General features: G+C 47.2%; 3 protein-coding genes and 3 long non-coding RNA genes across 7 annotated transcripts; 2 read left to right on the plus strand and 4 right to left on the minus strand.

Moving 5' to 3' along the window:
• Window positions 1–12,075: 12,075 nt before the first annotated feature.
• Window positions 12,076–51,747, minus strand: LOC122236559. The gene is made up of 2 exons (XR_006214607.1): window positions 51,352–51,747; window positions 12,076–12,737 (listed from the first exon to the last, which is right to left on the minus strand). It is a non-coding gene; the product is annotated as an uncharacterized LOC122236559 (long non-coding RNA).
• A 119-nt stretch (window positions 51,748–51,866) lies between these two features.
• On the plus strand, window positions 51,867–65,763 carry LOC122236560. Of its 2 annotated transcripts, XR_006214609.1 has the most exons (6): window positions 51,867–52,156; window positions 55,814–55,890; window positions 58,925–59,099; window positions 61,907–61,994; window positions 63,652–63,773; window positions 63,903–65,763. It is a non-coding gene; the product is annotated as an uncharacterized LOC122236560 (long non-coding RNA). The 2 variants fall into 2 exon arrangements; XR_006214608.1 differs by having other exon boundaries at window positions 63,652–65,763.
• On the minus strand, window positions 56,393–81,746 carry LOC102970549. Its single transcript, XR_006214610.1, has 5 exons — window positions 80,903–81,746; window positions 68,860–68,983; window positions 60,889–61,016; window positions 58,948–59,063; window positions 56,393–57,293 (listed from the first exon to the last, which is right to left on the minus strand). It is a non-coding gene; the product is annotated as an uncharacterized LOC102970549 (long non-coding RNA).
• Window positions 75,863–77,168, minus strand: LOC102970834 (olfactory receptor 2Z1). Its single transcript, XM_007090685.2, has one exon. It carries the CDS (start codon window positions 76,802–76,804, stop codon window positions 75,863–75,865), a length of 942 nt encoding a protein of 313 aa, XP_007090747.2. The 5' UTR covers window positions 76,805–77,168.
• Window positions 81,747–93,637: 11,891 nt separating the features above from the next.
• Window positions 93,638–95,008, plus strand: ACTL9 (actin like 9). The gene has a single exon (XM_042977277.1). It carries the CDS (start codon window positions 93,735–93,737, stop codon window positions 94,983–94,985), a length of 1,251 nt encoding a protein of 416 aa, XP_042833211.1. The 5' UTR covers window positions 93,638–93,734; the 3' UTR covers window positions 94,986–95,008.
• A 19,271-nt stretch (window positions 95,009–114,279) lies between these two features.
• NFILZ (NFIL3 like basic leucine zipper) lies at window positions 114,280–115,588 on the minus strand. The gene is made up of 2 exons (XM_042977278.1): window positions 115,505–115,588; window positions 114,280–115,158 (listed from the first exon to the last, which is right to left on the minus strand). Exon 2 carries the CDS (start codon window positions 115,141–115,143, stop codon window positions 114,280–114,282), a length of 864 nt encoding a protein of 287 aa, XP_042833212.1. The 5' UTR covers window positions 115,144–115,158; window positions 115,505–115,588.
• Between the last annotated feature and the right edge of the window lie 28,591 nt (window positions 115,589–144,179).

The following is a 144,179-nucleotide window of genomic DNA, read 5'->3' on the forward strand; positions in this document are numbered from 1 at the left end:
GTAATAAAGAGTGAAGGTGGCTGGTTAATTCCTAGTTTACTTTTTGAACTTGGCTAAATGCCCAGGGGGGTTGGCCTTTTTTTTCCACACTAATCAGGAGCAGTCAGTCCATGAGCATTCAGGCTTTTCTTTTTGGTGTCCGGTGCAGAGGATTATCATATTGGAGCAGGTGGGCAAGTGGATGTTGCTGTTGACCAAACATTCTCTGTGTTTTAGCCATTGAAACAGGAAGGCTTAAGAAATGCACACTGAAGAAGACATTCAGGCTGAAGGCAGAAAAACAGACCATGGATGTTCACTGAACCACCATTGAGCAGGAAAGCTTGGGAGGTAGAGTAAATGGTGGCCCTAGAATTTAGACAGTAGTCCAAGAATCTTCCCAATGGAATTTCATGTTGCTCCTATAAAGCATTTCCTAGAAGCCCTTTATTGTTACTTAGTAAGTTCTGCAACGACAATGTAAAGCCAGAGTCTGGGAGATTCGCATTGGGCTTTCATAGCCAGAAAAAGAAAAGCATCCAATTTCCTATTCTGTTTACTTGGGATGTGTTGCAGCGAGACTAGAGGGGATATTAATGATTTCCCAGGTTGGTTCCTGGCTTAACTTGCCTCTACCCTGCTCAAGGCTGGTTTTCTTAAACGTGAATGTCTTTTCCTTGCACCTGAACAGTGAATGGCTCCCAATTTCCTAGAGAAAGTTGACAAACCTTTTAGCACTCTCTTATTTCAACTTCTGAATATCTGTGTTTATATGTTATGCATTTATTTTTTTATTTAAGTTTTACAATTTTTAAAAATTTTGGGGGCGCCTGGGTGGCTCAGTAGGTTAAGTGTCTGGCTCCATTTCAGCTCAAGTCATGATATTACTGTCGGTGGGGTCGAGCCCCACCTTGGGCTCCACGCTGACAGGAGGGAGCCTGCTTGGGCTCGCTCGCTTTCTCTCTCTCTCTCTCTCTCTCTCTCTCTCCCTTTGTCTCAAAATAAATAAACTTAAAAAATACATAGAAATAAAAACATAATTTTTAAAAATTTTTACTTGAGGTATAATTGACATAGAACATTATATTAGTTTCAAGTGTACATCATAATGATTTTATATTTGTCTAGCTCATTTTTAAAACTGTGCATAGTCTTTCATTACCTTTACGATTTTTCTTTGACTACTTTTCATAAGACCTTACTCTCCTGCAAATTTACCTGCTAGCAGTCTTTTCCTCCTCATTCACTTCCTTGCTCCCTCCTTCATTTATTCCCTGTATCCCCTTCTTTCTCTCTCCCTTCCTTCCTTCTTTCTTCCTCTTTTTCTCTCCCTTCCCTTTCCTTCCTTCTCTCCATCCACCCATTCAACCACCCATCCATTCTTCCCTGCATCCATCCATCCACCCATGCCTCTATCCATTCTGCCATCCATCTACTTACCAGCTCATCTATCTACTAACCTTCCTGCTTTCTCGCCTTCCTTCCTTTTTTCCTTCCCCTCTCCCTTCATTCCTTCCATTGATTCATTGACTTAGGTCGAAAATTTTCAGGAATATAATAATGACTTCACCTTTTCCTAGCTCCAACATAAAGTTAGTTATTTAATATCTTTAATCTTTTCCTTGACTGTAAAATGCCAAAGAAAATTATGCCTATGCTTATCTTAAGAGTGGTAGTTAGGATGAAATTATCATTTAAAACAAAAAATACATTAAACATTAAATAATTATGACTTATGTGAATGGCTCAACAAATTGTCCCAAAAGGCTAAATAAATGGGAGCAAAAATTATTTTTTTCCAATGGTCTAGCATCCTATTCAAAAATGAGCATTAACACAGATGATCCCTTACATCATTTATTTTGCCATCAAATGGGCATCATTGAAACTAGGTGCAGTTTTCTTCTTTATCCCAAGTGCTGTTGCATTTATATCTTATGCTTCTATTGGTCCCTATAATTGATGAGAGCCTTGCATCTGAGGAAAACCTAATGATGAAGGAAAAGTTGCATAATTTCTACCTGAACTCCAAGGTAGTAAGTGGTACAACGAGATCCAGGAAGAACACCTCACTCTCCATATCCATTAATTTCGCATTTTACCATGAAAAGGTGTGTGACAACCAGGTGACTCTATTACATACGGAGGCATTTTGTAATGAGAATATTTCCATGCCGAAGAATTCACCGGTGAGAAGTCTTTAAAAATGAGGTAGATTCTCACTTGGGGCACCTGAGAAGCTCAGTGAATTAGATGTCTGACTCTTGAATGCAGCTCAGGTCATGATCTCACAGTTTGTGAGATGAAGCCCCAAATCAGTCTCCAAGCTGAGAGGGAGGAGACTCCTTGGGATTCTCTCTCTCCCTCTCTCTCTCTCTCTGCCTCTACCCTGCTCATTTGCACTCTTGTGCTCTTTCAAAATAAATAAACTTATTTAAAAAAAAAAAGTGTCACTCATCTATGAGACATGGTGTTGCAAAATCCAAAATGAGCCAAAGGTGATGTGGTTGCCTTGGAAATTGGGGTACCCATGAGCTGTACTGAGGAAACAACTTCAGAATCAGCCCCTCAACTGTCCTCCAAGGCTCTAGACCGATCTGACTGGTCAAATTGGTCCAAATAAAAGTGGTCAGGTTTTAAGAAGGCACCAATCCAGAGCTAGCACAGGAGATGAGTGACAGTCCTTAGGTATTTTTGAGTTGCTTCTTAAGTGCCACAAGCAGGCATCATACCAGGCACATTTCAATAGAAGAGTTTCTAGGTTTCAGAACTTTGCCAAAATTAAAAATGATTCTGCTTTCTTCAAAGGGGTGTGTAACTAATTGCTGTGTAACTAATTACCCCAGAACTTGGCGACTTAAAATGATATGCATTTATTATCTCACCCGGTTCTGGGAGTGAGGAATCCAGAATGGCTTCTTTGGATGGTTCTGGCTCAAGGGTTTTCATCAGGTTGCAGTAAAGATGTTGGCTGGGACTTGTCACCTGAAAGCTTCACTGAGGCTGAAGGCTTTGTTTTCAAGGTCGTTCCCCCATGTGGCTGTTGGCTTGAGGCCTCTTTCTCACCACCTGGGGCTCTCTGAGAACTGCCTCAATGTCCTCATGGCATGACAGCTGGCTTCTGTGAGTGCTCCGTGAGAGACTGTACTTAAGGGAGTGGAATTAGGCTTGGCATTTTGATGGGAGTGCCAAAGAATTGATGGACATTTTTTCTTTTTTTTAATGTTTATTTATTATTTTGGAGGTGGGAGGGGCAGAGAGAGAGGGAGAGAGAGAATTCCAAGCAGGCTCCACACTGTCAGCATAGAGCATGATGTAGGGCTCAATCGCACAAACCATGAGATCATGACCTGAGCTGAAATCAAGAGTCAGATGCTTAACCAGCTGAGCCACACAGGTGCCCCAAGAATTGATGGACATTTTTTAAACCACTAAAGGGAGATTATAGCTTCTGGAGCTGAACAGTATGCATTCAAGTCCCACCTCCCTTCCCACTCACTTCTTAGGAAAGTTACCAGCCTTCCATGCTGAGTTCAGCCCAGAATGCTGCAGTTCTGCTACTGATAATAGCAACATGCATTGTTGACATGTGGGAAAAATAAGTCAATGTATATAAAGCCCTTAAAATACTAACCAACCTCAGCAAATGGTACTGGGAGTATTGGATATCTGCATGCCAAAGAGTGAAGTTGGACACCTACCATATACAACATGAACACAAGATGGATCAAAGACATAATGTAAGACCTAAAACTATAAAACCCCTAGAAGAAACATGACAGCAGCGCTTGATGACATTGGATTCCACAAGTGTTTCTGGGTATGACCCCAAAAGAACAGGAAACAAAAGTAGAAATAGACAAAAGGAGTATATCAAACGAAAAACTTCTGCATGTCAAAGGATACAGTCAATGGAGTGAAAAGGTATCCCAGGGAATGGGAGAAAATACCTGATAATGGATTAGTATCCAGCATACATAGAGAATGTCTACAATTCAACAAGAACAAAATAACTCGATTTAAAAAAAAAAGGGTAAAGAATCTGAATAGACATTTCTCCAAAGATGCTATACAGATGACCAAGAAGCACATGAAAAGATGCTGAATGTTACTAACCATTAGGTAAATGTAAATCAAAACCACAATGAGATATCACCTCACACCCATTAGTATAGATATTATATATATTAAAAAAAAACAGCGTGAGGACATAGAGAAACTGGAACCACTGTGTAGTGCTGGTTAGGAATATAAAATAGCACAGCCACTATGAAAATAGTATGATGGCTCCTCAAAACCTTGAACCTAGTACTGCCATATGAAATAATACAGAATAGTACTTCACTTTAAAAAGAAACACAATTTTGATATATGCAACAACATGGATGAACCTTAAGGACACTACACTAAATGAAATATGCCAAACACAGAAAGACAGTATTTACTTACTGTAATATTCCACCTGCATGAGGTCCCCAGGGTAGTCAAAGTCATAGAAACAGAAAGTATAAGGGTGTGTGCCAGGTGGTACAGGAAGAGAAATGAAGAGTTGTGTTTTAATGGGTATAGAGTTTCAGTTTTACAGAATGGAAAAATTCTAGAGATGGGTTACACAACAATGTGAATATACTTAACATTACTGCACTGTCCACTCAAAAATGGTTGAGATGGTAAATTTTATGTTATGCATTTTTTTTACCATAATAGAAGCTTTTTTAAAAAAAGTCTGACACATGGTAAGCATCCCCAAACTTAAGATACTGTTACTTTTTAGGCTTGACCTTTGATTTTTTTTTAAAAATGCAATTAGATGGGAATTTCAGGACACAAGCAGTGGTGAGCACTTAGAATATATTTTTGCTGCCCTTTTATTTCCTATCAAAGATATTCCTAAGCAGTATTCAGACACCATTCCCTCTTTTCCAGCTCCTGGCTGAACATAGGATATCTTTTTTTTCTTACAAACACCCTTAGACCTAGATTAAGGAGAGAAACAGACTTTGTCTCCAGCATGTAATCAAACTTTGTGGGCATGATTGAATGACTGTGTGAAAGTATTTTGGCCCTATTTATACCTCCCAGTGGGGCCCATTATAGTAAAGTTGTTCATTATAGTAAAGCTTGATAGGGCAAATCTTTTTATGTGTCATTCAAAGAACAGTCATCCAACATTTTTGTGTACATACTATATTTGGGGGAAGGGTGTTACTTAACCTCTTTGTTTCTCTGTCCCCTAACACATAAATCTGGGACAGTAACAGAACCTACACCACAGATTGCTGTGGGGGTCAACCGAGTTATTCTATGTCGAGTCTGTACAATGGTGCCTGCAAATGTAGATATCTGTCAACGTTATCTGTGATGGTGATGAGGACAATTACAAGGGAGAAAAGAACTATTAGTTGGGAATTCAACAGATATAGTCTCTTCTCCAGGAAATCACATTGCCTTGACATCAAAAATGATCTTTTTCCTTCCTCTTCTCATTTACCTTACAAGTGAGACACGCAGTCAGGTAGGGTGGTTAAGATTCATAAGCATCCACTGGACTGAGAACCATCTGCTGAAAAATGGTTACGATGGTAAATTTTGTGTTGTGCTCTGTATGTTTTACCACGTTACAAAAAAAGCTGCCAGCATTTAAAAACTGAGATTTTGCACGACAATCCAGATTTCCAGGTTTTTGTATTTTGATTTTTTTTTTTTTTTTTTTAAGAATGGAAGCACTGGCGATATTGAGCTCACATTCTTGTGTGGAAACCATTGCTGGGGCTGAAAGTAATGTGGCTTTCCAGATGGGTCACGTGGCACAGTTCCACCCCCTGTTTATTCATTCCCTAAAGGTGGCCTGTTTGACAGATACATGCTGCCTGCCTGACCCTCCACAGGCATTTGAGTTTGCTACCATGAGCTGACGCAGAGAAGTATCAGGAGTCAACCTAAGCATCCTGCTCTGCTCAACTGTGTTCTGTTTACCTCGCATGCCCCTTTCCCCAAGGAATGGTGGGCATTGTTCTCTGTGCACCCATCAGATTCTCCCAACCCTTGTCTCCCCTGCAGGTGCTGTGCTCCATCATTGCTGGCATGCTACACTACCTCTACCTGGCCTCCTTCACCTGGATGCTCCTTGAAGGGCTACAGCTTTTCCTAACTGTCAGAAACCTCAAGGTGGCCAACTACATAATTATAGGGAAGTTCAAGAAGTTCATGTATCCTTTTGGCTACGGGGTCCCAGCTCTGATTGTAGCTGTGTCTACAGGTGTTGGACACAGCAGTTATGGGATACATACTAAGTAAGCACGGTGTCTTTGTCATGAGGAAGTAATAATATATGTATGAACTCCCATGTATTGAACATCTACTACCTGCTCTGTTGTAGGTGCTGTGGGCACCCCAGGAAACAAAGCAGACAATAAGCAAATAGACATGGAATATGATGTGGGCTACAATAGGTGCCACCACAGAGAGGCAAACTAGGGAAATGGGAATATATGTGAGCTGATAATTTTAAATAGTGTGGTCAGGGAAATGACTGAGAGGTAAACTTCGTATGTCATATGTTATTTGACTTTTTAGATGTCTTACTGTATTAATTTCCTATTGCTGTGCTAACAAGTTAGCTCAAACTTGGTGACTTAAAACAATGCAAGTTTATTATCTTATTTTGAATTCTGTAGGTCAGAAGTCCAACCGGATATCACTTAGCTAAAATCAAGGTTCCAGCAAAGTGCATTCCTTCTTGAGGTTCTAAGGGCTTTTCCAGCTTCTGGGGGCCACCCACATTCTTCAGCTTATGTCCCCCATCCTCTATCTTCAGGGCCAGCAACATTGCACGTCTCTGACCATCCTTCACATCTCTTTCTGACTTTCTTCTGTCTCCCCTTTCCCCTTGTAAAAACACTTGTGATTACATTGGATCCACTCAGGTAACCCAGGATAATCTCCCCCATTCCAAAATCCTTATGTTCAATCATATCTGCAGAGTCCCTTTTGTTTCACAAAGTAGAAATTCACAAGTTCTGAGCATGAGAACATGGATATTTTGGGGGTGGAGAGAGGCTCACATTATCCTATCACACCTACAAATTGACCTTCTTTTTTAATTTCTTCTATCTTGCAAAATTAAATTTAGTAACAAGTGGGCAATCCTGGGTTTAAGGTGTTGATAACTTTTGGAAAAGGAATAGCGCACAAGAGTATCCATTGAACTAAGCAGTGAACAACTTCCTTTTGAAATACAACTTGAGGAATAGGCACTGTCATTTATGGATAAAAATTGGAGTTGAAACTAAATATTTTTGTTACTGAAAGCCAAATATACATTTATCCTATTTTTGGTCCATTCCAGTGGTTTTCAACCAGGGGTGATTTCATGCCCCACAGGGGACATTCATCAGTGTCTGGAGACCTTTCTGGTTGTCACAACTTGAGGGAGGGGGTGGCCAGAGATGCTGCTAAATGTTTTGTGATGCACAGGCCAACTGCACAGTGAAGAACCACGGGCCCAAAATGCCAGTAGAGCCAAGGCAGGGGAGCTCTGGTCTATTCAAAGCCCCTGCTCTGAGTTTGTAACTGAATTCTGATAGCGGAAGGACATGGTGGCATTCATTGAGTCCTCTATGCTTAACTGAATGTCGGGGGTTACAATGCCCAGAAGGTAAGTCTTCCATGAATGCTAATCATTGTTAATTTTTTCTCAGTGTTAATGGTTGTCACCTATTATATTATTTGTTTCCCCCTGACCCAGTTCCTGTACCCATTTTTCCCCCAATGTTTCAGTTTAGGGAAAGGTTTTTTAAGTGCATTTTCTTCTTTTTATGAAGATCTGGAAAGTTGTTTATTCTCTTTTTCAGCTGCTGGATCAGCTTCCTTTGAGCCCCATGGGGCCTGTTTTTGTTATTATTTTGGTGGTTTATAATTTTTGTCATTACTTTGAATGTAGAAAATATGTTTCACTGATGTGACAAAGGGATAATTTGATAATGACCTATTTAAATTTTCTGTAGAGTCCTTGAACTTAAGGCAGAATATGCCAAGAGATTGTAGACCCTTTTCTTGTGGGAAGAGTCACATCTGAGTTGAAACTGAGACATCACATGAAATAAAGTTTCTGATGTTTATCTTGCCTGCACCACTGATGATGTGGCTTTTTAAAAAATATTTGGCCAAGTCAGTCGGAGAAAGACAGATATCATATGTTTTTACTCATGTGGATCTTGAGAAACTTAACAAGACTATGGGGGAAGGGAAGGGGAAAAAAATAGTTACCGAGAGGGAGGGAGGCAAACCATAAGAGACTCTTAAATACAGAGAACAAACCGAGGGTTGAGGAGGGATGGGGGAGAGGGGAAAGTGGGTGATGGGCATTGAGGAGGGCACTTGTTGGAATGAGCACTGGGTATTGTATGTAAGCATGGTAATCTACCCCAAAAACCAAGAGCACATTTTACACACTATATGTTAGCCAATTTGACAATAATTATGTTTACAAAAATAAAAATAAATATTTTTTTAAAGTTCAAAACCAAAAGAAATAATTTTGGCCAAGGTCAATCACCTTTTTGAAATTATAATGAGAATATTTAACATGAGCTCTATTCCTGTTAGTAAAAGTTTAGGTGTAAAATGCAGTGTTGTCGGCCATAGGCATGATGTCATACAGCAGAGGTCTAGAACATAATCACCTTGCATGACCCAAACTTTATACCTCCTGAATCATAACTCCTGATAGCCTCTCTCCCCCTCACCATCTCCTGAGACCACCATCCTACTTTCCACTTCTATGAATTTGACTTGAGTTTGACTGTTTTAGGTACCTCATGTAAGTGGAATCATACCGTATTTGTCCTTCTGTGACTGGCTTAGTTCACTTAGTGTAACGTCTTCAAGGTTAATCCATGTGGTCACATATTGTAGGGTTTCCCTCTCTTAGGGCTAAATAATATTCCACTGTGTCCATCTGATTATCCAACTAGCTATTTCTATCATAAATTATTTATCCATTCATCTGTTAACGGACACTTAGATTGTTTGCACATCTTGGCTATTGTGAATAATGCTGCAATGAATATAGGAGTGTCATAGACTCTGGGTCTGGAGTTCTCTCCTGTCCAGCAATGCAGGATTGAAATGCAAGAGAGGCTAATGTCTGGGAGGAGACAAGAGCCCTGAGTAAGGGTCCTTGGTCCATTTTTGTTAGGATCAGAAGGCTTATAAGCACAAAGAGACAATGAAACTGTGAACATTAACTCATGGGCATGAGGGAAAGGGGATTTTGAAGATATGTGGTGTTAGGGGGTTGGGTTAATACAGAATAAACTCCTGGCCCCAGGTGGATGGTTGTTTACAGCAGACATTAGGCCCCACCTCTGTTTACCTAAACTTGCCTAGGGGATAAGAAAGAGCATGCTACCTCAGGGTCAACAAGGCATCTTTCTTTTGTTAATTAGCTCAGGCTCTGGGAGACTTCGCTGCTGATCTAAAGTCCCTTTTTCCCATTTTCGTCCTTCCTTCCTGTAAAAGCAACTTTCTGCTATTGTACTAAGCTGGGGGGCGTTTCTGCCCTGAATACCTAATCTTGTTTACCTCATTTTGGATGCTTCCATCCTGAGATTTCTTATTCCTGTACCTTTGTGTCCTATACTGGGGGCCTTTGCCCTGTTTACCTAACCTTGTTTACCTGATCTTGGATGCATGCATCCTGTGACTTTCTATTTCTTTATGCCTTGTTAACCCATCAGTGCAAGTTCAGGGAATTCCTGTTATTCCCCACATAGGAGTATGTGTATCTCTTTGAGATTCAGATTTCAATTCTTTAGGATAAGTACCCAGAAGTGGGATTGTTGGATCATATGTCAGTTATATTCTTAGTATGTTGAAGAAGCTCCATATTGTTTTCCACAGCAGCTACACCAATGTATTTCTACCAACAGCACACAGCATTCCAATTTCTCCACATGCTTCCCAACACCTGTTATCTTTTTCATTTTCAAATAACTTAAAATTCACAAGAAGTTGTAAAATAGTGCAGAGTCCCACATACCCTTCACTCAGCTTTCCCTAAAGATATTAGGGTTTTTTTTAATGTTTATTTATTTTTGGGAGAGAGAGACAGAGAGACAGAGAGCAAATGGGGAGGGGCAGAGAGAGAAGGAGACACAGAACTCAAAGCAAGCTCCAGGCTCTGACCTGTCCACACAGAGCCCGATGTGGGGCTCCCAATCTATGAACTGGGAGATCATGACCTGAGCTGATGTTGAACGTTTAACTGACTGAGCCACCCACGCACCCCAAGATGTTGAAAAACATTTAGTACATGATTTTAAAATACGATTATACACAAGGCATGCCAATGGGGGAGGAAACAAAACCCTCAAAACCTTAGAGAAGATAAGCACCAAAATGGGAATAGTGCTTATCTGTGTGTGTGAATTTCTTCTCTGGAATTTCAGATAAGTTCTGTTTGTTTTTCTGCATTTTCCTAATTTTGGATAATGACCATATGTTGCTTCTCTGATCAGAAAAAAAAAATGGAAGCTAATTTTTAAAAAATCAAGATGTATACCCACTGAGTTTTAGAAATCCTAAACATATTTTATAAGTTTTGAGAATGAATAACTGTCATTTCCTATTTAATTAAAAATATTGGGTCTTAGCCTACTTTAAGCTCTGCCCTTCATGTCACTTCACAGATCATCTTGTCCTTCTATTTGACCACCCTATGGATTTTAAAAGACCAACTTAAGTCCCTCAATAATGAAGTATCTGGGATGCAGAACACAAGGTAGGTGGGCACAGAGCTGGAAAACCGGAGGGGGGGGGGTTGTTTTTTTTCACTGCCTAAAGTGAGGGCAGTGAGTTTTTTTCACTGCCTAAAGTGAGTGATTCTAACCTGGGGGCTATTTTCTGGAGACGATTTTGGTTATGGCAATATGGGATGGGGGGGTGAAGAGGGGAAGGTTGCTACTGGCATCTAGATGGTAGAGACCAATGATGGTGCTAAATATCCTACAACACACAGGACAGCCCCCGCCACAAAGATGACCCCCCCCCAGGGGCGTCTGGGCGGCTCAGTCGGTTAAGCATCCAACTTCAGCTCAAGTCATGATTTCCTGGTTTGTGTGTTCTAGTCCCACGCTGGGCTCTGTGTTGACAGCTCAGAGCCTGGAGCTTGCTTCAGATTTTGTGTCTCCCTCTCTCTGCCCCTCCCTTGCTCGTGCTCTGTCTCTCTCTGTCTCTCAAAAATAAACATTAAAAAAATTTTTTTAAAAAAGGTGATCCGCCCCCAATGTCAGGAATGCCAAGGCTGAGAAACCCTGAGTTAGGAGAATAATGCTTTTTCAGTTTTGCCATTTTTATAATTTGGGGAATTTATATGGTCCAGGTGAAAACGAAAATTTATCCAGTATATGAACCTCTAAGGATGTATTTCTGCTAGGAATCATTTTCAGTACTTAATAGTATGAAATATATATTGTATTAACTTATTGTTTTACACAGGTGTCATTTAGGTACGTAGAAAGAACAATAGATTGGGAGATAGCTGCCATTGAAAAGATAATGTTATAATCACAGACCCCAAAAGGAAGGGAATGCTGTGTCAGGAGTGGGGAGATATCCTGGGGGAAACACCGGAGTTGGCTAGCAGGCAGAGGCACAGGGGAAATTGTAGGCAAGCGCCTTTATTGTGGTGTGTGTGGAAAGGAGGTGAGGCAGGGTACACAGGTTTAGGATGGACTAGTTTGAATAGCCAGTGGGCTCCTGGGTATAGGGGCTGTCCTGGGTTGTCTGGTACCTGGTCCTGGGGTAGTTAAGGCAGGCGGATAGTGGCCTAGAGTGTGAGAGATAAAGGAGGTGGTTGAGGGTGTGGGCCCTGGGTTGGTTGGTTTGCATTTGAAAGGTACACTCTAAGAATTGACTAACCCCATAAGGGGCAGTCCCTCCACAGGGTCAGTAGGATTCCAGTTGTGACAGCAACTGAATACAGAAAATAAAAAAACATAGTTAATACACTTATAGTATATAGTTATAATAAATGCCATTATGTTAATATTATGAATGTTGGAACATTTCCCATTTCATTATACCAAACATAAATTACTTTTTGTGTATATGTATTACTTTCTATAAATAATTAGATGGCATAAATTATATCACAGTCACATTATACGATGCTAACATTACATATCAGTGATCCCTTTAACACTCCTGCCAGAGGTTACCATGTTTAACGGTCTGACATTCTTAGTCCCAAGCCTTGAAGCAAGAGTAAATATGTGATAGAAAGTGTTGCCGTGAGCCATAGAGCTGACATTGTTCTGCTTCTTGGTTTTGGCAGGATGCTGACGTTCAAAGCCATTGCTCACGTTTTCATTCTGGGCTCTTCTTGGGGCCTTGGCTTCTTTCTGGTGGAAGGAGTGCTGGACCCTGTCAGGTTGGTGATGACCTTCACCATCATCAGCATCCTCCAGGGCGTCCATGTCTACTTGGTCCACTGCCTTCTGAATCACAAGGTAAACCAGTGTCTCCTCCCCGTGTTCCATGGCCCCTCGGTGTCTCATGTTTTACTATTTTCTGTCTCCTGGGCTTCTCCATTGCTTGCATGGTGGTGTATGTGTGTATGCACGGGGCTCTTTCTTCCATATCATAATGTTTGTCCCAGAGACCACCTTTTCAGGATTTATCTTTCTTGCTTCCAATCATTTGAATTTGCACTGAAGCAGCAGAAACTGGATAGAGCCATACAAGGTCTACATTATCTGACAATGAGAAAAAAAAATCACAAATGAGGAAAACATACTAAATTCTGGGGCAGGGTGGGGGAAGCCTTGCTTAGGACTTAACTAGGCAAAATCCCTAAGCTATGAAAACAAGTCTGAGTTGTTATATTTGAAACTGAGTTTATAATTGTAAATGCAGGCTACTTCTTAGAATGAAAAAAGAATCAAATGTTGATTTTTAGAGGGGCATTATTTTATGCGTTATGATGTGGTAGCTACGATATAATGATTTTTATGTGATGCTCAACTTTTACAAACTGCAGCTTCACACAAATTATCTGGGCATTTATTAATTTCCCAAGGATCTCTGAATCTTTTTTTTATTTAACTTTATTTTTTATTTTTTTAAATTTACATCCAAATTAGTTAGTATATAGTGAAGCAATGATTTCAATGCTTCAATGATTCCTTAATGCCCCTTACCCATTTAGCCCATCCCTCCTCCCACAACCCCTCCAGTTTCTTTTGTCCTCCTCCCTGTTTTTATATTATTTTTGTTTCCCTTCCCTTATGTTCATCTGTTTTTTCTCTTAAAGTCCTCATATGAATGAAGTCATATGATTTTTGTCTTTCTCTGACTTATTTCACTTAGCATAATCCCCTCCAGTTCCATCCACGTAGTTGCAAATGGCAAGATTTCTTTCTTTTTGATTGCCGAGTAATACTCCATTGTGTGTGTGTGTGTGTGTGTGTGTGTGTGTGTGTGTGTGTGTGTACACACACACACCACAACTTCTTTATCCATTCATCCATTGATGGACATTTGGGCTCTTTCGATAACCTTTTGGCTATTGTTGATAGTGCTGCTATAAACTTGGGATGCATGTGTTCCTTCAAAACAGCACACCTGTATCCCTTGGACAAATGCCTAGTAGTGCAATTGCTGGGTCGTAGGGTAGTTCTATTTTTAGTTTTTTGAGGAACCTCCATACTGTTTTCCAGAGTGGCTGCATCAGCTTGCATTCCCACCAACAATGCAAAAGAGATCCTCTTTCTCCGCATCCTCGCCAACATCTGTGGTTGCCTGAGTTGTTAATGTTAGCCATTCTGGCAGGTGTAAGGTGGTATCTCATTGTGGTTTTGATTTGTATTTCCCTGATGATGAGTGATGTTGAGCATTTTTTCATGTATCGGTTGGCCATCTGGATGTCTTCTTTGGAGAAGTGTCTATTCATGTCTTTTGCCCATTTCTTCACTGGATTATTTGTTTTTTGGGTGTTGAGTTTGATAAGTTCTTTGTAGATTTTGGATACTAACCCTTTATCTGATATGTCATTTGCAAATATCTCCTCCCATTCTGTCGGTTGCCTTTTAGTTTTGTTGATTGTTTCCTACGCTGTGCAGAAGATTTTTATTTTGATGAGGTCCCAGTAGTTCATTTTTGCTTTTGTTTCCCTTGCCTCCAGAGACGTGTTGAGTAAGAAATTGCTGCGCGCAAGGTCAAAGAGGTTTTTGCCTGCTTTCTCCTCGAGGATTTTAATGGCTTCCTTTCTTACATTGAGGTCTTTCATCCATTTTGAGTTTATTTTTGTTATGATGTAAGAAAGTGGTCCAGGTTCATTCTTCTGCATGTTGCTGTCCAGTTTTCCCAGCACCACTTGCTAAAGAGACTGTCTTTGTTCCATTGGATATTCTTTCCTGCTTTGTCAAAGATTAGTCGCCCATACGTTTGAAGGTCCATTTCTGGGTTCTCTATTCTGTTCCATTGATCTGAGTGTCTGTCCTTGTGCCAGTACCATAGTGTTTTGATGATTACAGCTTCAAGTATAGCTTGAAGTCTGGGATTGTGATGCCTCCAGCTTTGGTTTTCTTTTTCAAGATTGCTTTCGCTATTCAGGGTCTTTTCTGGTTCCATACAAATTTTAGAATTATTTGTTCTAGCTCTGTGAAGAATGCTGGTGTTACTTTGATAGGGATCACGTTAAATATGTAGATTGCTTTGGGTAGTATCGACATTTTAACAATATTTGTTCTTCCTATCCAGGAGCATGGGATCTTTTTCCATTTGTGTCTTCTTCAATTTCTTTCATAAGCTTTCTATAGTTTTCAGTGTATAGATTTTTCACCTCTTTGGTTAGATTTATTCCTAGGTATTTTATGGGTTTTGGTGCAACTGTAAATGGGATCGATTCCTTGATTTCTCTTTCTGTTGCTTCATTGTTGGTGTATAGGAATGCAACTGATTTCCCTGCATTGATTTTATATCCTGCGACTTTGCTGAATTCATGAATCAGTTCTAGCAGTTTTTGGTGGAATCTTTTGGGTTTTCCATATAGAGTATCATGTCATCTGCAAAGGGTGAAAGTTTGACCTCCTCCTGGCTGATTTGGATGCCTTTTATTTCTTCATGTTGTCTGATTACTGAGGCTAAGACTTCCAATACTATTTTGAATAACAGTGGCTAGAATGGACATCCCTGTCTTGTTCCTGACCTTAGGGGGAAAGCTCTCAGTTTTTCCCCATTGAGGATGATATTAGCGTTGGGTCATTCATATATGGCTTTTATGATCTCAAGGTATGCTCCTTCTATCCCTACTATCTTGAGGGTTTTTATCAAGAAAGCATGCTCTATTTTGTCAAATGCTTTCTCTGCATCTATTGAGAGGATCATATGGTTCTTGTCCTTTCTTTTATTGATGTGATGACTCACGTAATTGTTTTGCGGATATTGAACCAGCCCTGCATCCCAGTTATAAATCCCACTTGGTCGTGGTGAATAATTCTTTTAATGTATTATTGGATCCGGTTGGCTAGTATCTTGTTGAGGATTTTTGCATCCATGTTCATCAGGGAAATTGGTCTATAGTTCTCTTTTTTAGTGGGGTCTCTGTCTGGTTTTGGAATCAAGGTAATGCTGGCCTCATAGAAAGAGTTTGGAAGTTCTCCTTCCATTTCTATTTTTTTGAACAGTTTCAAGAGAATAGGTGTTAAATCTTCCTTAAATGTTTGGTAGAATTCCTTGGAAAGCCATCTGGCCCTGGACTCTTGTTTTTTGGCAGATTTTTTATTACTAATTCGATTTCCTTTTCGTTATGGGTCTGTTCAAATTTTCTATTTCTTTCTGCTTCAGTTTTGGTAGTGTATATGTTCCAGGAATTTGTCCATTTCTTCCAGGTTGCCCATTTTATTGGCATATAATTGCTCATAATATTCTCTTATTATTGTTTTTATTTCTGTTGTGTTGGTTGTGATTTCTCCTCTTTCATTCTTGATTTTACTTATTTGGGTCCTTTCCTTTTTCTTCTTGGTCAAACTGGCTAGTAGTTTATCAATTTTCTTAATTCTTTCAAAGAACCAGCTTCTGGTTTCATTGATCTGTTCTACTTTTTTTTTTTTTTTTTTTTTTTTTTTTGGTTTCGATAGCATTAATTTCTGCTCTCATCTTTATTATTTCCTGTCTTCTGCTGGTTTTGGGTTCTATTTGCTGTTCTTTTTCCAGCTCCTTAAGGTGTAAGGTTAGGTTGTGTATCTGAGATCTTTCTTCCTTCTTTAGGATGACCTGGATTGCTATATACTTTCCTCTTATGACCGCCTTTGCTGCGTCCCAGAGGTTTTGGGTTGTGGTGCTATCGTTTTCATTGACTTCCATAAACTTTTTAATTTCTTCTTTAACTGGTTGGTTAGCCCATTCATTCTTTAGTAAGATGTTCTTCAGTCTCAAGTATTTGTTACCTTTCCAAAATTTCTCTTGTTGTTGATTTCAAGTTTCCTAGCCTTGTGGTCTGAAAATATGCATGGTATGACCTTGATCTTTTTGTACTTGTTGAGGGTTGATTTGTGTCCCAGTATGTGATCTATGCTGGAGAACATTCCATGTGCACTGGAGAAGCATGTATATTCTGCTGCTTTAGGATGAAATGTTCTGAATATATCCGTTAAGTCCATTTGGTCCAGTGTGTCATTCAAAGCCATGTTCCCTTGTTGATTTCTGTTTAGATGATCTGTCCATTGCTGTGAGTGGGGTGTTGAAGTCCCCTACTATTATGGTATTATCAATGAGTTTCTTTATGTTTATGATTAATTGATTTATATATTTGGGTTTTCCACATTTGGAGCATAAATGTTTACAATTGTTATGTCTTCTTGATGGATAGCCCCTTAATTATGATATAATTCCCTTCTTCACCTCTTGTTACAGTCTTTATTTTCAAGTCTAGATTGTCTGATGTAAGTATGGCTACTCCGGCTTTCTTTCGTTGACCATTAGCATGATAGATGGTTCTCCATCCCCTTACTTTCAATCTGAAGGTGTCTTTAGGTCTAAAGTGGGTCTCTTGTAAACAGCAAATAGATGGATCTTGTTTTCTTTTATTTTTAAATATTTTTAATGTTTTATTTTTTGAGAGAAAGAGGGAGAATGAGTGGGGGAGGAGCAGAGAGAGAGGGAGACACAGAATCTGAAGCAGGCTCCTGGTTCTGAGCTGTCAGCACAGAGCCCAACGTGGGGCTTGAGCTTATGAACCATGAGATCATGACCTGAGCCAAAGTTAGAAGCTTAACCGACTGAGCCACCCAGGCACCCAGATGGATCTTGTTTTCTTATCCATTCTATTATCCTATTCTTTTGATTGGAACATTTAGTCCATTGATGTTTAGAGTGAGTACTGAAAAGAAATGAATGTATTGCCATTATGTTACCTGTAGAGTTGGAGTTTCTGATAGTGTTCTCTGGTCCTTTCTAATCTTTGTTGCTTTTGGTCTTTTTTTTCCATCTTTTCTCCCTCAGAGAGTCCCCCTTAAAATTTCTTGCAGGGCTGATTTAATGGTCATGAACTCCTTTAATTTTTGTTTGGGAAACTTTTTATCTCTCCTATTTTGAATAACAGCCTTGCTGGATAAAGAATTCTTGGCTGCATATTTTTCTGAGTCAGCACACTGAATATATCTTGTCACTGCTTTCTGGCCCGCCAATTTTCTGTGGATAGGTCTGCTGCAAACCTGATCTGTCTTCCCTTGTAGGTTAGGGACTTTTTTCCCTTGCTGTTTTCATGATTCTCTCCTTGTCTGAGTATTTTGTGAATTTGACTATGACATGCCTTGTTGATGGTCGATTTTTGTTGAATCTAATGGGAGTCCTCTGTGCTTCCTGGATTTTGATGTCTGTGTCTTTCCCCAGGTTAGGAAAGTTTTCCACTATGATTTGCTCACATAACCCTTCTACCCCTATTTCTCTCTCTTCCTCTTCTGGGACCCCTACGATTCTGATGTTGTTCCTTTTTCATGAGTCACTGATTTCTCTAATTCTTAAATCGTGCTCTTTTGCCTTAGTCTCCCTCTTTTTTTTTTTTTCTGCTTCATTATTCTCCATAAGTTTGTCCTCCAGATCGCTGATTCTCTGCTCTGCCTCATCCATCCTTGCTGCCGTGGCACTCATTCAAGATTTCAGCTTAGTTATGCCATTTTTTATTTCATCCGGACTAGCTTTTATCTCCGCAGAAAGGGATTTTAATCTGTTTTCAACCCCAGCTAGTATTCTTATTACCATGATTCTAAATTCTGGTTCGGACATCTTGCTTTTAGCTGTATTGATTAAGTCCCTGGCTGTCATTTCTTCCTGTTCTTTCTTTTGGGGTAAATTCCTTTGTTTCATCATTTTTAAGGAAGAAACAGAAAAAAATTAAAATTAAAAACAACACAAAAAAGTCAAATAAAGGATGCTAGATCCTAGGTGTGTTCTGGTCTGTTTTTGAAAGGAAGTTGATAGATTAGAGAAAAAAAGAGAAAGATAAAAAAGAAAAAAGGAAACTGTTGGAAATTTGAAAAAATGAATACAATGAAATAGAATAAAATGAAATAATGGAAGCAAAAAACAACATTTAAAAAATTTACTAAAAAATATAGTAGAAAAAATTAAAGACACATATATTTAATAGAAATGAAAAATAGAGATAATTTGTTTCTGTGTCTGTATTCAAGAATCAGAAAAAAAATTGAATAGATGGACCAGCAAACAGACTGAAGTACGATTGAAATCACATCGTTTTCCCCTAGAAGTTGGACTATGTAGCACTTTATAGTCCATAAACTGTGCAGGCAGAGAGACTTGTGTTCCTGAAGAGCAAGGTTGGCCCAGTTGGGCAGGCTTAGTGTAACAGCTATTCTCCACTAGATGGCGCTGCTTAGCTTACTGGGTGGACTGTTGTAGCGTGTGTAGGTGTGGATGCGCATGCGTGGGAGGAGTGAAAATGGCATCACCCAGCTACCCAGTCTCTAGTATCGGAACTCTGGTCTCCCCGATCAGCTATCATGCACCCCTCCTCTGTCTTCAGCTTCCATCCACTCCCCACTTCTGCACTGTCCATGACCAAGCCAGCAGGCTGCAGGTGGCACCTCCCTGCTGAGTTTTATCTCAGATGCGGCCGTTTCCCAACCCCTCACTTCTGAGGGACTGTGGTGTTGACCTGTTCTGACCCCTGCAGGAGGATCTCACCAAGCAATGGCCGGGTGCTGGCCACACCCAGCACCATTCACAGGACCGTGCTTCTCTCAATGCCCAGAGACCGTGGCTGGGTGCCAGCCTGCCCCCCCAAAAGTTCATGCAATCTTGTAGCAGCAGCATTTCAGGGATTGTGGAAAATCACAACATCTGGCACCAGGCTTCAACCTTAACATCCTTGTTCCAGCACCAGCAAATGTGGCTGTTCTCCAGGGTCTGCTGGGACCTTTGCCTGTGGGGTGGCCACACAGCCTCTACCAAATTTCCCCCCTGGAGGGGAACTGCCTCTTCCCATGTGGCCTAAGGACCTCACTCTCTCCTCCTGGGGATTCGCCCTTCCCACCCGAGCACTGCCAGGTAAAGAGCTGCAGAGTTTCAGATTCTGTGCTCCCCGTTCGTAGAGTCTTCATGGAATTTAAAACCTCTCCTTTCTCCCTTTTTTGTTCAGTCCCTTGCATACTTTTTCTTTTCTCTCCAGCTGCTTTGGGGGGGGGGATGCTTTCCATTCTCTCCTCCTGTCTCCATCCTCTCTCCACAAGCAAAAACAGCTCCCTGCCTTCTGCAGCTTTCTCCCCCAGTTCACCTCTCCATGCTATGTACCTGTTGAGTTCTCTGGTTTGGGTTGTTAATCCTCAAATCAGTTTACTAGGTGTGCAGGATGGTTTAGTGTTGATCTGGCTGCATTTCAGGGACGCGAGACACACACACAAAAAAACTTTCCATGCTCTTCTACCATCCTGGTCCCTCCCTGTGTTTTCTTTTATCTCATTAATTTTCCTTAAAGCAGCTATTTTGAATTCTTCTCCAGGTAAATCCTTTGAGTTTGGTTGTTGGAATATTATTGGTAGGATTTGGTGGAGTCATGTTCCCTTATTGTTTTCATGTTTCTTTGAAGTTTTTCCTTGCTGTCTTTGCATATGAAGTGTAGTTACGTCCTGTAGTTTTTGCTAACTGCCTCCAGGGAGAAATACCTCCTGTCAGCCCAGCTAGAGATCGAGGCTTCCTCGGATCTTCTGGGGTCCTGCCAGCTCCATGCCTCTTGCTCCCTCTTGTGGCACAATTCTTATGTTTGTGTGCTTTGTCCCCACCCTGCCAGGCACCAGACCAAGTGCTAACAGACTCTGGCCTTGCTTTTCCCAAAGGTAACACTACCTGCTGCTGCTAAAGTTGTAGTCTCTCCCTGTCTGCCAGAGATTACTCTCACTGCTCTCTTCAGAAGCAGGCAAAGGGAGCTGACCACGGAATGGGGCAGTGAGGGTGAGGAATACAGAATACTCATCGTGTCTGTGGGCCACCCAGTGACTCCTGAGTGGACTTCTTGATGGTTTCCACAACACAGTGAGTAGGAGCTGTCCCCCTCATGTATTCTGAGATTCCTTTCTGCCATTCTTTTTTTTTTAATTTTTTTTATTTTTTTATTTAAAAAAAATTTTTTTTAACGTTTTATTTTATTTTTGAGACAGAGAGAGACAGAGCATGAACGGGGAGGGGCAGAGAGAGAGGGAGACACAGAATCGGAGGTAGGCTCCAGGCTCTGAGCCATCAGCCCAGAGCCCGATGCGGGGCTCGAACTCACAGACCGTGAGATCGTGACCTGAGCTGAAGTCAGACGCTTAACCGACTGAGCCACCCAGGCGCCCCTCTGCCATTCTTTCAAGCTCTTCCCACCCCCCTACACCCTACCCCAATCCTGGAACTCCTGATTTGGTACTCTAACTCAGTACTTTTTCTTTTCTCTCTAATGGGGCACTTGTAGAAATCTGGACTTCCATGAAGGTTCTCTCATACATGGGTGATTGTCTAAGTCCGTGTTTTCCAAGGTCTCCTGGACTATGGCTAAAAGGGACTGCAGCAAGTTAATGGGCCACTGCAAGGACCACAGCTGGGACCACGGTATGTCTGTCTGTTACCTGATGCAAAGGTGAGTGAGACGCCTCACAGATCCCCTGGCATATGGTGCTGGACCCCCCAGCTCCTACAAGCTACTTTTGTTAATGAATGGATGCTGGATTTGTGTTGGAGGAGGGGGCTGGAGTGCAGGAAGAGGAGAAAAAACAAGGGTGTCTTACAGCAACAAGGGTGCTATCTTACAGCAGTTTATTTCTTTTTATTTAAAAAAAATTTTTTTAATGTTTATTTATTTTTGAGACAGACACAGAGCGTGAGCAGGGGAGGGGCAGAGAGAGAGGGAGACACAGAATCCGAAGCAGGTTCCAGGCTCTGAGCTGTCAGCACAGAGCCTGACACGAGGCTCGAACCCACGTCCGTGAGATCAGGACCTGAGCCAAAGTCGGACACTCAACCTACTGAGCCACCCAGGCGCCCCTGGTTAGTACAGACATTTTAACAAGACTTTTTCTTCCAATCTATGAACATGGAGTGTTTTTCCATTTCTTTATGTCCTCTTCAATTTCTTTTATTTTTTTAATGTTTATTTTTGACAGAGCATGAGTGGGGGAGGGGCAGAGAGACAGGGAGACACAGAATCCAACGCAGGCTCCAGACTCTGAGCTGTCAGCACAGAGCCCAACGTGGGGCTCAAACTCACAAACTGTGAGATCATGACCTGAGCCAAAGTCGGTCGCTCAACCGACTGAGCCACCCAGACGTCCCATACAGCAGTTTATGTCTTAAAATAAGCTTTCTGCTTCTTTCTTCCTCTTTTCTCCTTTGGGACTCCAGTGAGGTGTAGATGGTTTTTTGGTTTCTTTTTTTAGTTGTGTCCCATAGATCCTGAAGGCTTCCTTTATTACGCATTGTTTTCTCTTTGAATATTTCAAATGATCTGTCCTCAAGATTGGCCGTTCTTTTGCTTTGCGCAGTCTAATGTTGAAGATTTCTGTTGAATTCTTCAGCCATTGTATTCTTCAGCTCCAAAACTTCTGTCTAGTTCTTTATGCTTTGTCTTTGTTGAATTTCTCACTTTGTCCTTCTATTTGTTTTCCTGATTTCAGTAACTTGTGTTCACTTGTAGCTTTCTGAGTATCTTTTTTTTTTAAGTTTTTATTTTAATTCCAGTTAGCATACAGTGTTATATTAGTTTCAGGTGTACAATATAGTGATTCAACAATTCCGTAAATCACCCAGTGCTCATCACAAGGGCACTCCTTGATCCCCATCACCCATTTCACCCCAGCCACCTCCCCTCTGGTAACCATCATTTCTGAGTATCTTTCAAACAATTACTTTGAATTCTTCTTAAGGAAATGTACGTATCTCCATTTCTTTGGGGTCAGTTATTAGAAGTTTCCTGTGTTCCTTTGGTGGGGGCATGTTTCGCTCATTCTTTTTGATCCCTGTAGCCTTGCATCAGTGTCTGCACATTTGAATGAGCAATAACCTCTTCTAGACTTGGACAAACTGCAGTAAAGGGGGAAGACCTTCAAGCAGGAGCGTGTGCTAGCTTTGGATCAGGGGTCGGGGGCATGAGGCAGGCACATGATGTCTCGTCAGCTCAAGCTGCTGAGATCCACACCATCAATAGCTGTGTGGCCCTTGGAAAGTAATGCAGGGGGTTCACAGTGGCTGTAAGGGCTGTAGAGGACCTCAATGGCCCCTCCTGGTCCAGCAGCTTGGGTCAGGGAGCAGTGGTGGCAGGGTCTGGGGCATGCACACGCTCCGCAGGAGGGTCCAGCTGCAGAGGCCTGTGTAGTGCTCAGGAGTGGTTGCAGACACCCATGCAGTGATGGAAGTCTGGCCAGCCACCGGTGCACTGGTAGCTGTAGGAGTTCTGGCAGTCAGCATACACTCTTGAGGCTGTAGAGGGTCTTTCCAGGGGTGTATACAGGGCACCAGAGGCAGTGAAAACAGATGGGCTGGGCGCGTGCAGGTGAATAGCTGGAAAGGCCAGCTGCAGGTAAGCATAGGGGTACAAGTCAGTGACAAGAGACAGGGACAAAGCTGAGACCACAAGTAGCTAAGGGGGTCCTGGCTGTCTGGTACACAGCAGTGGATGCAGGTAGTAGGAATCAGGCTAGCGGGGTGCAGGTACACAGCTGGAGGGGCTAGTTATAGGTGAGCACAGAGGTGCAAGCTAGTGACTGGAGATAGGGCTGAATCTGGGTCACAAGCAGCTATAGGGGTCTGGCTATGGCCTGCACTTGGGTGGCTACAGGCTATCACCAGGGGCATGCAAATGGCAGTAGAGGCCTGGGACAAGCGTCAGGCCAGCAGCACGAAAGACACGGCTGGAGCTAGCACCTGTGTGTTGGGGGGTCAGCTGCAGGGATCTAGGCAGGTGTCATGCACTCAGCAGCTCCAGAGAGAGGCCTGAGCTGGGCTCCAACATGCATCCCAGGCTCCAGCAGGTACACGGAGGAGGGCATGGGAGGTATCCTGGTGGCTGGTGTCCAAGTAGGTCGGAGAATAAGAAGCCGGAGGGAGGCACCATAAGAATGTCCTGAAGGAGAGGGACAGAGCAGCAAGGAACGGAAAGCAGTTTCATCCCCAGGACAGAAAGCTGCCGGGACTGCTCGCTCCCTCCAGAAGGACATCATATGGGTGCCAGGCCTGGAGATAAGAATGTTTTGTCTGGTGCCAGATGTACTCATGACCCAGTATGGAAAACACTGCAGGTACACGACCTGTCAAGACGCCACATACTATGTCGTATGTGCTTGCTGTTATCAGACAATTTGCAAAAATAAAAGAGGCTTGAGCCAGGAGACCGATGCTTTGGCTCCTGGAGAGTCTCACCTTTAGGACCTCTCTTCAGCTGGTGCCTGAACAGGGAACCTGAAGGGGGACGTGTGCAGCACCACTGAAGAAGGGCCCACGGAACCGAAGGAAACTTTGGAGCCGGGGAAGTTCATCCTTCAGGATTTCTGCAGGGTAAGTACAGGGGATTCCACCCCATCTAGTTATGACTTACATATTCAACTCTTGCAGACTTTATTAAAGAGCTCAGGGGTAAAAGTGAAACGATCGGCGTTTCAGGATTTGTTATACTTAGTAAAGAAACATTGTTACCAGTTTATGCCTCTGGCAAAGATGCTTTGAATCAGAAACAATGGAACTTGGTTTTATGTGCTTTGTGCCACGCTTATCAGCAAGAAGCCATCCCTCTCTCCCTATGGTCTTTATGTAATTTAAGTTCCCTGGCTTTGCAGCCCTTGCAGTCAGAATCAGGGGAAGAAGGGGACATTGGTCATCACAACCCCTCACTGGCTGAAAGTGATCATGAGCTTGTAGATAGTGACTCAGGGCCCGAGCCCGTATCCCACCACCAGAGGAATAGAAACCTACAGGTCCCAGGTTCATGGCCCAGAGATAGTCGCAGCTCAGGCTTCTGTACTCCTGCCTCCCTCATTGCCCCACAGCCCTGAACCCATCCATCCCTTTGAGGAAACTAAATGTTCCGCTTATTCAAAAAACCCATTTCTTGGTATCTCCACTCATAGTATCACAATTCGTTTCCCCCTTAATGCAGGTGCTTCAACAAACTAAGGCTGCGGGGGACACTGAATTAACACCTAGTATGCCTGCAGCTTATCCTGTCAACATTACCCAAATTCCTCCTAATCAGAAATATCCTCAGGGAGGGCAATGATTTTATCTGGTTCCTTTCGGTTTTAAGGTAATTAATGACTTGAAACAGGCTTGCACGCAATACAGTGTTAACTCCTCTTATACGCTGGGATTGGTGTCTGGTTTAGCCAATTCAGAGCGACTCATTCCATGGGACTGGGCGGTCCTAGGTCGCACTGTCCTAAGCGCTTCTGAATTTTTGCAGTTTAGGACTTGGTGGGAGGAAGAAACACAGATACAGGCCCGGCATGATGCCGCCCTGAATCCTCCTGTGCCCAATACTGGAAAACAACTTACCAGGAGCAGACGAGGGTTTGGCATACAGGTTCAGCTTCAGTATGATGTTCAAGCAGTGATACAAGTTAGATTGTGCTGCCTGAATGCCTGGGAGAAAATAGCTACCCCTGGACAGGCTACACCCTCTTTCGTTCAGGTCAAACAGAGTCCTAATGAGCCCTATGTAGATTTTATTGCAGGGCTAAAGGATGTTATTATAAAAAGCATCTCTCAGACAGCCTTACCGATCTCCTCTTACAGCGGCTGGCTTTTGGTAATGCTAATAAGGAATGCCAACAAGCTTTATACCCAGTGAAGTCTCAAGGAGGTGATTTAACTGGTTATATAAAGGCCTGTCAAGATATCAGCTCAGAAGTCTATAAAATGTGCCTTGAATAGCCACTGCCAGCAGCCCCTGGACTTTACGAACAGTCCAAGCGTTTTTGCTGTGGCAAATTGGGACATTATAAAAGGGATTGCTGACAGCTGAGTTGTAGCAACTCCCATGATCTACCTCGCCCCCAGAATGAAATTCTAAGCCTCCTGGGTTATGCCCTGGATGCAAGAAAGACTATCATTTTGCAAATCAATGTAGATCTAAATTCCATAAGAATGGAGCTCCCCTGCCATCTTGGTGGGGGAGACAGGGATAACGCCCCCCCCCCACCAGGGCCCAAATGTAAATAATACAGGGAATCAGATTCCACGTTATTACCCTGTGAGCTACGGGACTTACCATGCAAATCTGTCCATGACCTTCTTCATGCCACATGAGGGAGTGCTGCATTAGATATCCCTGCCCCAGAGTCTCTGGTCCTCAAACCCTCCATGGAAATTTATAAGGTTAAAACTGGGATTTACGGGCCTCTTCAGGGTCCATTGGCCTTCTTATTGGACGAAGTAGTCTTATGTCCAAGGGAGTTCATGTCTACTTAGGAATTATAGAAGCTGATTTTAAGGATGAAGTTTTAGTAATGATTAGTACTTCAGTTCCTTATCATGTCTTGGCAGGAGATCGCATTGCCCAACTACCGTTGTTGCCTTACATTGCTTTAATTTCCACACCAATAGACCAGCAGGGAGGGTTTGGATCTAAGGGCAAACAGATATCTTGGCAAACATTTCTAAAGGACAAAGGCCTGAGATGACCTTACAAATTAATGGAAAATCATCTACTGGCCTGGTAGACTCAGGAGCTGATGATGTCACCATCATTGCTTCTAAGTTTTGGCCTAAGAATTGGCCACTCCGACCCATATCCACAGTCTTTACAGATGTAGGAAAAGCTACTGACATCCAACAGAGTGTTGAAAGTTTTCTATGTGAAGGGCCTGAAGGCCAGGCTGCTACTATCCAGACTTATGTTACTGATACAGCCATTAATCCATGGGGAAGAGACCTAAGTCAATGGGGAGCATGTATTAATATTCCTTATTTTCCCCTGCTGCAACCAATATGATGTCCAAAGTGAGTTATAATCCATTAAAAGGGCTTGGACGACAAGAAAATGGGCGTATGGGAACAATTACTGCTGAAATGTGGCCACCTTGTGTGGGACTGGGATGTCCTGTACAGAATTCAGGTTTAGTGTAAGAGCCACTGTTCCTGAACAACGTTATGCCTTAGCATTAGAATGGTTAACAAGTGCCCTGGTGTGGGTGGAACCGTGGCCCCTTCCAAAGGAGAAATTAGAGGCTCGAGAACTGAAAGGGCGGGCCTATGCTAGCCAACTCCATCTTGTTCTGTGTCCTTCACCTTGACCACACCTCCTCCCCTTGAGTAACCCCCCCCCTCACCTTCCGAACAGGACTCGGACCCTTCCCCAGCCAATCGGCTGAGGCCATAGCCATTACCTCACCAACTGCCCCTAGGCCCCAATAAAACCTTTGTCCTTTTGAAACTCACTCTCTCTCCCAGGTATCTCACCACTGCGTCAGTGCAGGTAGGGGATTGAGCTCGAGCTAGCTCGAATAAAGGCTCTTTTGCTTTTGCATCGGACTCGGCTCCCTGGTGGTCTTTGAGGATCACGAATTCTGGGCATAACATTTGGGGGCTCATCCGGGATCCCCAAGACCCCCGAGGGACCCCTGACCCGGAGAGCCTGACTGGCCATGGTTAGTGTCTGTCTGTTTGTTCTGTCTTTTCTGTGTGAGCTCATTTCTGGAATTCTGGTAGTGCCTGACACGGTCTAAGTGGACACACTGGAGGACCACAGGCCGGGAGTTTTGGAAGACGTTCCGATCCTCCCTTCTGGAGGGACGTGGAATCCCCTCAAAGGTCTGAGACGAGGCGGGTCGCTCCCGCTGGTCGGCGTGAGGCCGTCGTCTTTGGAGGGACGTGGAATCCCCTCAAATGTCTAAGCTAGCTCTCAGTTTTGCTTCCATGGAGTTGGAAGACTTTCTAGGGGCCCTCTGTTTGTCTGTTTTTGTGTTTCTCTGTTTTGTTCTGTGGACTTACTGGACGGACGTTACGGGACAGACTCAGACTACTCCTCTAAGTATTATGATTGATCACTTTAAGGATGTGAGGGGAAGAGCTAACAACCTCAGTGTGGAAGTCCGAAAGGGTCGGTTGCAGTTTTTTTTGTTCTAGCAAGTGGCCAATTTTCAATGTCGGATGGCCACCAGAGGGGACCTTCGACCTCCCTACCATCCACCGAGTCAGGAGTATCATCTCTCAGCCTAAGACGGGCCATCTTGATCAGCTCCCTTACATTATCACTTGGCAGGACCTTGTAGAAGACCCACCCTCTTGGCTTAAGCCCTTCCTAGCCCCGCTCCCTCTGGAGCCAAAACCCATTCTTCCTTTGCAGGAGACAGAGAAGAGGAAAAGTCTTACCCAGCCTTCAGCACCCCTCTACCCTGTCCTACAGGGGGGTACTGAAGAAGAATTAATTTTTCCTCCCCCGTATAACCCCTCTAGGATGCCGGAAGAACACCATCCTCCCCCTCCGGGGGAGGCAGACGCTGTTCCGAGAGCGGGAGGCGGAAACGCTCCAGGGGCAAGCCCGCCCTTTACCAGACAAAGGGCTCAGAGGGAGCAATCTGCCTCCACCACCGACTCCACTATTCTGCCCCTGCGAGCCACCGGACCCCCAGACGCGGAGGGGAATCAGCCCCATCACTATTGGCCTTTTGCCACTAGTGACCTCTACAATTGGAAAGCTCAGAATCCTAAGTTTTCTGAGAAACTGGCAGGGCTTATTGATTTATTAGACTCTGTTCTTTTTACCCATCAGCCCACGTGGGATGATTGCCAGCAGCTTTTGCAGGTCCTATTCACGACTGAAGAAAGAGAAAGAATCCTCAGTGGGGCCCAAAAACTAGTTCCGGGCGCAGACGGGAATCCCACCACCAACCAGGCTCAGATAGATGCCTCCTTCCCCTTAACTCGGCCCCAGTGGGATTTCAACATGGCAGAAGGTAAGGAGAGGCTCCGGGTCTACCGCCAGACTCTAATGGGGGGGGGGGGTGGTCTCCGAATGGCTGCTAGAAAGCCAACCAATTTGGCCAAGGTAGGAAATGTACAACAGGGAAAAGATGAATCTCCGGCTGCCTTTTTAGAACGGATCATGGAGGCATTCTGTACCTATACCCCCATGGATCCAGAGGCTCCAGAAAGCAAGGCAGCTGTTATCATGGCCTTTGTAAACCAATCAGCCATAGACATTAGGAGAAAATTACAGAAAATAGATAGACTAGGAGAAAAAAGTCTGCAGGACTTACTGGTGGTAGCCGAAAAGGTATATAATAACCGGGAGCCTCCTGAGGACAAGCAGGCTCGTGCTATGGCGGCTGCCAGCAGTAAGCAGACTCGAGACCTGGCCAGAATACTACTAGCTACCACTGCTGACTTCCCCGAGGAATGAGACCACCGAGTCCGGCAGCTGGCAGACGACGCAAGAAAAGGCAAAAGAACCACCAAGGTGGGGAAGCAGAGGCTGCAGAAGGATCAGTGTGCATACTGCAAGGAGATAGGGCTTTGGGCCCGAGATTGTCCGAAAAGGGCCGGCGGGAAGGGAAGCAAGACTGATCGAGTAAAAGTCCTAGAGCTAGATGAACTAAGTGATTAGAGGAGTCGGGATTCGGACCCTCTCCCCGAACCCAGGGTAACTCTTAAAGTGGAGGGGACCCCTGTTGACTTCCTTGTCGACACCAGAGCACAACATTCGGTCCTCCACACCCCACAAGGAAAACTAGCCAGCAAGAAGTCCTGGGTACAAGGGGCAACTGGTATGAGCCAGTATTCATGGACTACCCGAAGAACAGTAGATTTGGGAACAGGCCGGGTATCCCACTCCTTTATGGTAATACCAGAATGCCCCTACCCACTGTTAGGAATGGGACTTACTGACCAAGATTGGAGCTCAGATAACTTTCAGACAAGGGGGGCCTCAGGTCACCGATGGCAAGGGCCACCCCATCCAGGTCCTGACCATGAAACTGGAGGATGAATACCTCCTCCACCAGGAGGCGCTCCTGAGAGAGAATAATACAGACAGATGGCTACAAGAATTCCCCTCGGTTTGGGCAGAGACGGGGGGGGGGGGGGGGGGATGGGACTAGCCGCTCATAGGACCCCAGTCCTGGTAGAGCTCAAGCCAGGAGAGAGTCCGGTAAGGATCAAACAATACCCCATGTCACAGGAGGCCCGGAAGGGGATCCAGCCACACATCCGGAGACTACGAAGCCTAGGGGTACTAGTTCCTTGCCAGTCTGCCTGGAACACCCCCTTACTGCCGGTCAGAAAGCCTCACACAAATGACTACCGACCGGTACAAGACCTCCGGGAAGTAAATAAGAGGGTCGCGGACATACACCCAACTGTTCCCAACCCATATACTCTCTTGAGCTCCTTGGCGCCCTCCAGGGTCTGGTGTACTGTACTAGATTTAAAGGACGCCTTCTTCAGTCTGTCGTTGGCACCCCAGAGCCAACCCTTGTTCGCCTTCGAGTGGCATGATCCGGAGGAGGGCTATAGTGGGCAACTCACCTGGACACGGCTACCTCAGGGATTCAAAAATTCACCCACCATCTTCGACGAGGCACTACACGAGGACCTGGGTGAGTACAGAAGGGAGCACCCTGGCCTCACCCTCCTACAGTACATAGATGACATCTTGATTGCTGCCGACAAGGCCAAAGACTGTGAGCGAGGGACCCAGGACCTGCTGGCTACCCTGGGGGCCTTAGGGTATCGGGCATCCGTGAAGAAGGCTCAGATATGCAGGGAGAGGGTAAGTTACCTGGGATATATCCTGGAGGGTGGATAGCAGCGGTTATCAGATGCCAGAAAAGAAACTGTCCTAAAGATCCCTACTCCCACCTCCCGAAGAGAAGTGAGGGAATTCCTAGGATCAGCCGTCTACTGCCGCCTCTGAGTTCCAGGTTTTGCTGAGATCTCCAGGCCCCTATATGAAGCTACCAAAGAGGGGAAAACATTTAAATGGGCTGAAAAAGAAGAAACTGCCTTTAATCAGTTAAAAAAGGCCCTCCTAAGTGCCCCAGACCTGGGCCTACCACACATTACGAAGCCCTTCCACCTCTTTGTAGACGAACATAAGGGAATAGCAAAAGGGGTTCTAACTCAAGCCTTAGGCCCCTGGAACCGCCCAGTGGCTTACCTGTCTAAGAAACTAGACCCAGTGGCTGTCGGCTGGCCGCCATGCCTAAGAATTATTGCAGCGACAGCACTCCTAGTCAAGGATGCAGACAAACTGACCCTAGGACAGGAGATCTGGATCACGACCCCACACGCCATTCAAGGGGTCCTGAAACAGCCTCCGGATAGATGGATGAGCAATACACGTATGACTCATTACCAGAGCCTCCTACTCAACCCTCCACGAGTGCGGTTCCACCCCAGTGCAGCCCTCAATCCTGCAACCCTGCTGCCTGACCCTGACCTAGGTGCTCCACTACATGACTGTGCAGGAATCCTGGAACAAGTACATGGATTCCGGACGGACCTGACCGACCGGCCCCTCCCCTATGCCGAGGCTACTTGGTTCACTGATGGAAGCAGCTTTGTGCGAGACGGACACAGGTATGCGGGTGCAGCAGTGGTCACTGAAACAGACACCGTATGGGCGGAGGCTCTACCCTCCAGAACGTCAGCCCAGCGAGCAGAGCTCATAGCCCTCACCAAGGTGCTGATGCTGGGAGCTGGAAAACGGCTTAACATCTACACAGACAGCCATTATGCATTTGCCACAGCTCATATTCATGGGGCAATTTATCAGGAGAGGGGGTTACTGATGGCAGAAGGACGGACTATAAAAAATAAGCAGGAGATACTTAACCTGCTTACGGCCTTATGGCTTCCTGCCAAGCTAGCCATTATCCACTGCCAAGGGCACCAAAAAGCTGATAACCCAGTAGCTAGAGGTAATCGAAAGACTGACCAGGCAGCCAAGGCAGTAGCCCTTACTTCAATCCCCACCATGACCATACAACTACCGGACCCTGGAGACCCAGTTTTACCAGACCAGCCCAAATACTCCCAGGAGGAGTTACAGCAGATCAAGAAACTCCCCATGGCCCAGGAGATAAAGGGATGGTGGTATACACCTAACAAGGAGCTCGTGCTGCCAGACCGGCTCGGAGTCTCAATATTAGAGCACATGCATCGGTCTACTCACATGGGGGCCCGAAAATTAAAAGACTTAATCCAACATGCCGGAATCAAGATTCACCAACAGGACACCAAAATAGAGCAAGTTGTATCTGCCTGCAAGACCTGCCAACTCACCAAAGCGAGAGCCACATCAAATAAAAAAGGAACCAGGCTCAGAGGCACCAGACCGGGAGCCCAATGGGAAGTCGACTTCACTGAAGTCAAACCAGGAAAGTATGGTTTTAAATATCTTTTAGTATTTACAGACACCTTCTCTGGCTGGGTGGAGGCATACCCAACCAAGCATGAAATGGCTCAGACGGTGGCTAAGAAGCTACTAGAAGACATCTTACCCAGGTATGGTTTTCCTGCCATGGTAGGATCAGACAATGGACCAGCTTTTATCTCGCAGGTAACACAGGCAGTAGCCAAGGCAGTGGGGGCAAACTGGAAATTACATAGTGCTTATAGGCCCCAGAGCTCAGGACAGGTAGAAAGAATGAATAGAACCCTAAAAGAGACCCTTACCAAATTAACCATGGAGACTGGAGGGGACTGGGTGACTCTCCTACTGTACGCCCTTTACCGGATTAGAAACACTCCTTACACTCTGGGTTTTACTCCCTACGAGATCATGTTTGGCAGTCCACCCCCTGTTATTCCCAGCCTTCGAGCTGAACTTATTGCTGAGTTTAAAGATCAAGAACTTTTTCTTTCCTTGAGCGGGCTCCAGAGGGCACATGAGGACATTTGGCCGTGCCTCCGTGCCATCTACGAGGCTGGCCCGATCCCGACACCTCATCAGTACAGGCCGGGAGACTGGGTCTACGTCAAGAGGCACCACTGAGAGACTCTCAAGCCACGCTGGAAGGGACCCTACATCGTGGTGTTGACAACCCCCACCGCTCTCAAGGTAGACGGCATCGCAACCTGGGTCCATCACACCCACGCTCGGCCAGCGGACCCCTCCTCGATCCTGAAGGACGTCGTCACGCGATGGGCCATCAGTCGGGACCAACACAACCCACTCAAGCTCAAGCTACAGTGCATTTGACCCACCTAATATTGGTAACTCTGTTAACTCTGCTTGTCATTGCTTATGCTGCCGGGAGTCCCCACGCCCCCCAAAACATCACCTGGCAGATTATAGACACAAGCTTGGGGACAATACTTAATCAGACATCCCAGAGCCACCCCAGGGACACTTGGTTCCCAGAACTTTGCATAAACCTCCAAATTCTGTTCCCCTTGTCACCATAAATGCAGCCGGTCCCATGATTGGGTCCCTAAGCTACATGACAAGGGGGGAATGAAAGGGCAGGCCTACGCCGGCCGACTCCATCTTGTTCTGTGTCCTTCACCTTGACCACACCTCCTCCCCTTGAGTAACCCCCCCTCACCTGCCTAACAGGACTCGGACCCTTCCCCAGGACCCTTCCCCAGCCAATCGGCTGAGGCCATAGCCATTACCTCACCAACTGCCCCTAGGCCCCAATAAAACCTTTGTCCTTTTGAAACTCGCTCTCTCTCCCTGGTATCTCACCACTGCGTTGGTGTAGGTAGGGGATTGAGCTCGAGCTAGCTCGAATAAAGGCTCTTTGCTTTTGCATCGGACTCGGCTCCCTAGTGGTCTTTGGGGATCACGAATTCTGGGCATAACAGAACAATTAGTGCAAGAACAATTGGATGCAGGTCATGTAGAAATGCCCACCAGTCCATGGAATTCTTGTGTGCGTGTGATAAAGAAAAAATCTGGGAAATGGAGAATGTTGACTGACTTAAGGAAGGTAAATGAGTTTATACGATCTATGGGACCTTTGCTTTGCAACCTGGGCTCCCATCTCCTACTATGATTCCTCAGAACTGGTCATTAATTATAGTAGATTTAAAAGATTGTTTTTCACCGTTCTTCTACTGCCAGATGATAGAGAAAAATTTGCCTGTTCTGTACCTTCAGACAATCATATGGTTCCTGTGCGATGCCATCCATGGAAAGGGCTTCTGCAAGGTATGCTTAATAGCCCTACTATGTGTCAGCATTTTGTTAATCAGCCACTTTCACAATTACGTATTCAGGTCCCACAGGTGTTGATTATCCATTACATGGATGATATTCTTTTTGCTGCAGAAACACCTACACAGATAAAAGATCTTTTTCAGGCCGCTGGGTTATTGTACCCAAATACAGCCTAATAGTAACAACAACAACAAAAAAGTGCAAACCCAAGATCCCTTTCTTTATCTTGATGCAAAAATTCACAAGCCAACCATCATTCCCCAAAAAGTACAGATTGGCTGAGATAATTTGAAAACTTTAAATGATTTCCAGAGGTTACTAGGAGATATAAATTGGTTGCGACCTGCTTTGGGAATCCCGACTTATACCTTATCTCATCCTTTCCAAACATAAGCCTGTGATCCCAACCTTAACAGCCCTAGGGTCCTCACAAAAGAGGCAGAAGCTGAATTACAGTGGATTGAAAATCATATTCAAAATTGTCAGCTCACTTGTGTTTGACTTAATGTTCCTCTTCAATTATTGATTTTTCCTACTCCACATTCTCCAACTGCGGTCGTAGGCAGGATGGGGGAATCATTGAATGGCTGTTTTTACCAAGTAAGGACTCTAAAATTCTTACCATGTATCTGGATAAAATTGGGAATGTAATTTGGAGAAGCCGATCCTGATTACGTGTGCTTAATGGTAGCGATCCCTCCTCTATAATTATTCCCTTATCATATCAACAAATTGATATGGCTTACCAAACTAATATACAATGACAAATAGCTTTGCCTGATTACGTAGGGAAATTAGACAATCACTGTCCGAGGAACAAAAATTTTGTCATTTCTCAAGGTTACATCATGGATTTGGCCAAAGATAATTCGAGAGTGGCCTTTAGCAGATGCTGACACATATTTTACAGATGGAAATGGTCATGATAGAGCTTCTATACATGGTCCTATCTCTAAGGCCTGGAAGACACCCTATACATCTACCCAAAAAGCTGAATTAGCAGCCATTATAGGATTGTTGCATCTTGTACCTGCCTCCCTCGATATAGTGACAGATTCACAATATGCATGGTTCACAGTCCTAAATATTGAAACTGTACATATTGTGCCACGAAATGAATTACATCATCTGTTTTTGCATTTATAAGAATTAATATGGCATAGGCAACGCCCTTTATGTATCACTCCTATTCGCAGTCATTCTAACCTTCCTGGCCCATTATCCTTAGGAAATTCCGTTGCTGATGACTTATTACAAGGCACCTTACAAATGGCACAACAGGAGCATATGCTTCACCATACTAATGCTCAAGGACTTGCCCATAGACACTATAACACATGCTGAGTCAAAAGACGTCGTTAGTGCCTGTCCTTGTTGCAACCCCCTCACTGTGGCTCCACATACCTCTGGAGTGAATCCTCGTGGACTACAGGCAAATGAACTTTGGCAATCTGATGTTACCCATATTCCTGGTTTTGGTAAGCTCTCTTATGTGCATGTTACTGTGGATACCTTCTCCAGATAGATCTGGGCCACGGCATATACCGGAGAAAAGGTTAGGCATGTTAGTGCTCATTTTCTTGAAACCTTTGTAATTCTAGGTATCCCACAACACATTAAAACTGATAATGGCCCTGCATATGTATCTCATAAGTAGCCTACTTCTTTGCAGCCTGACAAATTACTCATCTTACTGGCACTCCCTATAACTCTCACAGTCAAGGGATCACAGAACATACTCATCAGGTACTTAAAAACATGCTAATTAAACAAAAAGGGGGAGAAGAAGGACTTAGACCTACGCCACGGGAACGATTACATCCGGCCTTATATACTTTAAGTTTCTTGGACATATGAGGACCCCATACATGTCCTTCTGCTGAGATACACTGGTACAAGAAAAAGGTCACCCCTGTTTACCAGCCAGTATATTGGAAAGATGAGAAGGGACACTTGGAAAAGGGAGAAATTGTTGTGTGGGGCAAAGGGTATGCTTATGTCTTTACAGATCAAGGCTACCAGTGGTTACCCAGTCACCGGTTGAAACCCAGGCACGAGCTGATCCATGACCCCACCAAAGAGTTTCACAGAATGTCCACTGAGAAACCAATAATTGTGCCCAATGCACCACACCCTCTCCTGAGGAGCACTAGGACCTCTTAGCCTCCTACTCGGGGACAAGTTAAGAGGTTGATGCATGCTGCTGAAAAAATCTTGCTGCAGACTCACAGCCCACAAACTCCTGCTCACCTTTTCCTTGCGATGCTCACGGTTATCACTACTACGGTAAGCACTGATAACTATATTTACTGGGCTTATATCCCTCATTCACCTCTCAATTGGCATAAATTGGTACAACTCCCCCATGCCAGTATATACAAATGACACTGAATGGACACCTGGGCCATTTGACAGCAGAGAAACACATAGGCCCAATGAAGAAGGTACTGTTATGGATAATTATGCTATAGGGACTGAAGGTCCTCCTATATGTTTTGGTTACAGGAAACACTGCCTCAAAAGTAAGCCTCAAGCATGGCTATCTATTATTAGAAAATAGGTTTGTGCTGGGCCCTGTTTTTTAGTCTCAGCCCATTCTCTGATTGGCTCCAATCTTAATGACACTCCTCCAATGCTTCTGTCTTGTGCTACTCGTGCATTGTCAGAATGGGATGGATGGGTGACTTGGGAAGCATGTAGAGGGGAGATAGGGTGAGTTCTTTTAAATACTTCCTATGGAAGCATCGTTGGTTGGAGCCCTCTGGGCTCAGTTCCCCTTAAAAACTCATTACAAAATCTACGATGGTGTGTTCATAATCATACTATCAGCACCACTGCTAATGACTCAGTCGTTTGGCGTGGTGGGGGATTTTCTGCGCCCAGCCCTCATTTACGACAAGGACCATTACAAAAGCATATATGGAAATGAACTGCTGCCCTCCACCCTTTACATACCTGCAAGGGCACATATTATAAAAACAGCTCCAGCACTATTTCTACTCTATCCTTCACGGTCAATAGTACCCGGTACATACGGGCTTGTGTCCATTTGCCATACGTACTATTAAAAGCACAGATAGTTTGGAATGATGCTGAGGCCCTTATAACTTGTGTTAACTGCTCATTATACACCTGTCTTAATTCTATACCCTTTACTATGTCATCCAAAAGCTTATATTTACTTAGAGCACGCACTGGCCTGTGGCTGCTGGTTTGCATGTCTCAACCATAACAACATTCTCCAGAAATGTATCTGATGGACCAGGCTCTACAGCAAGTTCTTCATCGATCCCAAAGGTTTGCTGGAATATTTGTTGCAGCTCTCATAGGCATTATTGCTGTGACTGCCACCATAGCCACTGCAGCTGTCTCGTTGCACCAATCTGTGCAGTTGGTACAATTTGTGCAACAACGGCATGAGAAATTGCACCACCTTGGAAGACACAGCAGGACATTGACAGTAGATGGTCCAGTGGGATTGCAGACCTACAACAGGCTGTAATATTGCTGGGGATCAATTAGTGAGCCTACAAAGGCAAAGATCATTAAAATGTTATTGGAACACTACACCAATGTGTAACCCCATTGCTGTTTAATAACACTAAATTTCCATGGAATGCCGTTAAGAGACACTTGCTCAGACAATCAAACGTGTCCATGGACATTTAACATCTGCAAGCAGGGATATAGGAGACTTCCAAAACAAATCTGGACATGTTATCTGGTTCTAAGATCTTAGAAAGCATATCAGAGGGATTGGGAAAATTAAATGCTATAGAGCATATTGGGATTTTTAGTTTCTCTACTGCTATTCTGTTTGTATTAATATGCAGTATATTTATCTTTGCATGTGCAGTCTGGTGCCAGGGACAATGAGCCTATCAATGGACCGACAGCTCGGGTTATACAATGTCCTCCTACAGCCCATTGTATACAAACAAAAAGGGGGAGATGTTGGAGAACAAGAAGCCGGAGGCACCGTAAGGATGTCTTGAAGGAAAGGGACGGAGCAGCGAGGAACCGAAAGCAGTTTTATCCCCAGGACGGAAGGCCACTGGGACTGCTCATTTTCTCCAGAAGGACATCATATGAGTGGCCAGGACTGGGGATAAGAATGTTTTGTCTGGCACCAAATGTACTCATGACCCAGTATGGAATACACTGCAGGTGCACAACCTGTCAAGATGCCACATACTATGTTGTAATGGCTTGCTGTTATCAGACAATTTGCAAAAATAAAAGAGGCTTGAGCCAGGGGACCAATGCTTTGGCTCCTGGAGAGTCTCAGCCCCCTGCTTTGTAATTCTCTCATCATCACACCTTCAGGACCTGTCTCTCTACACAAGTATGTGAATATCTTTGGGTTTTCAGATACTGTGCTGGCCAGTTGTTTGAGAGAGCTGCTGGGGTCCTCTGGAGAGCAAATCACTTGGAACCAATGTCGCTCCTGCTGTGTGACTGTTACTGGTAGCCAAGGCTCTTCTTTTTTTGTTCCTAGCCTTCTCTGTACATCTCAGGTTTGCTAGTGTCTGAATGAAGTGCAACAGAAGTAGGTCCCTTGTGTGGTGCCCCAAAAGCCTGGAGAAACTGGTTGGTCACCCTGCTCTCCCTTTTCCAGTTAGGGAAATGCTTTCTGGCCAGAGTGTTCCTGCTTGGCACTGAGCAGTACCCAACTGGAAGACCAGTGATGCAAGCAAAATTAAGATATTTTTCCTTCCCTTTGTGTGCACTTATGCTCAGGGTTTTCTTCCCCACTGTGTTGCTGTTATTTCCTAAGTGGACCCCTGAGCTATCCCAGAGAGCTTTTTGTTTGTGGGTAGATGGCTAATCGTAGATCTCTGTGGGAAAACAGAAGCTAGGGCCTCCTACTTCACCATCTTGGTGATGCCACTTCAGCTGTCTTAGTATGCTAAATGAGTTAAAGGAAATCATGGGAAAAAAATTAAAATCAGGAAGATGTGAATGAACATGGAATATCAACTAAATTACAGAAATTATTCACACACACACACCAATAGAAATTCTAGAGTTGGAAGTACAATAGCTGAAATGGCAAAAATTCACTAGAGGGATTCAGCAGCAGGTTTGAGCAGGCAGAAGAAAGAATTAATGAACTTAAAACAATTGGAAATTTATCTAATCTGAAGAACAGAAAGAGAAAGCAGTGCACAGAGGGAAATTTAAAGATATAAATGCTTATGTTTAGAAAAAGGACAGATCTCAAATCAGTACAATAATCTCCCATTTTATGATACTAGAAAAGAGCAAACTATAAGCAAAGGTAGACGGGAGAAGTAGAAAACCAAAGATTAGAGTCAAGGTAGATGAAAGAGAATGGAAAACAATATGGGAGTCAATGGAGGCAAAAGTCAGTTTTTGGAAAGGATCCGCAAAATTGACAAGCTTTTAACTAAATGTACTAAGAAAATAGAAAATCCAATGCAAATAACTAAAATCATAAATGAAAATGGATACATAATTACCAACAGTACAAGAAACAAAAAGTATCATTAGAGAATATTCTGACCAAAGTATATAACCTCCATGAGATGGATGAATTTCGAGAAACACAGAGTTCCAGAACTGACTCTAGAAGAAATAAAAAATCTGAATAGACCTATTACAAGTAAAGAGATTAAATCAGTAATCAAAAATCTCCCAACAATGCAAAGTTCAGCACAAGCTGTATTATTGACAAATTGAAGAGTTACCAACCCTTCTAAAATTCTTCCCAAAAAATGACAGGAGGAAATACCTCTTAAATCATTCTATGAGGCCAATATTCAATATCAAAGCCAGAAAAGAACAAGAAACTATAGACCACTATCTCTTATGAATAGAAATGAAAATCCTCAGTAAAACAATAGCAAACAAAATCCAACAGCACATTATAAAGAAAATAAATACTGCAAACAACCTTCTGCCCATATGTTTTACACACATCTTAGGTGAAATTTACTGTTGTAAAACACAAACTATAAATATTCACTAAAGAAAACTTATAGCCTGAATAGTCCTCTATCAATGAGAAAATTGAATGTGTAGTCAAAACATTCCAAAAAAGAAAATCTCAGTCCCAATTGCTTTTACTGTTGAACTCTACCAAACACTTATGAAGGAAACAATACCAATTGTACACAATATATTCCAGAATACAGAGGATGAGTCAACACTTATCAACTCATTACATGAGGGCAGTGTTACACTGCCACCAAAACCAGGAAGAAGGCATCACGATGAAACTACAACCCAATATCCCTTACATAGATCCAAATATCATAAACAAAATGTCAGCAAACAAAATCCATCAATACATAACAGGTGTAATAAATCACAACCAAATTGGGTTTATTCTCATAACACAAGGTTGATTCAACACAAACTATCAACTTAATTCACCTTAAAATCAAAAGAGGGGGTGTCTGGGTGGCTCAGTCAGGTAAGCGCCCGACTTCAGCTCAGGTCATGATCTCACAGGTCACGAGTTTGAGCCCCATGTTGGGCTCTGTGCTGACAGCTCAGAGCCTACCTGCTTCAGATTCTGTGTTTCCCTCTCTCTCTCTCTGCCCCTCTCCTGCTCATGCTGTCTCTCTCTCAAAAATAAATAAACATTTAAAAAATTTAAGAGATCAAAAGAGAAAAAATACACAGCCATCTTCAAACTTAATATTTTTTTATATTTATTTTTGAGAGACAGAGAGACCCAGTAGGGGAAGGGCAGAGAGAGAGTAAGACACAGAATCTGAAGCAAGCTCCAGGATCTAAGCTGTCAGCACAGAGCCAGATGCAGGGCTCGAACTCATTAAGCTGAATTCAGACGCTTAACCAACTAAGCCACCCAGGTGCCCCAAACTTAGTATTTTTAAGATGCCAAGTTTCCACAAATTTATGGATTCAATATCTCAATAAAAATATACAATATTTTTGTGTAGAAATTGATAAATTGATTCACATGCAAATGGAAAGGAACCAGAATAGACAAACAACCTTGAAAAGTAACAAAGTTGGAATATTTATAATACCTAATTTCAAATCTTATTATAAGGCTACAGTGCCAAAATTCTGTGGTATTGGTATAAAAATAGGCACACACAAAGGGGTGTCTGGGTGGCTCAGTGGTTAAGCATCCAGCTCTTGGTTTCAGCTCAGGTCATGATCTCCTGGTTCATGAGTTTGAGCCCCACATCAGGCTCTGTGCAGAGCCTGCTTAGGATTCTCTCTCCCTCTCTCTCTATCCCTCCCCTGCTTGCTCTCTCAAAATAAATAAACTTTAAAAAATAGGCTTATACATCAAGGGAGTAAAAGTGGGTCCAGAAACAGACCCACGTAAAATTAAAAAAAAAAAAAAAAGATTCCCTTTCCAGAAAGCAGCCGACTAGAAACTTATTTTATTAAATTTGTATTGAGAGGGGGAGCCAACATGGTGGAGAAGTAGGGGTATCCATACTTCCCACTTCTCTCAAACAAAGAAGGGCTGAAGCCAAAGGACTTTGAACCCCAAGAGTCTGGAGGAAAAGAGACTGAGTCTACCAGGGAGAAACTGGTACAACCTGATGGGCCATAGGTGGGTGATTGCGAACTGGGGGAGATAAAATGGGCCATGTAGGCACGGAGGGGAGGGATCCTCTTCTGCAGAGAGACAAAGGCAAGTGAAAGAGCAGCTGGGGAAGCGTAGGACTGTATCTGGACAAGAGATAAACCTCAGACAAGGATGGAGAGGGATCCCATCTCTAAGTGCAGGTTAAAGGATCTCTAACTGCAGATCCCATCCTCAGACTGGAGCTGGCTGCCCTGTTCACACACCTGGGGAGGAGAGGAGCCACTCCAGCGTTCAGTGGGAGATCAGGGGCACAGTCTGCAGGAGAAACCAGTCCCCTCCTCTGAAGTGCTGTGGCACAGGACAAAACCAGCTGGGACCTCATATCAGGAGGTGCTTCCCCAATACCAGGGTGCACAGAGTGGGAGTTTAAATGCCAGCCAAGCACAGGGGCAAAGGAGTTGGCAGAGCGAGACAGCCAGCCTTGTCTGTCCCCTCAGCACAGTGAGGACGGCTCCAAAGGAGCCCAAAGGAATTCCCAAAGGAATGATTTGGGACACCGGGTTGTGGAGAAGAGACTGAGGGGTCACCATTTTTCTCCCCACCACCACCAACACGGGGCCTCAGGGATCGGTCCATGGGGCCCACAGTAGAGGCGGGACCAGCCTACACCAAACCACGCCCCTCTATGCTAGGTACTTCCATATCTACTGGAATGGGATAGATGCTGTGGAACCAGACAGACCCCCCCCCCCCTTCCTGGCCAGTGTTGCTGCATTGCCTGGATTAATTCTGGGACAATTTTTGTTACAAAGATATATTCTCCCATCCATTTCTCCTTCTTATCTCTTCCGTCCTCTAGGCTGGTTACTCCAGTTATTGGTTTGTTTAAACAGACATATTTAATCCATTCTCTTGATACATGTTCTACGCCCCCTTCTTTACATTCCATTCTCTCTCTCTGGAATAATCAAGCAGTATAGTTTCTCTGTCTGCATAACTTTATCTTTGTTTCTTTTTCCCCCACCTCCTTCCTTATTTTCCTTTCCGTCTCTCTGGATTAAGCCTTCTAGTCTCTCTGCCTGGTCAATGTTTATTTTTTCTTCTTCCCCACCCCTGTCATTTCTTCTTCTTTACTTGTAGCTAGTGTTTCTGATTTTTTGCTTTTGGATTGTCTTTAGTTTTTCGGTTTTTCTTTTTGTTTGTTTGTGTGTCTTTGTTTGCTGTTTGTCTGTATGTTTTCCTTTCCAGGGCTACTCAAGGGAACAAATCAAAGCACACCTGGTGGAGGGTCCAAAACATCACTACGAGTAGGGAAATAAAATAACCAAAGTCACAACAACAGAGAGCAAGTAACAGTCTCCAAAAAACACCTCTTGAAGGGCCAGGCCCTGGACAGTGTATGACCATCCCCCCTTTAATATAGCAGTGCTCACAGGTGCAGAGCACACAACATAAGGGACAGGAAACTAGCCAAAATGACCAAACAGAAGAATTCTCCTCAAAAGAAATTCCAGGAAGTAACAACAGCTAAAGAATTGATCAAAACAGATATAAGCAACATAACTGAACAATAATTTAGAAGAATCATAAAATTAATCACTGGGCTTGAAAAAAGCATAGAAGACAGCAGAGAATCTATTGCTACAGAGATCAAGGGACTAAAATATAATCATGATGAATTAATAAATGCTATAAATGAGGTGCAAAATAAAATGGAGGCAGCCACCACACAGATTGAAGAGGTGGAGGGGAGAATAGGGGAATTAGAAGATAAAATTATGGAAAAAGAGGAAGCTGAGAAGAGAGATAAAAAATCCAGGAGTATGAGGGGAGAATTAGAGAACTAAGTGATGCAATCACATGGAACAATATCCATATCATAGGAATTCCAGAAGAGGAAGAGAGAGAGAGAGGGGGGCCGAAGGTGTACTTGAACATATCATAGCTGAGAATTTCCCTCATCTGGGGAAGGAAACAGGCATTGAAATCCAAGTGGCACAGAGAACTCCCTTCAGACATAACTTGAATTGGTCTTCTGCATGACATATCATAGTGAAACTGGAAAAACACAAGGATACAGAGAGAATTCTGAAGGCAGCTAGGGATAAATGGGCCCTAACATACAAAGGTAGACAGACACATAAGGGTAGTAGCAGACCTATCTACTGAAACTTGGCAGGCCAGAAAGGAATGGCAGGACATCTTCAATGTGATGAACAGGAAAAATATGCAGCCAAGAATCCTTTATCCAGCAAGTCTGTCATTTAGAATAGAAGGAGAGATAAAGGTTTTCCCAAACAAACAAAAACTGAAGGAATTCATCACCACTAAACCAGCCCTATAAGAGATCCTAAGGGGGACTCTGTGAGTGAAATATTGCAAGGACCACAAAATACCAGAGACACCACTACAAGCATGAAGCCTACAGACATCACAATGACTCTAAACCCGTATCTTTCAATAACAACACAATGTAAATGGACTAAATGCTCCAACCAAAAGACATAGGGTATCAGAATGGATAAAAAAACGACACCCATCTATTTGCTGTCTACAAGAGACTCATTTTAGACCTGAGGACACCTTCAGATTGAAAGTGAGGGGATGGAGATCTATCATGCTACTAGAAGTCAAAAGAAAGCTGGAGTAGCCATACTTATATCAGACAAACTAGACTTTAATGTAAAGGCTGTAACAAGAAATGAAGAAGGGAATTACATAATAATTACAGGGTCTATCCAACAGGAAGAGCTAACAATTATAAATGTCTATGCACTGAATTTGGAGGCACCCAAATATATAAAACAATTCATCGCAAACATAAGCAACCTTATAGATAAGAATGTGGTAATTGCAGGGGACTTTAATACCCACTTACAACAATGGACAGATCACTTAGACAGAGAATCAGTAAAGAAAGAATGGCCCTGAATGATATATTGGACCAGATGGACTTGAGAGATATATTTAGAACTCTGCATCCCAAAGCAATGGAATATGCTTTCTTCTTGAGTGCACATGGAACATTCGCCAAGATAGATCACATACTGGGTCACAATACAGCCCTCAATAAATATAAAAGAATTGAGATCATACCATGCACACTTTCAGATCACAAGGCTATGAAACTTGAAATCAACCACAGGAAAAAGTCTCGAAAACCTCCAAAAGCATGGAGGTTAATGAACATCCTACTGAAGAATGAATGGGTCAACCAGGCAATTAGAGAAGAAATAAATATGAAAATGAAAGTACAACAATCCAAATGCTTTGGGATACAGCGAAGGCAGTCCTAAGACGAAAATACATTGCAATCCAGGCCTGTCTCAAGAAACAAGAAAAATCCCCAATACAAAATCTAACAGCAAACCTAAAGGAAATAGAAGCAGAACAGCAAAGACACCCCAAACCCAGCAGAAGAAAACAAATAATAAAGATCAGAGCAGAAATAAACAATATAGAATCCAAAAAAGCAGTAGAGCAGAACAATGAAACCAAGAGTTGGTTTTTTGAAAAACTAAACAAAACTGATAAACCTCTAGCCTGGCTTCTCAAAAAGAAAAGAGAAAGGACCCAAAAAGTAAAATCACAAATGAAATGAGTTATTACAACAAATCCCTCAGAAATACAAGCAATTATCAGGGAATACTATGAAAAATTATATGCCAACAAACTGGACAACCTGAAAGAAATGGACAAATTCCTAAACACCCACACAATATCAAAACAACTGGGAATAGAAAATTTGAACAGACCCATAACTAGTGATGAAATTGAATCAGTCATTAAAAATCTCCCAACAAATAAGAGTCCAGGACCAGATGGCTTCCCTGGGTAATTCTACCAGATATTTAAAGCAGAGTTAATACCTATCTTTCTCAAGCTGTTCCAAGAAATAGAAAGGGAAGGACAACTTCCAGACTCATTCTATGAAGCCAGCATTACTTTGATTCCCAAACCAGACAGAGACCCAGCAAAAAAAGAGAACTACAGGCCAATATCCCTGATGAATATGGATGCAAAAATTCTCAACAAGATACTAGCAAATCGAATTCAACAACATATAAAAAGAATTATTCATGATCAAGTGGTATTCATTCCTGGGCTGCAGAGCTGGTTCGACATTCACAAATCAATCAATGTGATACATCACATTAATAAAAGAAAAGATAAGAACCATATGATCCTCTCAATCGATGCAGAAAAAGCATTTGACAAAATTCAGCATCCTTTCTTAATAAAAACCCTTGAGAAAGTTGGGATAGAAGGAACATACTTAACATCATAAAAGCCATTTATGAAAATCCCACAGCTAATATCATCCTCAACAAGGAAAAACTGAGAGCTCTCTCCCTGAGATCAGAAACACGACAGGAATGTCCACTCTCACTGCTGTTGTTTAACATAGTGTTGGAAGTTCTAGCATCAGCAATCAGACAACAAAATGAAACAAGAGGCATCAAAATTGTCAAAAATGAAGTCAAACTTTCACTTTTTGCAGACAACATGATACTCTACATGGAAAACCAAACAGACTCCACCAAAAGTCTGCTAGAACTGATACATGAATTCAGCAAAGTCGCAGTATACAAAAATCAATATACAGAAATCAGTTGCATTCTTATACACCAATAATGAAGCAACAGAAAGACAAATAAAGAAACTGATCCCATTCACAATTGTACCAAGAACCATAAAATAGCTAGAAATAAATCTAACCAAAGATGTAAAAGATCTCTATGCTGAAAACTATAGAAAGCTTATGAAGGAAATTGAAGAAGTTACAAAGAAATGGAAAAACATTCCATGATCATGGATTGGGAGAATAAATATTGTTAAAATGTCAAAACTACCCAAAGCTATCTACACATTCAATGCAATCCCAATCAAAATTGCACCAGCATTCATCACAGAGCTAGAACAAGCAATCCTAAAATTTGTATGGAACCACAAAAGACCCCAAATATCCAAAGTAATATTGAAGAAGAAAACCAAAGCGGGAGGCATCACAACCCCTGACTTTAGCCTCTACTACAAACCTGTAATCATCAAGACAGTATGAGGTTGGCACAAAAACAGACACTGGAATAGAGACTCCAGAATCTGACCCACAAAAGTATGGCCAACTAATCTTTGACAAAGCAGGAAAGAATATCCAATGGAAAAAAGACAGTCTCTTGAACAAATGGTGCTGGGAGAACTGGACAGCAACATGCAGCAGAATGAAACTAGACCACTTTCTTACACCATTCACAAAAATAAACTCAAAATGGATGAAGGACCTGAATGTGAGACAGGAAACCATCAAAACCCTAGAGGAGAAAGCAGGAAGAAACCTCTTTGACCTCAGCCTCAGCAATTTCTTACTTGACACATCTCCAAAGGCAAGGGAATTAAAAGCAAAAATGAACTATTGGGACCTCATGAAGACGAAAAGCTTCTGTACTGCAAAGGAAACAATCAACAAAACTAAAAGGCAACTGATGGAATAGGAAAAGATATTTGCACATGACATATCACATAAAGGGCTAGTATCCAAAATTTATAAAGAGCTCACCAAACTCTACACCCAAAAAACAAATAATCCAGTGAATAAATGGGCAGAAGACATGAATAGACACTTGTCCAAAGAAGACATCTAGATGGCCCACAGACACATGAAAAGATGCTCAACATCACTCCTCACCAGGGAAATACAAATCAAAACGACACTGAGATACCACCTCACTCTAGTCAGAGTGGCTAAAATGAACAAATCAGGAGGCTATAGATGCTGGCAAGGATGTAGAGAAATGGGAACCCTCTTGCACTGTTGGTGGGGACGCAAACTCATGCAGCCACTCTGGAAAACAGTGTGGAGGTTCCTCAAAAAATTAAAAATAGATCTACCCTATGACCCAGCAATAGCACTGCTAGGAATTTATCCAAGGGATAGAGGAGTGCTGATGCAGAGGAGCACCTATACCCCAATGTTTATAGCAGCACTTTCAACAATAGCCAAATTATGGAAAGAGCCTAAATGTCCCTCAACTGACGAATGGATAAAGAAGATGTGGTTTATATATACAATGGAATACTACTTGGCAATGAGAAAGAATGAAATCTGGGCATTTACAGCAACGTAGATGGAACTGGAGGGTATTATGCTAAGTGAAATAAGTCAAGCAGAGAAAGCCAGAAACCATATGTTTTCATTCTTATGTGGATCTTGAGAAACTTAACAGAAGATCTTGGGGGAGGGGAAGAGGAAAAAAAAGTTACAGAGAGGGAGGGAGGCAAACCATAGGAGACTCTTAAATACTGAGAACAAACTGAGGGTTGATGGGGGTTCGGGGAGAGGGGAAAGTGGGTGATGGGCATTGAGGAGGGCACTTGGTGTTGTATGGAAACTAACTTGACAATAAATCATATTTTTTAAAATAAATAAATAAATAAAATAAAACAACAAACCCACCACTAACAAAAATTAAGTCAAAATGGTTTAAAGAATTGAGTATAAGTACCAAATTATAAAACTCTTAGCAGAAAATGGAAATTTACAATAGCCAAGACATGGAAAGCAATCTAGTCCATGGATGGATGAATGGATAGAGAAAATGCGGCATAGATCCATCAATTAGTCAATAGATAACAGAATATTTCAGCCATTTTAAAAAGGAAATCTTGTGGCACCTGGGTGGCTCAGCCAGTTAGGCATCCAGCTCTTGACTTTGGCTTAAGTCATGATCTCACAGTCTGTGGGTTCAATCAAGCCCCAGGTCCAGCTCTGTGAGAACAGTGCAGATAGATCCTGCTTGGGATTCTTTCTCTCCCTCCTCTCTGCCCCTCCCCTGCTCAAGTTCTCGCTCAAAAATAAACCTAAAAACATAAATAAAAGAAAATCTTGCCACTTGTGACAACGTAGATGGACTTTGAGTACATTATGCTAAATGAAATAAGTCAGATGGAGAAAGTAAACACCATATGGCCTCAAGAGGGGGAGGGAAGTGAATACTGGTGGTCAAAAGGTACAAACTTCCAGTTATAAAATAAGTCACAGGATGAAATGTTCAGCATGGTGACTGTAGTTAACAATACTGTATTGTGTATTTGAAAGCTGCTAAGCCGTTCATGCTCTGTCTCTCTCTGTCCCAAAAATAAATAAATGTTGAAAAAAATTTAAAAAAAAAAAAAAAAAAAAAAGGGGCGCCTGGGTGGCGCAGTCGGTTGGGCGTCCGACTTCAGCCAGGTCACGATCTCGCAGTCCGTGAGTTCGAGCCCCGCGTCAGGCTCTGGGCTGATGGCTCAGAGCCTGGAGCCTGTTTCCGATTCTGTCTCTCCCTCTCTCTCTGCCCCTCCCCCGTTCATGCTCTGTCTCTCTCTGTCCCAAAAATAAATAAATGTTGAAAAAAAATTTAAAAAAAAAAAAAAAAAGAAAGCTGCTAAGAAGAAATCTCACCACAAGAAAAAAAGTGTAACTTTGTGGTATTCAATTTTTTTTTTGTTTATTTAAAGACAGATTCTTTCTGCCCCTCCCCCTCTCATGCTCTGTCTCTGTCTCAAAAATAAACAAACATTTTTTTAAAAAAAATTTTTTTAAAGATAAAGACAGAGATATAGGGTGCCTGAGTAGCTCAGTCGGTTAAGCATCCGACTTCGACTCAGGTCATGATCCCCTGGTTTGTGGGTTTGAGCCCCGCGTTGAGCTCTGTGCTGACAGCTCAGAGCCTGGAGCCTGCTTCGGATTCTGGGTCTCCCTCTCTCTCAGCCCCTTGCCCCACTCATGTGTGCGCTTTCTCTTTCTGAGAAAAAAGCATTAAAAAAAATTTTTAAGAGAGTGTGAGTGGGGGAGGGGCAGAGAGAGAGGAAGAGACAAAATCCCAAGCAGGCTCCAGCTGTCAGCCCAGAGCCTGAGGGCAGGAACCATGAGATCGAGTCAGATGCTTATGGGGCACCTGGGTGGCTCAGCCGGTTGAGCGTCAGGCTTTGGCTCAGGTCATGATCTTGCAGTCTGTGAGCTCCAGCCCCGCATCGGGCTCTGTGCTGATAGCTCAGAGCCTGGAGCCTGGTTCAGATTCTGTGTCCCCCTCTCTCTCTGCCCCTCCCCCACTCATGCTCTGTCTCTCTCTGTCTCAGAAATAAATAAACATTTAAAAAAATTAAAAAAAAAAAAAAGAATCAGATGCTTAACCCACAGAGCCACCCAGGTGCCCCAATATTAGATGTTAACTAGAATTATTGGGGTGATCATTTTGCAATGTATATAAATATTGTATCATGGAGTACACCTAAAACTAATATGTGTCAATTATATCTCAATAAAAACTTTTTAAAAAAGAAAACAAAATTTTCCTTGACATTGGTTTTGTCAATGACATTTTAGAAAGGATGTCGAAGCTCAGGCAACAAAAGGAAAACCTGACTTTAACCTGGGGACCCAAATATCCACCTGCCCATTCATTCACCCCATCAGTGTCCATGACATTCAATTCAGTGACAAGGTCCCAAGTTGAACTAACACCTTCCTGGATAACTCAGTTCTCCCCCATTGTTTCCAAATTCACTTGTTGGTACTGATCCCCTGTCTAAATGCGAGCATCTTTCTGGATACCCAGCCACCTCACATTCATACCGATGAGCCAGTCACCATTCTGAATTCACCAAAAGATTCTCACTGTCCCATAATTGCTTATCATCTCTCAGATCTCAGAGAAGATATTATTTCCATAGGGTGTCCTTTCTTGACCCAACAATCAAAATTATAATACTACATTTTCCCCTGATTTTTGTGCATTTTTTTTACTTATATGTATATGATGATCTCTTTCACACTTTTTCTCACTAAATTAGATGCACCTTGAAGAGAAGACTAGTGTGGGCTTTAAATGTTTTACATAGAGGTATTCAAATATTGCTTTGTATTAGTAGGTGCTCACGTGATTTATTGAAGCACAAATGATTCCAACTCTACAGTTAATTACAAAACATTTCAAATAAAGTCACTTAACTCTAATTACACAATGATATAATCTTCAGAGTGGTCTACTGCCCTGTATTAATTAACTGCTAAGATTTAATCCAATGTCCCTTCCCTGTAATCCAATTATGTTTCTAGCCACAATAATCCATTTAAAATGCAAATCTAATCAGAGCACTTTCTTTTTAAGCCCTTAATTTCTGCCTTCCTCAGATTATTTTCAGAAAGGCAGCCCTAAATCTCATCTCATTCCAGTTGTCCTGACATAATTATTAACACAATTTCATTACCCAAGATATCCCAATAGCTTATAGTGCTTTTTAAACTGATTTACAACATTTTCACTCTTGAGGTGCCATTATGTATTCTGAGTGACATTTTTAAGGTTGTAGCCATTTTTCATATATTAAATGTAAATTTAGATTTTTAAAACAATAAAGAGTTATTAGCAAGTATTCCATAGCAACTGTTATTTGACCTTTACAAACCCCTAAATTCAGCAGTATGAGTAAGCCTAGTCTGTGGATCCCGGAACAATTGCCAATGGTTCCAACCTCTCCCCTGGCTCACACATGGACCATCCTTCCCACACTGACCCAGTACTGACCTAGTGGGTCTTTCCACCTCCAGCCGATACTAATCACGCTGCATGATGCAAACCGGTTTCTTTAAAGATACAAACAAAAACACCAACACTGTGACCATCCCCTTCTCAACTTCAGATACACCGATTACCACTTAATACCAAAGGCAAAAATGAAACTCCTTTCTGTAACAAGCACAGATCTGGCTCGCCTTGTCAGCTTTACCAAACAGCATTGGGAAGCAGTTCCTCATGGGGCCATCCCAAGATGTAACAGGGTGCAACGGCTGTCTTCAACCAGGAAGAATGGAAGTGAAGAGAGACTTCCTCTCTCTGACCTCAGGCAGCTTGAAGGGGAAGGGAGCACGGGAGGAGCCACCCTGTGAGAGACTGTCCACTTTGACCTGAGACGAAAGAGCCCACAGGCGGGTGGGAATTCTTAGACAGGATTTGTGCTGGTCAGGATAATCCAGAGAATTTGGCCTCAAGGCAGTGAGTATCCTGGGGCAGTGAGTGGCCAGTGGAAACATAACTAGAGTGGAGAGCCCCAGGAACCCACCTACCTCGGGGATTTTCTCAGAGATCCCTTTACTCTCTCTTCAGGAAGGGGAACATCTACTGTGCCCTGCCCTCACAGCACTTACTTTCTGATGGCTGAGCCTGTTATCCAAAATTGTTCTTCCTTCCAAAAGCTGGCCCCAAACCTGGGTATACGTCCTCTCACGCTTAGAGTCCACTGCTGTTACCAGTACCTCAGAGGAAATGGAGGGATCCGAAGTCATCATCTGGCATCACCACATTTTAATTGTGATTAACATCAGATGATGTGTTTTAATTGTTCTCAGCCTGGATGTTCATTGGAAGCACCTGGAGAGTTTACAACTACTGATGGCTGGGTCTGGTCCCAGCACTTCTCTGCTGATGTGGGATGCAGCCTGGTCCACGGGAGATTTACAAATCCCCAAGGGTCTAAAGGATGAGAAACCACTCCTCTAGCTGTGTGGGGGAATGTGGTCCCGGACCTTGACTTATGTGAAACACGCCTGGGGTGCTTGTAATGCTATGGGTCCCTGGACACATTCCAGACCAAGTGTATCACAATGGCTGTGGGAGGGGCCAGGACAACAGAATCTATTTTGTAAGAACTCCAAGTGTTTTTTAACCACAAGATTAAGGACTTTTCTCTCATTTCAGGGTTACTCAGACTTTGCAGCACCTTAGAATTACCTGGTAAAATTGGAAAGGACTGGTGTCTGGACCCCAGGCAGGATCAGTTGTATCTGTAGATTAAGGGAAGGGGGTGTGGAAGGCAACAGCACTTTGAAATTTACCTAGGCGACATAAATATTCAACTAATTGTGACAGCCACAGCATTAAGGTTGGAGAACAGCGAATTCATGGCAATCAGTGAAGAAAGAACCAATTAAATTACTTTCTGGATCACCTGGTGTGAGTAGCTCCTTGAGATGGGTGACTTCAGGGGTGGGTGGCACGAGGAATTCAAGAATGTGGAATGGGGTGATGGGCTCTTAAGAGTAGGAGGCAGCTTAAGGAAGAGAATAACAATTCTGGATAGACATTATCTCTCCGTGCACTGAGAGAGGAAAAAGGGGTAGCAGGAACAAATGCTCTGAGCGACTCATTTATATTTGTGATGTTTAATGTTTTTTTAAGTTGCAGTTTATTTATTTATTTTAAGAGAGAGAAGGAGAGTGCAAGTGGGGAAGGGGCACAGAGTGGGGGTGGGGAGAATCCCAAGCAGGTTCCACACCACCAGCGCAAAGCCCGATGCGGGGCTTGAACTCACAAACTGCGAGATCAAGCCCTGAGCCAAAGTCAGATGCCTAACCGACGGAGCCACCCAGGTGCCCCTGTGATGTTTAATATTTTAAACATTGTGATGTGAACAGCGAACCAAGCTGTAATCCTTGCTCCCACAAGGCTGTCCATTGTTGCAAGATGCACCACGGATTAATTTTACCGATTTATATGTTTATTTACAGGCAAGTGCACAGCATAGACTCTCCAGTGCGTGATTCAACACTAGATTTCTAAGCTCCATCCCCACTGTTCTGTCAGTTATATTTGTAGATTCCTGTGGCTGTGCGGAGGCATGTTGGCTGCAGAAACCACAGTATCTATTCATTCCCCAACTGGTGACTAGGTATGAGGGGGGTCTAATAATGACAATTTGATATACATCTACATTGTGAAATTATTACCCCAGTAATTAATATATCCATCACCTCACTTAGCGATCATGTTCTTGGTAACACTTGAGATCTACTCTCTAAGCGAATTTCAAGTGCACAATACATAATTATTAATTATAATCACCTTGGTCTACATTAGGTCTCCAGAATTTATTCATCTTATGACTGAAAGACTGTACCTTTTAATCAAATCTTCCCTTCCCCCCCCCCACAACCCAGCCTCTGATAAACTCGACTGTATTCTGTGTTACTGTATGTTTGACTGGTTTTTTTGAGATTCCATATAAAAGTGAGATCTTGTAGTATCTGTCTTTCTGTGTCAATAGAATTGCTTTTTGTGTCAAAAGCAATACCACGTGCTTTTAAGGCTGGAAGCAATCTGATGATGTACAACTAGTGGGTGGGACAGCTTGGCAAGGTCTCTTGAAGTTGTGCATGTGATTACCCTTTCTTTACATTTCACTTAATATCCTCCAGGTTTATCCATGTTGTTGCAAATATTTCTTTCTCATGGGTGAATAATATTCATAAATATGTATATATACATAAGTTATATAATAATCACATTTTCTTTATTCATCTGTTGATGGACACTTATTTTGTTTGCATACCTTGGCTGCTGGGAATATAATGTTGCAGTGAATATGGGAGTTCAGATATCACTTCCAGATAGTTATTTCAAGGGCCGCTGGGTGGCTCAGTCAGTTAAGCATCCGACTTTTGATTTCAGCTCAGGTCATGGTCTCACAATTCATGAGATCAAGCCCTGCATCAGGCTCTGCACTGACAGCGCAGAGCCTGCTTGGGATTCTCTCTCTCCCTCTCTCTCTCTCTCTGCCCCTCCCCTGTGCTCTCTCTCTCATTTTTTTTTTAAAAAGAAAAGACAAGACCATCCTTTCCCCACTGTGCATTCTTACTTTGTTGAAAATTAGTTGACTATATGTATGGGTTGATTTGGGGACTCTCTGTTCTATTGGTGTATCTGTTTTTATGCCAGTACCATAATGCTTTGAACACTATATTTTTTTAATACAATTTGAAATCAGAAAGTGTGATGTCTCCAGCTTTTTTTTTTTTTTCTCTTTGCTCAGAATTGCTTTAGCTATTTGGGATATTTTGTAGGTCCATATGAATTTTAAAGTTGTTTTTTCTATCTGTGAAAAATGCCATTGGGATTTGGATAGAAATTGCATTGAATCTGTAGATGGCTTTGGGCAGAACGGGCTCTTTAATAACTATCTCATAATCTATGAACACAGGATATCTTTCGGTTTATGTATGTCTTCTTCCATTTCCTTCTGTGTTTTATACTTTTCAGTATTACAGATCCTTCACCTCTTTGAAATAAGAAAAAAATGGAACACAACAAGCCAAAATGGTATGAGCCATGCCTGTGGTGTGGCAGAATGAGACAGAGAGGGTTGAACCAAAGCAGTGAAAAATCAGAGAGAAACTGTGGCCGTACAGAGTCCAGAAGTGACAAGGAGAGAAAGAGGGAGCTGAGGTCAGGGAGGACAGAGCCAAGGATGGAGAAAAGAAGCCTAGCCTGGCCAAAAAGCTTCCAGAAGTGGCAGATAGCACATTGCACCCAGGCTGGATTTAGAGTGGGCCCTATATGCAACGACTAGTGTTCTTGTAGGAAGAGAAGACACAGAGACATAGAGGAACAGAGACCCTGTGAGAGATTCAGGCAGAGACTGGAGTGATACTATCGCCAGAAGCTGGAGACTGTAGGCACCGCCAGGAGCTGGAAGAAGCAAGGAATGATTCTCTGCTGTTGATAAACCATGAATCGACTGTAGGACTCCCCCATTTATGCCCACTCAAACTATCAAAAGCTGATAGTACGTTGTCTTTAAAATCCTAATTATCACCTGGCTTATCACACGGATGTCCTGGAGATCAGTGATCATGCCCGATGCCATCATGTAAACTTTCCAGGTCCCCAGTTATCAATCTGAACACTTTTTTTTTTTTTGCAGTTTTACACCTTTATTTGACAATCAGTGACTAACTATCATCCATATTAACTGTCTGGAAATTTTTGTGAGTGGTGACAGGCACACAGGTAACCAACATATAGAGCTGGTCTGGTGAATCTTCATCCTCATTATGTATTCCGGACTGCCACACACAGATACAGGATGGAACATTCCTTCTCCCTTTGGCCCAGGCAGCTTTGTTCAGCTCACATCTGGAGTTTCCATCTCCTTCGTGGCAAATGTCCAGATCTCTTTGAGTGCCAGAGGGCACACTTCTGGAAACCCACTCCACAAACACAATTGTGAATGTTGCTGTGTTCTCTGGACCCTGCCTCCTTGATGGCAGAATGGCCCTTCTCGCTACCCTTCTTTGTGGGAGCCATTCTGCCAGGTCCCGGTTGGAAAGGAACACCTTCATTTTTCAGTATAACTCCCTGGAATCATAGCCTACATCTGGGAACCGGCTGGGAATGATTTAAATGCATGGAGGAGAAAACCCAACTAAAATCAAGATAAAACAATTTAACAGAATATACAAATGGGAAGATTCAATGAGGGAAGAAATCAGCTGTTAATGGGAATAGAGTAGATTATGTCCAGACACAGATACATGCAGAATACAAATGAGGGGGGGCAGGGGTACCTAGGTGGCTCAGTTGGTTAAGTGTCTGACTTCGGCTCAGGTCATGATCTCACGGTTCGTGAGTTTGAGCCCCGCATTGGGCTCTGTGCTGACAGCTCAGAGCCTGGACCCTGCTTCAGATTGTGTCTCCCTCTCTCTGCCTTCCCCCGCTCTCACTTTGTTTCTATCTCAAAAAAAAAATAAACATTAAAAAATTTTTTTTTAATGAGTGGGGGCAGGTCTTTCCCTGCCAACCCCCACACCCACCCCTACTGTGCTCTCCTCCCAGGTGGACTCAAACCCAGGCAGGCACTCCTCCTCTGTGACCTCACTCAACTCTGACTCCCAGAACTCCATATCTGGCAGGTAAGACCCTGTGTACTCCAGCTCCAACTCCTGTGCCATATAGGGCCCTGTGCCTGGATCCTACTGGGCTAGGGTGGGGCCATGAGATGTCCTCCTACCCCAGGACATTGGATAAGAAGATTAGCTCATCCTGAAGAGTCATATCTGCCCCAGTCCTGTGCCAGAATGAGCCTCTACCACAAAGCTGCTTGCTCTGGGAGGGAACTTTCACTAAGTTAAATCCAGAGCCTGTTGTAGGAGGCACAAGACATGCCTGTCCGCCTCCTCTCACTCTCTATCCTTTTGTGTTCCTGTCCTTGACCATCTGAAATCAGCCTTCCTCCCTTGCCTCTGCCAAAACTACTCTATCAAAAGTGTAAGGAAGTCCAGAAAATGCCGGATCCTTCTTTTCCTTCCTGACCCTAGTGAGAAGGTCTCCCCCTCTGACTTCTGTAATATTCCACCAAGTATTTGTTCGGCACAAATAATTACAACGTTTGTTAACCGAATGAATTGTCCATAAATAAAATGAAGTGTTTATTGGATCATTCCAGCATGTCCTATGCTGTGAGGCAGACAAGTTTCATCCAGAGCAAAGGCACTGAGCCTGCTGGCAAAGCTTTGTCTTCTCTCTTATCACATGAAATCCAATCTCTTACCCACCAAACCACCCACTACTTCATGTCTTTGTGTCCCAAAAGAGTTTAATAAAGAGCCATCTTACTATAACAAAGCATGGTGGCAGGGAGCGAGAAACAGGGTTGACAATGCAACAGAAAGCGGAACGTGCCTCACTGGCGAGTACCCTCCCCAGGGCCACCCCACTCGACCCTTTCACACAATGTTCTCCTACTTTTCCTCTAGTTGTCAGAACGTTCCTCTTGGCTTCTGGCTCTCTCTGCCTCCCTGGCAAGCCTGTCTGCCCCCAAGGCCTCAGCCAGCCTGTCTCTTGCTTTTCTCACTTTCTGAGTCTGTCTCCAGATATCTCCGAGTGTTACCGGTTGTCTGTAGACGGGTGGTGGGGGACAGAAACCCACCCCGGGGACCGAAGATGGCGCTGTGCAGAACTCAGGTCTGCCAGGTAGAGACCCAGCACCACCCACACCACCCAGCGCAACTACCTGTAAGGTATTTGTAAAGTCCAAAGTACTTAACATCTCCCCATCGCTGCTGCAGGCCTGGAGGCCCTGCAGTCTCCTGTATGCACAGATTTGCTGGGGCTTCTCCAAGGTTCTGTCCCATTGATTGTACCTGGTCTCATTGCCAGGATGAGAAGTTATCCTTGTGACCGGCCTCTCAAAAATGCAGCTGGTCCGCCTTACAGGAAGTGCAGCCCTTTCACGACACCTCTGCTTGGACTCAGCTAAATGGACTTGTCTTTTCTTCTCTGAAGTCCGGGCCATCATGTTTCTTTTGAGCTTCCCCTTTGAAAACAAAATGAAACAGGAAATTTGAATAAGATGGGGGATGAAGGCCACCAACCACAAAGAATGGTCTCCACTCATCTGTATCTTCCACCCTCCTTTATCCACAGAGAAAGGTGTCTCAAATGGCACCGTTGTATCACCATCATCTGGAGGGTGGTTAACACTCAAGATTTCTGGACCTCAAGCCAAGTAGGTCTGGGGTGGGGCCAAGAATCTGCATGTCTAAGTGTTCCCAGGTGATGGTGATGCTGGTGCGAGAACAGTTCCTGGGATGATATCAAAGAGATGTGAGTCAAGGACAGAAAGCTTGAGGTCATTACCCAGTGCCAACTCCAGACCCTTTCTTCTCCACCACCTTCCCTGTAGGATGTGCCCATCTTACCACACTTGTCAATGTCAACCACAGGCATGCTGGTTCCCCTCAACCCACCGTCATTTGGACACAGGGATCACAGGTTTCTTAGTATCCCAAGGCTTCCGGCTTGCAGTATCTCTTAACTGGGGTCTAGGACACACAACAACCTGGTTCTCCTACCTCTAGTGCCTCATCCTCAGTGAGGTCTTGCCCCTCCCAACCCTTAGATACTCACTCATTCTCACTTGCACACTCAAACCCCATCGTCACTCAACTAACCTCCTGTTCATGAATAGATAACCAGAAACAACATATTCCCATCACACGTTTTTGTTTGTTTGCACAAAGACCTCCATTATAAAACCATTTTTCAAGGTTCTGGCAAGAACATTCTCCGTGCTCCTCCCTGTTAATGTCAGCTCCTCTTTCTGACTTAACACAACAATCGATGCTTCTTAGAGGTCAATCCTGCTCTCACATTTGTTACACATCCGCACCCCTGTCTAGGCCATTCGTCCCTTTCCCTGGCTTCTAAATACCATTAATGGAACTAGAAATGCCCATAGAGTCAGTGCAGATCTGACTCTGACCCTGATACCCAATACCCACTCTCCCAATCACCTCATCAGTAATGATACTGATGACTCCACGAACAGTGACCGTTTCCGAAGTTGAACCAACCAATTCCCCCCAAAAATTCACTGCTATCTCAGTGTCCCCAAACCCACTTGCTAGTACTAATGTCCTGTGTAAACCTGAGTGTCATTCTGGCCACACCACACACTTTTAACAATAAACCATATATCCGCCCTCCTGAATTTACCTAAAGACTCAACTTCCGAATAATTCTTGAGCACTTTCAGTTTCTTATAAAATCCCACATCCCCGGTGACCTTTCCTGATCCAGCAACCAAAATTACATTTTCTGTGTTGATTTTTTTCAGCATTTACTTGTATATGTATTACTATTTCTTTCATATTGCTTTTCTACAAACTGGATACTCGGCAAAGAGATGTGTACTTTAATGTTTAATTACACATGTGCAGTGGTTACATCCATAACCACTTACTGTTTCGCCATTGAAGGCACTTGGATTTATTTATGGAAAGAAATTATTCAAACTCAAAAAAATACTTTCTACACTTTTTAAATAAATTCACTCCACCACAATTGCAATGACGTATCTCTCTTGTGGCATACTGCACTAAATCATCACTGTCCGAGATTTTTTAATCCTTTCTCTCTGGAATTTATTATAGCAATTCCCCTTAGCCACCATTTCAGGTTTCAGTTACCTGAGGTCAACTGTGGTCCGAGGTCCAGAAGGAACGGTCTTCCTTTTGATGCATCAGTTGTGGTCTCAGGCTACATCACAGTGCCTACCAGCACTCACCTCACTCCACCTCATCACCTAGGCATTTGATCAATCTCACATCATCACAATAAGGTGAGTATCGTACAGTTATGTACTCTGAGAGAGACTACATTCACATAACTTTATTACAGTATATTTTTATAATTATTCTATTTTATTATTGTTGTTAATCTCTTACTGTGTCTACTTTATAAATTAAACTTTATCATAAGTATGCATAGGAAAAAAACATATATAGGATTCAATACTCTCTATGGTTTCAGGTATCCACTGAGGGTCTTGGAACGTGTCCCCTGGGGACATGGGAGGAGTGCTATATAAGACTCTAATCACAATAATCTGTTTAAACTGCAAACCTAATCAATATGCCTTTCCTTTTAAACCTATCATTTATTTTTAAAGGGAAGCCACAAATCTCATTTCATTCCTTTTGTCCTGCCATAATTATTATTATACCACCCCTTTCAATACTCAAGAGGTCCCAGTTTAGAGGAAAAATTGTTTGATCTTCCCATTTATAGAGCACCTAATATATGCCAAGTTGTGCACTAAAACCAGAATTTAACTTAACAAAAATCACTGCCCACCCCACCCCACCCCACCCCCATTTATTTTAATCTCAGTAAGAGGAAAGAGTTAATACACAGAATAATGAGTATCTAATATCATGTCAGGTATAATTAACTACTGTGGTAAACAGGCTGATACAGACGTAGAGAGAGGGGTGGAGGAGGAAAGTAGGGAGGGATAACAGGACAAAGAAATTAACTACAATTATTTTTTTAATTTTTTAATGTTTATTTACTTTTGAGAGACACACACAGAATGTGAGTGGGGGAGGGACAGACAGAGAGGGAGACACAGAAGCCCAAGCAGGTTCCGGGCTCTGAGCTGTCAGCACAGAGCCTGACGCGGGGCTCGAACCCACAAACCTTGAGATCATGACCTGAGCCGAAGTCGTACGCTTAACCCACTGAGCCACCCAGGCACCCCAGAAATTAACTACAATTATTGATGAAGAGATTAAGGTGGGACTAACTGAGGACATATTTGAGCAAAGAATTGAATTAAAAAGAAAAGAAAAAAAGACCAAGCACATGTGGGTAAAGAATTTTCCAGAGAGGGGAACAATGTAAACAGTGGAGGACAAAAGGCTACTTCCACTTCCTGGTGATATTGTTGGTTAAAACAAAACCACCAAACAAACACATCTAAGCCTATTTTCCCAAGAAAACTTCATATACTAAACAGTAATAATGCAACACCTTGAACATTACTTAAAAAACATTAACATCTGAGGGATGCCTAGGTGGCTCAGTTGGTTAAGCCTCTGACTCTTGGTTTCAACTCAGGTCATGATCTCATGGTTTGTGGGATCGAGCCCCAAACCAAGCCCCAAGCTGGCTCTATGCTCACTGCACAGAGCCTGCTTGGGATTCTCTCTCTTTCTCTCTCTGCCCCCACTCCCCAACTTTAAAATAAATAAACTTTTAAAAAGTGAACACCTAAGAAACAGATTTCAGTTAAGATATCTTCTTCCTTTAAAATCTCCTGTCAGCTCACTTAAAGAGGTTTCACGGAAGGAGAAGTGCACCAGGGCTCCTGGGTGGCTCAGTTGGTTGAGCGTAGGACTCCAGCTCAGGTCATGATCTGGCAGTTTGTGACTTCAAACGCTGCATAGGGCTCTGTGCTGACAGCTCAGAGCCTGGAGCCTGCTTTGGATTCTGTGTCTCCCTCTTTCTCTGCCCCACCCCCCACTCACCATCTGTCTCTCTTTCTCAAAAATAAATAAACATTAAAAAAAAAAAAGGATTGGTATACCAATGGGCACTCGTGTCAACAATATGGACTCCACACTCACCAGAACGGGCTGGTCTGGAGAACAGATGGGTACAGTTTCCTCCATGGCTGCCAAGTTGTCCTGATGCCTCCACTCCTGATGTGAGAACCCATGGCTTGCTGGAAAATGTGTGACTTCTGCCTCTGAGCCTGAGGCCCGTTTTATGGAGGAAGGGAGTAGATAATCCAATGAGTGGATAATGGAGAAGCAACATCCTGTCTCCTATCAACTGGAGTTGAGCAGTTGCAAAATCTTTTTATACAAAGACACAAATATTGGGTTTCCCAGCTGGCCCACTTGGAGGGGCCTTCGACTCTTGATCTTGGGGTTGTGAGTTTGAGCCCCACATTGGGTGCAGAGATTACTTACATAATAAATAAACCTTAAACATACACACACACATACACACAGATGTGGGGCTATTGACATTGTCAGCTGTTGTAGATGAAATCATTAAATACATTTGTGTGTGAGGTGCATTTGTATCTTGTGGTGTCTGTCCACATTTTAATGTTTCCTGTTTCCTCCCACTATGGATACAGTCCATAAAAACAGAAATGGAAGTTTCTATGTATAAAAATTTTCATACAACTTATGTTTTATTAGGAAAAAATTAGAAACTGTTTAAATGTTTCTCGGTAAAGGTATGTCCAAAATATTTATTAACAATTCTATGGAATATATCACAAAGACATTAAAAATAAATTAATAATTTGTGCATTTATAATTCATCTTATTGCCAGTAAATCTGAGAGTATTTCAACCACCTTACACTTTCCCTACCCTTTGACCTAAATAGTTAATGTTCCTTCACTCTCTTCATTTTACTGAGTTTAACTCTTTTATTATTATATTGTTCCTTTAATAAACTTACCAGTTGCAATCATATATAAATCTTTATGTGCTTAATGATTAATTATGATTCCTTTATTTAATATAGTCTAATATAATTACTTTTACCACCTTCCCCAAATGCTAATACCTTCCAACCCTTCCCATTACATTTTTAAGCTTTCTGACTTTGTTTTGCTGTTCTCAGGCACCTTAATCCTGCATTGTGGTAGGGTCCCCTCCCTAAGGAAAGAAAAACAAGCAAACAAACACGTCAAGGCAACCTGGTTATATGTGTAAGTAACAACATCCCTCATGACCTTGTAACATGAGACCACTTAATCAGACTACATGTTTGTGTGTTACCATATATGGGAGACACAGAAGTAAAAACTGTAGAACAAAATTATGCCATGACCATGTGGTGTTTGGAGCTCAGTTCTTTGGGTACGAACCCAACTGAGTTGTTCTGGCACGAATAAAGTTGCTTCCTGGAAAGAAAAGACTCGGGATCATGACTCTGTGTGAGAATCCCACTACAGTATATATTTTAATCTCCAAGAGAGATTTCCAGAATTGCCTCATAAAGCAAAGTTCATTTGGGGGTGCCTGGGTGACTCAGTCGGTTAAGCATTCGACTTGGACTCAGGTCATGATCTCTCTCCCTCTCAAAAGTAAATAAACATTAAAAAATTTTTTTAATTTATTTGTAATTATAAATTATCCTTTCCTTCTCTTTGTTCCTTCCTGCAATCCTGGTTTTCAATCTGGGATTCCACTTGTTTGGATTAAAGAACTCACTCTAGTATTTTTTTCTAATTCAAGTGTGCTAACAATGAAATGTTTCATTTTTTAAAGTTTTTCTTAAGACATCTTAAAAAATTTTTTAATGTTTATTTATTTTTAAGAGAGAGAGAGACAGAGCACGAGCCCGGGGAGGGGAAGAGAGAGAGGGAGACACAGAATCTGAAGCAGGCTCCGAGCTGTCAGCACAGAGCCCGATGCGGGACTCGAACCCACGAACCATGAGATCATGACCTGAGGAGAAGTTGGACACTTAACCCACTGAGCCACCCATGCTCCCTTCTTTAGCATTTTTAAAATGGTACTCTGTTGATATCGATCTTATTTAAGTTTTGTTTCAATACTACCAGTTAGCCTTTTTCTTGTTTATTTGGCCTCTGCCTTCTCTAAAATCTGTTTTTAGACAATGGCATCTCCTGTGTAATTGACTTTGCTTATGTGATGTTGACTTAATTACATCCGTGGGGTGATACCTTTCATCAACGTGGAACAGACTGTGGGTCCTCGCTTCTGACCTCATCCTTCCCCATGATCTCTCTGCTCTCCTGGTCTCGTTTTTCTTTTAACTCTGTCCTGAGCTTACTAATATCATTCACCCTGTAGTTTTGTTGGGATATTTGCTCTTGAACCCTCTTCTGGTTTAGTAATCTTGCGTTTTGCTAGAAGGAATCAATTCCTTCTTAATTATTTAAATCCTTCATTTTCGTTCTACCATAAACATAATACATAACTTCGAAAAGAGAGCAGAGCAGTTTCACAATGAGGAGAAATGTTTTCATTTTGAAGCGGAAAAATACAACTTGAATCATAAGCTTAAATAAGTTCATCAAAATTCACCAGTAAGACGGGGGGCGGGGGACGGGTAGTGGACAACCTGGGCGAGAGAAGAAATTGGCATTATGTACATCTGGTGAAGTACATCAAGCCGAATTATGTAAATAATTCTGTCCAATAAAAAATAAAACTGAACACCCACTAGAAAAACGGCTCAAAAATCCTAGAGCTAGGAACCCCATGAAAAAAGGATAAACAAATACAGAGTTAACATGTTTAAAGAAATAAAAAAAAAAACCTGTTTAGTTTCAAGGAAATGCTAATAAAAGTCCATGAGACCCACATTCGCTGAAATGAAAAACCGTAATCCTACAGGCTGCCCGGGCTTATCGGGGACAGATCATTCCTGCACGGAGAGTGAGAATCTAAATTAGCAGAACCGCTTTGGAAAACCAGCAGGACCCAGTGAAGCCATACGCACACCTGTGCTGTTTCAGGTAGACACACGTCCCCAGCACTGCGTCCGCAACCCACAAGCTCTGGTTGGGTCCCAGCGGCTGGAGGCTGAGCAGCGCCCGGCTAGAAACTAATCGAACGTGCGTCCGCGGGGACGGACATTCTCCCAGGCGTCTGCACCCACTCAACTCCAGCCATAAGAACGCACGAATTACTGGGATTGAAGAGTAAGAACGATCTCAGAAGTGCGACGCTGAGCCACAGCCCCTCGGGAACAGCCCCAGGACCGCGGGTCCCAGGTGGGGATTGACGGCTGCTCCAGGACCACGCAGGCAAGGCCCCCTGGACACTGGCGCCCCACATCCAGGCCCCAGGGATTTCCAGGAGCGGTGGCTCCAGGTGGCTGTGGGAGTTACTGCAGAGCGCAGGTGCTCGCTCCCAGGGCTGCTGGGGGAGGGTGGCTTGGCTGGCAGCTCCTTCCCCAGCCACCACCCCTTTGAGCCTCCCCCGGGGGCCGAGGACTCAGCTTTTCTCCCCAGGCGAACGGGGCATGTGGGGGTGCCCAGGGGCTCCGTCAGGTCAATACGGGAGGGGAATCAATATTGGAGAGGGATCCGTCTCAGCCCAGAAAGCAGTGCAGAAGAGGAGTGCGAGGCTCCCCAAGGCCACCAGCCCCTCCCCCGGTCGGGACCCTCAGCCAACCACTTCCCGGGGATCGCCCCCTCTGCCCTGAGCACCCCGGCCCTCCAGCCTCTCTCCAGCCCCGCACCCCCCGGGGCTGCCGCCAGCTGCCCAGTCCAAGGATGCGCGTTCCGGGGCCTGGGGCTCTGGCCCCGCTTTGCGCGCAGACCTCTGCCTCCCTCGGCGAGTCGGGGGCCCAGAACCTGCGGTGTGACCCATCGCAGACCACCCTCCCAGGCCTGCAGATGACTCTTCCAAAGGGATTGCCCCCGAGCATCCACCCCTCGGTCAAGAATTGGCACACGCCCTTCAGGAACAGCAGCCGCCTGCCTCTTTTACAGGGTGTACAGGACCCCACATCACCTGCACTTGGGGACACCACAGACGCAGATACTGGGGACTCTCCCCCAAACCTTTGCTCTGCAACAGATGCTGTTGTGAGATAAAAAAAAAAAAACAAAAAAACAAAAAAACAAAAAAAAACAAAACGACAACCTACAGTTTGGGGAGAAAATATTACAAATCTCATTCATCACAAAGCACTACTAATATACAGAATAGAGAACATTTCCTAATAGCTGGGGGGGGGGAGGGAGGGAGGGAGACCCAGAGGGAAAATACAGGAAAGAATTCAACAGACATTGCACCAAGAAAAGCAGTTGAAAAGCTGTCCAACGTCACTCCACCTGAGGCCAATGCAAGTGAAATCCACTGTGAGATACTACAATCCAGCCCTTATGACCCTAAGGAGGACACTCTGGGGGCGGTATACAGCAGCTGGAACCCCAGCCCGTTCCTTGTGGGAATGCAAACTAGAACAACCACTCAAGGAAAATGGTGTGTAGTTTCTTCCTTCATTTATTATACACTTGCCGTTCACCCCACCTTTCCCATTCTGAGATACTTGAAATGAAAACATATGTTCATAAAAGCACCGAATGCCAAGGGTAACAGCAGCTTATTCACAACAGAGGATGTGACTCCAGGGTCCCTCAGGGTAAATGGATGGATATTCAAATGGTGACCCATCCTTCACAGGGGATGTTCCTCAGCAATGAAGAGGACAGGACTTTTAAATTTGATTCCAAGTTTAAGTACAGTTAGAGTTATTGCAAATACTAATATTTGATTTAGCTATTTGAAAGATTATACATTAAGTGTGGGAAATTTAGCTCTGAGTCTTATAACAGTAAATCTTTTCATATCTACATACAGATCAAATGTATCTGATCAAATTTAAGTTTGGAATCAGATACACTGTATCTGACCACACACTGGATTTCAAAGCTCTGAACGAAGACAAGTTATAACATATCTTACTCATCACTTTGGTGTGGATTATAATTTAAGTGATAACACTGGGTTTCTTGAGCTAAATAACATGTTTCAAAAGTGTACTTGATCACCTTGTGTTTATTTTTGCCAATGTGTTTGCTTAAAAATTGGAAATGACACGTAGCGTAGCAGTTGTCATATTTCTGTTGGGCTTGGCTAGATAAAGCCAAGGATAGCCGAGCCCACAAGAGTGGGTAGGGTTGATTTCCCAAAGGAAAGAAAGTTCTACCAGCCCCTAGAGAGTGCCATCCACCCGCCCTCCTGCCAGTACATGTGTGCATGCACACACAAACTCAAAGTACCAGCATTTGCTCTCACTCGCTCTCTCACATACACAATTTGTAACACAATTACACAGGCACACTCTCTAAATTGGCCTGGGATCAACCCCAAATGTCCATCAGAATTTCTCAAATGTCAAGAGGCTGCTAATCTAAGACGCCCTTGTAGCTCCAACCAATCACATCAGACCTTGCTAACAAATCCGCTGGTTCTGCCCCATGTGACAACACATGAAGGATCCCCCCAAGACCTCATTCTGTCCCCAAACTCTTCCCCTTTCCTGAGACCACAGGAACATCTCCAAAGCTCAACCTCTGTGAGTGCCCACCTTCAATGTTAGTGGTGTTTGCATGCTTGGGTCCAAGGAGCGTCCAGTGTTGGCTCCTAACAAGGGTTTGCACAGAACTTGAACATGCAGCCTGCGACATCCACCTCCATGTGTTTAAGGTCTCTCATGATGCAGGATGGAGACAGAGGTAGAAAGAAAGGGGCTGGTGTGGGTCAAGTCTCCCTGTGCCAATACATTCTGGTATACTTGCTGGGGAATCTAGAATTCTTTTTGTTTGTTTGTTTGTTTGTTTGTTTATTTTTGAGAGAGAGACCGAGAGGCAGAGTATGAGTGGGGGAGGAGTACAGAGAGGAGACACAGAATCCAAAGCAGGCTCCAGGCTCTGAGCTGTCAGCACAGAGCCTGACGTGGGGCTTGAGCTCACGAACTGTGAGATCATGACCTGAGCCGAAGTCGGATGCTTAACCCACTGAGCCACCCTGGCGCCCCTGTAGAATCTAGAATTCTCAGTCTAAACCTGGTCTTCCAGGCTGTGACGAAGATACATTTGCAAAGTAGGACAAGGGGAGTCCTTGACTTGGGAGTGTGTTTGCTATGAACATCTAGGTATGTGAGTGGTACTGGCACCATTTGTAACCTTGCTCAAAAACCTGACAACCTCATAGGAAAGAGCACAAGGGGAAATAAAAGAAGTAGAACACAGGATTCTACTTCTTGTAGAATAATAGGATAGTATTTTAAAATATTGTGCACACGTATACTTTCCAAAGATAAAGGTTGAGTTTCCAAAGTCAAGCCAGTCATTCCAAGAATGAGAGCCCAGGGTCTTCCAAATAGGAGACCCAGTTAGTGAAATGAACACCCAATGTCTCCTCTTCTTTGACTGTTGCATTTGAGCAACAGTATCTCCTTGCCTTGTCTTCTAACACTTGGACTCATGCAGGTTCTGTCTTCAGCCCAGAGCTCCTCCCCTTGCTCCAGAAAAGGCTCAGCCAAGCCTGACAACCATCTCCACTCCCACCCATAAGTCCCCTCCCTCCCCGCCTGAAGAACTTAGAAATCCTAAGCTTTGCCCTCAAAACACTGAAAAGGCTCCTGCCAATCTAAATAAGTTGGTCTGAGATGCATGGTTAGGCGCAGATTAGAGTATTTGCAATACGTGCAACGTAGTCCCATCTGTTTACTCATCACTGTTATGGAGTCTCTCTACACATGTGCTCATGCAGAGTGCCAGTCACATGTTTCAGGAGCTTAAAGTGTAGGAAGAATATATGTATTTAATTTATTTGTGATACATGGGTACAGACCTTGTGATATGTCATGTGTCCCAAGCATTTTCAAACATCAATTCCTTTAATACCCTAAATAACCTTACATTCCATCTACTCTTAAGATCACCATTTGACAGGGGCTCCTGGGTGGCTCAGTTGGTTAAGCATTGGACTTTGGCTCAAGTCATGATCTCTAGGTTCGTGGGTTCACAGATTGGAGCCCCATATCAGGTTCTCTGCTGTCAGCATGGAGCCCACCTTGGATCCTCTGTTCCCTTCTGCCCCTCCCCCCATGCCCATGCGTTTTCATTCTCTCTCTCCCTCTCTCTCTCTCTCTCTCTCCTCTCTCTCTCAAAAACAAATAAACATTAAAACAAATTACCAGGGGCACCTGGGTGACTCAGTTGGTTAAGCCTCTGACTTGGGCTCAGATCGTGATCTCGCGGTGCATGATTTCGAGTCCTGCGTTGGGCTCTGCGCTGACCACTCAGAGCCTGGAGCCTGCTTCAGATTCTGTGTCTCCCTCTCTCTCTGCCTCTCCAATGCTCACAATCTCTCTCTCTCTCTCTCTCTCTCTCTCTCTCTCTCTCTCAAAAATAAATAAACTTTTTTTAAAAATTTTTAAATCACCAATTAATTGACAGAGGGAGAATCAAGGCAAAAACAAGGTATGTAACTGACCCGAAGTCCCATACCTACTAAGGGGTGGAGCTAAAATTTGAATATAAGCCATTTAGTTAGCTCTTTATTCCGTGCTCATACATATGACATTTTCTTCCCAAGTCTTCACGCTATAAAAAACTTTCATGTGAAGCAGTTATGTATTTCTTATCCAATAATGTCATTATTTTATATGTAAGTGAAAAACAAAACACCCAGAGAGTAAACATTCTCACATATACACACCAAAGTTTAATTCTACTAAAATCTCTTATTCCTGATACTTAACACAGAAAACATTTCAAAATGTTTCTTCCCAGCCTGAGAGGGTCCCCCAGGAAATCCCATTGGCACACTCTAATAAACAAAGGATGGTCTGAGAATGGGTCTCAGGGAAAAGGGTGACCTCAGGAGTTACCACTGAATCACACTATTGGTGTGAGAGCCTAAGCAAGTGGGATTTAGGCTCTATAGTGTTTCAGCCTAGGTGCTAATTTTCTAGATGTGTTTTGGAGGCTAGTGTTGAAGTACAGGAAAAAAGGATGGGTCCCTGTATCTTTGGGGAAATGGGAAGAGAGAGACAGAGATAGAAAGGAAATGACCATTTACCTCCACAGCATTTTGGGGTGGGGGAAATCCAGCCTAAAAGACACAGTCTTGTGCCTGGAGTAACTCAAGGGGTTGCATCTTCTTTGATCAAAACATACAGCCCATCTTCATGGACCTGCTTCATCTAAAAAGGATAAAGGAAGGAGGAAACACTTTAGTGGTCTTGCTTGACAGTGGTATTGGTGAGGGTAGTGACTGTGACTGGCTCATCTTTGCAGCCCCAGCAAATAGACTCTGGAACAAAATAAGCTGAATGAAGTCAATGGGTGGTTGGGCTTTCACAGTCTAGAATAAAGTGCAGAAAGAGAAGATTTGCAGGAAACACTGGCCACTCTGGGGGATGGCCATGCTCCTTTTGTCCCTACATACTTGTTTGGGAACATACAGAATCCAAGGTGAAGTCCGTCCCTTGGATCAGCAGAATTTCAAGGAGGTAGGAGTGTGGTCCCTGGTGCTCAATAAAGTCAAACTTTGTCCAGTGTCTGGACATGTTGTCAGTGAGAAGTTAAATGCTATCTGCCCCAAAATCATTAACTAGGCCTTAACAGAATTGAAATAAATATCTTGAAAAGTTATTCTGTTCATTGAAGTCTTATTCACAATAGCCAAGATATGGAGATAACCTAAAAGTCCTCCTATGGATGAATGGATATAGAAGAGGTGAATATATATACATATAATAGAACATTACTTAGCCATAAAAAATGTAATCCTGCCATTTGTGACAGCATGGATGAACCTGGAGGGCATTTTGCTAAGGGAAATAAGGCAGACAGAGAAGGATAAATACTGAATGGTATTACTTATATGTGAAACCTTTTTTTAAGTCAATTTCATAGAAACAGGATGGAATGGTGGTTCCCAGGGGTTGAGAGTGGGGAAATGACTCCTCATTGTACCCTTTGGGCCAAAGGGTACAAACTTTGGGAAGGATGAATAACTTCTGGGAATCTAACGTAGAGCATGGAGACTACAGTTGACAATACTGTATTATATACTTTGAAGTTGCTGAGAGAGTGACTCTCTAATATCGTCACGACATACCAGAAAAAATAATTATATGAGTTGATGGAGCTGTTCACTAACCTTATTTTGGTCATCATTTTGCAGTATATATGTGTATCAAATCAACATACTGTATACCTTATACTTACACACTGCTGTTTGTCAATTTCATCTCAATAAAGCTGTAAAAAAAAAAAAAGAGGTACAAACACAACTGGATACCTACATTCAAAAGGATGAAGGGAGAGAAGACTGAGTGGCTCAGTCAGTTGAGCTTCCAACTCTTGATTCTAGCTCAGGTCATGATCCCAGGGTCATGGGATCAAGCCCCGCATCAGGCTCTGCACTGAGCAAGGAGTCTGCTTAAGATTCTTTGTTTCGCTCTCTCTCCCTCTGCCCCCTCCCCCGCTTGCGCTCTCTTTCCCTCTCTAAAATAAAATTTTAAAAACAAAAATAAAAATAAGTAATAAAAAGATGAAGTTAGACCCCCTCCTTCACACCTTATACAAATATTTGCTTACATCTTAGATATGACAACAAAAGGACAAGCAACAACAACAAAAAATAGATAACTAGGACTTCATCAAAATTGAGAGCTTTTGTACAAATGACACTATCAAGAGTGTGAAAAGACCACCTATAAAATTGGAGGAACTATCTGTAAAGCATAAAAGGGTCTAGTATCAGAGTATAATAAGAATTCTTACAACTCAACCACAAAAATCAGACAACCCAATTTAAAAATGGGGAAAAGCCAAGAACCATAAAATACCTAGGAATAAACCTAACCAAAGAGGTAAAAACTATGCTGAAAACTATAGAAAACTTATGAAAGAAATTGAAGAAGACGCAAAGAAATGGGAAAAAAAAATCCATGCTCATGGATTGGAAGAACAAATATTGTTAAAATGTCGATACTCCCCAAAGCAATCTACACACTCAATGCAATCCCTATCAAAATAACACTAGCATTCTTCACAGAGCTAGAACAAACAATCCGAAAATTTATATGGAACCAGAAAAGACCCTGAATAACCAAAGTAATGTTGAAAAAGAAAACCAAAGCAGGAGCCATCATAATCCCGGACTTTAGTCTGTATTACAAAGCTGTAATCATCAAGACACTATGGTATTGGCACAAAAACAGACACATAGACCAATGGAATAAAATAGAATAGATAAACCAGAATTGGACCCACAAATGTATGGCCAACTAATCTTTGACAAAGCAGAAAAGAATATTCAATGGAATAAGGACAGTCCTTTCAGCAAGTGATGCTGGGAAAACTGGACAGCAACATGCAGAAGAATGAACCTGGACCACTTTCTTACACCATACACAAAAGAAACTCGAAATGGATGAAAAACCGAAATGTGAGACAGGAAACCATCTCCTCTAGGAAATCCTAGAGGAGAAAACAGGCAACAACCTCTCTGACCTCAGCCTCACCAATTTCTTACTCAACACATCTCCAGAGGCAAGGGAAATAAAAGCAAAAATGAACTATGGGGACCTCATCAAGATAAAAAGCTTCTGCACAGCAAAGGAAACAATCAACAAAACTAAAAGGCAACCAACGGAATGGGAGAAGATATTTGCAAATGACATGTCAGATAAAGGGTTAGTATCCAAAATATATAAAGAATTTACCAAACTCAACACCCAAAAAACAAGTAATCCAGTGAAGAAATGGGCAGAAGACATGAATAGACACTTTTCCAAAGAAGACATCCAGATGGCTAACAGACACATGAAAAAATGCTCAACATCACTCATCATCAGGGAAATATAAATCAAAACCCCAATTAGATACCACATCATACTGGTTGGAGTGGCTAAAATTAACAACTCAGGCAACAACACATGTTGGCAAGGATGTGGAGAAAGGGGAACCCTCTTGCACTGTTGGTGGGAATGCAAACTGGTACAGCCACTCTAGAAAACAGTGTGGAGGTTCCTCAAAAAATTAAAAATAGAATTATCCTACAACCCAGCAATAGCACTACTAGGAATTTATCCAAAGGATACAGGAGTGCTGATTCATAGGGGCACATGTATCCCAGTGTTTATGGCAGCACTATCAACAATAGCGAAATTATGTAATGAGCCCAAATGTCCAACTGATGAATGGATAAAGAAGATGTGGTTTATATATACAACAGAATACAGAATGCAATGAAAAAGAATGAAGTCTTGCCATTTGCAGCAACATGGATGGAACTGGAAGATACTATGCTAAGTGAAATAAGTCATCCAGAGAAAGACAGACATCATATGTTTTTACTCATATGTGGAATGTGAGAAACTTAACAGAAGACCACAGGGGAAGGGAAGGGAAAAAAATAGTTACGGAGAGCAAGGCAAACCATAAGAGACTCTTAAATATAGAGAACAAACTGAGGGTTGATGGGGGGATGTGTGGGGGGAGGGGAAAATGGGTGATGAGCTTTGAAGAGGGCACTTGTTGGGATAGGCACTGGGTGTTGTATGTAAGTGATGAATCATGGGAATCTACTCCTGAAGCCAAGAGCACACCGTATACACTGTATGTTAGCTAACTTGATGATAGATAGATGATAGATAGATAGATAGATAGATAGATAGATAGATAGATAGATATAGATGTTTAAAATGAGCAAAAGACTTGAGAGGCGCCTGGGTGGCTCAGTCAGTTAAGTGTCCAACTTTGGCTCAGGTCATGATCTCACAGTTCATGGGATTGAGCCCCACATTGGACTCTGTGCTGACAGTGTGGAGCCTACTTGGGATTTGCACTCTCTCCTCTCTGTCTGCCCCCACCCCGCCACCGCTCATAGTCTTGCTCTTTCTCAAAATAAATAATAAACTTTTTTTTTAAATGGGCAAAAGACTTGAACAGACATTTCTTCAAAGAAGAGGTGTGTGTGTGTGTGTGTGGCCAACAAGCACATGAAAAAATGTTCAACATCATTAGTCATTAAGGGAATGCAAATTAAAATTACAATAACATACACTCATACCCTCTAGGATGGCTATAATTTTAAAATGAAAAATAAAGGGGTGCCTGGCTGGCCCAGTTGGTAAGCATATAGCTTACCATGTTGATCCCATGTTGGGTGTAGAGATTACTTAAAAATAAAATCTTTTTGGGGCGCCTGGGTGGCTCAGTCGGTTAAGCGGCCAACTTCGGCTCAGGTCATGATCTCGCGGTCCGTGAGTTCAAGCCCCGCGTCAGGCTCTGTGCTGACAGCCCAGAGCCTGGAGCCTGTTTCAGATTCTGTGTCTCCCTCTCTCTTACCCTCCCCTGTTCATGCTCTGTCTCTCTCTGTCTCAAAAATAAAATAAATGTTAAAAAAAAATTTTTTTTAAATAAAATAAAATAAAATCTTTTTTGGGACACCTGGGTGGCTCAGTCGGTTAAGCATCCAACTTCGGCTCAGGTCATCATCTCAAAGTTTGTGAGTTTGAGCCCCTCATCAGGCTCTGTGCTGACAGTTTGGAGCTTGGAGCCTGCTTCAGATTCTGTGTCTCCCTCTCTCCCTGCTCATGCTCTCTCTCTCAAAAATAAATAAACATTAAAAAAATTAAAAATAAAATATTTTTAATGGAAAATAAGTGTTGGTTAGGATGTAAATAAATTGGAATCCTTGTGGAAACATACAATGGTGCAACCACTTTCACAAGGGTGAAAAATTGTTCAGTGGTTCATCAAAAAGTTAAATGCAAAATTACCATATAACCCAGCAATTCAATCCCTAAGTATATACCAAAAAGGGTTAAAAACAGATATTTAAACAAAAGCATGTACATGAATGTTCATAGCAGCACTATTCATACTCACCAAAAGGTGGAAATAGCCCAAATATCTATCAGTGGGTGAATGAACAAATCAAATATGGTATATCTATACAGTGGAGTGTTATTCAGCCATAGAAATGCAGTGCTGATACATACTACATACTACAACATGGATGAATCTTGAAAGCATTATACCAAGTAAAAGAATTTAGACACAAAAGGTTATATAGGGGCACCTGGGGGGCTCAGTGGATTAAACATCTAACTTTGGTTCAGGTCATGATACAGCTCGTGAGTTCGAGCCCTGTGTGGGGCTCTCTGCTGTCAGCACAGAGCCCACTTCATATTGCATTATTTCATTTATGTGAAACATTTAAAATAGGTAAATGAATAGAGACAGGAAGCAGATTAGTGCTTGCCAGAGTATGGGGGGAATGGGCATGCTTAATGGGCATGGAGTCCCCTTTTGGGATGATGAAAATGTTTTGGAAATAGATAGAGGCAATGTTTGTGCAACATTGTGAATGTATTAAACACCATTGAATTGTATAGTTTAAAATTGCTAATTTTATATTATGTGAAATCTACTTGAATAAAAAAGATTGTCAGATTGAATAAAAAAACAAGACCCAGTTCTATGATGCTGCCTACAATAAATGTACTTTAATGTTTACTTATTTTTGAGGGGAGAGTGCAGAAAAAGAGGGAGACACAGAATCCAAAGCAGGCTCCAGGCTCTAAGCTGTCAGCACAGAGCCCGATGCGGGGCTCGAACTCACGGACTGTGAGATCATGACCCTGAGCCGAAGTCGGACACTTCACCGACTAAGCGACCCAGGCGCCTCAAATGTACTTTAAATAGAATGACATAAACAGGTAAAATTATGGAACAAAATATGCCATGCTAATACCAGTCAAAAGAAAGCTTAAAAGCTGCATCAATAAAGGAGAAAGTATATTTAAGAGCAAATATGATGCATCCATACAGTAAGATACTGCTTGATATCTATGATAAACTTCATAAACTAAGAGTACATGCAACAAGAATGAATCTCAGAATAACAATGTTGAGTGAAAGAAGCTATACAAAAACAGAGTATATACTCTGCAATTCCATTTATATGAAACTCCACAAAATGCAAACTGATCTATGGTGACAAAGCGGATCAGTGACTGCTTGGAAAGGATGGGAGAAAGGAGTGACAAAGAAGGAGAAGGAAACTATTGGGAGTGATGTGTACTTTCACTGCCTCGATAGTGGTAATTGTTGTACACACATATACATAAGTCAAAACTCATCAGATTGTACACTTTAAATATGTAACCACCTTGTTGTATGTCAATTTTACCTCAATAAACCTGTTAAAATATTTTTTAAGTTGACTATTGCCTAACAGCTGGTTATTTATCCACAAGAAGTTAAAATAAGCACCCCTCCCCCCCAAAAAATATTAAGTGTTTGTTGACAAAATAACCAGACCCTGGTCAAGAGTGGACATCTTCATAAGACTCAAAGTTAACAAATATTTTATAAATACTGTTAAATTTCACACACACACCCCTTACCATTCAAAGGAGCAACTCACATTTTCAAGAATCTGGTGGTCTTCCATATATTCTCTGGCCCAACCACCATCCCAGCACACATACACACACACTAAACCTATAAAAATGAGGAGGTCACTGCTTCATATAGTCACACAGTCTCTTGGGGGCTGTCTTTGGCCTCAGAGAACCATGGGTTCAAGTCACAGCTCTACCACTTTCTGGAAGTGTGACCATCTGTAAGTTATTTTCCCTCTTGAGTCTTGTTTCTCTTACACATAAACATCATGAAAGTCCTACATCTCAAAAGCCATTGTTAAGGACAGAATAACATTCATTTAGCAGGTAAAATGGTCAACAAGTGCTCATTAGTACTAATATAATTATCAACAGGGAGATCTCAACTTTACAAAGCAGGGCCCTCTATTCATGTAAATAGTACTAAAGAATAGAGGCAGAATCTACTATAAGTGATTGGGACAGCTACCTTTGCTTTCCACAAGTCCATGGAAGGAAACATGAACCCAACAAGTCATAGGATGGGAAGAAGCTGGACAGGCCCTTAGCCTTGACTATAAGGCTCTGGTAGCTGGACCACAAATTGGTGCTTTGGGGAAATGGGAGTGGGGGAATGAAGAACCGCTGGGATCACGCCAGCAACCCCCTGGGTGGTCATCACTTTGGCCTGAGCCCAGCTATGCTGAGCATTTTGACCAAAGCCATCCGCACCTCCCGATTTCTCAGACTGTAGATAAGGGGGTTGAGTGTGGGAGTGACAAGGCTGTAGAATAGGGAGACCACGTTGTCCTGGTGTGGGCTGTGGTAGGCACCCGGCACCATGTACATGAACACGGCAGCACCATAAAAGAGTCCCACTACCGTGATGTGCGAGGAGCAGGTGGTGAAGGCCTTGTTTCTGGCCTCCTCAGAGCGCATGCGTATAACGGCCCCCAGCACGTGGCCACAGGAGATGGCAATGAGGGAAAGGGGAAGGACAAGGATCAGCACCCCAGAGGTGGACAGCGCCAACTCGTAGGCCGAGGTGTCTGCACAGGAGAGCTTCAGCAGGGCTGGGACCTCGCAGAAGAAGTGGTCCACGATGCGGGAGGCACAGTAGGGGAAGTGCAGAGTGATGGAGGTCTGGATGGAGGCATTGAGCACACCTGCCAGCCAGGAGGAGCCCACCATGAGCAGGCACACCTGACGCCTCATGAGCACAGGATACTGTAGAGGGTGACACACAGCAACATAACGGTCATAGGACATCAGGGCCAACAGGATGCCCTCAGCCACACCCAACAGGGTCAGGAAGAATATTTGAGCTGCACAACCCTCAAAGGAGATGGAACCTTCTCCCTGCAGGAAGTGGGATGCCATCTTGGGGATGGCGACCAGGGGAAAGCCAACATCAAACACAGAGAGCTGACTGAGAAGAAAGTACATGGGTGTGTGGAGCCGGGAGTCCATGCGGATCAGGAAGAGCAGAATGGTATTGCCCAGGAGGCCCACGGTAAACGTGGCAGCCACCAGGGAGAAGAGTAGCTGACGTGAACCTGAGTGACTGAAGAGGCCCACTAGAATGAAGTCAGAGGTCACTGACTGATTCGCATCCCCCATGTTTCACACAACGTACTTTTGCTGTAGGAAGGATACCAATGGCAAGATGCCTGGGTGGGGATGGCAAATAAGTTTCTACCCACGTGCCAACTGCCTCCACTTGGTAGTGGCTGCCTGGAGGAGTATTACAAGGTCACAGCTAGAATCAGCGGTTGGAAACGCCATAATCAGTGAATGACGTCTGTCACAGGCATGGGATGGGACAGCAACAACTTGCATCTCTGAACAAGATACTTGGTCACACCCTAGTAAAGAGCGACACACTGATTCTTGAGGTCCAAACATTGAAGTCCAAGTCAAAGATGGTAACTCAGCTCCAGTAGAATGTTTCAATACCTGTCCTTCCAATGGTCCTGGGGCCAAAGCAGAGGTGAGATTCCAAAAAGGCTGGGTGGTGAAATGGAGGGTGACAGAGCCAAAGCAATAAACCAAGGAAGAAAACAGAGAAAGGTCTAGGTCCAAGAGCCTGGATGAGAATACAGGGGAAAGAGAAATCAATGATGAGTCTGTACTGGGTCAAACTGAGGGTATGAATCTCCAGAGGGCGTGAGCCACAGAGGGTGGCTATGGGTGACAGCAGGTTGGGGAATCAAACAGCCTGGAGTTGGGTGGGGAGAGGAGTTGTCAGTCAGCTCAGCTGTTATTGGTGATTTTGTTGCATTGGGTGAAGAGTAGGGACCTGTGGACAGTCTGACTCAATTTCAAGGAAGGTACCAGGCCTAGAAGTTTGTCTCTAATATCACCTGGGCGAATGAGGCAGACAAAAAAGATGATCACGGATTAGAGGGAGCTACACACTTAAACTGGGAATACTTAATTCTCCTGGCACCCTCCAAGCCTCCGGGCAAACCGAGCTTGCCCTGGAATCCCATGCACCACCCACAACTCCAACAGTGGACAGTGCAAGACCAAAAGAATGTCTATTCCCAACTGCAGGTAATTAGAGAATCAACAAGACTGGCCATTTAAGGGCAAGTGGATTTTACAGAGGGCCTCACTGGAGCTCTTTTTCCTAAGGCTGCCATCCTCACTCAGAAGGCCTTAAAGGCTGTTTAATTATCCAACATCCTGATTTTCCCATCACATCCAAGCTCCCAACCTACCATTCACCCATGCATTCAATAAAATTAGGCCTAAGATAAGCTGGGCATAAGATATCCAGAGGTGAAGCACCCTAGGCAAGGTCCCTCTACCTGCACCCCACATACTCTATCAGGATACTGATGACAAACAAGGAGATAAATGGACAAGATCTTTGTGATAGAGGGAAAGTACATTGAGGGAAGTGAATAGGATGTTCTGTAGGAAATGACTGCTAACACCACGGGGCATAGTCAGAGAAGTGTCTTGGGACAGATGCCCTCAGTATCTGAAGAGCTTCTATGAGAGGGATGCTGTGTCAGGGAACCAACTGCCTCCTGATAATGGGAGGTGAATGTTAGTGAAGCCAGATGGGTGCTTCACCATAACAAAGAACTTTCTGACTGTGAAATCCAACCAAAAATGGAATGGGCTGCCTCACTGGCAGCATTTTCCAAAGTCAGTTGATGATGTTAGGTAGTTAAGATAATAGTCCTGTGGTTATAAAAGTTAGAGTTTGAGAAGGAAAGTGAGCATTGATCAAATCATGTCAGAATAGTCTAATCAACAGCATAATGGAGACACATGCGTGAGGCTTTGGGTACCAAGGGGATGAAATTCTGCCTGGGGTGGGGTCAGAGAGGACTTCACAGAGGAGGCATTGGAGCTGGGTTTTGAAGATCAGGTAGGAGTTTTACAGGCAGCCAGAAGAAGGAAAGTTGTTCCAGGCAGAAGAAATAGACCACACAGAATTAGTGCTTAGGAGAGTGTACCCAAGGGTCGGATTAAAATGAGCTTGGATCCCAGCTCAACTAGTTTGTAGCGGCTCGACCTTGGGTATCTACTTAACCTCAGTTTCTTCATCCATCAAATGGATGACAGTAATCTATGTTAAAGCACAGTTGTAAAGATTAAAGGATGAATGTTCAGAGCTCAGTGTCTGACATGTGGCAAGTGCTCAATAAATATATATAAATTGATATAATTTACATAAATATAATTATACATAAAATCTACAAATTATATAATTGTTATAGAATTATTACTAATTCTCTAGAGAGGAAATGCATTAGAGATTGCTAGTTGATGCGTGCTTAGCACAAGGCCAGACACATAAAACCTTCTTAGTGTTGGCTGATTGTTATTATTACTCAACATTGTGGCTCCTTCCATGGTCTGACCCTGTCCAGCTCCGTCAATCTCTTTAGTGCTTCTCTGTGATGCCCTCGTCCTGTGTAGAAACCCACCTGCCCCTTCTCTGGCCTCTAAGACCCCTTAGCAGCGTCTCCCAAACTCCACTCAACCCCAGGTCCATTAGCCTATAGCAGGGTTTTTCCACCGTGGCGTTATCTGGGGACAGATAATTTTTTGTGGTGGGAAACTGTTCTGTGCATTGTATGAAGTTTAGCAGCATCCCTGGATCTCAACCCACGAGATGCCAAGAGCATCCCCCACCACTGCCTCTCATCATGAAAACCAAAACTGGCTCCATATGTCCTCAGGGAGGCAGAATCACCCCTTGTTGAGAACCTCTGGCTTAAAGACAGGATAATTGTAACCTGTACATTTTCCTCAATGCCTCTTCCAGATGTTTATTCTTAAATTGGATTAAGCTCAGACCCCGCATAAATCCTGGGAATATCTTACTATTTCCATGACTCCATACAGAAAAAAAATTAATTCTTGCAATTTTTCTGCCATCTTATAGCCAACCAACCCCCCCCCCCCGCCACAAACACCAAGTATCCCAGCCAGTGAAATAGCTTTTACTACAGGCTCCTGTCAAGGGCTATTTAAATGTCCAAATGAACCTGATCTCACTCTATCATTCACATAGACTTACCCTAAAAGAAACGGACACCAATTAAGGACTGACTGACACCAGTTAAGGACTGTCCAATTAAGGACTCACTTAGCAAGCATCTGGCTAGGTGTTTTGTGTGCTTAACACTTTAATCTTCAAGTCTTGGAGATGGTTGCACAACAATATGAATGTACTTAATGCTGTGAATAGTACACTTAAAAGTGGTTAAAACTGTAAATTTGTTACATGTATTTTATCACAATTTGACCCCTGCCTGTAGGCATTGTTTTATCTGCATTTTTTTTTACAAGAAGACATATATGGGTTCAGAGAAGTGTAGGGAGTTGCCCAGCACCACCCAGCAAAGAAGTAACAGCTGAAATCTGAACAGAATAGGAATCTGATTCCAAAGTCCCTGTTTTCCCCTTTGCATACTGCACACTCCCCCAAACACCATAATACACATTTCAGAAGTTGTTACACATATTTACATACTCAGTCCTGTGTGCCCCCAAACAAGCCTTTCCTTTGAGGGTGCCCAGATGTTCCCCCCTGTTATGCAAACAATTCCTGGGTTTTTGGTATCTTGGTGGCTGGAGATTCTGGTTGTGATCCCCTTGTGTCCTGAGCTTTTGACAAACTCTTTCCCCTCAAGACCTCTTCCTGAAGAAGATTGCCATCCACCCAGCCTCTGCCCTGCAAGTGAGACAGGCAGGGGTGGGAAGAGGTAGCCATGAGTTACTCAAATCTGGGCTGGATCACCTGGGACTCTTAAATCAGTACTTTTCTTCTGGCTTGAAGAGAAGCCCTTTGGGCAAGTTTCCAAGATGCTCCTTCACCACTTCCTTTCCCCACTGTCCTCAGTAATGCCAAAATGTGGGTCTGGGGGGGGGGGGTCTCTTTGCTGACGCCAAGAGACCAAGGAAAAGACACTGGCATTATTCACCTTCCTGTTGCCCATACAACTTCCCATCTCCCCACCATGACTAGACATGATCTGGGCCCTTGGTAACCTAGCTACTCAAATGCAATTTGTAGGACCCTGCCATTTACATTGTCCGTTTATCCTCACATTTGATGACACCAGCTCAAGGATCCACAGCAGAGCTCGCTCAATAAATACTTGTTGAGTGTATCCATCCTGTAAGGGAAGCGATATTTTTGTTGGAACTAATGCTACCAATACATGGGCTGAGGAAGGGGACGTGACTTACCGGAAGTCACACAGCTACTGAGAGGGCCGGCTAGGATTTGGAATCAGCACATCCCTGGAAGTGGTTTCTTTCTTGCAGTCGATGCTCAGCTCTTGCGTCCAGGAAGTCAGAACTGAGAACTCCTTTGGGGAGGATCCCTGCTGTGGATGGCCAGTCCTCAGGAGGGAAGCTGAGGGTGCCCCCAACCCATGCCAGATGGGTGGTTCTGACCAAGGTCAGGGGCCCATGTCTGGCTGCTTCCAACAGCTTTTATGGAAAGTCAACAAGAGATGACCTTCAACATGGATTGAACGTCCACATGGATCACCTTCTGCCATCTAGAGGCCTGGCCACCTTGGGTTCATAGCAGTGAAGACAGACAATGAAAGAATAAACACTCAGTATAACAACTTCCTGCAGGTTGGCAAAAGTCAAAGAGGTAGACAAGAACTCATCCTTCCATCCAATGCCCGTCAACCCAACAAGTCTACGGAAAACAATATCAGCAGCTCTTCAGATCCATCCTGCCACCAATGTCTAATCTCTAAATCATGCCTGGAGCTTCAACATCCCCACAAGCCTGGGCTCCAAGTTCTTGCCCCCCACCCAGCAGGGTCTGCATGTGGCATGAAGGACCTTTCTCAATACCCCATAAGCATGTCAACACCTCTCATTCTAGGATAGCCCCTGATAAAATCTCCCTCGATTCCAGCATCAACCAGTGCTGCCTGTCTATGCAGAAACAGACATCATCATCTGGGGAATAGATGTCATAATCTGGGGGTGGGGACTCCATGGAGACCTGTTGCATCAGAAACCCCTATCTGCGAGAGAGGAAATTAGTTGCAGTGGGAGCCTAGAGCCCTTGATATTTTGTCCCTGGAGGCTGTGGAAAAATACTCATCTCTCAACTACAGGAAGGATGGTCAGCACTGATGTCAGTAAATGGATGTAACAGATGTCCAAGTCTTTTTGTTTGGGTCTAAACAGGAGGAGTAGATGAGGAATCCATTGCTGCAAATGGATCCCATGCTCGAAAAAAAAAATTTCTTTTTCATGTCCAGGAGGTTTCTTCTGAGTTAAATAATGAGGCAGGTATGGTGGTAAAACGCCCAAGAGGCAACTTCCCTGGGTGGAGGCATTTCCTCCTCTAGGGGCCTCCAAGACTCAGGAGATGCAATGATCCAAAGACAGATGGTTCTAGTGCCTGTGAGCTTATTGTGTATCCACAGCTGAGCCAAGAGAAAGGGGAGAGCCCAGAGAGCCAAGCTACCTTAGGCAGGGATGCCCAGTGCAGGAAGTCACAGACAAGCCTCCCGAGGCCAAGTGAGTGACCGGGAGTGTTGCTCAAACCAAAGCTGAATCAGAAAGATGGAAACTAGTGGAATCAGGATAGAAGCAGGAATGAGTGACCTGGGTTAAGGACTTGATATATAGTAGAGGCAACTACCAGCCAATTCCTTGTGCTGTGCCACCTGCCGTACACCCAAGCCCATGGCAGGCATTAGTAATTGGCTTCATGGCTTTCTACTTCTGAGCCTGGATGGAGCTTCCCAACTCGGCATGCCAAACAGTCAGCCCTTACAAATTGGATTTGACATTCGCCATGAAATTTTTCCAAGCAGATAACTAGACCGGTACTCAAAGCAGTTGTGACAGTCTGTATGGAGACAAGGAGTTTGCACCAGAAAGTTATTCAACACACTGCTCCCTTAACTGAGAACATCTTCCTCTGGAAGAAATGCCAGCTGAACTAAATCATAGTTATATTGTTCATTTACAGTCTGTTTCAAGGTCCTGTTTTCCTCAAGGGCCACTATCAGTTCATGGGCTACACTTGGAGTAACACTGCCACAGACCGTGAGTTCCTTGACAGCAAGACTCCTGCGACTACTTGTTTCTGTGTCACTGGTACCCAAAGCACATGGACACATGGATGTTTATGGAACAGGAAGGGCTGGAACAGACAGGATTTGGGGAAGAGAAATCAAGATATGGAGTAGTGGGGAGTGGGTCTTGAATCCTCAACACCTAGCATGTTGAACTGCATCAAGAGTGGATGGAAGGAAGGAAGGAAGGAAGGAAGGAAGGAAGGAAGGAAGGAGGGAGGGAGGAAGGAAGGAAGGAGGGAGGGAAGGAGGGAGGGAGGGAAGGAGGGAAGGAGGGAAGGAAGGAGGGAGGGAGGGAGGGAAGGAGGGAAGGAAGGAGGGAGGGAGGGAGGAAGGAAGGAGGGAGGGAGGGAGGGAGGGAGGGAGTGAGGGAGAGAGAGAAGGAGGGGAGGAAGGAGGGAGGGAGGGAGGGAGAGAGAGAAGGAGGGAAGGAAGGAGGGAAGGAAGGAAGGAGGGAAGGAAGGAAGGAGGGAGGGAGAGAAGGAGGGAAGGAAGGAGGGAGGGAAGGAAGGAATAAAGGAAGGAAGGAGGGAGGGAAGGAAGGAATAAAGGAAGGAAGGAGGGAGGGAAGGAAGGAAGGAATAAAGGAAGGAAGGAGTGAGGGAGAGAGAGAAGGAAGGAAGGAAGGAAGGAAGGAAGGAAGGAAGGAAGGAGGGAGGGAAGGAAGGAAGGAGGGAGGGAAGGAAGGAGGGAGGGAAAGAAGGAAGGAGGGAAAGAAGGAAGGAGGGAAGGAAGGAAGGAGGGAGGGAAGGAAGGAGGAAGGGAAGAAAGGAAGGAGGGAGGGAGGGAGAGAGAGAAGGAGGGAAGGAAGGAGGGAGGGAAAGAAGGAAGGAGGGAAAGAAGGAAGTAGGGAAAGAAGGAAGTAGGGAGGGAAGGAGGGAGGGAAGGAAGGAGGGAAGGAAGAGGGAGGGAGGGAAGGAGGGAGGGAAGGAAGGAAGGAGGGAGGGAGGGAGAGAAGGAGGGAAGGAAGGAGGGAGGGAAGGAAGGAAGGAGGGAAGGGAGGAAGGAGGGAGGGAAGGGAGGAAGGAAGGAGGAAGGAAGGAAGGAAAGAAAGAAGGAAGGAGGAAAGGAAGGAGGGAGGGAAGGAAGGAGGGAGGGAAGGAAGGAGGGGAGGAAGGAAGGAAGGAAGGAAGGAAGGAGTGAGGGAGGGAAGGAAGGAAGGAAGGAGCCATGCTTAAAGTAATTTGCCCTTTTATGTTGACAAGCCATCATCACCTTTTTCTTTGGAGGAGATAAGCCTAAAATTATGGAAATCTCTAGAAAATAATTATGAAACAGCAAGTCTTTTCTCAGTTTTTCTAACTTTTTACCTGAAAATTTTTAAATGTGCAGAAAAGCACATCCATATATCTCTCACCATTTCTTCTCTCTTTATATGCACATAAACACACACACTTCTTTTATTGAGATGAAACTCACATAAGCACACAATTAATACTTTTAAAGAGTACAATTCGGTGGGACTTAGTACATTCACAGTGCTGTGCACCCATCACCTTGATCTAGTTCCAAAACATTTTTGTCCTCCCAAGGAGACCCCATGCTCATGAAACAGTCACTCCCATTAACCCCAGACTGCTGTCTGTATCCACAGATTTTACCTATTGTGGATATTCCATATTAATAGAATCATACAATCGGTGACCTTTTGCATCTGAATTCTTTTGCTCAGCATAATATTTTTGAGGCCCATCCATGTTGTAGCATTGTTACAGGCTGAATCATATCCCCTTAAAATTCATATGTGGAAATTCTAAACCACCCCCCCCCAGGACATCAGAACATGATTGTCTTTAGAGATAAGGTCTCTAAATGACTAATTAAATTGAAATGAGACCATTAGGGCAGGCCCTAATTCAATAAGACCTGGGTCCTTATACCAGAGGAGATTAGCTAGAACATCAGCAAGATGGCAGGCAGAATGGGGAGCCTCAGACTTCCTTTCCCACGGGGACACACCAATTCAACCACACATGGATTGAGTCCCTTTGTGAAAAGTTCAGACACTACCTGAGGGGCTCCTGCACCCCCTCAAGCATGAGACCGGTTGCATCGAAGCCAGCAGGAAAGTACCTGGCACCTTCTCACCATAATCTCTCCCCGACCACAGCACCACACAATCAGGAGGAAGCCCCCTAGCCGCCCTCTGATCCTTGAGGAGGGAAGGAAAGGACTGGGCTGTAATCTAAAATTTGAAGGGGAGTCTGAGCACTGGTGGGAAGGTGGCCTAGATCCAAAGCCACTGAGAACAAAGGTGAGGATTTGGACAAGTATGTCCTCACTGGCTGCAGACCTTGACCTACCTCAACACAGAGCAAGTGGAACACACAACCCAAGTCCTAGCTGCCTGTGCAGGGAAAGAATTGGACCATTCAGCCAACATTCAGGGTAGCTACCCAAAGAACTGGCTTCTGTGAGAGAGTCTTTTCTGGGAATCAACCAGTCCAAAACAAAACAAAAAACAAAACAAAACAAAACACAAACACCTAACAACAACAACACATCTACCATTAAGGAAGCTTCAAGGAAATAACCCACCCAGATCACCCTGAATAGAGAAACAAAGTAAATGAGACTAACTCGTGTGCACAGAGCTTGCAAACACTGTTTTACCCAATTAACCAAACAGTATCAAGGGACAGAGACCACACAACAGTCATATTGAAACTGAAAGCACTTTAGAGGAAACAGACTGAGGGAAGAAATCAAAAAGAAACTCTTAGTAACATTAGAGCTATAACTGGCTAGAACCCAGAGGTATAACTAAAAAGACTGTATATGTGAAAAAATATATATTTTTTCTTTAAAGAAAAAGATCTGTTAGAATTTTTTTAATGATATGAGAAATGCAAAAACTCAATAGTAGGATTAAAATACAAAATGGGGGTGGGGGCGTCTGGGCGCGGGGGGGGGGCTCAGTCTATTGAACATCCAACTCAGCTCAGGTCATGATCCCAGGGTCACAGGATGGAACCCCACGTGGGATCTCCGTACTGAGCATGATGCCTGCTTGGAATTCTCTCTCTACCCCTGTTCTCTCTCTCTCTCTCTCACAAAATTATTAAAAAAAAAATATATATATATATATATATATATATATATATAGTGTGTGTGTGTGTGTGTGTATATATATATATATATATATATATACTATATATATAGTATAGTATAGGAAAACACCACAAAAGAACAAAAAAAAAACACAAAGGAACAAAAAGACGCAGAGAAAAACAGTAAAGAAATAGTAAATCAGAGAATCAATCCAGATGGCCCAATATCAAAACAGTAGGCATTTCAGAAGTATGGAAATATGGGACAAGAAGTGTTTCCTGAATGAAACTTGTGAATTTCAAGATTCAAAACTGCTCACTCGTATGTGGAATTTAAGAAACAAAACATAGGGGAAGGGAAGGAAAAATAAGATAAAAACAGAGGGGGAGGCAAACCACAAGAGACTCTTAACTATAGAGAACAAACTGAGGGTTGCTGGAGGGCAGGTGGATTAAATGGCTGATGGGCATTGAGGAGGGCATTTGTGATGCGCACTGGGTGTTTTATGTAAGCGATGAACCACTGAATTCTACTCCGGAAACCAATACAACGCTATATATTAACTAACTTGAATTTAAATAAATTTTGTAAAGAAAAAAAAAAATTGCTCAGCAGAATAAACAAAAAGAATGTACCCTATGGGATGCCCGGGTGACTCAGTCGGTTAAGCGTCCAACTTCAGCTCAGGTCATGATCTCACGGTTCGTGAGTTCGAGCCCCGCGTCGGGCTCTGTGCTGATGGCTCGGAGCCTGGAGCCTGCTTCAGATTCTGTCTCTCTCTCTCTCTCTCTCTCTCTCTCTCTCCGCCCCTCCCCTGCTCGTGCTCTGTCTCCCTCTCAAAACTATTCTTTTAAAGAAAGTTTTGAGACATTTACATAAATGTGAAAGCTTCGGATTAAAAAACAAAACCATAAACAGAAAAAGGCTGTTTCTTGCCAGCACACCTGGCCAAAACTCATCTGCCAACACCAGCAACACCTGCGTAAAAGCTCTGCGTGAAGAACCACAGATGGCAGAACCGGTCCCATCCTCCCTGGAGAGACTGTGTCACTAAAAACCACATGGTGTGATGGACCTCACCCAGCAAGATGACGTGAAACGTCCCGATGTTTTGTCCGCAGGCTGGTGAAACGAGACCTGCCCCTACGTAGCGTTATGCGTCCTGTTTGCAAGGGACAAAGGTGAAAGGCAAGTCTCCTGCAGGTTCCTTCCGTACCTCGCTCTGCAGTCCACTGAGCTGGGGCCGGGAGCAGACCCGTCTCACAGGGATTCCTGATAACACCTCCCTGGAATGCGTCACCCCCCACTGGGCCCACCAGCTCCTCAACCCGTCAAGGGGCCGAAGGCATTGCATCAAAAGCCCCTTCTGGCTTCTCCTTCCCACTGCAGAGAACGTTGATTACAGCGGAGTCAGGTGCCACATATCTAAAATTTGTCCCAGCAGAACATGAGAAAACAATGGCACTCAGCCCTTAATGGGCCACAGGAATGGTGGAGAGAGCACGGGCATCGGTGACCAAGGGGTGCTGGGCAGGGCCCTCCAAACACCACGGAACATTCTGAGTGGAAGGCTGAGGGGAGGAGTCTGTTTTAAGATAGAGGTTTATTATGATCCGGGCATGTGAGGCCAATGGGTTAGGAGAGCACCGCCATTGAAAGGCTGCCTTGTTACTCACAGTTCCCAAGGGGGGGGGGGGGTTGTGGCACACCATCGGGGTCCCCTCAGAGAAGCACCAGGGTCAGGCAGGAGACAGGCTTAGGACCCCCTAGTTTGAATAATTTCAGGGGCTGTCCCTTGTCGTCTGGTACCTGGCTCTGGGGTGGTCAGTGGAGGACAGCGGCCCTGAGTGTGAAAGCCCCGCAGAGGAGGGGGAAGGGAACATGGGCTCTGGATTGCATGCTTTGCCCACGAAAGGTACACTGGGAAACAAGGTGTGTGCCATCTCTAGGAATTAGCTAGCCCTGGGCGGGAAGTCTCTCCCAGGTGAGCAAGTCCCCAAGGTGTCCAAGCACCAAAAATATAGAATGAAAAGGCATGATCGATACAATGTTTCCATTTGCTCTCCGGGGTTTATGGCAAGATTGCTCGGCTAATCAGTGGTTCTCAGTATGGGTTACACAGTAGATTCACCTGGGAGTTTTTGACGATGTGACGCTTGGTTCCCACTGCAGGTCACGTGGGTCAGCAGTGCTGGGGAGTGGTACCTCCATACTGAAGAATGGCCAGAACTGCTCACTCAACAGAGCTAGAGAGGGGAGCCTGGGTCCCGGCAAAAGCGGCATTTCCCCCACGTGAACAACACGCTCAACTCAGCAACCTGATCCTCTCTGGGGAGAGATCCACAGACGGCTTCCGTTGTGTTTGTTGTGGTGTTGTTGCCTGTGTTGGGTGGATACACACAGGCACTTGAATGTGTGTGTAGATACGTGTATATGTATACGTGTGTGTGTTCAGTCAAGCCTCATTATTCAGAGTCCACATTTGAGAATCCGCCTACTGATTTTTTTTGTAGTTTATTTATTTTGAGAAAGAGAGAAATACAAGACAGGCAGAGAGAGAGGGAGAGAGAGGGAGAGAGAGAGGTTCCCAAGCAGGTTCCCCACCGGTAGTGCAGAGCCTGATGCAGGGCTCAAACTCACGCACCGTGAGATCATGACCTGAGCCGAAACCAAGAGTCCGCTGCTCCACCGACTGAGCCCCCCAGGAGCCCTACTTGAATTTATTTGTAATCGCAAACTCAGTACTTCTGGGACTTTCACGGTCATTTGCAGACACACACAGAGCAACAAAAAATCTGAGTTGCCTACATGCTTCTTGCCCACCGAGATCCAACAAGGCAAATGGTGTGCTTTCTTGTTCTGCTCTCAGACCATACACAAGCGCCCTTTTCACGGTCTGTTTAGTGCCCCAGGTTTCACAGTTTTGTACTTTCCATCCATGGTTTCACTGTTTAAATTGGCCCAAAGCATAGTGCTGCCTAGAGCTCCCTCGTGCAAGAAGGCTGTGCTGTGCCTTGCAGAGAAAATGCATGTGCTAGACAAGCTTCATTCAGGCTTCAGGTATAGTGAGTGACGTTGGCTCTAAGTTCAGTGTTACTAAGGTCAATAATGTATATTGAATGTATCTTTAAACAGAAACACACAGGGGCACCTGGGTGGTTCAGTTAAGCATCCAACTTCAACTCAGGTCATGTTCTCACGGTTCGTGGGTTCTAGCCCCGCGTCGGGCTCTGTGCTGACAGCTCAGAGCCTGGAACCTGCTTCGGATTCTGTGTCTCCCTCTCTCTCTCTCTGCCCCTTCCCTGTTCTCCCTCTCTCTTGCTCTCAAAAATAAGTAAACATTAAAAAAATTAAATAAAAACAGAAGCATGCCTTCTAATTTAAACAGATCAGTTGACTAGCTGATGAAAAGGTAACCAGAGTTCAGTAGTCACTAACTCCGTGTGAGTCGTGACGTTGTAGAACATTAACCACCACAATAAACAAAGACAAGCAGCCACTGATGGCCTGAGCAGTCTTGCTATAAACCCTGGAGAACAAATAGGAACACTGTATCAGTCTTTTATTCTGTACTTTTTAGGCTCTATCGAGATATAACTGACAGATAATGCTGTGTAAAGCGTGAGGCGTAGAATGACGGATACACTTACCAATTGCAAAACTGTTACCACCAGGTGTTTTACGTCATCACTGTTTTTGTGGTGAGAACAGGTGCACTGGCTTTTCAGCTTTCAAGTATGTAACACAGTATTGTTAACTACAGTGACTACCATACATTAGAGCCTCAGAACTTACTCATAACTAGAAGTTTGTACCCTTTGACCAACATCACCCTTTCCCCCCCCCAGCCCCTGGTAACCACCATTCTACTCTCTGTTTCTACAGATTCAGCTTTGTTCCGAGTCCACATATAAGCGAGATCACGCAGCGTCTTTCTCTGACTTGCTTACTTCGCGTAATGCCCTCAAGTGTCATCCAAGCTGTGCAAACGGCAGGAGTTCCTTTTTCCTCGTGGCTACATAACATTCATATCTCTATATAAAACTTTCTTGTGAGTTTTCCTTTCGTCTCCCAGATGTCTGCAAGGCTCCAGACAAGGCTCCTCAAAGTCCAGCTGGCCAACCAGGAGCATCAACATTACCTGGAAGTTTCTTAGGAATGCAGATTTGGGGGGGGGGGTGCTGGACCTGCTGAATCAGAATCTCTGAGCAGGATCAGAACTCTGTGTTTTAACAAGCCCATCTGAAGATGCTCATACACACTGAAGCATGAGAACCGCTGATCCAAGAGAACTTCCTCACAACCCCAGACTCCCGGTCCATCCTTTCTGATGGTCAGGAGAAATTAAGAATTTGAGAATGTTAAAAAAAAAAAAAAAGGAGGGGAGGGGGGACAGGACGGGAGGATGGGGAGGGGAGGGGGCAGGAGGAGGAGAAGCAGAATTTCAAAATGCTGAACATCCAAATTACCTGATCTCCACTGGCTTCACATTAAGATCTCCTGGGAGCTTTAAACAATCACGGATGCTTGGTCCCCATCTGCAGAACTCTGATGCAGTCGGTCGGGGACGGGGGGCAGCCAGAACACGGAGATTTTTTTTTTTTTTTTTTTAATTCATCTGACGATCCTAATTTGCAACCAAGGCTGTGAACTGAAGGAAGGACTCAGCTGCAGGAAAGAAAAAGAAGCTGGTGGTCTTGGGCGCCCCCTGTTGGCAGGAAGCTATACAACTCGACTCCCCGCGACCGCAGACGCAGGTGGAAAGCCTCGCGGCCCACGCAGGTGTCAGATAAGCCCGCGGCCCGGATCTGAAGCCGGGAGGGCGCAAAAAAAAAAAAAAAAAAAAAAAAAAAAAAAGGTTTTTCAAGAGACATGCCCATCTTAATCCCTAATTCCCCTGCACAGCTGTTGCTCAGATGTTTCCACCTCTGGGTTACTCACACGCACAAGACGTGTGATTTGTGTAACCCTCAGTAGCGCTTACGACGTACCAGCCACTGACCTAAACACTTCACAAATAATAACTCGTCTGTCTACATCGCTGCCCTTGGAAGTTAGTACCATTATTACCTCCAGCCTTATTACCTTCTTACCTTAAACCCCAGCAGCTGGCTCCAGATCGGTGGTCTTGACCACATCGTTGCCTTGTTGCCTCTCATCACGATGCTCGCTGTCCTGTTTGCCGTGGTATCCACGAATCTAGCGTCTATTATGTGTCAGACGCAATAGGGGAAACTGAGGCCAATGCATTCCAGCCTCCATTTCCACTGTTTCAGATGAATCTTAGACCTCACAATTTTCCAGGATACTTTTCGGTCACTGCAGTAGCTCAGAGATCTGGGTTCAAATCTTGCCCCCTGCGCCATCCCAGCTGTGTGACTTTGGGCAAATTACTTCACCTTTCTGAGCCTTTATTCCCCCATCAGAAAAAAATGAACCCAGCACCCGCAAGATGCAGTTACAATTGACCTGACCCCCATTCTAAGCTATCATTTAACACCCCTTTCACTCACCATGATGATTCTTTAAGGGGGGGATGTTTATTTTTGTCTTCAATGGCTGTACCCTAAATTCACCAAAGTATGTTTTAAGGGCTCAAGGGTCCATCCTGCAGGTCTGTTGAGTGATGCAGAAAAAATGGAAAGTGGCTCCCCTTCTGCACACACCTGTATCACCATGGATACCAAAGGCTGGGCTCTGAACATGGGCTATTCAGTTCTTTATGTAACAGTCTGTCTGAACTAAACATCTCTTTCTAACATGCCGATGCTTACAACACTATTACAACCTCATACGTTACGGTAGCTATAATTAAAAAGCAAAAAGCAAAAAAAAAAAAAAAAAAGAGAGAGACAAAAACAAGTGTTAAGGATGTGGAGAGGTGCGGCCCCTATGGAAATAATATCATGGTCTCTCAAAATATTCTGACACATGCTTCAACATAGCAGAACTCTGAGGACACTGTGCTCTGTGAAATAAGCAAGTCACAGAAGGGCAGATACAGTAGGCGTTCACTCATAGGAGGTCCCTAGAAGAGTCCCATCCACAGTGACAGAAAGTAGGTGGTGGCAGCCAGGGGTGGGAGGGGGGCTGGGGAGTTGGCATTTAATGCGGACAGCGTTCATTTCTTGCACATACGTTATCCAGAAGGGGGTGCATTGGGGAAGAAGGAATTGTCTCAAATAAGGACAGCCGGCTCCAAAACGGATCAGGAGAGTTGCCTCAAAACCCACTTCTGGTGGTGCTAAGTATCATCTGTTAGTTAAAACAAATCAATTGTGTGTGTGTGTGTGCGTGTGTGTGTGTGTGTGTGTGTGTGTGTGTGTAATGCTAGAAATTGCCAGCACAAGAGCTGAATAAGTCACAGGAAGATAGAAGTAAGAAGGCCTCATCTCCTAGTTGTGTCCAGGTTTAATCCTGGCCCAAGAGTGAGGTCGAGTTTTTAATTTTGTTTGTGGTCTGATCCATGTTTTTGGAAATGTTCATTTACTTAGCAATTTATTGAGGGTCTGGGTCCTTCCCCACCTCCAGCTCTATTGAGATGTAACTGACAAATAACATTGCAGTGAGTTTAAGTTGTACAAGGCACTGATTTGATACATCTGTACATTGTAAAATACTTACCATTAAAAATAGAATTACCTTATGATCCAGCAATCCCAATTCTGGGTATATACCCCAGAGAACTGAAAGCAGAGACTTAAAGAGATATTTTCACAACTAGGTTCAGAGCAGCATTAATCACAATAACTAAAACATGGAAGCAATCCAAATGCATCAGCAGATGAACGGATAAGCAAAATGGGGTGTATACACACAATGGAATATTATTCAGCCTTAAAAAAGGAAAGAAATTCCCTAATTCTGCCCTGTCCCGTTTATCTTACTGAGAGCTCCCTTTTTGGATCCCACAGAGACCCCTCCCACTGAGGGGAAGCAGAAGTCGCCCCTGGAGAGAAGACAGACACCTCTTCATCACCATCACCATGTGGTAGAGAGAGGGAAGGGAAATCAGGGCAGGCTTCCAAGGGGAGGTGGCATCTTGCTACGATTTGAAGAGGCAAATTCCCGGTCTACAGGAATGGGGCAAGGAAACTGTGCCAGGTGTAGAAAAGAGCAGAAGAATCAAAGAACAGTACGGGGGTGTCTGTGCCTCTCCTTGCACCCCACCCCAGGCAGGCTTTTGTTTCCTTTAGGAAACCAGAAGGACAAACCAGCTAGCCAATCACCTTCTGATTAATATTCTAAGAGGCAATATTTTATTTTTTTAATGTTTATTTATTTTTGAGAGAGAGACAGAGACAGAGCATGAGCGGGAAGGGGCAGGGAGAGGAGGAGACACAGAATCCGAAGCAGCTCAGGCTCCCAGCTGTCAGCACAGCTCACACCCACGCACCGAGAGATCATGACCTGAGCCGAAGCTGGATGCTTAACCCACCGAGCCACCCAGGCGCCCCATAAGGGTTACTATTTTTAATTAAATTAATTTTAAGATGAAATTCTAAGGAAGCACCAAGAGAAGGATTCTTGGGGCTTCCTGGGCTCTTGGGTCTTCCTGGGATCAGGGAGCTGGTCTCTCCTTGGGCACCCTCTAGCCTGCTTCTCCAAACTTGCCGCTTTGGAGGGGCATCCCCAGAACAGAGGAGTATCCTGGCAGCTTTCTGGGATAGGCTCATCCCCTTCCCCTTCCCTTCCCCTGCATTGTGAAGTCTTTTGAAGGGGGCAGCCAGCAGGGTGATGATATGAGGGTGACAGGGTGATATGAGGGTGATGTCATAGACCACTGGTCCGTCCCCTCCCTCCGCATGTGCCTGCCCTGCTCGCGCCTCAGCCTTTTCTCCTCACACCCCTGCCCCCCCCCCCAGAGGAAAGCGGTCAGCCTTGCCAAGCAGCCCACCCAGCCACCCGCAGCCATGGACGCCAACCACTCCGGGTGCACGAAGCCCCAGCCCTCCCCAGAGGCCCCCAGGCCTGGCGCGAACCCCAGCTCAATCCTGGCGAACGAGACCCTGCAGCAGGAGCCCCCCAGCATGGTGGGCGACAGGTTGCCACCAAGGACCGGCGCGGTGGTCATCGACATGGGCACAGGCACCTGTAAGGTGGGCTTCGCGGGCCAGGCTCGGCCCGCCTACACCGTGGCCACCATCGTGGGCTGCCAGCCCAAGAAGCCGTCCTCCCCCCGGCAGGCGGCGCTGGAGACTTTCATCGGCGAGGCCGCCCGCAAGCGCCCGGAGCTGACGCTGGTGCAGCCGGTGCGTAACGGCATCGTGGTGGACTGGGACGCCGCCGAGCTCATCTGGCGCCACCTGCTGGAGCACGACCTCCGCGCGGCCCCTCGGGACCACCCGCTGCTGTTCTCCGACCCGCCCTTCAGCCCCAGCACCAACCGCGAGAAGCTGGTGGAGGTGGCCTTCGAGTCGCTGCGCTGCCCCGCCACGTACGTGGCCTCGCAGGCCGTGCTGTCCGTCTACGCGCACGGGCGGGTCAGCGGGCTGGTGGTGGACGCCGGCCACGGCGTCACCTGCGCGGCGGCGGTTTTCCAGGGCTACAACCTGCCGCACGCCACCGAGCGCCTGGACCTGGCGGGCACCCACCTGACCGCCTTCCTGGCGGAGACGCTCCTCGGCCCGGGCCTGCCGCCGGGCCAGCACGACCTGGACACGGTCGAGGCCATCAAGCATCGCTACTGCTACGTGGCCCCCGACTTCCTCCAGGCGCAGGCGCGACCCGAGCGGGAGTGCCGCCAGACCCTGAGGCTGCCCGACGGGCGGACGCTCACGCTGGGCAAGGAGCTGTTCCAGTGCCCCGAGCTGCTGTTCAGCCCCCCGGAGATGCCGGGGCTGTCGCCCGCGGGCGTCCCCGCCATGGCCGGACGGAGCCTTCACAAGGTGCCCCCGGAGGCGCGCGCGGACGTGGCCCAGAACGTGCTGCTCTGCGGGGGCTCCTCGCTCTTCCGGGGGTTCGAGGGCCGCTTCAGGGCGGAGCTTTTGCGCCGCCAGCCCCCGGAGGCCCACGTGGTGGTGGCGGCGCAGCCTTCCAGAAACTTCTCGGTGTGGAGGGGGGGCTCTATCCTGGCCTCGCTGCGCGCCTTCCAGGCCTGCTGGGTCCTGCGGGAGCAGTACGAAGAGCAGGGACCGCACATCGTCTACCGCAAATGCTACTGACCCCCGGCGGCGCGGTGGGGGCGGGGCGGGGGGGGGCACTAAAGCTTCCAATACCCAGCCGGCTCTGTCCTGCCTTGACCCAGGGCCCAGCCCGGTCCACTCCCGGGCCCGCCCACCCTGGCTCACCTCGGGTTCTGACCCCACCAAGATGTGCCTCCCGGACATCCTGCTTCTTTCCTGCCCTAACTCACCTCCCATGATGCAACCCCAGAAGCACCCAGTTCGGACTCCCTGAAACCCGCCCCTCCACGATCCAGCCCCAACGCGCCACCTTTTGTCCTAACCCTGTCACACCCACCTCCCATGATCCCTCCCCCGCCCCAAGGCACTCTCAGGCTGGGACCCCTCACCAAGCCCACCCCCAAGACATCCCCAGATTCTCACCCCCTAATCTCACCCCCATGATCTATTGCTTTTGATATAGACCTCCCCCCGCCAAGTTTCTCCTAGGCTCTAAGCCCCAGTCCACTCCCTACTATATCCCTCAAGGACCCCCAACCCATCTCCATAACCTGCTCCTCCCCAAGGAACCTGCACCAGGTGCTCCAGCCCCCCACCCAGAACCCTCATGATGGAATAGAAGCACCCTCAGAATCTTGCCCCACTTCTAATCCCCAGACACATCCCACCAAGACACCCCTAGTTCAAGCACCCCAAATCCACCCCTTCATTGGTTTCCCCCGTCTTATTATCCCAAGTTCTCCCATACCCTGGTATTCCGAGCATCCCCCCCACAGGTGCTGAAACTCCGCACCCACCACAAAGACCCATGTTCTGATCTTGAAGGGTCTCCCCTGCACCAAAGCATCCTCCGGTGTCCAAAGCCCTTTCCCCAAATTGTATCCTCCCCCATAACTCTGTCCTCGCTGCATGATTTGTTCTCCCAGACTCCTTTCTTCCATCTCACACCCACCCCCCCACCTGTGCCCCCCAAAGAACACTATGTTCTGAACCCCCAGACCCCCCCCCAGATAGCCCCACTGCTCTCAGCTCTGTGTCTCCCCCAGAAATACTCCCACATGGCCTGCCTTACAGCACACCTCCTGACCCCACTCCTCAGCCCTTCACATCTTCTCAGGAAGGTTCCAGTCCCCAGGACCATCCCATGATCACCCTCACTAATGCCCTAGGCCCTCCCCTGTGTTCTGAGCCCCCTGAGTTTCTCCCCAAAGACACTCTCCTAGGGTCACCCCATGATGAACCCCTAGGACATTCTACCCCAGGATTTTCAGACTCCCTAGAACCCCACCGCCTACATCCAGCCCCCCTCCACACCCCACCCCATTAGTTGAGACACCCAACAGCCAGCGATATTCCTGAAGGCTGCCCAGCCCACCTGGGCTCCACCTGGACACTGGCTCCCTCCTGCCCCATACACAGGTCCCCAGGGGCCAAATGTCCTGAGCTGTCCCTCCATAGAGGCTGGGCATTCTCCCCAGAAGCCACCCTGGGTCCCCTCTCCTCCCTCCAACCTCATCCTTGGCCATGCTGAGTCCCTGCTGGAGGCAAGACCCTCTGCCTTCACACCATCCAGCACAGCCTAAACCTCAGGAACCCCAGCCTGCAGCCTGGGCGCGTCCTCCCAGCTTGATCAACAAAATAAGTACAAGCTGTCAGAGCTTGTCTTTGTCCACGATGGGTCCTCTTCCAAGGAGACATTGATTCATCCATCCAATTAGTCAGTATCTACTGAGCCTCTCTGTCTCTGTCTCCCTGAGGCTATTTTTGGTTTTTATTTGCTCACTTAGATATCTCTCTCTCCCTCTCCTTCTCCCTCTCTCCCTCCCTCTCCCTCCCCCTCCCTCCTTCTCTTTCCTCTCTCTTTCTCTCTCTTCCTCCCTCACTTGTTTCCTCCTTCCTCAATCTGACTCACCTGCCAGCACTGTTCTTATGCAGGAATTTTCACGAGTGGAACCTCATTTATTTATGGAGCACTGAGACCATCACCCCATCCCCACCCCCACATCTGCCATCAGACAATGGGGGTGATTGAGGGCCCTGGTTATCCCCACCGGCCCTGTCCCACTGTCTTGGGGACTAGGCAGGGGCTCCGGTCCCATTCCTGGCCAGTAGGTGGTCCTTAGCTGCGGGGACAGTCCCCCAGTCAGGCCAGGATCTCCAGATCACCTTCAGAGTTGGACCCCCTTGTCTCACCGCGTCACCAGGCGGGCGGCCTCAATCTGCAGAACGCGCAGACCAGGGGGTCGCAGGGTCCTGAGGCGAAACTTCCCATTCTTCCCGCAAGGGGGCACCACCTCCAAGCTCAAGGCACTGCGAACAAGCATCACTTTGAGAGCCACACAGACTGCAGCAAACCGGTCCTCCCAGACCTCAAGCGAGACCCACCCCGACAGCGATGTCAGGGCACTGCCAGTCACACACACACAAAGAAGGGATGTGGCACAGGCTGGGTCCCGATGCTACAGGAAGTGAGGAGAAGCAGAAACCCCCACCACCCCTGGGCTGCTAAGTCAACTCTCATTTAGACCAGGCTGAGGTCTCCCGAACTCCAAACCTTCCCTGATGGAGGAATTTTCTCTACAGCTCTCCTAACATGTGCCCCCACCTTGGCACACCCCCACGCGTAGGGAGCACCTCAAGTCTACTGTTAGGAAATTCACCTCCTCCCAGGAGTTGTGGGTAAACCTCTGCACTCTGCCTGCCACCTGCCCCCCCCCCCATACACACACACCCATGCGGAGCCTGAGCCTCCGCACAGGCTGTGTGCATTCCTGTCCTGGGTCCTGGGAGACCAGAACGAGGAGCAGGGACTCTGTATCGTGTACTGCAAAAGGAGGGCTTACGGAGATGTGTGCCGACTTGACAAGAAGTGGTCGATTTTGTGTGTCACGTTCACTAGGCTGTGGTGCCGATATTGGACCAAACGCCTTGATCAAACACCATTCTAGACATTGCCATGAAGGTATTTTTTTTCGGTGAGATTCACATTGAAATCACAGACTTTGAGTAACACAGGTTACTCCCTCGTGGGGTGGTGGGTGGGCCTCGTCTAATCAGTTGAAGGCCTTCAGAGAACAAAAACTAACCCTCCCCCAAGAAAGAAGGAATTTTGCCAGACGACTACCTTCGGATTCAAACTGCAGCTCTTCCTGGGTCTCCAGCCTCCCAGCCTACTCTACAGATTTTGGGTCGACCTCCACAATCACGTGACCAGTTCCTTAAAATACATCTGTCTTTCGCTACACGTGCATCTTCTTGGTTGGCTTTGTCTGGAGAACCCTGACTAAGACACATGCCAAGCCCCCTTCCTACCTCAGGGCTTTTGTACTGAGAATGCTCCCTCCACCTCCCACCTTCTCAAAGGTAGCCCCTTTCTCAGTATGATAACAAAGCTCAGATGCCATAAAAGGAATGACTAAAGCAGTTGACTTTACGTAAACATCACAAAAAAAAAAAAAATCTGCAAAGTAAAACTCACCCTGAACAAAATCAAGACAGATGACAACATTTTAAAAAACAAATTAAATAATAGTTTTATTTTATTTGTTTGTGTTTTTTATTTTTTTTATTTTTAAGTAGCCTTCACATTCAGCATGGAGCCCAGTGCAGGACTTGAACTCACAACCCTGGGATCAAGGACCTGAGCTGAGATCAAGAGTTGGACGCTCAGTCAACTAAGCCACCCAGGTGCCCCGATAATAAATAATTTTCAAACGGTGAGTGGAGAAAATGACAACTCATAACACAAAGGGAAAATGTCCGTAATATGTAAAGAGCTCTTGGAAAGAATCAAGAATAAAAACCCTACAACAGTGCATGGAAAAGTTAGCAAAGGCTGTGAAACTTGAGCTCACAGAGAGAGACAGTTCTCTCACCCAGGAGAAGACGCTAGTCTCATAAGGGAAATGAACATGAACACTATACCGTGATGCCATTTTTAGCCCATCAGATTGGCAGAGATCAAACGGCTCGATAACACTCCACATTGGCGAGGCTGTGAGGAAACTGGCATTCTCTTACCTTGGTGATGAGGAAGGACGCTGGTACCACCCCTAGTGGGACAAGTCATCATCACTACCTAAATGACACATGCACACACCTGTGGCCGAGCTACGGCACTTCCAGGAATTTCTCCTTCAGATACAATCGCTCATGTGCAAAATGACGTGAATGCAGTTATCCGCGTACCCTGCAGTGCTTTGTAGCAGCGGAACATTGGAAACATTTTGTGCTTCTGATGTTGTGGGACCTCCAGGAGAAGAGGTTAATGCGATTGCCCTCGAACATAGAGAAACACTTCACGACTGTACAAAGGGAACCCCAGCCAGCTGCATTCACTGACATGAGTTTATCGCCAAGATATATTTTGAGTGAAAAAAAAAAAAAAAAAAAAAGGAAAAAGAAAAAGAAAGCCCAAAAGGCTATGTTAGCGTTTATGGGAAGAAAAAAAAAAAAAAAACAGGAATAAATGAGTTTTGATTGAAAATACACAGAATGGGGGCACCTGGGTGGCTCAGTCGGTTGGGCATCCGACTTCAGCTCAGGTCATGATCTCGCGGTTGGTGAGTTCGAGCCCCGCGTCGGGCTCTGGGCTGACGGCTGGGAGCCTGGAGCCTGCTTTGGATTCTCTGTGCCCCTCCCTCTCCCTCTCTGCATTCTCTTTCTCTCTCTCTCTCAAAAATAAACAAACATTATGGGCACCAAGGTGGCTCAGTCGGTTAGGCGTCCGACTTCAGCTCAGGTCATGATCTCACGGTCCTGTGGGTTCGAGCCCCGCGTCGGGCTCTGTGCTGACGGCTCGGAGCCTGGAGCCTGCTTCGGATTCTGTGTCTCCCTCTCTCTCTGCCCCTCCCGAGCTCATGCTCTGTCTCTCTGTCTCTCAATAATAAATAAACATTAAAAAAATGTTTTTAATAAAAGAAAATACACAGCACATCTCTGGAAGATTTCACAAGGAGCTGTTTTGGCTGTTCTAGAAAAGAGTTTCCCAAAATCCCATCCAAAGGCACAGCCATTATTAGACATTTCTTTCCTAATCGTCCCCCATGAAAGTTTAACAGCGCAGATCGACTCTGTATCTGTTTATATTTCTATGTGTATCTGTGCTTTATACATGAAAATGCATTTTCCCCACCCCCCTCCAGAACTAATTTTTACCCCCTTGGGGGCAATATCACCTCCATTGAGGGATGATGCTCTTGGACGGTAACCTGGGCCGCAAGATGAGAAGGGGATTTCTCACTGCCTGTTCGTTTGAAGCTCATAATCATGAGATTATGCTTTTTTTTTTTTAACATGGATGTTTCCTTTACATTCCTGTGGCATCCACCCGGGCAGACCCATTTTCTGTCCTCTCGCTCCAGTGGTGATCATCTGACTTGTTTGATGCTTCGTTAATGGTGTCATCCACCAGGACCCTGTGTGTGTCACACACCCAGCGCTCGATCGAGTCCAGAAGGTGTTTGTTGAGTGACTGAATGAGTGAACCAGGATTTCAGCGGAGCTTAGAGGAATCCTCCTGTGGAAGGGCTTTTCCCTCTCCTTTGCTGGCTTTGGAGTCGGACAGGCCTGAATTCACGTCACACCTCCTCACATGCTCTATGCCTTTGGACAAGTGACCTGACCTCTCTGAGCCTCACTCAATGCACCTGTAGAATGAGGGTGATATCAGTGCTCACTTCAGGGGGGAGCTTTATAAGGGTTGAGCACAACACAGGTGCTCTGGGAGGTGTGGAAGGACACATCAGAAGCTGCTGGTGCCTTTGGGGCTGCGGAGGGTGGGGTGGAGGTGGGCTTTCACACTTACTCTGGGTATTAATGTATTGGAATGTTCTACAATGCAAATGCCTCCATAAAAATAATTTCTTGAAACCATCTCTAGAAATGCATAAGAACTTAACATGCTCGGTACACAGTTGGGGCCAAATAAATAGTGATGGGGCTGCTGTTTCAGCTACAGTGTGCCCAAAACAGACCCCAAGCCCTCCAGCCAACCAGTCAACTGGCCGCCAAAGGCCTGGAGACTGTCCTTCAAGGGCTTGAACAAGAGGATCCCCCAAGTCACTGCCAGGGTCTCAACCCAGGTCCAGACCTTCTGTTCTTTGGGGGGCCCAGGGGTGGATGTATTTGGAGGAGGTGGGATCATCCCACCAGGCAAAGCACAGACTGGGTAGGATTAGGGTGAGGCAGGCGAGGGACACAGGGACAAAGGGCAGCCTCAATGCTCGTCTGTGTTTTAAAATGTGACAGCTTTGGGACACCTGGGTGGCTCAGTCGGTTGAGCGTCCGACTTCGGCTCAGGTCCTGATCTCACGGTTCGTGAGTTTGAGCTCCACATCGGGCTCACTGCTATCAGCACAGAGCCCGCTTTGGATCCTCTGTCTCCCTCTCTCCCTACCCCTCCCCTGCTTGTGCTCTCTCAAAAAATAAATAAAACATTTTTTCAAAGTTTAAATAAACAAATAAAAGTAAAATGTGACAGCTTTGTTCATTTTTCCTGTTTCTGATTCTGTGTCTCCCTCTCTCTCTGACCCTCCCCCGTTCATGCTCTGTCTCTCTCTGTCCCAAAAATAAATAAAAAACGTTGAAAAAAAAATTAAAAAAAAAAAAAAAAAAGGGGCGCCTGGGTGGCGCAGTCGGTTAAGCGTCCGACTTCAGCCAGGTCGCGATCTCGCGGTCCGTGAGTTCGAGCCCCGCGTCGGGCTCTGGGCTGATGGCTCGGAGCCTGGAGCCTGTTTCTGATTCTGTGTCTCCCTCTCTCTCTGACCCTCCCCCGTTCATGCTCTGTCTCTCTCTGTCCCAAAAATAAATAAAAAACGTTGAAAAAAAATTTAAAAAAAAAATGTGACAGCTTTGTTCATTTTTGCATTCATTTTGATTTTTTTTTTAAATACTGCATGGATGCCAGGGGCTGGGGAGTGACTCAGGGGTACGTTTTCTTTTGGGGTGATAGCAATGTTCTGGAACTAGACGGTGGTGATGATTGCACAGCCCTGGGAATGGACTAAGGGCGAATTATACGGTTTGGGAGACGATCTCGACGTCAAACACTGCACTGAAGTATGATTTGCCTTATGAGCCTTCAGGATCTAAACGCGCAGCATCGCGAACAGACAGCAATAGTGTATTATAAGCAGCAAACTTGCTAAGAGACTAGAGCTTAATTACTCCAACCACCAAGAAGAAATGACAATTATGCGAACCTAAAGAGGTGTGAATTATGCATCCCAATATGGTAGTACAACATCTAAATGTATCAAATGAACATGTGGCACCTTAAATCCACACAATGCTATCTATCAGGCGTATGCCCATTTATTTTCTTTACTTACTTATTCATTTATTTGGAGAGAAAGCACGCAAGCATGAGCGAGGGAAGGACAGAGAGAGAGAGAGAGAGAGAATCCCAAGCAGGATCTGTGGTATCAGCACAGAGCCCAACGCGGGTCTTGAACTCAGGAATCTCGTGGCATCATGACCTGGGCTGAAATCAAGAGTCCGACGCTTGACCAGCTGAGCCACCCAGGTGCCCCCAAACGTATGTCAATTTAAAAAGGAAACATTATTTATTTTGATTACTGAGATTTGGGGTACCCCTTAAACTTTGCTCAGAGGAGAGCCTCACCTACCTTGCCCCCATCCCAGCCTCCGAACAGAGACACTAGGGATGTGTCGGGGTGGGGGCTGAGACTGCCTGTTTGCGTGAGGCTGGCCCAGGAAGGAGAGACCGGAAGATCAGGCTCCTCGAGACCACTGGTGGCTACAGGGCCTGCTTCCCACGGAAACCAGGAAATCGCCCACACCACTGCCCCACCCACGGTGGGGCACCTGCCGCTGGGCCCACACTCACCCCAGCACAGGGGGAGGAAAAGCATAATCCCCGAGAGGCAGGGAATCCTGGCTTTAGCAGAGCCTTTCAAACACACACACATACACACACATACACACACCCCTTACCTTCAGCCTCACCTGGGCCTCCTGAAACTGCATGGACAGAGGGGGCCGCCGGATGTGGAGAAGAGTAGGGAAGGAGGGCTGGGCTGGTTGACGGGGCTCAAGATAAGGAGCTGACTGATTTCCCCCAAGCCCAGCTGATGCCTGGCTAACCAAGCCCCTGGGCAGTTCGTGGGAAAGGTGGAGCTGGCCAAGCTGGTTGGCAGCTACCCCACAGGGGGCTCATCTTACCTCCTGGGCCTTGCTCTGCACCCCCTTCTCTCCAGCTCATGCCTGCTACATAGGCCAGATTGCCACCCTCTTCTTCCCACGGGCTCCCAGTATCCCCACCTTCCCCTTCCAGCCTTCCCCCCTACCTCAAACCTCAGGAAATTTCTTCTGCACGAAGCAAATCTAACCAGGATCCCCCCCTACTCAATACCCTTTGTTGGTTCCCCATAGCCCTGGGGCTAAAGGAGTTTCCCAGCATCCCACTGACAGCCGGACCAAAGCTCTGCTAACCCCTCACAAGCTCCTCATTGCCCTCCCCGACACAGTCTATTCCTGCATGCCTTAGCACTTTCCCGCCCACCTCAGGACCTTTGCACAAGCTCTCCCCACTGCCCAGAACACTTTCTTTCCTCCTCTTTCCATAGTTGATGCCTATCCCCACTTCAGATCTCACCTCTGGGAAGCCCTGAATGACCACCCAGGTGGGTCAGGCCCACCAGCACCAGGCCTCAGTCCAACCTCACATCAGGATTGTACATTCTGTCTGCATGCGTGACCCAATCCGTGATGACTTCCAAGAAGGAGCCGGAACCGGCATGTAATAGGTTCTCAACCAACACTTGCCTGTTCGTGATTTCACAACTTTCTGCCCAGTAGAAGAAAGACAATAAATGCAAAAAGAAATAAGAATTTCAGATCGTGAAAAAATGCCCTGGAGAAAATGCAACAGGGCGGTGTGCCTGGTGGTCACAGAGGACCTGAGGAGATGAGGGAAGGGCATTCTAGGCAGAAGGAACCACAAGGCTAAGGGCCTGGAGGCAGAACCAGCCTGCAGTGTTTGAGAAACACAGCAGAGGCAGTGAGGGAGAGAGAGGAGGAGGTGAGAGCAGGGAGGGGACAGGACAGGTGGTGATGGCCTTACAGGCTATGACAATATTGAACTTTACCCGAGCTTTGCGATCTTAGAAAACAGAGAAGGTTAGGGAATCCCCCACCCTTTGTGTTCTGGGAAACTGCTTAGTGCAAGGAACAGCCTCCCATATGACTTAACTTAGACTCCCGGCAGACCCCTGTGATGGTTAGTTTGATGTGTCACCTTGGCTGGATATTTGGTCAAACATTATTCCAGGTGTATCTGCGAGGGTGAGGGTGTTTGGGGATGAGATCATCATTTAAATCAGCAGACTGAGTAAAGCAGATTGCCCTCCCGAACATGGGTGGGCCTCATCCAATCAGTTGAGGGCCTCAACCAAAAAACCGACCCTCCTCAGAATAAGAGAGAATTCTACCTTCTTGATAGCCCCCAGACTGACTCACTGGCTTCCCCCACCCCCCACCCCGGACTTGAACTGAGACATCAGCTCTTTCTGGGTCTTGAGCCTGCTGACTCACCCCACAGATCTTACAGCTTGACAGTCCCCATAATCCCATGAGCCAATTCCTTATAATAAAGATATATGCCAAGCTATAGGTATACCTCTAGATAGATGGATATAGGTATAGATGTTTATCTGGCTATAGATCTGTCTATCTAGATAGACATCTGCGGCCTGGCATATAGATAAATAGATATAGATATAGGGATTTATAAATATCTAATATTTAACACACAGACATTATAGACATATAATATATAGAGATATCTATAAATATCTATAGATATAAATATATCTGTGTAGATATACAGATATATGTACCATATAGATACTGTATAGATTATAGATACATGGAGAGATATATGGACAAATAGATAGAATGATAGAATCACAGAGAGATACATACACACATCACCCTATGGCACCCTATCATTCTATCTCTCTGGAGAATCCCAATGCAGATTTCCTTGTTCATCTAGGACAAGGTCAGATGTAGACCATCCAAATTCCTACTTTGCCTCAAAAGCGGGCCGCCGAACTGCTTGTCCCAACTGATCCATCAGAACACAACCCTTGTGTGTGTGTGTTTAAGTTTGTTTATCTATTTTGAGACAGAGAGGGAGCATGGTGGGTGAGGGGGCAGAGAGAGAGGGAGAGAGAGAATCCCAAGCGGGCACCACTCCGCGCAGAGCCCGACGTGGGGCTCAATCCCACGACTCCGAGATCACAACCTGAGCCGACACCAAGAGTCACTCAACCGACCGAGCCACCAGGCGTCCCTGGAGCACAATGCTTCTTAACCAAACTTTGGTTAAGCTCCTCGCCTTCCCCAGGGGCCCTGAACTTAGATGCCCTTCACCTGAGCCAACAGACAGCCCCCTCCAGAGAACAGGCCGGCCCCAGGGGGACATCCCACCTCCCCACACCTGGCTCTTGCTGTGTTTATTCAGTCCTCTCTATAAAAGAAAACCACTTTGTGCCTAACTCTTGAGAGGCTTGCAGACCTCATGGTCAGAGTGCTCACTCCCTTTCTCTCCTTTGTCCTTTTGCATAAAAGCTCTCCTGACCAAATCCAGATTCGTGTTTCACTCACGGCTGTGGGGAAGATTTTGGATTTTTTTTTTTCTAGGAGCAATAGGGAGCTATGGAAGGACTGAGAGCAGGCACAGGACACATCAGGGCAACCAACTGGATTCAAGAAAACTCTGGGGCGATGCAAGCTGGTGGCCGAGTTGGGAAGTAGGCAGATTCAAGCTGTGTTTTAGGAGACGAGTGGGCACAGCATGAGTTAGAGGCAGGTCTCTGGAGGTCCCAGAACCTCCTGCACCATAAATTCTAAGAGCATCGCAGTTTGTGGCTGGAACAGCCAAGGAAGGCGGCCCAGCATCTGGAGAAGTAGAGTAAGCTGGGGGTGGAGGGTGCCAGAAGGTCGTTTATCAGGGAGGCTTAGAACCACAAAGCATCAGACTGGGGAAACTGAGGCAGCAGGCCACATGGCAACCCTTCGGAGGCCGGCCGGCATGTCCGTGGCAGAACCAGGATTCAGACCCAGGTTCCCTGCCTCCCAGCCCTGCTGGTGCCACTGCTCTCTCTGTTCCTGGGAGAACTGGGATTTGAATGACACCTGGGCTTGAATCGGGGGACAGGAGTGAGGGCACTCTGGGCTGGGGAACAGAGGGGACAAAGGTGTGGAGGCTGAGCAGGGAAAGTCAGAGGCCGGAAGTGCATAATAATAGCAGCCAGACTGTGTCAGGCCCTCCCTATTACCTCCTCCACTCCTCCCTCGGAGGCACGAAATGCTTATCTCCAGTCCACAGAAGGGGAAACTGAGGCCCAGAGAGGTGACGTGAGGCCTCAGAAGCAGTGGAGAGCCCTGGGTCTGGGGACCCAGGCTGGGGGTGGGGGGGGCAGTTCCTAGCCTTTGACCCCTTCACAGCCCCCACCCAGGCCCCAAGACAGGAAGACAGTGGCCAGGAGAGCCCTGATAGAGGGAGGGGGAGGGGCAAGGCCAAACCACGGACAGGATTTCTCAGAATTTACAGTAGAAGGAGGGGAGGGGAGGCTGGGGGAGCCCCCAGGGCCCGCAGCAACGGGGAGAGAGTGGGCGATGGGGGGCCCACACCTGTGGCCTTAGGGGTGGGGGCCCCCACTCCCCTTCATCCTCCCACATCTTTGAGCCTTCAGCCCACCCCAATCCCTGGCAGGGGGTGGGGGCCGCATATGGGGAGACGCCTGCACAGCCGGGCTCTGGCACAAGTGTGCATGCACGTGCTACACTCAGTGTGACACGTGTCCATGCGTGGCTCGTGACACACGCGTGCACACTCAGGCTAGGCTGCGTGAGTGTGCACATGCATGCATGTGACCCCCACCCAGGCAGGCCCAGGCATGTTGCCCGGCCACCCAGGCACCCCACAAAGCCAGGGGGCGGGATTGCCTCCCCCCAGCCCCCTGAGGGCCGGGTGTCCAGGCTGGGGTCCATCGGGGGTCCGTCGGGGGCGTCTCCTCCTGCACCCCCTATACGTGCTGCACAGGTCCCTGGTCTCTCTCTCCTTCCCGCTTCCCAGAGGCCCGTGTGTCCTCTGTCCTCGGGCATGGCAGGTCACTGGCATTGCTTTAAGTTGAGGTGATAGTCTCACAACATAAAATTCACCGTTTTAGGGGCGCCTGGCCGGCTCCATCAGAGCTGCGTGCAACTCTTGATCTCGGGGCTGTAAGCTCGAGCCCCGCGTCGGGTGTAGGGAAGACTTAAAAAAAGCAAAATCTTAAAAAAATTATTTTTAAAAAGTTCACCATTCTACGGCGAACAATTCAGCAGCGTCTGGCACCTTTAGAGGGCTGGGCAGTCACCTGACACTGTCATCCTCCCCAGAGGAAACGTCATACCAAGTACTCAGCCCCTTCCAGCTCCCCACTCCCAGCCCCCTCAGCCACCAACTGCTCCGTCTCTAGAGATTTGCATATTCTGGAAATTTCCTGTAAAGGAGATCACACAACACATGGCCTTTGGGGGCCCATGTTTTTCTTTTCACGCATGTTTGCCGGGACTCAGTCCAGAGGTCCTCCGAGGGGAGCTTCCCCGACCACCACCACTGCCCCCCGGTCCCTGTCTGCCCCCACGTCCTGGTCATCAGCTCACAGCCCTCAGCATCATCTGACATAACCTGTCCATCTACCCGTTCACCCAGAGTCTGTCCAGCTCCTTCCTGAAAGGGCAGGGGCCAACAGGTAGGGAGGGATTCACTTCATTCTCTCTGGAAAGTTGCGAACGAATGAACGAATAAATGAATGAATGAGTGAGTGAATGAATGAATGGACGAACCGCCCATGTAACATCGTCCTGCTTCCTTGTCAAGCCTCGATTCAATTGGAGAGTACTTATCATCCACCTACTGTGTGACAGGCCCCACAAACCATCCCAAACACCAAGGGCACGGTACTGAACACAACAGAGAGGCCGTGCCTTTGTCCTCCAGGCAGGGACAGACCATCAAACCTGGTGACGCAGGATTTCACGGCAGTCCAAGCTGTCCCTGGGAGAATCAACTGTTCCTTTCCGCTAGGTTTGCTCACTCAACAAATATACATTGAGCACCTGCTATGTGTAGGGGTCAATGCGAATCATCAGAGGTGTGTTAGAGTGGGTGTTCGGGGAAAGCCTTTGCTGGGACGGTAGCGTTTGAGCCAAGACCTGAAGAAGGAAAAAGAGAGTCGCGCTTACTCAATGCGGGGAAAAGCATTGCAGCAGAGGGAAGAGAGATCTTGGGAGAGAAAGCTGGCCGTGATGCGGGCACAGTGAGGCGGGGCAGGACACGAGGCAAGTCGCGTACCTCTCTAAGCCTCGGTCTCCCCATCTGTCAATGAGGATAATAATAACGAAGTCTTTCGCAAAGAGCAAGTGAGACAAAATTCAAGGCACTGGCTCAAGCCATGCGGCCAGAAAACAAGCCCATTTGTCCTGGGCGACAGACCCCTGGGATCATGGTAATTATGGGGCATTCACACCTCCTGGCCTTGCAGGGCCGTCCTCCCCACTGTCGCCAGCCAGAGCCACCTATCTCCAGATGATTCCCAGCTCTTCTGGATTACCTGAGCACCTCTCTCAACCTCAGCTGTCCCTGGTCCCCTCCTCGCTGACCTCCCCCACCTCAGCGGACCTTGGGCTTTCCGGTACCCCCATACACGCCTGAGAGCCCGTCCCCACATGTTTGTCTCAAGTGGTTTTTAGTGGAAGGCGGCATGAACCCCCCCCCCACACACACACCCATGGAGCAGCCCTCCTGCCCACCCCTCAGATCTCAGAAAGACTCAGAAACAGGGATGGAAGGGACACCTTGGTTCCGAGGGGAGGCAGCACGTGACTGCCTGTGGGGAGATGAGCCACACTGACAATGTGGTCAGTCACCCCCTTTCTCAGACACTGAGCCAGTTCCCCTGCACCGATGTGGTGGGTATATTTATTTTCACTCAGCTTCACACACCACAGGATGGAAGGGAGGGGGGAGGAGGGACAGTTACAGCAGAAACACTCAGAAACTCCCCGGCACCCCCATCTCACTTACAGAAAAAGCCACGACCCACAGCTTCTGCATGACCTTCCCCATCACCTCCCTGTCCTCACCTCCTCCCTCTCTCCCCCTCGCTCACTCTTGCCTCACCCCCACGGGCCTCCTCCCTGTTTCTCACAAGGCACAGCCCTGCCCCAGGGCCTTATCATGGACCGCTCTCTCTTGCCTGGGCAGTGATCTTCCTGCAATACATACACGGGTCCATCAAGCCTCTGCTCAAATATCACCTTCTCAGCGAGAAAAGGGACCCCCACCTCCCTGTTTCAATTATTGTAACACATCCACCTGCCACCTCTCCCAAGCTCCCCCATCCCGCCTCTTTTTTCTCCATGACACTTACCAGCATGATCCTACTTTTCTTGTTTATTTGTCTCCCCAACTAGGCTGCCAGCACCACGGAGGCAGAAACCACATCTATTCTGTTTACTGCTCTTTCCTGCACCTTGAACATGGTAGATGATCAATAAATATTTGCTACGTGAGTAAACTAATCTTTCAGATGAATGAATGAATGAATGAATGGTTGTTCTGGTTGAGCCATAAGCTTAGCCCCGAAACCCCTGGTGACCAAAACAAAACCAGAAATGGGATTAGTTAGAGTCTCCATGGGGATAAACAATCCAGTTCCCAGGGGAAAGCCCTGTGCCAAGCCATATACGGACTGCCTCTCACTTAATTTCACAAGAAGCCTTTGGAATCCCTGTTTACTGGTAAGCAAGGGAGGCCCCGTGCTATGTATGAGACCACCCAGCCAGGATGGGGTGCTGCCCAGCTCCCAAACCCATTGGCTCACCACTGCACCATCATTTCCCTATTAGAAGAATCACCTCAATGCTAGTAAAAAGTACAGATCCCAAAGCCTGTCTCTTGGAAAGTCTGATTCAAGAGGTCTATAACCTAAACGAGCACCTCTAGGTGATTCTTCTGATCAAGGAAGTTTGAATAATGGCACTTCATGCAACAGAATGAGAGAGACAGAAAGAGGCTGGGCTAAATGCATGTGAAATGTAAAACTTGGAAACATTTACAGGAACACTTAAGAGACTATCTCTATGACCTTGAGACATGAAAGGATCCATAAACAAGACAAAAATGTACAAACCAGAAAAAAAGATGGATAAATTTGCCTACATCCCATTTTCCAACTTTTGCTGAAATAAAACACACCAGGAATAAGATGAAAAGGCAAGTCAGATGAAAAGTCTGTGATGTTCATATGTGACAACAGAAGCATATCTGGAATATATAAAGAGCTCTGAGAAATCAACAAGAAAAGGTAACTATCCCGACAGAACAGGCAATTCATAGAAGAGGAAATCCAAGAGGCCAACCAATTTTGGCAAAGATGTTTAACAGAGGAACACAGGTTAAACCATTTTATGTGCCCCCCCATAGGCAAAAATCAAACAGCCCATCAAAAACCAAGGGTTGGCAGAAAACAAAGCTCATTTACATGCAAGGGATTGCAAATGGGCAATGCCACTCTGCAGAACACTTTGGCAATATCAAGGTTGAAGACAAGCACCCCTAAGATCCTAGGTTCTACTCCTGGGGATACGCCATCAGCAAAGTATAGCCAACAGGCCAAATCTGACCACATCTGTTTGGGGAAATAAAGTTTTATTAGAACACAGCTACACCCACTCTTTTACATATTGTCTGTGGCTGCTTTCCCGCTACAAAGAGCATAGTAGACACAGCAATGCAGTGGCTGTTGACTCACAAAGCCAAAAGCATTTACTCTCCAGTCCCGTAAAGAAAATCTGCCAACCTCTGCTCTGAACCAGTGTTTCTCAAACTCTCATGTGTGCGTGAGTCTCCTCGGGAATCTCATGAAAATGCAGGTTCTGATTCGGCAGTTCTGGGAGGTGCCTGAGAGTCTGCATTTCCAGAGGGCTCCCAGGTGATGCTGGGCTGCTGGTCCCTGGACCACAATTTGAGTATCCAGGATCCAGGCAACACAGAGTTCAGCCAGGATGTGTCTGTGAATCCTTAATAGACAAGATAGAGAAACATGGCCTCATCAGCATCTTCAACTCCTTTTATCTCTTCCCTCCCCACCCCCTCCCCCGCCCCCCGGGGAATCACCAACCAAGCGGGCAGAAACTCATTCCGTGGATATTGCACACACTCGCCGTGGGTCAGACATACCTGAAGCAGGAAGGGAATCTCAAGCATTCGTAGATCTCACTAGCCTCCAAGGATGGGCAGAAGAGGAAACACAACATACAGTTGTGCCCTAAACTTTGGCCCCCAAGTTACCCTTGAGCGTGACAGACATAACCCGAGGGGCCCATGGAGACCCCAGGGGGGAGGTGGCACTAAAGTTCTTGTAGCCGCAGCTCCCTGGAGCCCCATGGAAGTCTGCCAGCTGCCCATCGGCTCGTAGAGGGCAGAGGCCACACCTGTGGTCCCAGAGCCCAGCACAGGAGCGTCATCGACATGACTCGGGTGAATGTTCTAGATGTTTGTGCAAGGTTCCCCTGGCAAACTCTTCAGTCTGGAGCACCATTTCTCTCCTCCGGTTCCTACTGGACACATAGTGGGAGCTCAAAAATATATTTCTTGGAAAAAAATATGTATTTGATGAAGAAATGATTCATAGTTCCGAGAGTCATCATATATAAATAGCATTGGCCAAAAAAAAAAAAAAAAAAAAAAAAGGCAGGGGAGGGAGGGGCAGACCAGGACAAAGGGAAGGAATTTTAAAGACCAAGAGGACATTTTCCCTGAGGAAAGCACTACTCTGGGGCTGGGAACATGAGAGCTTTCTGAAAAAGAAAGGAAGGGAGGGGAGTTAACATTTGTTGAACACGTGCGCCCTATAAAGTGCTAGGCACACGGTAAGTGAGATGTACTCTTCTCAAGCTATCTTCTACCGCCAGCTACCTCCAAGCCGAGGGAGGGAAGCAGGAGGGCGGGAGGGGCTTCGGAGCAGCTCCCCCAGGGGTAAGAGCAAGGTCAGAGGTCGAAGGTGTGCAAGAAGCAGGTTTTGACTCTAGAGAAGTAGGGATGAGCTTTAGAGGAAGTGAGTTCTCCATCCCCAGAGGTATTCAAATAGACACTGGATGAGCAGCCATCAAGAGACTCCAGGGGTCCTTCCTGATAGGGCAATTCTATGAATTGCTTTAGGAAGATTCTTCTCTGGGCTTTTCCAGCTGGGGCTGGAAGGTTAAAGGGGGCCTGAGTGACCCAAGGGTGGCCAGCCCCCGCTCCCCTGAGTCCACAGGGCCTGGGCGAGCTGGTCCCAGACACCTCAGACACCAACCAGGTGGCCCTGTCAGGAGGAAGCACCAAGCCACCTACATCTCCCAGCAGTGGCCACACAGCCACCCCCATTCCTTCTTCCCTCTCCCTTAAGCTTTTTAAAATATCCCTCTGGTCAGTCAGGACCAGAGTTTCACTAAAGGCCTTTGTGCAGGATTAGCCACAGCTTGTGTGGTCCCTTTGCGTTGGACGTCAGCTCCTGTGCACGCTCAGGCTCCACCGTCCCAGCTGTGGGCACTGGCTGGGGAGAGACAGGCTGGTGCCGCTTCCTCCAGGCAGCCCTCCTTCCTGCCTCCCCAAGACACTCTTGGGAGATGTGAGTCTCTGAGCCAAGACCAAAGGCATTGTTGGGTGTCTCCCACCTGTCTGTGCCCGAGGGCAGTGGCTGAGCCAGCAGCACATTCCTCAGAGGGGCAGTGCTGGCCAAGCTGTGCCCAGCAGGATGGGAGGCTCGCCGGGCCCTTGTTGTCTGCTCCCACTAGAAGGCAGAGCACAGGGCAGGGGTGGGCTGACCCTGCCCAATCCTGGCCTGGAAGCAGAACGAAGGAGGCAGCAGGTAGAGAGGGGCTGGGCAGTGACGGGCGAGTCCCCCACGCTGCCCAGTATAGGAGCAGTGCTCTCGGCTGGCACACATTTGTGACCGTGACAAACCCAGGGTGGCCAAGAAGGGCCCAGCCCCTGAGGCTGCTGGGGAGAGGGGTGGGGTGCCTGAGGCCCAATGACCCAGAGCTAGCTAGCCAAGGGCATGCAGGACTCAGAGACCGCATCTGCCCGGAGGAGGGCCCCCCCCCCACCCAGTTCTCCCCACAGTCGAAGGTGGGGGCTTTTTATCCAACTGAGTGAGAAACTGAGGCAGGAAGGTTTCATGAGCTGTGGGGCTCCAGGGTCCCTGGGAGACCTTCCCCGCAGAATGGTCCCTTCTCCTGTCCAGCTGGGAGTGTGCGTGCTCAGCGGCCATGGGCAGCCAGGGAGAGAGAAGAAATGGACTCCCACCCTTCCCCCGATATTGCTGACATGTTCCGATGTTTCAAGACCCTGACCCAAGACACAAGGGGAAGCCATCTGAACTGGGTAAGTCTGGCTCCCAAACTAGCTGGTAAGTAAGCCCCCAAGACACAAGGCTTCAGACATCCTGAGACATTACCTCCTTCTTGAGCATGGCCCTCAGTATGTCCAACCCCAAACCCCCACCACTACCTCCGGAATCAGAATCCCAAAGCCAGGAGGCTGTCCTCACACCGGTCACTAAGCTGAGCACAGAGGGAGGGTTCAAAGATCATGAGTGGGCAGGTGAGGGGGCGGGGAAATTGTGAGAGTTAATGTGTAAGAGAATGAATGAATGAATGAATGAATGAATGGTGGATGGAAGTCAGGGAGGGGGGAGGGAGTAAGGGAAGGAAGGAAGGAAGGAAGGAAGGAAGGAAGAAGGAAGGAAGGAAGAAAGGAAGGAGGGAGGAAGGAAGAAAGGAAGGAGGGAGGAGAGTGGGAGGAGGGAGGGAGGAGGGAAGGCAAGGAAGGAAGGAAGGAAAGAAGGAAGGAAGGAAGGAGGGAGGGAGGGAGGGAGGGAGGGAGGGAGGGAGGGAGGGAGGGAGGAAGGAAGGAAGGAAGGAAGGAAGAAAGAAAGGAAGGAAGGAAGGAAGGAAGGAAGGAAGGAAGGAAGGAAGGAGGGAGGAGAGTGGGAGGAGGGAGGGAGGAGGGAAGGCAAGGGAGGAAGGGAGGGAGGGAGGGAGGGAAAGGAACTACCCAAAGCACATACTTTAGGCAGGATGGGAACCACGTATGATCCAAGTTGAAACCCTGTCCCCTCCTCCAGACCTGGACACTGAGAAGTGGACCCCCTCCGTGGCCTCGCCCAGTGCTGGGAGCTGAGTCAGGGGCAAGCCACTCATCTTCCCCCGCACAAACCCATGTTCAGTCCCAAAATCCCCTTGCAGGCCAGCCCTGCCCCCCGGGGAGCCCTCAGAGGGGGCCCCGGCCATCCGCCCACCCTGGAGGCACTCTGCCCAAGGCTTGGGACTTGATGCGCAGTTTGTGGGGCAGGGAGGGCTGACCCTCAGAGTCGTTCCCTGGGACAGGATAGGCCACCCCAGGAGGCAACTCCATCGGGTCAGCAGAGGGTGTGAGCAACACATCTGAGGGCCCCGAAGCCTGGTAACCAGTGGGCATGGGTGACCACAGCCTCCAGAAGGGCCTGAGCTCCGGTCTGGTCCCCCCATGCCCATCCAGGAGGTGACAACTGAATAAGGCAGCTGGGAGGGCAGCCTGCAAGGCCATGTCCATTCTCTTGGGGGCAGGGGGCGCAGGGTCCTGGGGGCACCTGGGGGAGGTGGCCAGACCAGTCCACTTGTGAGCCACCAGACAGCCCCCGCATCCCGGAACCCCAGTGTCCAGGGCGCATGGCCTCAAAAAGCAGCCACGGGAGCCAGAGAGGGAGGGGAGGGGTTCGGCCCTAGAGCAGGGGTCCCCAGTCCAGGGGGCCTCCCATAGCATGGCCTGTAGGGGCAGGGCCCGGGAGCCAGCGACGGAGGGCAGAAGGCCAAAGCGATGCCTCAGTGTCCACAGCTCAGCCCTGAGCAGAGCGTTTTCCTCCAGCAGCACGGCTAGCCTGCCCTCGAGGGCCGCGTCATTGAGACGCCGCTTTTCCCGGGACCTCTTGGCGGCTTCGTTGTTCTTCCTCCGCTTCTCCCAGTAAACTGTGTCCTTCTTCTCTTCCGGCATGAACTCCCGCTGCCTCCGGATGGCCGGACCCCTGCCGCGTGCTCCCCGCAGGGTCTTGCTGCAACCCTGAGATACAACTGGCAGGCTGGAGAGACCCACGTCCATGGCTGCCTGGGGCACCTGGAACACAAGAGAGGGGTCTTGGACAGGAGGCAGGAGGCTGACCAGGATGGCCCTCCCTCTGATTTGTCCTGTGACCCCACCATCACAGACAGGTAAGGGCGCAGGTGGAGTGGGAGCGGGGAGGGTGGGGGGTGACCAGGACGGAAGCAGAGAGGGATGTAATGGAGAGGAAGAGGAGAGGAGCTGGTGGGACCATTGGGTGTCTGGCAGAAGAGTGGGGGAGGCTTCCAGAGAGGCCGCTTGGCTGGGAAAAGCTTAGGAGCAGACCACAGTCTTCACGGAGAGCCGGTGGGGCATCGACCGTGTCCTTAGAGGATGCAGGCTCTTTCCCCGGGGTTCTTACCTCTGAGAAGTCAGCTGATAAGCCTAGAGCTCAGTCTGGTCTGAGCTCTAGGTTAAGATCCTCGGAGACCCAGAGGGAGAATGAAAGAGGGCTGAACCTGGAAAGAAAGAATGTGTGTCCATGGAGTTAAACTGAGTCAAGCTGGGTTCAGAAAATAAGCCAGTAGTCATCTGAATTGTGCCTAGGTTACGTCCCAAGACCTCCTCGATACGTGGCCAGAATTTTGCATCTGCCCATCCATCCATCCGCCTACCCACACATTCATAAGATGATCTATTCATCTATGCACTCACTCAACTGTCCATTTGTCCATCCCTCTACCCACCTACTCAACCAACTCACCATCTATCCGTTTATCCCCTCAACCACCCACCCACCATCTGATTTGTCCATCCCTCTGCTCATTCAAACATTCCATCTATCCCCCATCCGACTACAGAATCATCTACACATCTGCCACTCACACACCCACCCATCCACCTACCTGTCCATTCATTCACCGAGTCATTTTTTTATAATATTGTACCTACAGGTAACAATAGAAAAAAAATTGGACTCTATAAAAATGTTTACATTTTGTGCATCAAAAGATACCACCCGCAGGGGCGCCTGGGTGGCTCGGTCGGTGAAGCGTCCGACTTCGGCTCAGGTCATGATCTCATGGTCCGTGGGTTCGAGCCCCGCGTCGGGCTCTGTGCTGACAGCTCAGAGCCTGGAGCCTGTTTCAGATTCTGTGTCTCCCTGTCTCTGTGACCCTCCCCCGTTCATGCTCTGTCTCTCTCTGTCGCAAAAAATAAATAAAAACGTTAAAAAAAATTAAAAAAAAAAGATACCACCCGCAAAGTAAAAAGATAACTCACAGAATGGGAGGAAATATTTGCAAATCATAGATCTGATAAGGGATTAATATCCCAGAACATACAGAGAACTCCTACAACTTAGCAACAACAACAAGATAAAAATAAAAATAACCCAATTCAGAAATGGTCACAGAGCTTGAACAGACATTTCTCAGAAGAAGATACGCTGCTGGTCCACAAGCACGTGAAAAGAGGCTCAACAGCGCTAATCATTAAAGGAAACTCAAATCAACACCACAGCGAGATAGCGCCTCACATCCATCCGGATGGCTACCATTAAAACAAACCAAAACAGAAAATGGCAAGTGTTGACCAGGAGGTAAGGAAATTACAACTCTCGCGAACTGTGGGCAGGAATGTGAAACGGTGCAGCCGCTGTGGAAAACCGTATGGCGTTTCCTCCAAAAAATTAAAAATAGAGTTACCCTGTGATTCAGCAACTCCGCTTCTGGGCATACACCCAGAAGAATTGGAAGCAGGGTCTCAAAGAGATGGCCACACACCTATGTTCACAGCAGCAGCATTCACGATGGCTAAGAAGTGGAAACAGCCCAAGTGTCCGTGAACGGATGAACAGAGGAGCAAAATGTGGTCCATCCATACAATGGAATGTGATTCAGCCTTTAAAAGGGAGGAGAGTCTAACACCTGCTACGACACGGATGAGCTTTGAAGGTTTGAGGCTCAGTGAAATAAGCCAGTCACGAAAAGACAAATGGTCTACGATGCCCTCATAAGAGGTGCTTACAATAGTCAACATTGCAAAGACAGAAAACAGAATGGTGGGTGCCGGGGGCCGAGGGGAGAGGAAAATGGGGAGTTATGCTTTCATGAGTACAGTTTCTCGTTTACAAGATGAAAACAGTATGGGGATGAGTGGTGCGGGAGGTAGCACAACACTGTGAGTGTATTTAATATTCTTGAACCATACACTTAAAAATGATTAAGACAGGGGCGCCTGGGCGGCTCAGTCAGGTGAGTGTCTGACTCCGGGTTTCGGCTCCGCTCAGGATCCCAGGGTCGTGGGATCGAGCCCCACTGTGGGTTCCGCACTGAGTGTGGAGCCTGCTTGGGATTCTTTCTCTGTCTCTGAATTTTTTTTTTAAATGGTTAAAACAATAAGTGTTATTTTATGTGTATTTTTAATTTTTTAATAATAAAATTTTTTTAATAATACTAACGTAACTTTACTGAACGCCAGCCATCTTGCCATCCACATATCCATTCACTGGATATTCACTTTTTTTGTCTACAATTTTAATCCTGGTACCTAATGTTGTGCTTGTAGACTGTAAGTGGTAAATAAACATTAATGAATGAACGAATGAATGAACAAATGAACGAACAGGTGAACCAAAACAGAACTTTGTTCACAGAAAATATTTGGCCCTCCTGCTGAACTGCCAGCCCCAAATCATGAAGCCAACCACATTTCCCTTTTTGCTTTGGCCACCAGGAAACTCAGCATTCAGTTTGAAGATAAGCTATAATAGCCTTCTTGATTGGGAAAGCCATTTTCTTCTGCAGTGTTATTATTTGAATTTAGTCTTTTTCTCTGTGCTAACAGCTCTTGGCCTTAGTGTCTTGGCTGCATAAGATCATTGAGATCAAAAGAAAACACTCTTCAAAACTCTGATCATGATTCTACGTCCACATTTCCCAAAGTATGTTGTCAGGAACCCCAGTGCCGAGGGTGCACTGCCCAAAAAAAGAGAAAAAAATACAATACATTTGAGAAATACTGTATATCCTACACCCTACCTGAGAATCTTAGTGATTCTCAGGGGCACCTGGGTGGCTCAATCGGTTAAGCGTCCCACTTCAGCGCAGCTCCTGATCTTGTGATTCATGAGTTTGAGACCCACATCGGGCTCTGTGCTGACAGCTCAGAGCCTGGAGCCTCTTTCGGATTCTGTGTCTCCCTCTCTCTCTGCCCCTCCCCTGCTCACACTCTGTCTCTCTTTCTCTCCAAAATAGATAAACATTTAAAAGATTGTTAAAGGCTCTGAGAAGTCCTGCAAAAAAAAAAAAATTTTTTTTAACTTTGTTTGATTTAGAGGTTCTCAAACTCACAAAATATCTACTTTACAAAACACCTTGGGATGCAAATTCATTCATTCATTCATTCATTCATTCATTCATTCGTACAGCACTGTGCCAGGTCCGAAGATGGTTACCAGAGGAAAATCAAACAGCCCTGTGCCTTCACAAAGCCCCCAGCCACATGGTAAAGGGAAGTGAGATATAATGGAAAACACAGGCCCAGAGAGGGTCTGCTATCTGCCCAAGTCACACAGTAAGTTAGCGGCAGGATGAGGATTTGAATGCCATCTGTCTAATGTGTGGGTCCGTTCTGCTTACAGGTCTGAGGGGCTGCTATGTCTGCAGTCATGGCTGGGCTTGAAACAAAAGGCTTTGCGGGGCCCTGCCGTCACCTGAGTCGGCAAGAACCCCTAGTCACCAGAGGGACTCCAGTACCACTGCCTGGGACCCCCTCTGAGAACTGGTTACGAGGGGGACACCAGCACCGAGGCCCAAGACCTCCTGTGAGGCCCCACAGGCATCTGGGGCCACCTGGCCCCCGGCCCACCTGCTGCAGCAGGTGGCCCATGCTGGCCCGTGTCGCACGGGCTGGAGAAGCGCCTGCAAACCGTGGACGCTGCTGCACAGGACCCGGGTGGGGGGTCCTGGGTTTGCACCTGCCTAGTCCTCACGTCTGCTCCTGGCGGTCAGACCACCTATCCCATCCTTGTCCAGGAGGCCACGTTCCCTGGCCCCTTTCAGCCGTCTGAGACCAGCACACCCTCTGGCAGGAGTGCATCGTCCTGCTGACAGAGAAGGAAACCGAGGCTCAGGAGCTCCCGCGGCTGGCCTGGGGGTGTCGGCAATTTCACAAGTCGGCCTGATTTTCCCTCCCATCCTTTCCTCCCAGCATGGTGACTGCCACCACCACCCCCCCAGCCCCCCAGCCACTGCTGACACCCCTGCCCCCCCACCCCACTTCTCTGTCCACACGTGCACGCACCCCCTCCGCTCTCCTCGCAGCACCGGCCGCAGCCCAGGGGTCTCCTATCCCCCCTGGGTCCACACCCGCCTGCACCCCAGTCCCTCCAAACCCACCAGCAGCCCAGAGGAGTCTTTTTCAAAACCCCACTGACCCTCAGGTTAGAAACCTCTGGGGTGTACTTATGAAAGCACTCAAAATGATCCCTGAAAACAGTGCTCATGTGCAGCTCAGGTCCCCCCGCTTCTCCACCCTGGGGCTGGGGAGCGAACGGAGGCCGACGCTGCACGAATGGGTTTTGGAATGAACCAGTGAATGCGTGAGTATTTGAACCAGTTAATGAGTGACCTGAAAATGTATGAGTGAGCAAGCAGACAGAGAAATACCCCAGGGGCAGGGCCCTGAGAGTGGGGTACAGTAAGCCTGAGTGAATCCTCTCTCTCCCCCCCCCCCCAGAGGGCTGGGCCTGGGCCTTCCACTGCCCAGACGGCTCATCTGAGACCCAACCAACGTGAGCCCCCAGACAGGCTCTCGCTCAGGGTCCTTTGTCCCACCAGCCAGAGCATCCTGCTGCCACCGACCTGGCCCTGTCCGGGGCAGGGGGTGGGGGGGCCTCAGGGGGGGTCCTGAGCACCATTCCAACTTCAAGGATACTCACAGGAGCCCAGGAGTTGATATGCGCCAGCATGGAGCACATCCCAAGGCCCTGGGGCCAGCGCCCGTGGGCACCATCCCTGTTCAGGGAGAGAGGACGGAAGCAGGGGGGGTGGGGGGCAGGCAAACCCAGGGATGACTGGAGCAGGGGCCAGACAGGCTGGAAAGGGAGCAGACGAAGACCAGGGATCCTCCAAGGAAAAGTCAAAACCAGCAGATGCCCAAAAAGAAGACAGCGTGGGCTGGCAGTCAGAGCCAGCCAGTGGGGTATGAGAGGGCAAGTGCCACTGTGCAGCTCCCTTCCTGAGTCCCTCCTCCTCCCTGTGGCTTGGCCTGAGCTCCCCCTAACCACCGACCCCCACCTCCACAGGAACCCAAAGGGAGATGGGGCAGCAGATAGCTCAGCTGCCTGAATTTATTTAGAGAAGACGCAGCGAGGGCTGGGCTGAACCTTCCTGTGGTCACCGGGGAAGCACTAATGGGAGGCAGTGAGTCAGGGGCACTCGTGCGCAACGGCCTGAGGCAGCGGCGAGCAAGGAAACAGGAAAGGGGTCTCCCCCAGAGACGGCCCAGGCCAGTTCCACCCCAGCCCCATCAGCCTGCACAGCTTCCCTGACAGTGGCCGTCAAAGCCCGGCTTGGTTTTCTGGAGTGACGGGGAGCTCATTCACTGTTAACTTAAGCTGCTGTCAGGCTGGGTGAGCTCTCACCATCCGGGTTTCCCTGCAACAGAACTAACACCCACCTTTACTAGACCTTTTCCCTTAGAATTCATTCTCTCTGTTGGTGAAACACCCCTCCTCCCTTTGGCCCCTAGATTCTCTGAGAATTGGACAGATGAATGTTCACATCCCCCTAGCCCCTCCTTGGGTCTGCTTTCCATGGAAAGCAGTTGTGTTTGCTGAGTGCCTACGAGGTGCCAGGCGCAAAGAACGCCTCACCTTGTACTTACCGCCGTTCCAAGCTCCAAGAAGAAAGTTCGGTCATTACCCTCACTTGACGGATGAAAAGAGGCCCTGAGGAGTCAGGTGACTGACGACCTGCCTGAGTCAGCACGGCCAGAATGCAGGCAATGGCGTCCGGGCCCACGCCTTCTGAACACAGCAGGTTAGCCTTCCTGGCCTTTCCCGCTCTTTCCACTGAGGACACATTTTTTAGTTCATTCAGCACCTCTGACGGGTAGAGATCAGTGCCCACAGAGGAAAAAAGGGTCCAGAAACTGCACAGCTAACAATGGGGCGGGACTTAGATGAGCATACAAGCCACCAGGATGTACAAAGGACGGACAGAGCTAAGACTTAAACCCGCTTGAACTGGGTTCAAATCCTCCTTCTTAGCTAAGCATGTTTGGGCAAGTCACATCACCTCTATGAGCTTCCGATGCCTCAGCTAAAATGAGGATAATAGGGGCGCCTGGGGGGCTCAGGCGGTTGAGAGTCCGACTTCAGCTCAGGTCATGATCTCACAGTTTGTGGGTTCGAGCCCCACGTCGGGCTCCGTGCTGACAGCTCAGAGCCTGGAGTCTGCTTTGGATTCTGTGTCTCCCTCTCTCTCTGCCCCTGCTCGTGCTCTCTCTCAAAAATAATAAAAACATTAAAAAAAATAAAACAAAATGAGGATAATAGCAGTACCTAGTTCATTGGTCGTGTAAAGAATAAATCCCAGAGATCCTGGTGTTAAAAGCCAGTACGTAATAATAGTTAACTTTTTATGTGATGGTGGTATTAGAACCCTCTCCCACTAGGTTTCTGCCACGCAGCCACTTTTTATGTGATGGTGGTATTAGAACCCTCTCCCACTAGGTTTCTGCCACGCTCCTCCCACGATTATTTGTGTCGAAAATACCTCTGAGAACCCTCAGAGACCACTCAACACCCTGTATCGGTTTACAGATGACAAAATTGGACTTCCTTTCAAGATGGCGCACCAAGTACTCATTGAGACCTTCCCATTCCTCCCCTCAACACTTAGAAATGACAGGAAAATGTTAACTTGAATGAGGGACCAAAGAAGAAGTGCCCTATGACAAGGGTGTGCCCACCCTTGTACGTACAGGGCTGCCTAATATAGGAGATCAAGAGCGCACATTCTCAAAAGACTCTGAGCAAGGAGAAATATCCTGAAGACATGAATTCACAACCACTTCATGAAGTTCTCACATACTCTCCCACTGGAAGAATTTACATCAGAGGAAATAGAGATGACTGGTGCGATGTGAAAGGAGTTGTGCAATGAATAGATTGAGGAACTCCGAAAGACAAAGGATGGAATGATAGCCATTAGACAAGAACAGGAGGTTATAGAACAAAAACAGGTTGATTTTTTTAATCTTTATTTATTTTTGAGAGACAGAGAGAGAGAGCATGAGTGGGATAGGGGCAGAGTGAGAGAGGGACACAGAATCCAAAGCAGGCTCCAGGCTCTGAGCTGTCAGCACAGAGCCCGACACGGGGCTTGAACCCACGAGCTGTGAGATCATGACCTGAGCTGAAGTCGGAGGCTCAACCGACTGAGCCACCCAGGCGCCCCAAAACAGGTTGATTTTTTTAAAAGAACCAATCAGAGCTCTGATATGAAAAATATAGTTGCTAGGGACGCCTGGGTGGCTCAGTCGGTTAAGCATCCGACTTCGGCTCAGGTCATGATCTCAGGGTCGTGAGTTCGAGCCCCGTGTCGGGCTCTGTGCTGACAGCTCAGAGCCTGGAGCCTGCTTCAGATTCTGTGTCTCCCTCTCTCTCTCTGCCCCTCCCCTGCTCGCTCTCCCTCTCTCTCTTTCTCTCTCAAAAGTGAATAAACTTAGAAAAAAATTTTTAAATAAAAAGAAAAATATAATTGCTAAAACACTTCAGAAATGAGTTGCCTGATTGAAGGAGAAAACAAGACCCAGAACTGGGAAGGGACTGACCAAGGTCACATGGGATTTTAGAGGCACATGGTACCAGAACACAGAACCCAGATTTTAGAAGATCAGAACTAAGGTCAAACTCGGGAGCTGAGTCCTGGGGCCATTTGTGGAAACTCTTTTTGAGGGTGTTCTGCGATTCCTTCCCCCACTTTCTTTTTTCTTTTTTCCCTTGTACCATAATACTGCTGCTGAGCTGAACTCCGCAGCTCCCCCCTAATGAAGAACAGAGTTTCCATCCCCTGACTGGTCTGGGTGGGACCATGGGTATGGAGAAATGGGTGGGGCCATGGAGAAATGGCCAGCTTTCTCCTCCAAAATGGCACATCTGGGACTTCACATCTCTGAGCCTCAGATTCCTCATCTATAAAATGGCTTTGACGGGTCCTGTCACATGCTGATGTTTTGAGGATAGAAAGTTGTATGCACAAGACATCTGGCGTTCCAAGGTCTCCCATGGAACACCTTTCTGGGGCTCAACAACCCTCTTTTTTGAGCCCAAAGAAACCCCAGATGAGGACAAAGCTACAGTCACTTAGGCCACCAACATAGGAGAGAAATTTAAAACCTTGAAAGGACAAAAAAAAAAAGGTGATAAAAAAAGATGAATCAAAGGAGAGAGGGTAGGCTGACTTACAAATCCCCCACCTACATGGTCAGAAGGCAGCCCACAATTTTTCCCTTTCCACCGTGTTATGGGGGAACTAAAAATGACCACAAACTCTCCGGTGGGTATAAGCCTTCTTAACACTCACAGGCAACAAGTGACATCTGTGTGGTCAATTCACATCTGGAAAAATTGTTCATCCCTTTCCCTTAACAAGAAAAATACTCATTCGTTTTCACCTACACAATGAGATACCATTTTTTTCTGGCTGAAATGGGCAAAGATTTAAAAACGATAAAACCCAATGCTAGCAAGGATGTGGTGAGATGGGCACTTGTGTACCTAGAAAGAGAAGGTATAAGCTGCTTCCTGGCAGAGCAACTAAGCAATCTGAAGCAGAGTTGGACTCCTACCCCGTTTGAGGGATAAAGATGTCACTTCTCTCCCACCTGGATCCCTGCTCCAAGCATCTCTCTATTCTGGCCTTAGCAGCCCCAACATCCCTCCTCCAACACACCATTCCAGCCACTTAGAACCTCTTTTGTTTCTCAGAAAGCTGTTCTTTCATTCACGCACGCTGTGCCTTCTGCCCGAAACATCTTGCACCTTCTCTCACCTCTTCCCCAGCCAAATCTGACTCATCCTTCAGGACTTAGCTTACGTGTTACCTCCTGCAGCAAGCCCACCACACTGACCCCTCTCCGCTAGGCCAGGAGTCTCTCCTGGGCTCCCAGGGTCCTGTGGATTTCCACCACCACCACAGTGATGACCCTGGGTGTGTCCCCCCACCACCACCACCCCAATCTGCAGATATTCACAAGTACTTGACAAATATAGAAGTGAAATATTTGGAGAAGAGGGTGTGCTCTGTGTGGTCTCAGAAGGTTGAGCCAAGACCACAGATTGGGGTGGGAGGGAGGGGGGTAGAGGTTCAGGCTGGAGCCAGTGTCTGAAATAATTTTCTAAGAAGTCCAGCTCACTAACGCAGAAGAAGCTGCCTCGATAGGTGATGAGCTGCCCATCACAGGAGGTGTGCAAGCAGGAGGTTGGAAACCACTTCTCTTTCTTTGTGACTTCCCCACCCTTACCTGGCCAGAATTGGGGGGGGGGGGCTTGAAGGAGATGCCCTCTTCCCCAAGTGGTTCCATGGGGCTTTCTTGTGACTCAGAAAACTGCCCAGGGAGGACTTTGGACCCGCAGAGACTATTCCCACGGAGCTGATACAGCCCAGCCCATTCCTCAGAAAGCCCACAGAGTCCCAAGACGCTACACTCTCACGGGGTTCAGGGAGCCCGATGGAGCCCCAGGGCCCTCTCACTCTGAGCAAACCCACGCCTCATAAAAGCCCCAGTGAAACCGACCTCTAAAACCGAGAGCCCTCTGCGGGAACTCAGATTTCAAGGGGAAAATGCAAGGCACTGTGGGATTGTGGCGAGCCCTACCCTCCCCTGAGCCCCCTCCCAAGTCCCGGGAAGAGGCCGGAAGCCGTTGGTACCTCTGTGCCCAACCCACAAGCCCCGCTATAGTCCCAGAGCGGGGACCAGACTGACAGGCAGGAAGGGGCGGGCCAGGGGACAGGGTGTCTGCCATCCCTCCTGTGCTGGTGACACACAGTGTGGCCTTAGACAAGGGCCAGCTGCTCTCTGAGCCTCAGTGTCTTCACTGTCAAATGGGTACAAGATTGGTGCCCGGGTTGGTTAAGTAACGTTGGTTACGTGCTTAGTCCCAAAACATAGTAGGTGTTTTGTTCTTCAACTCTATGAGCTTCAGGGAGGTCCCTGGGTCTCATGGGGGTCTGATCCGATGGCAGGAAAGTGTCACATGACTGTCAGCTCAGTGGAAATTGACCTCCTAAAACTGACGAGGCACAAAATTCATCTCGGCCCTGGGCCAGACGGATCCCTCGGGCTCTATCTCCCCGCTCTATCCAGCCCAAACCCCCAAAATGCTTCAGATCCTTGGGGCCCAGGCAGGCCAGGGCCCCACTGCCTGGTGGAAGTTTGAGGCCCCCTAATCAGCCTGGGGGTGGTGTCACCAGGAAGGGGTGAGGGAGAGCACCCCAGAGGTGCCCCGTGTCCAGCCAAGCCCAGGACCCACCCAGCCCCCGGCCAGAAGGGTCTCTCTTCTGGGCACCTGTGTGCCCAAATCCACCCGCCCTCCCCCCACACACACAGGGGTCTAGACACCATCCAAGCCCACCAGGCCTTACCCACACATCCCATCAATCCTGCTCCAAGTCTCAAGGCTGTGGCTGCTCTCACTCACTCTGCTCCAGCCACACGGGGTCTCCTCGCTGCTCTCCCAACACTGCAAGCATGGTCCTGCCTCAGGGCCTTTGCACAGGCTGTTCCCTCTACCTAGAATGCTGTTCCCCCAGATACTCACATATGGTACCTCCCTCACCATCTTTAGGTCTCTCCTCCCCTGCAAGGTCTGTCCTGACCCCTAGGCTAAGTCACCACCCACCCACACACCCCATCTGTCTTCTCTCCTTCTTATCGGGCCTCGTGCTTATACGGGGCGCTTACCACACTCCGTTACTTTTTCAATAGTGACGATTGACTTGCTCCGTGTCCGTCTGCCACCAGAATGCTAGCCCCTGATGACAGGGCCCACTCCCCTCTGTGTACAAGGAGCTCCAGGGACGCAGGCTCCCTTCTGTGAAATGGGCCCAGGGGTGCCCTGAGAGAGTTTCCGGCTCTGCGAGCCCTGCCCTCCACCCCAGGGGTGGCTCTCCCTCCTCTATCTGCGGAACTGCACTCAAAGAAACATCCCACTTTCCCTGCCCCCACCCCATGGTTCCCGGAGACAGGCTGTGTCCCTGGGGCCTTCAGGGGGCAGGGCCTGGACCCTGTGACTTCTCTGGGTTCCTGAAAACACCCACTGGCCTCATCCAAGCCCTTTCTGGGTGCCCAGCTCTGCCTGTGCTAAGCACTTTACAGACACTATCTGCCAGAGGGATCTCCTCACCACACAATCACATTACGCCACTTTCCAGCTCAAAATCCTCCGCAGATCAAGACCACACTCCCTTGCCCTACCAACGGGGCCTCCCACACAGTCCGGATGGGGCTGGTGCCCTCCATGCTCCAACCACTGGGACTCACCACAGGGCCTTTGCACCTGCAGGCCTGCTGCCTGGACCGCTCCGCCTCCCCTCTCCCAGTATCCTCATTCTCATCCTTTGATTGCCAACTTCTCCGAGAAGCTCTCCCTGACTTCCCAGGAAAGAAGTCAGGGAGAAACAGTAGGTGTTTCTGCTTCTTAGCATTTATTATCCAAATAAGTTTTAAAGTTTATTTATTTATTTTGAGAAGCGAGGAAGAGACAGAGAGGTAGAGGGGCAGAGCGGGGGGAAAGAGAGAATCCCAAGCAGGCTCCGCACGGTCAGTGCAGAGCCCCACGTGGGGCTTGGGGTTCCCCCAAACAACTTTACATTCATTTGTGTAACTTATTCACTAACATCTTTCTTGGGGCGCCTGGCTGGCTCAGTCGGTTAAGCGTTTGACTCTTGATGTCGGCTCAGGTCACAATCTCACGGTTCGTGGGTCCAAGCCCCACACTGGGCTCTGCACTCACTGTGCCAAACCTGCTTGGGATTCTCTGTCTCCCTCTCTCTCTGCCCCTCCCCCCACTCGCTCTCTATTTCTCTCTCCCCAAAAATACATAAACGTTAAAAAAAAATAATAACATCTCTCTTTCTCCAAGGAGACCAAGTCCTGTTTCTTACCCCAGATATATCCCCACTCCAGGGCCTGGCACATAGTAGATGCTTGATAAATACTCATGAATGAGTGTTGGGCCGAATCCCACTATCCCCCCAGGCTCCCATTCTACAGGTGAGGAGACTGAGGCTCGCTCCTGACTTCTCTTTTACACAGCCTGCCCCCCACAGCCCCCCAAGCAGCCTCCTAACCCCCTCCTCCAGCTTTAGGGCAGTGGTCCAAAGCCAAGGGGACGTTTGTCAAAGTTTGGGGACACATTTGGCTGTCACAACTAGGGGGCGAATGCTACCGGCATCTCGTGGGTAGAGGCCTACAGTGACCAGCACAAACGATTATCCAGCCTCAAATGTCATTGTGTGGTGGAGAAAGTCTGCTTCGGGAGAAGTGGCCACATCCTAGCCTGACTGATAAAGACTGGCTGGGCCTGGGCCCGGGGCCATCTGATCAGAACCAGGGATAGCTGTTAACAGTAGCTCCCCAGACAGATTTCACCTGGACCCAGCTGCCACTGTTTCAGCTGAAAGAAAAAGAGAGAGGAGAGGAGAGGAGAGGAGAGGAGAGGAGAGGAGAGGAGAGGAGAGGAGAGGAGGGGAGGGGAGGGGAGGGGAGGGGAGGGGAGGGGAGGGGAGGGGAGGGGAGGGGAGGGGAGGGGAGGGGAGGGGAGGGGAGGGGAGGGGAGGGGAGGGGAGGGGAGGGGAGGGGAGGGGAGGGGAGGGGAGGGGAGGGGAAGAGAGAAGAGAAGAGAAGAGAGAAGAGAAGAGAAGAGAAGAGAAGAGAAGAGAAGAGAAAAAGGAAGGAAAGGAAAGGAAAGGAAAGGAAAGGAGGACATAAAGGAAGAAAAGAAAGGAAGGAACAAAAAGAAAGTCACCATCAAAAGACACAAGCCACAGAGCAAGAAGGCAACCCACGGAATGGAAGAAAATATCTCCAAATCATAGATTAATATCCAAAACATATAGAGAACTCCTATAGCTCAGCAATGACAAAAAAAAAAAAAAAGAACCCTCAGTTAAAAATTGAGCAAAGGGCTTGAACAGACATTTCTCCAAAGAAGATGCCTAAGTGGCCAGTAAGCCCATGAGGGGAGGCTCAGCATCACTGATCATTCAGGAAACGCACAGGAAAACGGGAGCGGGCCCTCGCACAGCGCGGGTTAGGACTGCGTGGTTCCACTGACCCGCAAATTGCTTATAAATACCATCCAGGACCGTAAACGTATTTTCTCTTCCTTATGACTTCCTTAACAACACTGTCTGTTCTCTCACAATGACTTCATTATAAGAACACAGCACCTAATACCCGAACATACAAAATACGTACATGGAACATACAAAATACGCATTCATGGACCGTCCACATTATCACTAAGGTTTCCAGCCAACAGTAGGCTGACTGCAGTTAGGTTTCGGAGAGCCGAAAGCTGTACGTGGGCTTTCGGCTTGTGGGATGTGGTCGGTGCCCCTAATTCCTGTCTTCAAGCGTCAACTGTGCGAGATATGGCCTTACACACCTGAGGACAGCTACTGTTAAAACACACACACACACACACACACACACACACACACACACACACACACATACAGAAAATAACAAATGTTGGCGATGATGTTGTGAAACCAGAACCTTCAGGCACTGTTGGTGGGAATATAAAACGGCACGGCTGTTCGCTGCGGAAAACAGCACAGGGGTTCTTCAAAAACTTAAAAATGGAACCACCGTGTGATCCAGCAGTTGCATTTATGGGGTCAATACCCCAGAGAATTGAACGCAGGGATTTGGGGCGCCTGGGTGGCTCAGTCGGTTGAGCGTCCGACTCTTGATTTCAGTTCAGGTCATGATCCCAGGGTCGTGGGATCCAGCCCCTGGATGGGCTTGGTACTGGGCATGGAGCCTACTTAAGAGTCTCTCTCCTCCCTCTCCCTCTCCCTCTCTCTCTCTCTCTCTCTCTCTCTCAAAAGAAAGCAAGCAGGAACTCTAAGAAATATTTGCACACCTATGTTCAGTGCACAGGGCATGATACCTAAAACGTGGAAGCAACCCAGCGCCCATCGACACATGAATGCACAAACAAGACGTGGTCCGTCCACACAATGGAACACTTAGCCTAAAAAGAAAGGATAATCTGACACCTGCTACAACATGGAAGAACCCAGAAGACACTAGGCCCCGTGACATAAGCCAGACACAAAAAGACAAATACTGTATAAATCCACTGAAATGAGGTCCCCGGAGTAGCCAGAGACGTAGACAGAAGGGGGATGGTGGGAGCCAGGGGCGGGGGAGGGGAAGGGGAGTCAGCGTTTCACGGGGACCGAGATTGAGTTCGGAAAGATGAGAAAGTTCTGGAGACGGATGGTGCACAACACTAGGGACGTATTTAATACCACTGACTTCTATGCCTGTAAATGGTTAAGATGCAAATTTTATGTTATGTGTATCTTACCAAAATATTTAAAAACTGGGGGGGGGGGGGGAGGGAGGGACCCAGAGCAAGCGGTCATGTCTGAAGCATGGGGCTGGCATGTCTGTAGAACCCCAGACATGTCCAGCCCTCCAGGGCTCCCACCTCCCATAGGATGAAAGCCCAAGTCCTCCAGAGGCCCAGAAGGCACTGTACCACCTGCCCCTCTCCCTCCCTGTCCTTGTTCCTCCCCATCTCCCCCCTTGCTCACTCCACTCGGGCCATGAAGGCCTCCTTCCTGTTCCTCTGACATGCCAGGCCTGGTCCCACCCCAGGGCCTTTGCACAGTATATGCCTTCTACCTGGAATGCCCTCCCACTTCAATATCTATATGGCTGATCCCCTCTCTCAATGCCCGTAACCCTCTGTGAAGGACAGAGTGCTTGCGCCCACCTAATCCCCTCTATGTCAGACTTGAAGTTTGGGGAACAAGGCCCGACCCAGCAGCGCGTGGTCTCAGAGACACAACATCCAGGTGGTTTGCGCTAAGTGACTCCACCCTCAGGGCAACCGTGGGTCGTCGCGGCATGTCTCACCTCCTCTTCCCATCTGAGCAGGGCCCAGAGCCCCCCAGGCACCTGCTACTGCCATATGGTGGGCACAAAACAATTGCTCAATAAACACGTGGATGAAAGTGCATTATGGAGGGACAGAGAAGAGAGAGAGAGAGAGAGAGAGAGAGAGAGAGAGAGAGGGAGGAAGAGAAAGAGATACAGAAACAGAAAAGGCAGGAAGGGCAGAGAGGGAAGGAGAGACGGAGGCCAGCAAAGAAAGAGAAAGAGAGAGCACAGATGGCCACTAAGCCACGAACGACGTCCCACACACGCAGCAGACCCCAGCAGACAACAGCCAGAGGTCTGTGACCACGAACTCGGCAACAAACGCTCACTCCCATCCCCACGGCCACTGGACCCCAACTCCCCCAAGTCCTTAGCATACGTGCATCTCCCCACGACAGTCAGACCCCACAACAGACACACACATGCACACACACGGGTCTGCATGGCTGCTGGACCCACCTAACCACCAGATCCCGGAACACGTGGGACCCCCCTCACCCCGTGACAAACCCCACCCTCTCCTACAGCCAGACCCCTAGACGACCACACCACAGCAGACCCTCCCAGGTCCCCAGGCATCCTCTTCTGGGACCTCGACCTCCCACTCAGCGCCCCCCACACACACACACACCAACAGGCGTAGCCACCCATGGGGACCAGCACTATCCGGTCCTTTTCAGGGTTACACGAAGCCGGTACATTTTCGTCCCATAAGTGCTGACAAGGCGACAACAGCTGTCGTCAGCCTCCTGAGGTGGGGAACAGGGGTAGGGTGTGGGGGCCACACGAGTGGAAGGAGCAGAGAGGAGGGCGGGAGCCGGGAGGGGAAAGGGAAAGGACAGAAGCCAGCAGAAGCTGGGGCACAGAGAGGAGGTGGCCGCAGGAGGCCCCCCAAAATGGAGGCGGGCATTGGGGTCTGAAGCCAGATGGTCCCGCACACGGCTGGCCCTGGCCCCCACCCCGCCGGCCAGCCCGCCCCATCCCTTCCCCCGGGCCACGCCGGGTCTCCCTCAGGGCAGGGGGAGGACAGGTCCCTCCGACTTGGAGAAAGGCCTGTTCTTCCTCACCCAGCCCTGAGCCCGGCTCTGATGAGGCAACAGAGATGTGGCCGACAGAGACAGAGAGATACACAGGTAGGGAGACACCCAGAGAGAATCCCAAAGAGAGCCAGAGACCCAGCGAGACAGGGAGAGACACAGAAAGAGAGACAGCTGGGGCAGGAAAGCTGGAGGGGGGCAGAAAAAGACAGAGAAAGGGACTGAGATGGGCAGCAGGAGGTGGCCTGGGGGTGGGGGTGGGGGGTTGTTCCCAGGGTTCCCCCGGTGCCCTGGATGTCGGCCAGCCCAGATGGACCTCTACCTGCACACGGGGCTCACTTCCCGGGTCGCTGTTTCCCCAGCCGGTCCTGCGCGAGCCACGAGCCACATCAGCCGCGTGGGGCCTCCAAACTCCTCCGCGGTGGAGGGAGCCACCAGCGCTTCCGTAAAGGTGACACCCCGGCCCCCAGCCTGTAGCTCGTGGCTTTCCCTGCAGAGCGGTCCCCCCACCTGGTGTCTGCCCGGGGAGCAGCTGTTTGTGGGCTGGCTTCAACTCGGGGTGGGGGTGGGGGGGTCACTGGGGAGCAAACCTCACCACCAGGCGTGCGCCAAGGGAGGGAGGGGGTCCTGCTGGTCTGCCCCCTGGGGGCCCAGCAAGCGGGTGGTCTGGCTGGCCAAAGCTACAGAATGTCATTCCACCCCCCTAAGACCCTTCTGGAAAGATCAGAGGAGCAAAAGCAAAGGTCCCTTTCTCTTCCAACTGAGGACACTCCCCTGCTCAAACACCCTCTGTGGCTCCTCCTTGCCTTTCAGATTTCCTAATCCTTCTCCCCAAAGACATACGCCCTCTGTCCAGTCTACCTACCAGAGGAAGCAAGCACAGAGCAATTTAGTAACGTGCCCCCGGGGGAACGTGAAGCCGGATCTTTAACTTCAGTATGAATTTCCTGAGCGGACAAGAGTGAATGCGGACGGCAGGTATTCCAGGCGGAGGGAACAGCACAGGCAAAGGCTTAGAGGTAAGGATCCGCATGGACGTGTTTCCGAGGGATCCTGGGAGAGGTGGTCAGAGCTGCTGGTAGGAAAGCCCTCGCACGTGGCCCCCGGGGTGGGTGAACCGGCTGGGGCGGGGGGCGGGCTGCAGGTGCGCAGAAGCCCGAGGCACGCTCCCACCCCCAGACCCCGCTGGTTTTGAGGATTGACGCCCAGGTGGGATCGAGCGGGCCTCGACTTGGGGACAGCGCCGCCTGGTGGGCAGGGTGTGGGACTGCACCCTCCTTCGCGGGTTCACTCCGCAGACGTTCACCGCCGCCCCAGCCGCGTTCCCGGAGTACGTGACCCCCCCGCAATGGGGTTATTTTTTAATTCCCCGCTCCTATAAAACAAATTCACCTTCGGCAGTAATCCTGAAGTGAAAAAATCCTAATAGGCACGAAATAAATGCAGATGGTGAAAAGTTCATTAGTGTCCGATATAAAAATGTTTTTATGTTGGGGCGCCCGGGTGGCTCAGTCCGTTGAGCGGTCAGTCGACTTCGGCTCAGGTCTTGATCTCACGGCTGGTGGGTTCGAGCCCGGCGTGGGGCTCTGTGCTGACAGCTCAGGGCCTGGAGCCTGCTTCGGATTCTGCGTCTCCCTTTCTCTGCCCCTCCCCCAGTCTGGCTCTGGCTCTCTCTCTCTCTCTCTCAAAAATAAATAAACGTTTAAGAAAAAAATTTTAATAAATAAAAATATTTTACGTAACAAGTGGCCAGTCACTAAGTGAATTTTAATATCCACACGCTGTACACGTTTGGCAGGCACCAAGTCGTAGCACTGATGTAACATTTTATTTTCTTGATTCATTCATTAGTGTTACAACAAGGAAGAATTTCTTGAAAAGAAGTTTTGTACACTTCACACACCTAACAATTTTATTTGTCAACTACACCTCGATAAAGCTGAAGAAGTAGAATTAAAGAACTAAAAAGAATAACTTTCCATGTTTAAGATATTACTCAAACTCATCAGCACTATCGTTCATGTATGAAATAATATTTACACTTGTCAATGAAAAATATCTCATGGTTTCCCACACTTTGCTGTTTTAATAAACACAAATATAATCTCCAAGTGGTCGCAGAAAAATACAAAATAATAATATGAATAATAATATCATTATTAGTATATTAGTATATAATATATATCTTAATTAGTATTATATTATTATTATGTGCTGCCTGGATGATTGCTAAGCGTCCCACGCTATTCTTTTTTTTTTCATTTTTATATTATTTTTTTATTTTTAACTTGTTTTATTTTTTATTTTTTTTAATTTACATCCAAATTGGTTAGCATATAGTGCAACAATGACTTCAGGAGTAGATTCCTTAATGCCCCTGACCCGTTTAGCCCATCCCCCCTCCCACAACCCCTCCCGTAACCCTCAGTTTGTTCTCCGTATTTATGAGTCTCTTCTGTTTTGTCCCCCTCCCTGTTTTTATATTATTTTTGTTTCCCTTCCCTTATGTTCATCTGTTTTGTCTCTTAAAGTCCTCATATGAGTGAAGTCATATGATATTTGTCTTTCTCTGATTGATTTTGCTTAGCATAATCCCCTCCAGTTCCATCCAGGTAGTTGCGAATGGCAAGATTTCATTCTTTTTGATAGATGAATAATAATATACCACAGCTTCTTTATCCATTCATCCATCGATGGACATTTGGGCTCTTTCCATACGTTGGCTATTGTCAATGGTGCCGCTTTAAACATGGGGGTGCATGTGTCCCTTCGAAACAGCACACCTGTATCCCGTGGATAAATACTTAGTAGTGCAATTGCTGGGTCGTAGGGTAGTTCTATTTTTAGTTTTTTGAGAAACCTCCAGACTGTCTTCCAGAGTGGCTGCACCAGATGGCATTCCCAATGTCCCACACTATTCTAATCACTTTACACATTGTAACCTTATTCCTCATCCAAACCTGTGAGGCCGGGTACTATCATTACCCCATCTTACAGATGAGGAAACTGAGGCACAAGGGGATCAAGGTAATGGCTCAAGGTCACACAACTAGGAAGGGACGGAACTAGCTATGACCCCACAGGGCATGTGTTCTTGACCTCCGGGCTCTATTGGCCTAGATTGAGGTCAGGGGAAAGGTGGTCGAGGACCACTGCCCTGAGGACATGGCTGGGTTAACCAGGAGGAGAAGAGGGCATGTCAGGCAGAGGGGACAGCAGCAGCTGAGGGCAGAGTCCCTGAGGCGGGAGTAAATTCAGGGATTCGGAGGAACAGGGAGGAGGCCTATGGGGCTGGAAGTGAGTGAGGTAAGGACAGCGGTGGGGACGCGACACAGAGATGGTGGCAGGGGCCACCTCCTGTAGGGCCTCGGGGACCCCATGCAAGAGAGAAGTGACTCTGGCATCACCTGGAATCAGTCGGGACCCCTTTGGGTGTAAATGACAGAAGAGGCTGGATCTCACACAGAATGGGGGGCCCAGGCATCATGGCCCTGCCCACCCCAGCTATGTGGCCTTGGGAGAATTGCTTTCCCCCTCCCCGTGCCTCAGTTTCCTCATCTGCACAAGGGGGATAATAACGGTACCTAACTTGGAGGGTTGTTGGGAGAATTAAGTAGGTTCATACATGCCAAATGGCTGGAATGAAGGTCCGGATGTAGTAAGGGGTACATAATGTCATGTATCATTATCTTCATTATCACAATAAAGATGAGAGCCCGACAGCGGCAGGTGAGGTTTGATCCAGGCGCTCACATGATATCACCAAGGCTCTGGTGTCTTCCCTCTGCTATCTGAGGCTGCCTGGGCTTTACGTTCGGGCTTCACACTGCAGCGAAAGCCCCCGTCCCAACCCTGTGGTCCACAGTATGGCCACTGCCATTTCCTCCATCCTCAAACCACACTACCTAGGGCCACATTGAAGGCCTCCTCCAGTTGCCCCAAAGAAAGAAAAAAAGGAGGGAGCGGGAGACACGCATCCCCAGAATCCCCAGCAAGTTTCCTCGCCTCTCCCTGGCTCTGAGTGAGTTACAAGCCCGCTCCTGAGCCACGGAAGGGCTGTGGCCAGAAAGAGGAGATAGTGGCTGGGAGCTGGGGCTGCAGCCAATCACAGCCGAGGATGGGCGGTGCATGGTCAGAAGAGAAAGTCAGGGTCCTAGCTCTATTTCCCCTGCCCTGATGGGTTCCATGCTGGAGTCTTGGAGAGTCCCCCACCGTGCCTCAGTTTCCCTACTCTACTCCAGCCCCCACATTTCACATCAAGTTGATTCCAGAGCAGAGACGTGGGGAAACCAGCCTCACCCTCCCAGGGGTCGCTTTTGGGTATTTATTCTCATTGATATCATCCCCCCCACCAAGGCCCACCCTCTTTCCCAGCTTCCCTCCCTCATCGCCCTGCCCCGCGGAGGAATGAGGCAGCTCACACAAGACAGAAGTTGAATTTATTTTGGGCATTGTGAGTGGTTGTCTGGGGTCTCCTAGAGTCCTCTTCCTTTGGTGGCCAGAGGAAGAGCGTTCCTCAGTAGCAGGAACACCCCCTCAGCTCCAGAGGGACCCCAAAACACCAGGGTGGGACCGGGCTACACAGCCTGGGTGAGTCTAAGAGGACCCATCTACCCCAGATCTTCCTCCCCTCGCATCCCTCCTGCCCCAGACAGAGAGGAGGGATGTGAAGGATAGTTTTGTGCCAACCTGGCTAGGCTAAAGCCCCCGGTTATTCAACCCATCAAATGCTAATGTACGAGTTGCTATGAAGGCATTTTGTAGCTGTGGTGCTACGCCTTCAATCTGCTGCCTTTAAGTAAAGCAGATTACCTTCACTATATGGGTGGGCCTCGTCGAATCAGTTGAAGGCGTTAAGAGCCCAAACTGTGGTTTCCCAGAGAATAAGGAATTCTGCCTCAGGACTGCAGTGTCCACTCCTGCCTGAGTCTCCAGCCTGCCCTGCAAACGTCGGACTTGCCAGCCCCCACAATTGCTGCGGCCAATTGCTTAAAATAAATGTCTTAATATATACACTATTGGTTCTATCTCCCTGGAGAGCCCTGACAGGCCATCCCCCTTACTGCTGCCGAGCCTGGGGGAGGGGAGGAGTTGAGCTGGCCCCAGCCAAAGTGAAGTCCTGGGTGTTAAGGGGAGGCAGAGAAGGTTAAGCTGGGGCACGACACAGGTATTCTTGGCCCCCTGTCCGAGCCCTTTGGGCCCCTTGGCCTCACCAGCCAAATTATACTGCTCCCCCCCCCGTCAGGAAATCTGAACGATCCCCGCCCCCGGGGACAGCAGGACCAAGTAGAGTCGGGCCACAGCCCACACCCCCGGAACCTGGCCATAACCAGGGCGTGAACAAAGCACGGCCCTCAGGGAGCCCAACACTCAAGTGGCGGCATGCCGGGGTACTGGGTGACAAAGGGAGTCTCGGGTGTGAGAGCACTGGACGTTAGCCTAGTGGGGAGTTCAGCCACGGCTATGTCAACTTAGCACAGGTGGAGCTCTTGACATGGATGGTGGGGCCACCCTATACTGAGGGTTGGCCGGTGAGGACTGGGGGACAGAACTCACCGGGTGTCAGGGCGACAGGGCACCGGGAGCCGGCTGCTGAGTGCTGGAGAAAGGAAAAGAGGGGCGCCTGGGGGGCTCGGCCCGTTAAGCGTGCGACTCTCGATTTTGGCTCAGGTCAGGATCTCATGGTTCAAGGCTTCGAGCCCCGCATCGGGCTCTGTGCTGACAGCGCTGAGCCCGCATGGGATCCTCGGTCTCCCTCTCTCTCCCTCTCTCCCTCTCTCTCTCTCTCTCTCTCTCTCTGTCTCTCACAAATAAAGAAATAACCATTAAAAAAAAAAAGGAATACACACCAAGGGCCAGGTGCCGGTCTGCATCGTCCCATATCCAGTGGAAGGTTGGCGCGTGGGGCCAGTGGGAAGATGGCGATTAGAGAAACGGCTGTGGATACCCATGCACCGTGCGGGGTGCTGGAGGCAGGCCTCTCGGCTGCTGGGGGGAGCTGGGTGCTTTCTGATTGAGGCTGGTTAACAGACGCTGGAGATGGAACATACGGCCCAGCAGGGCGTCCATGTGCCGGACCATTTATTTCGGTGTTTGGCTGTCAGCACCTTAGAGGACGGCCAGGATCTGGGACACGAAAGGGACCGAGTGTCGGGACGCCCACGTGTCACATGGCCAGATAGAGCACAGCACCCGGTTTGGGTGAGCGCCTCGCCTACTGCCTGATGAGAAGGGGTGAGAGTTGGGGTTCCCCCAGCCCAGCGGTGGGGAGTCTGCGTGCCCAGGATGTTGGCGTCTTCAGAACTGGCCTGAGTATCGAGGCGTTGGCACTGGCTGACGGGAAAGGGGGAGTCTCGAGGCTAGAAGATTCTCCTATGCCCTGAGAGTTGGTACCACGTGAGGGGATGCTGGCTTTGGTGCAAGCATTGCAGGATCAACGTGTTGGATGCCAGCTGCTGGGAGACAGATTGCAGATGCTGGCTCACAAAGGTTCTGGAAGCGTCCGCAGACAGAGTGTGTGGGTCCGGGCCCACCGGGCAGTGCGCTGGGGAGTACAGACCTAAGAGAGCCCGAGGTGCGGAGTTGAGAAGGCCACACACTGGGTGAGGGCCTCTGGATATGGCTGCATTGGCCAGAGTCATGCTGGGAAGCAGCTGACGGGGCACCAGGCATCGGGGAGAGCTGGCTTGGGCCTCTCTCCACCCCGGGTCCGGCGGGGGACTCAGCGGGTCCCCTTCCCCGGCGCGTAGACCCAGCAGCCACTCGTGAGCGTGCCCGTCTGGGCCAGACCCCCTCACCGACCCTTCCCACCCAGCCCTTCCTTGCCTTGTAGGGCATCCAGCCATAAACGGAGGCCTCACGGATGGTGACTCGGTAACTCCAAATGTCACAAAGGCTGGAGAATGGGGGACTGTCCACGCACTCTGGTGCACACCAATATACGCCACTCTCTGGGGATGGGAGGGGCTGCTAGGATGGGACACAGGTGTAGTCACTGACGTCAGCACCCAGGGCCTTGGAGAGGCCAGAGTGACCTCGGCATTGGCTGGTTAACAAGCAGGACGCTTGCTAGGAGAGTAAATCTTAAATGTTCTCCCCACAAGTAAGAAATGATAATGGGGGGGGGGCGCCTGGGTGGCTCAGTCTGTTGAGCATCTGACTCTTGCTTTCAGCTCAGGTCATGATCCCAGAGTCAGGAGATCGGGCCCCAAGTTGGGCTCCATGCCGGGTGGGAACCTGCTTAAGGTTCTCCCTGCCTGCACCACTCACACACTCTCTCGCTGTCAAAAAAAAAAAGATAATTATGTGAGGTGATGGAGGCAGGAGGGGGTAGCTAACACAATGGGGGTAATCACGGTAATTATCCTGCAATATACAAGTGTATGAAGTCACCTCATTGCACGCCTTAAACTCACACCACATTATATGTCAGTTATATCTCAAAAAGAGATATCATTTGGGGAAAATAGAACGGGTACGGGTTAGACTCAGAGAAAAGCAAATGCAAATGCATCACAATCGCTGATGCGTTAAATACACTACATCCTCCATCGAAACACAATTATACCAATTTCAGGAACTTTCGTGAACAGTGACAACCAGGGAGGGACCACATTCTGATATCTAAACGATTTTATGCTGGTGTGAGATCTTTTCCGATACTTCTCCTTCGGCTTGGCACGTGCCACAAACAGACTGCGAAAGGGACACTGACGGTCGTGACCTTGGCATTGCGTTAATTGTTGGCAGAGGTTACCTTTGAGGTAAAAACAACAAAACTCAGTGCGCTGGCTATTGAAACACACTCTTTCCAGCTTGGAACCATTTGCACATCCAGAGGAACGAGACAAATCTGACCAAGCAATGATGAAAACCAAGTTGAAAGTTTTTTTTTTTAATTTTTTTTTAACGTTTATTTATTTTTGAGACAGAGAGAGACAGAGCATGAACGGGGGAGGAGCAGAGAGAGGGAGACACAGAATCGGAAGCAGGCTCCAGGCTCTGAGCTGTCAGCACAGAGCCCGACGCGGGGCTCGAACCCACGGACCGCGAGATCGTGACCCGGGCTGAAGTCGGACGCTTAACCGACTGAGCCACTCAGGTGCCCCGAAAGTTTTTTAAAAATCACCGCATGCCATCCCAGACTGACACCTCTGTTTGCAGCCTCGGGGGGTCCCTGGCAACATGTCAAAGGTCACGTGACCTGGTTGGCTTCCCCGGCTCAGTGTCAGACACATCCGTTCTTCGCTCACTCAGACCAGGAGCACTGGGGGACCCTCAGCTCCTCTCTCCACACCCCATAGCCAATCCCCCAGCAAACCCTAGGAGCTCCGGTTCAAAAGCTAGCCAGGATCAACCCACTTTCCCCCTCCTTAGCCCCACCTGGTCCATCCTGTCATGCCCTACCTGGACCAGTCCTGGTCCCCAGTCCCACCCTGGCCCCCACAGTCCGTCCTCCCGGCAGCAGCCAGAGGGCGCCCATGAGCACCTGAGACAGGTCTGCAGCTCTCGGGGACTCCCAGTTTCCTCAGGGTAAAAGCCCAAATTCTACCCTCCACCCCTCCTCCCTCTTCCCGCCTTCACTCACTCTGCTCCAGCCACGTGGACCTCCGCGTTGTTCCTCCAACTGCCAGGCCCAGTCCTGCCCCAGGGCCTTTGCATGGGCTGTTTCCCTGCCTGTACCAGATATCCCTCCCTCACATCCTTCAGGTCTCCTCAAAAGTCACCTCCGCAGAAAGGCCTCCTCTGACCCCTAAGCTAAATAACCACACCCCTTCTCTGATTCACACTCTCCCCTTTTTATCCTGCTTTGTGTTAAATTCAGGGCCGTTATCACTGTCTCTATCACTTACTCATTTGTGTAGTGTCTGTCTCTGCCATTATAATGCCAGCCCTTGGAGGGAGGGGACGGCTCCTCTCTATGTATCCAGTGTCTAGAACAAACCCACCTGCCTGGGATCAGATACCAACTTCACCCCTGCCGGGCAGGTGGGAGCTAAACCAAGTTTCTTGCCCTCCCAGTGCCTCAATTTTCTCATCTGTAAAGTGGAGATCATTACAGGCAATGAGCTCACACAGTGGTGGGCGTGGACAGTGATTGGCATACAATAGGTGTTCGATATGTGCACGTCTATGCTGGGTGTCCTTCCCGATGCATCAGCCTTTATCCGAATGCGTGTGTGCACAGGCAGGCACGTGGCTCCACTCCTGTGTGTCTACCTGCGGGCAGGGCATGCACACAGAGGGAAACTGAGTCAACTGCCACAGGCCAGGCCCAGCCCCCTTCTCCTCCCCATCCAGACCCAGTGCCCGGGGACCCCACTCCCGTCCTGGCACTCGCCCCACCACCCTCCACCTCCACCAGCTCGCCTGGTTCAGGAGTGGACCTTCCATCTGAGTTAGAGGTGTCCATCTATCTCTGAGGCTAAAGGTCATGGGCCAAAAGGGCCCCAGCTGGGGGGTGCCCCCCCTCCACGTTCTTGGGAGGATTCCACAGGGACCGTGCTGGGAGGGCACCCTCTTCAGCTCCACCCCGGTCTCTGCTGGGGTCCGGATTCATCTCTCACCCCCCCAGCTCCATCCCCGAGCCCCCACCTCTGAGATGCCCACCTGACCCGTGGGGACCACTGAGGACGGATGGGCCAGGCATCTGAGGGGAGCAGCCCTGAGGCGAAAGGGACAGTGACCGGTATGGGGAACAGGGTCTCCCCCACCTGACCCCGGCCTTTACCAGCTGGGGGCAGGGGAGGCCGGGCAGGGACTCCTGGGCTCCTGTCCTCCCCCCACAGCACGCCCCTCGCCCGGCGCTGGACAGATGAGGGAGCATCTAGCTTGGCCTCTGGGGACACAGTGTGTGCCCACCTGGCCCTGGCTGATGAGGTTCCCCCATAGATCAGGGGCAGCTCAGGCACATCCTGCTGTTTCTGGGGGTGGCGCAGGGAGGGAGGAGTTGTCACCCCTGCAGCCACCTGGACTCCCTCCTGTGGTGCCTCCTTCTAGGCCTCACTTTCCCAAGCACACCTGTGGGCTCCACACCCCAGAGCTTCACGGCCAAGCAGCGGGGACTGGGGAAGACAGGGCAGGCTCCACTCAACCTCCAGACCTCCAAGTAACAGGTGGAGGAGAGGAGGAGGGGACAGGGGACCGACACCATTCTTAGAGAAAGAGAGAGAGTCATTTCCACACTATCAGCTTCCTGGGACCGCCATGACAAATGACTACAAACTTTGTAGCTGAAATGCCACGAATGTATTGCCTTACTATTCTCGAGGCCAGAGGTCCCTCTCGGAGGTCACCAGGCTAAAAAAGGTGTCCACAGGTGACAGTCCTTTCTGGAAGCTCGAGGGAAGGATCTGTTTCCTTACTCATTAAGATTGTTGGCAGATTTCGGCTCCTTATGGTTGTAGGACTCAGGTTCTGTTTCCTTGCGGACCATCAGCTGAGGGCTGTGCCCAGCTCCTAGAAACACCCGCGTTTCTAGAAGCCCTCAGCTCATAGCCCCTTCCTCGGCTTCAAAGCCCCCACCCAGCAGGCCAAATCCCTGTCACCCTTCACCCTTCTTCTGTGTCACCTCTGTCCCAGCCAGGAAGGCTTCTCTGATTTTAAGGGCCCCCATGGTTGGATTGAGCCCACCCAGGCGATCTGGGATCACCTCCTCCTCTCAAAACGCCTAATTTGGATCACAAGTACAGAATTCCTTCCGCCGTGAACAGGGAGGGGAGCACACCCAAGGTTCCAGGGATTAGGACGCGCACCGTTTGGGGGCTTTTCGGCTGCCACACGCACATGGACACCATACAGGCAGACCGGGGTCCATGGCTAGCTCACAGGGCACCTCCATGCAAATTAGAACAAAGCACCCTGTCATTGCAGGATGCTTCAAAGTCGTCGCCATAGACCCGACCGAGAATGAGGCCCTTGACTGCCCTCTGCTGGAAGGTAGTCAAAATGAATGTCCAAATCCACCCAGTCTCTGAGGTGAAGGGAGCCCCTCAAAGATGGGGGGGAACCCCCTAGTGCAGAGAAAATCTGTGTCCTCGCCCAAAACAGACACACACAGACCAACTCAGATGCACGCCTACTCCCTCACATCCCACAGCGAAACCTGTTGCCATCTCCCACCAAACAGTTTTGTTCTGAGTCATGGGTGCCAGGGTTGAGTCCAGGGCTCAGTGAAGATTTCTCGCAGAGGACGGGGGGAGTCTGTGGACTTTGTGGGCAGCTGACCACAGTCACTAAGGGGCGGCACTGAGGGTTACAGAGGGCTGGTGGACGGGGGGCAACAGGAAGTGGCCACTGGAATGGCATACAACTGGGTACCCTCACAGCTGTAAACCCTCGGACGGGGGCTTGGACCCTGCGTGTAAACATTCACTGCACTAATATTTACTGAGTGTTAGCCCCGTGCCAGGCGCTGTTGTAAGGCAGGTGGGAGACAAGACAGATCAGAGCCCACCTTGCCCGTGGGCCCTTCGTAAGCCAAGGAACAGAGAAATATCCTCAAGATTGCCACGGCAGGCGACAAGAGGCTGGCTGTGACCATCCCACCCATCCCTGGACAGCATGGTCCACTGAGAACAATGCAGGGGTAAAGACTATATAGAGTTCCCAGGCTGGCCCACAATAGTCTGTTCAACCCTTCAGGCAGGTGAAAGGTGGCAAGGTATGGAATGGGGGAGGGAAAGACGGCAGGAGGCAGGTGGATGAGGAAGAGAACCCCACAACAAAGACGTGCAAATGGCCCCCGACGGAGGAAGTCACTTTCCATAACTGGCCTGGAGGTTATAGTTTCTGCTTATAAGTTCTCCTCTTCGGAGAAGTAGAAACACCCATTAGGGTCAAAACTCTCTAAGTTGTAAGCTGGTAACTCACTACCCAGCCACTCACCAGCAAACGTGTATGGGACACTGAGAGGAAGACAAAACAAAACAAAACAAACAAACAAACAAAGCCACCACATTTGGCAGCCCCTCCTCCAAGATACGGATTCTGATTCTCTGCTTCCCGAAGCTGGGCTTGACCATGTGACCTGGTTTGGCCAATGAAACCTTAGGAAACACGCCACCAGGGGGCGCCTGAGAGGCGCTTGCGCGCGATGCTTGCACTCTGCTTTTCCTGTAAGCTCTGCAACCACCGCGAGCTCAGCTCAGGTCATGATCTCACAGTTGGTGAGTTCGAGACCCACAACGGGCTCTCTGCTGTCGGCACGGAGTAGCTTCAGATCCTCTGTCGCCCCTCTCTCTGCCCCTTCTCTGTTCATGCTCTCTCTCTCTCTCAAAAATGAATAAACGTTTTAAAAAAAAACATTATTATCTCGATTTTGCAGATGGGGAAACTGAGGCACAGGGAGATTTGACTCTGTTGCTAGTAAGGGGTGGAGCCAGGGTTTGCATCCAGTTCTGACTCTGATTAATTGCTCCATTAGCCTGACACCTAGCCCTTCACTAATGATCTGTGTAATTCTGAGCAAGGTGCTACGGTCTTGTGATTATTTCCTCTCATATCAAATGAGAGAAGCAGAGTAAAATCAGAGGTTCTTAAGCGGGTTTGGGCAACCATGATACCATACAACTGTCCAAAAAATTATCTGGGTAAATATATTGGGAGGGAGGGGAGGGTATTGGGGGGGGGGGCGGGGAACAGGCAGCGATCAAGTCAGGTGGTCTGTAGGTTTGGTGAGATTCCCAAATGAGTCTTGATCCAGAAAAGATTAAGAAATACCAGACGATATGCCATGGAAGGCCCTTGCCAAGGTCAAGTTTCTATTCCAGCTGACCCCAAATGCTGCAATTACAGTTATGCAGAAGCCAAACGAGCCTCCCAAGGATAGTCCTGGGTACAATTCAGTCCACATCACAGCAGCCCTGA

Source organism: Panthera tigris, chromosome A2 (genome assembly GCF_018350195.1).
Source record: "Panthera tigris isolate Pti1 chromosome A2, P.tigris_Pti1_mat1.1, whole genome shotgun sequence".
NCBI lineage: Eukaryota > Metazoa > Chordata > Mammalia > Carnivora > Felidae > Panthera > Panthera tigris.

Bases quoted from the DNA above. Each gene is read 5' to 3' on its own strand.
- NFILZ (XM_042977278.1), bottom strand. From the start codon at position 115,143: ATGGACGTGGGTCTCTCCAGCCTGCCAGTTGTATCTCAGGGTTGCAGC.
- ACTL9 (XM_042977277.1), top strand. From the start codon at position 93,735: ATGGACGCCAACCACTCCGGGTGCACGAAGCCCCAGCCCTCCCCAGAG.
- LOC102970834 (XM_007090685.2), bottom strand. From the start codon at position 76,804: ATGGGGGATGCGAATCAGTCAGTGACCTCTGACTTCATTCTAGTGGGC.